The sequence below is a fragment of the Salvia hispanica genome, chromosome 1, assembly GCF_029641045.1.
Source record: "Salvia hispanica isolate PSC_SH4W2 chromosome 1, Shi_PSC_v1, whole genome shotgun sequence".
Lineage (NCBI taxonomy): Eukaryota > Viridiplantae > Streptophyta > Magnoliopsida > Lamiales > Lamiaceae > Salvia > Salvia hispanica.
Window position 1 is genome coordinate 11,802,236 of NC_142692.1, and position 135,060 is coordinate 11,937,295.

The 135,060-nt window shown below is 35.6% G+C and overlaps 14 protein-coding genes, 2 long non-coding RNA genes, 1 other non-coding gene and 2 pseudogenes across 27 annotated transcripts; 11 read left to right on the plus strand and 8 right to left on the minus strand.

Moving 5' to 3' along the window:
• Positions 1 to 32,083: 32,083 nt before the first annotated feature.
• On the plus strand, positions 32,084 to 35,614 carry LOC148933250 (uncharacterized). The gene is made up of 3 exons (XM_089059752.1): positions 32,084 to 34,335; positions 34,407 to 34,730; positions 34,816 to 35,614. Exons 1-3 carry the CDS (start codon positions 32,084 to 32,086, stop codon positions 35,612 to 35,614), a joined length of 3,375 nt encoding a protein of 1,124 aa, XP_088915878.1.
• Positions 35,615 to 35,839: 225 nt separating this feature from the next.
• Positions 35,840 to 37,011, plus strand: LOC148933251 (uncharacterized). The gene is given in 4 exon segments (XM_089059754.1): positions 35,840 to 35,906; positions 36,001 to 36,260; positions 36,262 to 36,597; positions 36,803 to 37,011. Coding segments are annotated over 4 exon segments (762 nt in total). The 3' UTR covers positions 36,902 to 37,011.
• Positions 37,012 to 41,793: 4,782 nt separating this feature from the next.
• LOC125185339 (uncharacterized) lies at positions 41,794 to 42,842 on the minus strand. Its single transcript, XR_016134363.1, has 2 exons — positions 42,618 to 42,842; positions 41,794 to 42,172 (listed from the first exon to the last, which is right to left on the minus strand). It is a non-coding gene; the product is annotated as an uncharacterized LOC125185339 (long non-coding RNA).
• A 2,895-nt stretch (positions 42,843 to 45,737) lies between these two features.
• On the minus strand, positions 45,738 to 49,161 carry LOC148933252 (uncharacterized). Of its 5 annotated transcripts, none has more exons than XR_016130589.1 (6): positions 47,493 to 49,161; positions 47,354 to 47,380; positions 46,905 to 46,978; positions 46,685 to 46,804; positions 46,516 to 46,572; positions 45,738 to 46,426 (listed from the first exon to the last, which is right to left on the minus strand). XR_016130589.1 is itself a non-coding variant. In XM_089058736.1 (6 exons), the coding sequence occupies exons 1-5, from the start codon at positions 48,009 to 48,011 to the stop codon at positions 46,559 to 46,561; spliced, it is 300 nt and encodes a 99-aa protein (XP_088914862.1). In that variant the 5' UTR covers positions 48,012 to 49,161; the 3' UTR covers positions 45,738 to 46,426; positions 46,516 to 46,558. The 5 variants fall into 5 exon arrangements, 3 of the variants coding, with proteins under 3 accessions (XP_088914862.1, XP_088914863.1, XP_088914861.1); XM_089058736.1 differs by lacking the exon at positions 46,905 to 46,978 and having other exon boundaries at positions 47,493 to 47,549; positions 47,930 to 49,161; XR_016130588.1 differs by lacking the exon at positions 46,905 to 46,978 and having other exon boundaries at positions 46,516 to 46,804; positions 47,493 to 47,549; positions 47,930 to 49,161.
• A 395-nt stretch (positions 49,162 to 49,556) lies between these two features.
• Positions 49,557 to 52,976, plus strand: LOC125185671 (amino acid permease 6-like). Of its 2 annotated transcripts, none has more exons than XM_048082246.2 (5): positions 49,557 to 49,613; positions 51,086 to 51,182; positions 51,345 to 51,569; positions 51,638 to 51,731; positions 51,791 to 52,976. In XM_048082246.2, the coding sequence occupies exons 2-5, from the start codon at positions 51,098 to 51,100 to the stop codon at positions 52,785 to 52,787; spliced, it is 1,401 nt and encodes a 466-aa protein (XP_047938203.2). In that variant the 5' UTR covers positions 49,557 to 49,613; positions 51,086 to 51,097; the 3' UTR covers positions 52,788 to 52,976. The 2 variants fall into 2 exon arrangements, with proteins under 2 accessions (XP_047938203.2, XP_047938204.2); XM_048082247.2 differs by lacking the exon at positions 49,557 to 49,613 and adding an exon at positions 50,859 to 51,006.
• A 5,333-nt stretch (positions 52,977 to 58,309) lies between these two features.
• On the plus strand, positions 58,310 to 59,106 carry LOC125221244 (agamous-like MADS-box protein AGL61). The gene has a single exon (XM_048123369.2). It carries the CDS (start codon positions 58,316 to 58,318, stop codon positions 59,015 to 59,017), a length of 702 nt encoding a protein of 233 aa, XP_047979326.1. The 5' UTR covers positions 58,310 to 58,315; the 3' UTR covers positions 59,018 to 59,106.
• A 3,389-nt stretch (positions 59,107 to 62,495) lies between these two features.
• LOC125217814 (squalene monooxygenase SE1-like) lies at positions 62,496 to 66,106 on the plus strand. Its single transcript, XM_048119352.2, has 8 exons — positions 62,496 to 62,828; positions 63,784 to 63,895; positions 64,059 to 64,233; positions 64,552 to 64,720; positions 64,807 to 65,025; positions 65,110 to 65,385; positions 65,470 to 65,748; positions 65,838 to 66,106. Exons 1-8 carry the CDS (start codon positions 62,595 to 62,597, stop codon positions 65,940 to 65,942), a joined length of 1,569 nt encoding a protein of 522 aa, XP_047975309.1. The 5' UTR covers positions 62,496 to 62,594; the 3' UTR covers positions 65,943 to 66,106.
• A 455-nt stretch (positions 66,107 to 66,561) lies between these two features.
• On the minus strand, positions 66,562 to 67,144 carry LOC125185588 (histone H3.2). The gene has a single exon (XM_048082149.2). It carries the CDS (start codon positions 67,086 to 67,088, stop codon positions 66,678 to 66,680), a length of 411 nt encoding a protein of 136 aa, XP_047938106.1. The 5' UTR covers positions 67,089 to 67,144; the 3' UTR covers positions 66,562 to 66,677.
• A 4,386-nt stretch (positions 67,145 to 71,530) lies between these two features.
• On the minus strand, positions 71,531 to 75,568 carry LOC125185587 (DUF21 domain-containing protein At2g14520-like). The gene is made up of 11 exons (XM_048082148.2): positions 75,251 to 75,568; positions 74,659 to 74,735; positions 74,488 to 74,571; positions 73,717 to 73,830; positions 73,552 to 73,638; positions 73,218 to 73,357; positions 73,048 to 73,135; positions 72,480 to 72,553; positions 72,128 to 72,255; positions 71,782 to 72,041; positions 71,531 to 71,713 (listed from the first exon to the last, which is right to left on the minus strand). Exons 1-11 carry the CDS (start codon positions 75,426 to 75,428, stop codon positions 71,669 to 71,671), a joined length of 1,275 nt encoding a protein of 424 aa, XP_047938105.1. The 5' UTR covers positions 75,429 to 75,568; the 3' UTR covers positions 71,531 to 71,668.
• Positions 75,569 to 81,532: 5,964 nt separating this feature from the next.
• On the plus strand, positions 81,533 to 84,379 carry LOC125185513 (putative pectin methylesterase CGR3). Its single transcript, XM_089059755.1, has 6 exons — positions 81,533 to 81,631; positions 82,138 to 82,289; positions 82,476 to 82,537; positions 83,014 to 83,388; positions 83,636 to 83,691; positions 84,053 to 84,379. Exons 1-6 carry the CDS (start codon positions 81,533 to 81,535, stop codon positions 84,281 to 84,283), a joined length of 975 nt encoding a protein of 324 aa, XP_088915881.1. The 3' UTR covers positions 84,284 to 84,379.
• A 2,645-nt stretch (positions 84,380 to 87,024) lies between these two features.
• On the plus strand, positions 87,025 to 87,796 carry LOC125224189 (basic form of pathogenesis-related protein 1-like). The gene has a single exon (XM_048127549.2). The coding sequence runs from the start codon at positions 87,137 to 87,139 to the stop codon at positions 87,620 to 87,622; it is 486 nt and encodes a 161-aa protein (XP_047983506.1). The 5' UTR covers positions 87,025 to 87,136; the 3' UTR covers positions 87,623 to 87,796.
• A 6,405-nt stretch (positions 87,797 to 94,201) lies between these two features.
• On the minus strand, positions 94,202 to 94,807 carry LOC125221243 (agamous-like MADS-box protein AGL62). The gene has a single exon (XM_048123367.2). It carries the CDS (start codon positions 94,805 to 94,807, stop codon positions 94,202 to 94,204), a length of 606 nt encoding a protein of 201 aa, XP_047979324.2.
• A 2,520-nt stretch (positions 94,808 to 97,327) lies between these two features.
• LOC125222704 (uncharacterized) lies at positions 97,328 to 100,005 on the plus strand. 2 transcript variants are annotated; one of them, XM_048125463.2, is made up of 2 exons: positions 97,328 to 97,456; positions 98,536 to 100,005. In XM_048125463.2, exon 2 carries the CDS (start codon positions 98,593 to 98,595, stop codon positions 99,658 to 99,660), a length of 1,068 nt encoding a protein of 355 aa, XP_047981420.2. In that variant the 5' UTR covers positions 97,328 to 97,456; positions 98,536 to 98,592; the 3' UTR covers positions 99,661 to 100,005. The 2 variants fall into 2 exon arrangements, with proteins under 2 accessions (XP_047981420.2, XP_047981422.2); XM_048125465.2 differs by having other exon boundaries at positions 97,329 to 97,456; positions 98,508 to 100,005.
• Positions 97,384 to 101,939, minus strand: LOC125222703 (uncharacterized). 2 transcript variants are annotated; one of them, XR_007176604.2, is made up of 4 exons: positions 101,334 to 101,932; positions 100,487 to 101,268; positions 100,101 to 100,205; positions 97,384 to 97,480 (listed from the first exon to the last, which is right to left on the minus strand). XR_007176604.2 is itself a non-coding variant. In XM_048125462.2 (2 exons), the coding sequence occupies exons 1-2, from the start codon at positions 101,912 to 101,914 to the stop codon at positions 100,581 to 100,583; spliced, it is 1,269 nt and encodes a 422-aa protein (XP_047981419.1). In that variant the 5' UTR covers positions 101,915 to 101,939; the 3' UTR covers positions 100,338 to 100,580. The 2 variants fall into 2 exon arrangements, 1 of the variants encoding a protein (XP_047981419.1); XM_048125462.2 differs by lacking the exons at positions 97,384 to 97,480; positions 100,101 to 100,205 and having other exon boundaries at positions 100,338 to 101,268; positions 101,334 to 101,939.
• A 2,379-nt stretch (positions 101,940 to 104,318) lies between these two features.
• On the minus strand, positions 104,319 to 104,392 carry TRNAV-AAC (transfer RNA valine (anticodon AAC)). Its single transcript has one exon. It is a non-coding gene; the product is annotated as a tRNA-Val (tRNA).
• Positions 104,393 to 110,919: 6,527 nt separating this feature from the next.
• LOC125221242 (uncharacterized) lies at positions 110,920 to 112,027 on the plus strand (annotated as a pseudogene).
• A 4,677-nt stretch (positions 112,028 to 116,704) lies between these two features.
• On the plus strand, positions 116,705 to 123,235 carry LOC125219074 (uncharacterized). Of its 4 annotated transcripts, none has more exons than XR_016135979.1 (6): positions 116,705 to 116,973; positions 117,371 to 117,454; positions 118,589 to 118,702; positions 119,294 to 119,429; positions 120,666 to 120,789; positions 123,090 to 123,235. It is a non-coding gene; the product is annotated as an uncharacterized LOC125219074 (long non-coding RNA). The 4 variants fall into 4 exon arrangements; XR_016135984.1 differs by having other exon boundaries at positions 119,343 to 119,429; XR_016135982.1 differs by having other exon boundaries at positions 116,706 to 116,973; positions 120,666 to 120,765.
• LOC125219073 (MADS-box transcription factor 23-like) lies at positions 119,487 to 128,781 on the minus strand. The gene is made up of 9 exons (XM_048120937.1): positions 128,648 to 128,781; positions 128,223 to 128,414; positions 125,920 to 125,998; positions 121,174 to 121,235; positions 120,618 to 120,717; positions 120,497 to 120,538; positions 120,327 to 120,410; positions 120,037 to 120,209; positions 119,487 to 119,936 (listed from the first exon to the last, which is right to left on the minus strand). The coding sequence occupies exons 2-9, from the start codon at positions 128,402 to 128,404 to the stop codon at positions 119,918 to 119,920; spliced, it is 741 nt and encodes a 246-aa protein (XP_047976894.1). The 5' UTR covers positions 128,405 to 128,414; positions 128,648 to 128,781; the 3' UTR covers positions 119,487 to 119,917.
• A 3,676-nt stretch (positions 128,782 to 132,457) lies between these two features.
• On the plus strand, positions 132,458 to 133,309 carry LOC148933253 (myosin-binding protein 7-like; annotated as a pseudogene).
• Positions 133,310 to 135,060: the final 1,751 nt, after the last annotated feature.

Consider the following 135,060-nt stretch of genomic DNA (forward strand, 5'->3'; position numbering starts at 1 on the left):
CCTAAGGTAAACACATATCCGGAAGTTGATTTTCTCGAATCTAGATCAGCCTGAAAGTCTGAATCTGTATATCCTAAAGGACAGAGCTCGGCTGCATTGTAAACTAGAACATAGTCCTTAGTCCGATTAAGGTACTTGAGTATGTTCTTTACGGCAGTCCAATGTCCTTGGCCGGGATTTGATTGATATCTTGCTACCATGCCAACAGCAAAGCAGATATCGGGTCTAGTACAAAGCATAGCATACATGAGACTACCAACTGCCGAGGCATATGGTATTCTTCTCATCTCTGCTATCTCAGATGCTGTCTTAGGACACATCTCTTGAGACAACTGGATGCCATGTCTAAAAGGTAGGAAACCTTTCTTGGCATCTTGCATGCTAAAGCGTCTAAGTACCGTTTCGATGTAAGATTCTTGGGATAAGCACAACATTTTCTTACCTCGGTTCCTAAGAACCTTGATACCGAGAATGTGTCCCGCATCACCCATATCTTTCATCTCGAACTGGCTGGACAACCAAGTTCGCACTGATGACAACATCTTTTTATTGTTTCCAATTAGAAGAATGTCATCTACATACAAAACTAAGAACACAACATTTCCTTTTTCAACCTTCTTATACACGCAGCTTTCATTAGGGCATTTTTCGAATCCAAACTTTTGAACAGTTTGATCGAAACACTGGTTCCATGATCTAGATGCTTGCTTGAGACCATAAATGGCCTTCTTAAGCTTCCAAACCATGTGTTCCTTGCCCTTCACTACATAGCCTTCGGGTTGTTCCATGTAGATGGTCTCCTCAAGACTCCCGTTTAGAAACGCAGTCTTAACGTCCATCTGCCATACTTCCCAATCCATGTAAGCTGCTATAGACAAAAGTATACGGATCGATTTGAGCATGGCCACTGGGGAGAAGGTCTCATCGTAATCGATACCTTCCTTTTGGGTATACCCCTTAGCCACTAGTCTTGCCTTGAAGACTTTAACTCGTCCATCGGGTCCACGTTTACGTTTGTATATCCACTTGCTCCCAATGGCAGTACAGCCTTCGGGTAGGACAGACAAATCGTAGACGTCTTTGTCTAACATAGATTGTAGTTCCGAATCCATTGCTTTCACCCATTCGCAATGATCGACATCAGCCTGCGCCTCTGCAAAATTCCAGGGATCCAGTACATTGCTGTCCGAGGAGTGATCCATACACTCACCCAAACCAATGTATCTATCGGGCTCATGAGAGACCCTCCCACTGCGGCGCGGCACTACAATATCTGGAGTATTAGTTGAAGTTTCTGGAATTGTTGTTACACTTGGTAATTGTTCTTGGTTAATGGAAGTTGAAACTTGAGTTAGCTCTTCTAGAGCAATCTCACTGCTGGACTTATGATTCATTACATAGTCTTCCTCTAAGAATGTGGCATGAGTGCTCACAATCACTTTCTGATCTCTGAGACTATAGAATTCATAAGCTTTCGTTCCTCTAGGGTATCCTATAAACACGCAAACCTCAGTCCTTGATTCCAGCTTAGTTGGATCCTTTTCCAATACATGAGCCGGACACCCCCATACTCTGAGATGTTCTAGATTGGGCTTACGCCCATTCCACAACTCATATGGGGTAGTAGGAACAGATTTAGAAGGTAAGACGTCTAAGAGATAGTTTGCAGAAAGCAAAGCATGACCCCAAAACGAAACAGGTAACCGTGCATAACTCATCATCGATCTGACCATATTTAATAAGGTCCTATTCCTTCTTTCAGCCACGCCATTCTGCTGGGGTGTGCCCGGCGCAGTCGTTTGGGATTCAATCCCAGCTACCGATAAATAGTCCAAAAACTCGGCACTTAGGTATTCGCCTCCGCGATCAGATCGCAGGCATTTGATACTCTTACCATGTTGCGTCTCTACTTTAGCCTTAAACTCCTTGAACTTGTCAAAAGTTTCAGACTTGTAGCGCATCAAATAGATGTATCCGATTTTCGAGTAGTCATCTGTAAAGGTGACGAAATATCGAAAACCGCCCTTTGCCTCGGTTGACATTGGTCCACACACATCAGTATGAATGAGCTCAAGTACTTCTTTGGCCCTATTCCCCTTTGATCTAAAAGATCTCTTAGTCATCTTGCCTTCGAGACAGGACTCACACTTCGAAAACGGTTCCTTCTCAAGACCTTTAATAAGATCTTGATCAACCATCGCATGAATCCTTCTTTCGTTGGCATGACCAAGTCTAAGGTGCCATAAGTACGTTTCATTCATTGAAGTTGAAGGTTCTTTTCTTTTCTTAGAAATTTTCGATGTAGCATTGAGTTCTGATTTACGTTGATTAAATTGTGTAGAAGTGATCGTGTACAGATTGTTTTCCATGATACCGCGACAGATATAAGAACCATCTTTCTTAATAACGCAATTGTCATTAAAAGAAATCGAATATCCATCATAAGACAATTTAGAAACTGAAATTAAATTTCTTCTAAAAGAGGGTATCAACAAAACATTCTTCAAAAATCAAAAATCTATCACTAGAAAAACGTAAATAAACGTCTCCCACTGCAACGGCCGCCACTTTCGTAGCGTCGCCCAGCTGGACCTCTATCTCACGATCATGTAGCCGTCTTGTCACCTGCATCAAGTCAGGATCAAAACATATATGATCAGTTGCTCCAGTATCAATAACCCAAGTATGAGTAGATGTCAAAGCCAAACATGACTCGACTACTAGAGCATGGTGCATACCTGTAGCCTTGCCCTTTTTAGGACAATCTGGCTTCCAATGACCTTTCTCTCCACACTTGAAGCATTTTCCAGTTTGCTTCTTGTCACCCCGCTGTTTCTTCTTTCCCTTAGCATTGTTGACTGCTACTTGGTTCGGTGCCTTTTTCTTTCCTCTTCTAGCCTTAGAGCCAGAGGAATTAGGCGCGATACTCATCATAGCTACTTTAGCTTGAACCATAAGGTCCTCCGCCGACTGAAGTTCAGTCAGCAACTCTGCTAAAGTATAATTCCGTTTGTTCATCTCAAAGTTGAGCTTGAACTGCTGGAAGCTAGGGGGAAGACTCTGAAGGATTATAGTAACCTGGGACTCGGGATCGATCGTCCCTCCCAATACCTCAATCTGGTTGAGGTGACTCATCATCTCGAGGACGTGTTGCCTCACAGACGAGCCTTCCTTCATAGACTTCGTCATGATACTCCGAAAGGCTTGAGACTTAGCCGTTCGATTCTGAGTACCAAAAAGATTTGCGAGATTTGTCATGATCTCGGCGGCAGTTTCCATGGCAGAATGCTGATGCTTGAGTACTGATGACATAGAAGCCAACATGTAGCACTTAGCCATCTCATTCGCCTTATGCCACCGTCTATGCGCATCTCGCAATGCTTGGCTGGCACTAGCAGCCGGGACAGCTGGGCGTGGAGTAGTGAGTACGAACTTGTACTCTTCTGCTGTGAGAACGATATCCAAGTTTTGTTTCCATTCGATGTAATTTTGGCCTTCGAGTTTGTTTTCTTTGAGAATGGCAGAAAGAGGATTAAAAGACATCTTGACGAATTTTATTGCACTGCAAACAGAAGATTTTACTATTTGTCATAAACTTATGTAAGGAAATTGAGTAGATTAACCATAAAACTTTTCAAAATCTTACAACAGCCAAATTAATAAATTGTACCCTCCTCTGGAGGTAAATACGCATTAAAATTTTGACAATTTTACTGGTCACAGCACCGACGCATCAATATCTTCCTCCTCTGGAGGTCAACACGCCTAATGTTGCCTAAGCATGACCATCAGATTTAGCATTACAGAATTTTATTTCTACAACACACTCCCATAACAATGTTTATGTGCTGATAATAAAACCAAGCTATCTCATAAATTCTGATTGAACCCTGAAACTTGTAATTCCTTAGGATTATTGTCCCTACTCTGTAGGTGGCGATAATATTAGGAATCACTTTCTAGTTCATTCTATTTATTATTTGAGAAGTCCGCCCTTATGAACTTACTGTTTTCGTAGGATTATTGTCCCTACTCTGTAGGTGGCGATAATATTAGAAAATCAGCTTCACAAAATTTGGCAGTCCAACCGATGGAGACCATATATAAACATTTAGTTCATAATTATCGCTTAGATATTTTAGTTATGGTTTTTCATTAATTATCCTTTAGCCTTAAGGCAGATTAAGACTAATTAAATTCTGTTGGCATTTAATTGACTGGATAATTAAATCTTTCATTATCTTTAGTATCTTAGTTTAGGAATTATTATTCTAGAATTTAATTCTTATTCATGTCATACTATAAGATATATCTAAAATAAAGTACATTATTTATAATCTTAATTAGACATGAAAAATTAAATTCATATAATTTCCAAGTTCAAGATTAGGAAGATGATTAATTATATTATTTAATGTAATCTTACATATATCTTATCTTATTATAGATTCAAGATATATTATATATTTAGGAAACTATTAAATTATTCTTATCTATATCATCTAGGATATAAAATATTCATAGATATAGAAAATAATCCAAATATTCCTAAAATCTAGGGAAATCTTCCCAAAATATTTTATTTCATTAAATAATATTATTTTTAATGATATCTATTAATTAATAAATTAAATAATCATTAAAATAATCTTTCGTCGATATCTAGTGATTCGAGGTTCGCACGAATCAACACGACGAAGATTTGAAGACTCCCACCGGAGACGCTCGCCGGAGCGGCAAGTTCGCCGCCCGACCGCCGCCGGCAGGCCGCGCCCGAAGGCGCGCGCTTCCTCCTTCCCTCGCGGCGAGCGTATGCCGCGACTCCCTCCGTCTTGCCGAGCATCCCGCGGCCACTGACCGCCATGCTCCGGCGAGCTCCCACTCAACCGACGGCCTCGCGCGAACCAGCAGCTGCGGCGCTAGGCGCAGCTGCTCTCGGTCGTGCATCGCCGGTGACGGGCGACTAGGGTTAGGGATTCTAGGGTTAGGGTTTATCCGGTAGAGCTTCGGCACCTCGGTGGTTCTCGGACGAGCCACCGTGCCTCATCTCCTCTCCAGCGACGAAGTCGATTCCGGCCTGGGCATGCGGTCGAGACCGGCGGCGCGCACGAGCCCTTGCTCGTCAGCGCGTCGCCGCTTGATCGTATCCCTTCGGCTCCTTTTTCTGTCGCGTCGAGTTCAATCGGGGCCGGCTAGGGTTTGCACGGGTTTCGCCGGCGGCGCGCGCGAGCCCTTGCTCGCCGGCGCGTCGCCCGATGCCCGACTCCCTCGGCTCCCACTCAATTCGACAACCCTACTTCGATTGCACGTAGTGCGATTCGTCCCGGCGCAAGCGCCGACGAATCGCACATCTCGTACGTTCGAATAATTCAAGTTCTATGATTCGAATGTTCTTGAGTTCAACATGCATAAACATAAATAATAAAACAAGAACACGCTTCGTAATCAAATAAGACATGCATACATGAATTTCGCGAAATTTAAATCCAAATAATCAGAGCCAAAGACTGGCTCTGATACCAATTGTTGGAGCTGGCAGCGGAAGCGGGTGCATAAAACAAATCACATAATTATCAGATCTATTTAGCAGATTATTTAGACAAAAGCTATTCGCGCAAATTTCACATGTATCATGCTCATAACTTGAATCAATCATGTTTTAGAATATAGAAACCTAAAACATGCTTTTCTACGGAGCAGGAAAAATACCTTGTTTAATTCTCCAAAGAATTGAAGATGGCTAGCGACTTCTCCACGTGATGCTTTGAGTACTAGACCACAAATCTTCTCTCTGGTTCCCGAACTGTACTCTAATATCAGTGTGGGCTGATCTTACTAGAATACTAGGACTTAAATAAAGAAGACAGAAGAAATCCTTTTTGAAACAGGAGAGGAATTCGAAAATTCCTACAGCTTGTGAGAGCTGAAATTTTCGAAAATTTTAGCAAATAAAATTGTGTTATTTCTGTCTCCTTTATTCTCCTATTTATATTAAGTTCCTTTTGGGCCCAGACAGGGATCTATGGAAGGCTTTGGATATGGGCTCATCCAATTTACTTTTACTAATTAAATTGAACCCACAATTTAATATAAGTTATAATTGGAATATTACGAGCAGCCACTACAGAAGTAATATTGAACTCTCCCCATCCAAATCCGAAATTACAAGTAATCCGGGTTTCCGTTTATCTTTCATTTCCCGCGCTTAAGATTAAAATGTCCATTAATTAATTAATGTCTGCTATTGACTTAATTAATTAACTTCTTATTAATTCCAAGAGTGGACTCAGCATGAAACACTTATTTATTATTCATAGAGTAATCAAACTCCAACTAGCTAGGTTCCGAATAATAAAACCTTGTTTCGCGCTCCTCTTGAGGACATTATCAAACGAGACTCAGCTCGTGCACGATTCAATATAATAGCAATCCTAGCACCGCTAGATATCGATCACCACTGCCCAATATATCAGGATAATTGGGTTACGAAAAACCCGCACCATTTGATAAGTCAAAGCAATGCATAATCAATACCGTATGCTCAATGCTAACCTACATTGATTAAGAAATAAATATTTATCAAGACCTCGCCTTTCAGTAGATAGCCCAAGGCAAGTCTTGCTGTTAGATCCGTTCAGTGCTATACCACACCAATGTCATCTTATTTCAGTAAGGCTTAGAAATATACGGACTGACATTGCAACCTTTCTCGATGGGTAGTCTAATTCCATCTAGGTTGTGAAATTCATATTTTTCTTTGTTTAGAACTGACCGTATTACCTTAAAGTGGACGACGCCCACAACCGGTCTACTAAAACAAAGACTTAGACTTTGTTAAGTTAACTTATACATTTAAACATGCATTAACATCCATTAAATGTAAAACATAACAACATTATGACAAAAATAATCTGTTTTATTCATTGGAAAATAAAATAAGAGTTTTACAGTATTCAATCACTCGAAACGTGATTTCTAGTATACAAACTCTAACACTTTGCAGCTCACGAATTTTGCACACCCTCCGGAGAGGCAGTCCAACTGGTCAGGGAAAGGTCAAGAAGGACAATTACAGCTGGGGTATAGGAATCAGGACCAAGCTAATTGGGGAAACAAAAATCAGAACAACCCAGGAAGCTCCTATGTGCCACCTCATCAGAGAAACAATCAAGGAAACTACCAGAACTCCCAACCGAATCATCAAGGGAATCAAGGGTCGGGTGGCCAGTACAATAACCATCAGGGAAATCAAGGGTCGAATAACCAATACAACAATCATCAAGGCAACTATCGACAGAACCAAGGTCAAGGACAAAATTCTGGTCAATTTCACTTCAGACCACAACGGAGTTTGGATGACATGGTCCATGATCTGGTAAATTCATAGCAGTTCATGCAAGGTAACCTACACTCCAACAATGACATGGTGCACAAGTTACAAGATGCTCAGTCTGAACATAAAGCCGCCATGGATATGATGGCAAAACAACTTTCCCAGATCGCAGTTTCCTTGAATGAGATGCGAGGGAATGAAGGCAAACTTCCTGCTACCGTCAAACCGCCAGACCGAGCAAACATTAGTCAAATCACCTTGAGATCTGGGCGGGGTTACGAAGGGCCGACGTTGGAAACTGATGAGGAAGTGCCTATGCAAGCTAAAGAAGGGAAACAGAGTCAGAAACAGCAAGAGGAAGGCGCTGGACCGAGGGAGATCATTGTTTAGAGAGACCTCCAGAAGGAAGATTTAGGGGGATCTCTACCTCGATCAAGGGACCCGTTTTTCCTAGACCCCAAACCTGAGGAAGTGAGTAAGGAAGGAAACAAAGCAGTTGATGAAACCCAGGCTGGGACTTCCACAAATGCAGTAAAACGAGCAAAACCATTTCCATATCGAGGGGAGGCGAAGAAGAAAAAAGATGATACAGAGGATCTCATGGAGATTTTCAGCAAGTTGGAAATCAACTTGCCATTCTTGCAAGCCTTGAAAATGCTCACCTTCAGTAAGTTCATCAAAGAGTTTATTGCAGGGAAAACCAAGTTAGATGGGAAGATTGTGATTGGAGAAACTGTGTCTGCTGTGATACAGAAAAGAAGGATGCCCTCGAAATGCACCGACCCAGGTATGTTCACATTACCCATCTCTTTAGGGGATATCAAAGTTGAGCATGCCATGTGTGATCTAGGGGCGTTAATAAATGTTTTGCCACTTTCGATCTATAAGAAGTTAACTGGGGTAAGAATGGTTGCTACCAAGGTAGTGATCCAGCTAGCAGATAGAACTTGCATTTGCCCTGAAGGAGTGTTGGAAAATATTATAGTCAAAGTGCATGAATTTCTATATCCTGCTGATTTTTACGTGATCAAGATGAATGATAATGAGTCTGCTGAGTCTAGTGGGGTACTTTTGGGGAGGCCATTTTTGCGTACGGCTAAGACCATTATCGATGTGTTTGATGGAACAATTTGCTTGGACTATAATGGGGAAAAATATACCTTTAGCATAGATGAGGGGATGAAAAGGCCTTTAGATGTTGAGAATCTCTACGCTATTGATGTTATTAACCCTTTAGTCCAAGAATATCTTGAGACAGAATTGATACAGGAACAAATCGACAACTCGGAGTTGAGCCATTCGATTGACAAAGAAGTTGTGGGATGGTGTGCAGCAGTGAACACAGAAGAATTGACAGATGAAGAGCTCACAGAGGCCATTATGGAATTCTGCAGAAGCCCGGAATCAGCTAGGTCAAATGGATCAACTTATGTGGCCAGCTTGGAAAAATCTCCTGGGTCGGGGAAAGAGACCTTACCGGAAATTTCAGAAAAAAATCATTTGCCCCAGGAGACGAATGGAACGAAAAAAGAGCTGAAAACACTTCCACCAGGCCTTAAGTACGCTTACTTGGAGGAGGACGAGACATTTCCAGTAATAGTCAACAACAACTTGACCAAGGAACAAAAGAAGGAGTTGTTGGAGGTCATCAAAAGGAACAAAAAGGCAATAGGCTGGACTCTCTCAGATTTGGTGGGAATAAGTCCGGATCTTTGCATGCACCACATCCGTTTAGAAGAAAGTGCAAAGGCTCATCGAGATGCACAACGGAAGCTGAACCCGAACATGCGAGAGGAGGTCCTAAAGGAGGTATTGAAGATGCTTGCTCTAGGAATCATTTACTCCATCCCTGACAGTGAGTGGGTCAGCCCTGTCCATATGGTGCCAAAGAAGTCTGGGATACAAGTTGTCAAAAATGAGAAGAATGAATTGGTACCCACCAGATTAGTGACAGGATGGAGGATGTGCATCGACTACAGGAAGTTGAACGAAGCCACAAAGAAGGATCATTTTCCTTTACCTTTCATTGATCAGATGCTGGAGAGATTGGCAGGAAAACAGTATTTTTGTTTCCTTGACGGATACAGCGGCTATTTCCAAATCTACGTTAATCCAGAGGATCAAGAGAAGACCACATTCACGTGCCCTTTTGGTACATATGCATACCGAAGAATGCCATTTGGATTGTGTAATGCACCGGGGACTTTTCAACGATGTATGATGAGCATTTTTTCGGATCTGTTGGAAGTATGCATTGAGATATTCATGGACGATTTCACCGTTTATGAAAACTCATTTGATACTTGTTTAGCCAGCCTTGATCTAGTGTTGCAGAGATGCCAGGAAAAGCATTTAGTGTTGAACTTCGAGAAGTGCCACTTCATGGTGACTAAAGGCATTGTCCTGGGTCACGTGGTTTCTGAGAGGGGTATTCAGGTAGACAAGGCAAAGGTGGATGTGATATCAAAATTACCATACCCTACGAATCAAAAAGAGGTGAGAGGTTTCCTAGGCCATGCAGGGTTCTATAGGAGGTTCATAAAGGATTTTGCAAAAATCGCTCAACCACTCACTCGGTTGTTACAAAATGATGTGGAATTCGTCTTTGACGAAGGATGCGAGAGGGCGTTCCAGCTGCTTAAGGACAGGTTAGTATCAGCACCAATAATCAGGGCACCAGACTGGAACCATCCTTTCGAGATAATGTGTGATGCAAGCGATTTCGCCGTGGGAGCCGTCTTAGGACAAAAAATTGATGGAAAAAGCTATGTGATTTTCTATGCTTCCAAAACACTAAATCAAGCTCAGAAGAATTATGACACCACGGAGAAGGAAATGTTAGCCATCGTGTATTCCTTTGAAAAATTCCGACCCTACCTTCTTGGGTCAAGGGTTATAGTCTTCACAGATCACGCAGCGATAAAATACTTACTTGCTAAGAAGGAGTCGAAGCCAAGGTTAATCCGTTGGGTGTTACTTTTACAGGAGTTTGATTGGGAAGTACGAGATAAAAGAGGAACGGAGAATAGGGTAGCAGATCATTTGAGCAGAATCTTCCAAGGAGAAACAGAAGAGGCCATACTCGATGCCTTTCCCGAGGAACATTTGTACCTTTTGGAGAAATTTCCTAGACCACCTGACTGGGAAGCAGTTTTGGCCTTGACCGGTCTAGGGGAATCGGATAAGGGGAAGCGCACGCTGAATGCAGAACCGTGGTTTGCTGATCTAGCCAACTACTTGGTCACGGGAGAGATGCCAATTTCAGAAGAAGTTTCCCGGGCCCAGAGGATGAAGATTAGAAGCGAATCCAAATTTTATTTTTGGGATGATCCTTACCTGTGGAAAATGTGCTCAGATCAAGTGATTAGGCGCTGCATTCCCGAATGGGAACAAAGAGATGTGTTAAACCATTGCCACACGTTAGCATGTGGAGGCCACTTTGGGCCAAGGAAAACAGCGAGGAAGGTTCTAGACAGCGGATTTTATTGGCTAACATTGAATAAGGATGCTTTTGAGTTCTGCCAGTGTTGTGAGAGATGCCAGCAGACGGGGGGGATTTCAAGGAGAGATGAGATGCCTCTGATCCCAGTGATCGTGTGCGAAATTTTTGATGTGTGGGGAATGGACTTTATGGGACCGTTTCCGTCATCCTGTGGGAATACTTACATATTGGTTGCAGTGGATTATGTATCTAAGTGGATAGAAGCGAAGGCCACCACAACTTGCGAATCAAAGGAGGTGGCGAAATTTCTCAAGGATAATATTTTCAATAGATACGGAGTTCCTAGAGCCATCATCTCAGACCAAGGAACACATTTCTGTAATCGCACCATCGAGGCTTTGATGAAAAAATATGATGTACACCATCGAGTGTCAACTCCTTACCATCCTCAGTTTAATGGCCAGGCAGAGATTTCTAATCGTGAGATCAAGGCGATATTGGAGAAAACAGTTAACCGTCAAGGAAGGACTGGAGCAAAAGACTCGGGGACGCATTGTGGGCCTACAGAACTGTTTTTAAAACGCCTATTGGAATGTCACCTTACAGACTTGTGTTTGGTAAGATGTGTCACTTACCTGTGGTATTGAACACAAGGCGTACTGGGCAGTGAAAGAAATGAACATGAAGCCAATAGCTTGCGAAGAAGAGAGGAAGTTACAATTGCAAGAGTTGGAGGAACTTCGGCTGGAGTCGTTTGAGTCTGCCATGTGGTACAAAGAAAGAACGAAGTTATGGCATGATAAAAACCTTCGGGTCAAGGAACTTCATGTGGGACAGAAGGTGCTCATTTTTCAGTCTCGGCTTAAGCTAATGCCAGGGAAACTGAAGTCTAAGTGGATCGGCCCATACACCATCGTTGGCATCCGAGCAAATGGAGCAGTGGAGATCTAGGGAAGTACTCCAAACTCTGTTCATTTCCTTGTAAACGGTCATAGAGTGAAAGTCTATAGGGATAATTCTGAGTTGTGTGTTGTGGACGAGATTCCACTACACACACTCCCTATTATTGCCTTAAGGGACGGGTGTAATTTCCGATGAATTCCTGGGTCAAGGGGTAAGTTAATAATTTTGAAAATTCAAAACTGAACCAGGGAATCTCGAAAATACAACACGGATGTAAATAGTTTAATTGTTTTCTTTTAAAATATATATATATATATATATATATATATATATATATATATATATATATATATATATATATACTCCCTCCGTCCACGAATAAGAGTCCCGTTTTTCCATTTTAGTCCGTCCACGAATAAGAGTCCCGGTTCATAATTACCATAAATGGTAAAGAGACCCCACATTCCACTAACTCATTCCACTCACACATCATTTAAAACTAATATATACAAGTGGGACCTCTATTCCACTAACTTTCTTTCACCCACTTTTCTTAACATTTCTTAAAACCCGTGCCATTTAGAAATGGGACTCTTAATCGTGGACGGAGGGAGTATATATTTTCGAAGCACCAGACTCCAAGGGGAACTGATATTTTATGCCCTAACCTCGACCTAGGGGTCTGGAACCTTCATTTTCTTTATTTTGTAGGGCATGGTCGAGGGAATTAGCCAGGAGGAGAATCTGAAGGAAGGAGTCAAGGAGGGAAAAGATATTTCGAATTTCAAATTCTGGCCGATAATTATGGGAGACGTACGGTTGCTTACATCACGCCTGCAACCGCACCATCTTTTCACCAGAAAAGCAACCGTCGTCCTTCTCTCTCCAGTCATTCCTAATTAGACGAAAATTTGTGTTTGCTCTTCCTTCTCTCTTAATTCATTTTCTCTCTCTAAAAACGGACGAAACCCTAACCAAAAATTGCCCAGTTCTTTTCATTCTTTTTTCAGATCTACACCGATGGATTCTACCAAGGGCACTGAGTATGACCCAACCTTGTTGGCCGAACTGACGCAGAAGGTGGGAAGTATAGAGAAAGCAAAGGAGGTGTATGCCCTATTCGCCGCCAGTCTAATGCCGTCTGCGCCGACTGCACCGTCACTGACAATTCCGGCAGATTCGGCTGCGAAATCGGCGAATCTCTCTGAAGAAGGATCGCGAGTCACTACACCACCGCATGCAGAAACCGCTTCGCAAGAGGCGGAAGAAGAGGAGGCATTACACAAACAGTCAGAGGATGGTGAACCGACTCATGACGAGACCTTGGTGGAGACAGAAGGGAAAGGAACTGAGAGCCCTAATCTTGAGGGTAGGGAAATGTGTGAGGGGGAAACCCCTATTTCTGTTGAAGTTCGTGAGGGGGAAATCCCTGTTTTAGATGAAGTTGCTGAGGGGGAAACCCCTGTGTTTGAGAAGACTGCTGAGGGGGAAACCCCTATGTTTGAAAAGACTACTGAGGGGGAAACCCCTACTTTGGAGAGAATCGCTGAGGGGGAAACCCCTATTCTGGAGACGGGGGATGGGACCCCGGTTGATTTCAGGGGTGCAACCCCTGAGTTCGTAGAGGAGGGGGCAACCCCAGGAGATGTCAGGGGGGAGAACCCCATTTATATCGAGGGGGCAACCCCAATGTTGGTTGGAGAGGGGAAAACCCCAGAAAAGCTTTTGGCGGAGTCAGATCTACATTCAACTGAAGTACCGGAGCCCGAAGAAGGGCTGAAACTGATTGTGGACCTGGTTGATGACCAGGAAGAAAGTGAGCCCAAGGTTGATGAGAGGGCAGAAAGGAGGCGCACCAGGAGAAGCCTCCTTGATGAAGTCGATGACTTAGTGCCTGACGCAACAGAGGCAGAGGCGCGCTTGGCCAAGGAAAAGGCAAGAAAAGGGAAGGCGCCGGCGACTACATCCACCCGGTCCAGGAAAGCTCCCTCCGTCCAGGAGGTCGAGGAGACACTTTCCCCTGTGACCGAGGAAACCTCTGTCGAGGAGCACGACGAGCCCATCCCTGAGCCCAGCTATAACTCTGAGGAGGCTGAAGAAGAGCCGATTCTAGGACGCCCGGTAATATGGCTGACTAAAAGTTTGCTAGAGGAGATGAGGCAGTTCGACGATCAAAAGATAATCGCGGTATACAAGGAGAGGTGTAGCGCCGGGAAGATGGCTAAGTCAGGAAAGCAGTACAGCTCAAGGGAGCTCAAAATGATCGCATGTGACAAAGAATTCCGCGCCTGTATCCGAGCGATAGGGTTCGAGTGGCTGTTGCAGCACAGCCAGGAGAGGGTACCAGTGGATTTAGCAAGTCTTCTCCACTTTTCGGTTGAAGAATACCACTGACCTGGACGCGGATTCTATCACATTCAGACTTTTTAATCAGGAGTACGAGTTGAGCACTAGGGAGTGGTCTTTGCGGATGGGGTTGTTCACCCAGGCAGAAGATGAAGAGGGGGCATGGAATGACAGGATGGTCGAGATGCCGAAGAACACGCCTGGTTTCAAAGTACAGACAGCATGGGAACTGGTCACGCACCCTAAATCAGGGGCGTTTAAATCCAGCTACTCCAAAGCCTCCCACATCGAAGACCGGGTCCTCCGTTTTGCTCAAACATTTGTCAGCTATAATTCGATGGGCAGTGCGAATTCAGCTCTCACTACTACCGATCTCTACTTCACATGGTGCATGGCGAAGGGTGTTAAGGTGCACCTCGGATATTGGCTGGCGCAGGCGTGCCACCAGATGACGAGCAACCCGGGGCGTCATATGTACACCTGCCACCTCATCGGCGCTTACCTCCAGAGAAATATAGAAATGAGAATTGCCAAGGCCGCTCCGCTAGTAGTCATGTGCGAACCCCCAGAGGTGTTTAGTGTTGATTATTTCTTCAACAAGGGGTTGCTGCAGACTCAAGGCACCAGGACTCTCTTCTATTCGTTGGGAGACAAGGTGAAGGCAGAGCCGGAGGAAGCCGAGGAAGCCATGCCGAGTGAAGAGGTTGAAGAGTTGCGCAAAGAAGTCCAGGACATGAAAAAGGAGATGCAGATGATGAAGAGAGAAATGATAAAGGAGCTCGGTGGGATAAGGAAGGAATTGATGGGAAATCGGGAGGAAGTACAGACCCTGAGGGGAAATATTGCTGATTTGGCGGAGAAGTGTGCCAAACAGAATGATAGGATGACGGAAGCGGTGGAGCTTTGAATGAAAATGTTGAAGTGGATGCAGCAGACGCTCCCCTTGATCCAGTCGAGGACAACTCCTGGGTCCAGCAGTGAAGTTAGGCAGCCCACTCAGAGCAGTTCCTTCGTCAAGCGACCACAGCAGTCGCTCCAGTTGATCTCCCCGACCATTCCCGTGCAAGTTCCAGCCCCACCAAAATCAAAGTCTATCGTGAGAAAGCCAGTACCTAAACAAACAACACAGGAGGAAGAAGAGCTGGAGCAGCCAGCCAAGAAGAAAGTGAAAGTGACCCGACCCGGAATCCCACCCCAGTCTGACTCTCGAGGGAGCCAGCCCCAGAAGTGACCAATCATCTCTTGACCAAGTAACTTTTAATATACCGTTCTTTTCGTTTTTTTTTCATTTACCTGTTATATATGTATTTAATATTTGTTATATCTTCTCCCACTTAGCCCACTGCGTGGTCTAAGTGTGAGAAGTTTATGTTTTCTGTTGTTGTGTTTGTTTTCCTATGTTTCATGTGTTTCTTCTCCCAGTTAGCCCATTGCTTGGTCTAAGTGTGAGAAGTTTTATTATTTTGTTTTATTATTTTGCATTGATCTCTCTGTTCCCCCCTTCACGACGATGGCTTAGGGACAAGCTTGAGTGAAGTGGGAGGGGGAGATGAGTCAATGCATTACCTGTGTCGCATATTAAGAGTCTGTTAGTCTTAAGTGTTGTCACATGAGCCAGTGGATATAATACGGCATGATCCCCTTAGTGAAAGTAATTGAAAATAGGAGGCATTTCAACTTAGAAGCTTTTTCCTTAAATAAGCCTAGTTAATTTGAGTGAAGCAAAAACGACGGAGAATGCCTCTACTTACTTAGTTGTGAAGCCCTACTATATAGTGAGTTATAAACCTCAGATAACTTTGAGCTAACACATGTTTAAGGGCCACCACTGAATGCTTAGGGAGAAGAGCTATGAAGGAGAAAAATTAGGAATTGGGTTATGAAGGTATAAGCTGGACGAAGTCCAGGGAAAGGCGTTATAAGCTGGACGAAGTCCAGAAGAAAGGAGAAATGGAGGAATAAGCTGGACAAAGTCCAGAGGAAAATTTAAAAAAAAAAAAAAAAAAAAAAAGAAGAAGAAGAAAAAAAAAATAATAGAAAAGAGGAGGAATAAGCTGGACGAAGTCCAAGGGGGGAAATGGTCTAAAAAAACAGGAATGATAATAGCCTGACCCAGGAAGGAGAAACTCTCATAACCCAACGCTTCAGTGGTGTAGCATTAATTTAAGAGAGAATCGATCCTAACATCCCTGGTGAGGAATGAGTGATCGAGTGAACCCAACAATTGGGTAAGTAGAAAGCTATCTTGACAAGCTGACAGATTGGCTAGGTAAAGGAAGGGAGAGGGCCTATTTGGAGGAGTGCAAACTATTGGATTGACCTTAATCTTGTGGGGACAGATGCCTAAAATTGAAACTAGCTCATGTATATGTGTTTTACGTGTTTGTATGATTTTCATATATTTTCTTAGTTTTTTTTGTGTCTAGGCTTAGAAGTCGGTCAAGAGATAACCTTGCTTGAAATTTGCCTTATTCTTTTTCTTTTCTTGTCTTTATACTTGAGGACAAGTATGGTTTAAGTGTGAGCAGTTTGATAAGGCTAATTTCATGCATCGGTAATGTGCGAAAAATGTTATAATTTGCTGGGTCTAACACGTTTCCTAAGCCAGGTGTGTGAAGAAAATCGCTAGATCAAGGAAGTAATGAAGGAGATGGTCTAGCGAGGGAAAGGAACGAAGTGAGCAGGATTTACAAGGAAAATTGGCGTGACAGAGGAGTCTACAGCTGAGGGCAACAAAGTCTTATCTATACCTCGCTGGACCCACACAAACGCCTATATATATAGAAGAGCATGCAACGCAAAGTATGATAGTTTTCACTCTTCTTAGCTCACACACTTTACACACACTTGGGAATGGATCTGGGGCAGTCGTGATCGGAGGGGTACTTTCTAGAAAATTTCGTGTTTGGCAACACCGTCCGAGTGAGGGCGAAGATACAATTACCTTTAATTTCAGTTGTTTTGCTTGTTTCACCGTCGAACTTCACTTTTGGGAGTCGACCTTGATGTTGATGATGCTTAATTGTTTTACCGTGTGGATCTGCGTTTAGTGGTTAAATTTCAAGTCATTTTGCATAGATCTCTCTGCTGTTAGCTTATTTCTTCAATTGTTATGTCGATCTCTGTTTATTTTGATGTTGAGGTGTTTGATGTGGAATTTGGTGACAGATCTGTGGTTGTTTGAGTATTCGGAGTTTTTTTTTTTTTAAATCTGACGTGATGGAGAGTTTCTGCTGTTTGGAGTTCATGTCGGACGCTTGGATCCGGAGTGGATTTAGCGTCTGAGGTTGTATTCGACGTGTGGAAAGATAGTGGTTCGATAGATCTTGTATTTTTTTCTTCTTCTTGGTTCTATTTTACTTCGTCTAGGGTATGCAGATCTGTTAAGTTCTATGTTATTATGCATAAATTTGATTTCAAGTCAGTAGCTCTGTTTTTATTTTGCTCATGCTGTTTTTCTTAAGAAGTTTTACGCAATTTTGGTTGTAGAAGACGATGTCACTGTCAGTCGGTACAAGAGTTAGTTATTCTGCCAACTTTTCAGTCGTACCTTGCTTTTTTAGACATGGTCCCCACAGTAGGTTTATTTCCTAAGTCTAGCTGTTAGTTTAAGAATTTTTAAAAGTTCCCAAGTCAAGTTAATTTTGATTTCCTCAACCCAAGAAAATGCGTGGCAGCAGCCAACACCAAAAACAATCCCAAGTCCTTGAACATGAGTATTACGCATCCTTCTCTGTGGGATCGATCCCTACTTCCCTATACTAGGTTTAGTAAAGTGGTTGAGGGTTTTTTGAATGAAAAAGTGCTCTGTGTGTCCGACGATCGGGATTCCTCGCGACCCGCGAGTTCCTAGACCGAGTGATCTGGTGGACTTGCTGGATCTAGGGAACCTGTTATTTCCTATTTGAACACGCGTAGCGAAATAGAGCCTTTCAATAAAGTATTCCATAATTTAGTCGGCAAAAATATTTTTTCTGTATAAATTGGAAGCTCAAGTCATCAGAGTATAAATGTTGTTTTTGTTAAGCATGCATTGTTAGAAATTTGGGCTTCCACATGACTAATTTAATGTGTATGGCTATCTTTCATTTGTCCAATTAAAGTGATCCAATAAATATTAAAGTTTGGGCTAAAGTGTATTTATTTTGTTATTGAAATAAGTGTAGATACCATAAAATGATTTTCTATTTGATGAGGGACCGAATAGAAAATAAAGGGGTTTATATTTAATATAAATATAAGCTAAGGTTATGGGGTTTGTGTTAAAATGACACTCTTAAAATGACAACATGACAACGCTTATACAGCAATATTATAAACGCTACACAGCAATTGCTGTCTAACGTGTTGGATATTGCTGTTCAAGAAAAATTGCTGTTTAAAGACTACAAAATTGCTGCCCGTCTTTTTTTATTTTTTTTTTTGCCACGTGGCAGCTTATTATTCGTTCACGTGTACAAATGATTGGCTAGAAATGGTGGTATGGTGTTATTTTAAGGGGTGGTGGCACCCTAACATGCCCCAAGGTTATGGTCCCCAGACGTTAGAAGAACGTTCAATATCTCTGTATTCTCTCGGCAGACTATTGTGAAGGACGTCTTTGATCGTTTGGAAGATCCATAGCCGCTGTAAAGCAATTCCACTGTTCTATTCGTTACGAATCAAGGTACGCTTCCGCTCTACAGTTTCTGCTCCTTCTTCGTCATTCTCGGTTAATCATCATAGAGAGCTTTTAAGTAATTGTTCATTCAATTATTCCAACAAGTGGTATCAGAGCCACTCTATTGATGATTATCTGAGAATTGGAAAAAAGGATAATCAAAGTTATATGTTTTCGTTTGCTTTTGGATCAAGAAATCAAATTTCTTGATATTAGGGTTTGTGATTGTTTATATTCGTTGTGGCTGCCGCATATCTAGAAAGAATGAATGAATGAATTGAGTTTATGCTTTGCGAATCACATATGCGTTGGTATCAATTCTTGATTACTTTGGTAAACTTTATTTGATACAAGGTCATGTTTTATGCACGCATATCGAGATATATGGTAGAATCAATTGATTGGTGAATACATAATGTACTTTTGGTTGGTGTTTTCTTTCATATAATTACAGAGAACTTGTTTCCATATATATATTTTTTTTTGTATGGAAATTTTCGTTTATAAATTTGATTCTCAATTCATGTGAAACAAAATTGACTATGTATACTTGCACACACCGAATTGATTGGTTATTTTATATGGTTTTATGTTAATTCCAATCATGCCTAGAATAATTGGTTGTGTTTATTGTGGGTATATATAATCCATGAATCTGTGCTTAATTCATTTGGATCAAGGAGAATTCTATGTGGAATTATCTTCATGCACGCTTTTCTGCATTAATTGAGAATTATTGTTTCATCAACTATATGGAAATTTTGTGGAAAATTGTTTCTGCATATATGTACGGTGGTGTATATATATTATTTGATGTATTGGTGATGGTGAATTTCCTTTCGCCAAAAATTTATGCATACGTACGTTATATGGAATATGTGAATAAATGATTCAATTAATTGTGCATTTTTTTGCACGTTATCTTTTAAGTTAAGGAATTAAAATTATTTAATTCACATAAAGTCTCTCAATTAATTGACTAATTAATTGGGAATTAAGAATTCTTTCGAAAATTCAATTAAAGTTTTAAATTCAATAATTTTGGTACATCTCATGTTCCCTGATTGATGTGTGTATTTTAATGCGAATATTAGTCGGCCCAAAGGAAGATGAATATTTGGCACGAGATACACACATACCTTTTGTAATAAATACGTGACAGTTATTCAGTTTTCGTGTAAGTAGTGTGATGCCCAAAGGTGGACACTATTTGACATGATTTTATTGTCAGTGTTTGATCACTATAAGGAGGTTGCCACTTGCAAGTTCACATTACTGTCAAAAGACTTGATGTGGATGTTGTGCTCGGAACCTCGTAATGTTTTACTAATGTTCAAAGTAGATTAGTCGAAGCAAGACGCTGCCAAAGTAACCTCTCTTGTCTAGATTTCTTTATTGCGAATGTTAGGACGGTGATGTGTGTGTGTATTTTAATGCAGATATTAGTCGGCCCAAAGGAAGATTGATATTTGGCACGAGATACACATATACCTGTGGTGATAAATAGGTGACAATTATCCAGTTTTCATATAAGTAGTTGTGATGCCCAAAGGTGGACATTACTTGACATGATCTTATTGTCAGTGTTTGATCACTACAAAGAGGTTGCCACTTACAAGTTCATATTACTGTCCAAAGACTTGATATGAATGTTGTGCCGGTACCTCGAGATGTTACCTTCTTATTTGAATTTTATTATGTGAGCATGACAACTGTTTTGGTTTGCTCTTTGTTCAATTATGATGTCTGCTTATGCAGTTTCTTCCAATATGAACAATATGTTAGTGTTGATTGGGTCAAATTTTAAGGATTGCAAAGATTATATTTTGATTGCTCTGGGTTGCATGGATCTAGATTACCGCTAAGGATTGAGCAACCTACTTTTCCTACGGACGGTAGTACTTCTTATCAAAGGAGAAACTACGAGAAGTAGGAATACTCGAATTGTGTAAGTCTATTGATCATTCGGTTTAGCATCCCAGAAGCCTTTCGAGGCACTGCATCTTAGTATATCGCTAAGGCCAGTGAATACCTTGCCGAAATTAAGGAACGTTTTGCGAAAAACGACAAGGTTGAGACAAGCATGCTTGATCTCAATAAAGTATACAAGGGCAAGGGCAACATAAGGGAGCACATTATGAAAATGTCACACGTTGCTTCACTTAAGCTTGAATTCTAAGGACTTGCTTGTGCATTTGGTGGTGTACATTTGGTCAGTATCTCAAGAAATAAAGTAAAGGGCATTAAGAAAAAGTGTATTGAGAATGCTGCTATGGATAAGGGTTCATCACAAAGGTAACAACATAAGGACAATGATAGTTGTTTCTTTTGTGGTAGACATGGATATAAAAAAAGAGAATTGTGACAAATATCACGCATGTCGTACAAAGGAAGTTACAATTCTTGTTTTGGTCTGTTCTGAAGTTAATTTGACTTTAGTCCCTAATGATATTTAGTGGGTAGATTTTGGTGCTACTACTCACATAAGGTTATCATATGCAAGGCTGTCTGAGCTGCCGCAAGTCAATTGATGTTGAAAGATACATCTAAGTGTGATATGACAAATCGGTGGAAGTATAGGCTATTGGGCATTATAGATTGTTATTAAAGACTGGAATTTTTCGGTTTCGAATGATACCTTGTATTGTCTTTTAGACAAAATTTGGTTTCTATTTCTGCTTTGGACAAATTTGGTTTCTCTTGTTCATTCAGAAATAGTAAAAGTTATTCCTTCAAATAATTCTAGTATTGTGAGCACTGTTTCTTAAGTGCATATAACAATCTTTGTATGCTCGATTATGTTACTTTATATTCAGAAGCTTTACATGTTGAATCAAAAGGGACTAAGCAAATTAAATAATGAAAATTTGGTTAATTTATGACACAAGTGTTATGGTTATATCTCAAAATAAAGGATTGTGAGACTTGTGTCAGATTTTGTATTGAATACACTTATCTTTTCAAAACTTGATTTGTGTGTTTAATGTATCGAAGGAAAGCAGACCAAACTTAAGAAATTAGGTGCTAATAGAGCTATACATTTAGAATTGATATATACGGACATTTGTGGTTCATTCACTTTGGTTTCTTGGGATGATCAACAATATTTTATATCATTCATAAACGAATATTCTTGTTTTGGGCACCTACATTTAATCTATTAAACGTCTGAGGCTTTAGACAAGTTCAAAATATTCAGGGCTAATGTTGAGCTCCAACTCAACAAAGGCATTAAGAAAGCCAAATCTGACCGTGGTGGTGAATACTACGACAGAAATGACTGTTCAGGTGAACAATGTCAAAGACCTTTTGCCTTCTATTTGGAAGAGTGTGGGATCGTCCTTTTGTACACCATGTCGGGATCGCCTTGCATGAGTAGTGTAGCAAAAAGACGAAATAAAACTCTTAAAGATATGTGAAGGAGTATGATTTATCATTCTTCCTTGTCGCATTCGCTTTAGGGATAGGCATTAGAGACTGTAGCATATATTATCACTTTGGTCTTCCAGAAAAATTTAGGGGTTTTAAATTTTATGACCCACAAAAGGAACTAATTTTTGGGACGAGAAATATAGTATTCCTTGAGGATGTTGAGTTTGAGGGGAAGAATGTGTTAAGAAACATTACTTTTGAGGAGGAGTTTGTACATACACATACTACTGCTTATGACAATGATCATGTATCAATTACTATCATTGAAGAAGAAGCATATTAAGAACCTCAAGATGATATTGTTGTAAACATTCAATCTCATGCGGATGATATCATTTAAAGTAAATCTCAACAACCTCAATTAAGACTCTCGTGGTACCACAAATTTTATGAAGTAGTTCTTTCATTTGGATTCAGAAAGAATGCTATTGATGGTTGTATGTATCACAAGTTCAGTGGGAGCAAATGCATCTTCTTTTGTATTTGGAATCGAAAGAAATAATTTTCGATAAGGATATGTTGCACTAACACCAAGAATTTTCTCTCGAAGAAATTTGAGATGAAAGATCTTGGGGAAGCCTCTTTTGTATTTGGAATCGAAAGAAATAATTTTCGATTGTCACAGAAGGGATATAGTGAAAATGTGCCTAAAGTATTTGAGATGCATAATTGCAAGTAAAGAAATACCCCTATGACTAAAGGAGACAAACCTAGTCTCATTCAGTGCCCTAAGATAAATCTTGAGATTTAGAAAATGCAAAAGGTTCCATATGCTTTGGTGATTGGGAGCCTAATGTGTGCTCAAGTGTGTATTAGACCCAATTTGGTTTTAATTGTTTATATGTTGGGCATATATTTCAATAACCCGATATGGATCATTATGAAGCAGCAAAATGGGTTATGAGATATTATAGAGAACTAAACATTACATGCTCGCATACAAAAATCAGATCATTTGGAGAGATCTTTAGGAATTTTGATTCTGATTTTGTTAGATGCCAATACAGTAAAGGATCCATTTTAAGTTACGTGTGTCTGTTGGTTGTAGAGTCATTTCGTGGAGAAGTGCTGAGCAAACACTTGTAGCTACTTCTGCCATGATAACAGAATTCGTAACTTGTTTTGGGGCATCTAGTTAATGAATATGACTGTGAAATTTTGTCACTAGGCTGCATACTGTTAAGGTAATGAAAGACCACTTAAGTTATGTTGTGACAATAACTCTGCGGTATTATATTCTAAAACAACAGGAGCTTCCTGGTTGTTAACTAAAGAGTTCGGAATGGACAAATACATATAGAGCATAAGGGAACGGATTTGATGATGACAAATCCGCTTATTAAGGGACTATCACCCAAGGTCTTTCATGGGCATGTAGCTCAAATGGGTGTTATGTTGTTTAAGGGTACTTCCGTTCAATGGGAGTAGTTTTGGTTATTGCTCTATATTGTGTTTTGAACATGAAGTTATAAACTCATGTTATTCTCTGCAGAATTAAAGTATTATGTTTTTTGTCCATTATTTTTGGTTTGATCTCACTTTGGGAGGACCAGTTGGAAATAGGCATGTATGATCACCTTGCATGAAATTTCCATGTTACACTCCATAATTGATATGTTGTTGATTATATTTGCATATGTGATTACTGATGGGTTTAATCATGAAAAAATATGGTGACCGCCCCTTTAGTCCTATGTCGATATGGTTGATAATAAGATTGTTCGGAAATACACTATGTGATAGCACTTTTGAGCGCTCATTCGGTTTGTACACATTTATTTGGTGTCATGTGTTGCCCAAGTGGGAGATTGTTAGAAATTTGGGCTTCCATATGACTAATTTAATGTGTATGGCTATCTTTCAGTTGTCCAATTAAAGTGATCCAATAAAAATTAAAGTTTGGGCTAAAGTGTATTTATTTTGTTATGGAAATAAGTGTAGATACCATAAAGTGATTTTCTATTTGATGAGGGACCGAATAGAAAATAAAGGGGTTTATATTTAATATAAATATAAGCTAGGGTTATGGTCCTCAAACGTTAGAAGAACGTTCAATATCTCTGTATTCTCTCGGCTCGGCAGACTATTGTGAAGGATGTCTCTGATCGTTTGGAAGATCCATAGTCGCTGCAAAGCAATTCCACTGTTCAATTCGTTACGAATCAAGGTACGCTTCCGTTCTACAGTTTCTGCTCCTTCTTCGTCATTCTCGGTTGATCATCATAAAGAGCTTTTAAGTAATTGTTCATTCAATTATAACAACATGCATCTTAAGGGAGATTTTTATATTCTGAAATCTGCGTCATTAACCATAAAAGTTATCTTTCCACCCATAATCTCCACACTCAATTCCCAAAACCTGCCGTGTTATACCAATCAACTCTTCTACCATCTAAATCTCAACTTATATATGGATTAGTGGGTTGGAACAAATATTGTAACAGAAAATAAAACACAATAATTCCAACAAAAATATATAAGCCAGCCTTTACTCTGACCAGATTCTAGATTCCTTATTCCTCTATGCTATCCTATAATTTTGTGTTGAACATGTATACAAACACTAAACAGAGATACTACTACTATGACAAAATTTAAGATATGTGACATGTAAATATACATATACTCCATATAATATTCCACGTGTTCGAAAAAAATTGATCAAGGCTGCTTCTGATTCTGCGTGTAGATATAGTCAATATGAGCCTCAAGCGTACTTCTCATCAACAATTCGTCTTCTGCTTCTCCGCCTGCTTTCTCTACTTCATCACCCTAATTATTATCAAATAAATATATACAAATTCCTAGTTATTATCATGTGATCATGTCATATACAAATACTATAATTTTTCTGGTGATGAATTAGACATGTGCGTATAGCTAACCTTGCTTTGTATTTCAACGGGAGTGATGTCGGTAAATTGGGGCTCTGGCCGGGCGAGGATGTGGCCGGAAAATGTTAGGAATAGGAGGAAGGTTATGATGAAAAGAGAGACGATCTTGGCCATGTTTGTGCCCACTTGTACGCTATCTAGGATTATTCTAGGTACTTAAATATATGGGGATGAATTGAATTTATAGAGGTAGGGATCGTTCAAGAAATTTATAAAAGTGAGGCAATTTTGTCATTTTCCAAACAAATACTACTATTATACTATATATTTTCCTAAACTTGTAACGTTTGTACAAAACAACATATTTTTATAAGTTTGCCCAATTGATTGTTCATGGACAAAATCACAACTTTGACTAATCGTATTTAAAATTGCAGCAAGAAAGTTCAACCGGAATTGTAAAGAAACACATGGAATAATAATATGGACTAGTACTAATATGTAGATTTGAGTTTATAACAAAAATAAAATTTGTGTACTTGATTGCTAACTTTTCAAAGTTGTAACTGATTTTTTTTTTTCAATTCTTCCTAAAAGTAAAACACACTCGATTCTTATAAACCAGAAATTCGAACTATCTGGCAAATGCATAGAGATAAATCATACGCATATACATTTAAATCTCTTTATTTCTTGCATATACTACAATTTGAGAACCCAAAACTACAATTCTTTGTACTCATGTTTTTATAAATACCAATGTTTTAAAAATCGGATCGGCCGGTGAACCGGTGAGGCTACTGGTTCACGGTTCAACCGGTCCGACTGGTTCAATCACTGGTCGAACCGTTTTACCTTGCAAATATATATAATTAAATATATCCATACAAAGTATATTAAATTTAATGAGTGATAAATTATAATTAGTAATATATAACAAAAACATATACTATTAAACTTTGTATATAAATTAAATATGAAGATCATTTAAAATAAGTGAATGATAAAATTTAAATAATAACTAAATACATAAATTATTAATTAGAATAACTAAAAAAGTACAATATTTTTCATATATAAATAAATAAAATTTATATTAATTAAAAAATGTTTATATGGTGAAATAATATTATAGACAATATATAAAAATAAACATGAATTTTTAGTTAATTTGGATAAATATATACTATATTAGTATTATTAGTTCATACATAAATTAAACATGATTTATTAATAAGTTTGGAGTATTATTTAGTAAATATGGAGTAATAAACTATGTTAATAATATATATACTACAATATTAAATCTTAGATAAAATCTATTATTTATATACATTATACAAATAAAAGTAAAATTTAGTGAGGGATAGTTAATATTAAGCATATCACAACTAATAGTAATTATTTAAAAGTATAAAATTAAACACAAATTATTAATTTGTGTGGACAAAAAATTATAGGTTTAATGTATAACAATAATTATGCTCATAATATTTCATTCAAGTACATGTGGTGGAGTGGTAGATATGTTGGTCTCTTGACTCATAGGTCATGAGTTCAACTCCCACCAAACTCAAACTTTACAAAAATTTTAAAAATTTAGAAAACCGGTTTCCGGTTCCCGGCCAGACCGGTCCGGCCGGCCAGTTCCGGCGGTTCATAGCGGTTTGATGTACTACTGGTTTTATAGTGCAAACCGGACCGGACTACGCACCGGTTCGCGGTCCGACCGGTCGAACCGGCCGGTCCGGTCTGGTTTTTAAAACATTGATAAATACAGAGTTTATGATTATGATATAAACTTATTTATTTATTTATTTCTGTTTGAGCATATGAAACTATAAGGGGAGTTGACAATTCTAAGGGTATTAAGTACTAACAATTAATGGTGGGTAGTTTGGTTTGAAAATGAAAGAGTAAGAATTTTAATAAATCAATACATGAACACAGAGAAGCTTCTATGGCCTGAATTCAATTATCTAACTTTAAGAAAATCAAATTTTCTTTTTTCTTTTTAGATTAATACCCGTAGCCATCTGTAGAGCCCTGTACGATTTCATTTTTTCAGTCTTCACAGTTATTGTCCACATTTATAATAAAATCAACTGTATTTTCGGAAATATCTTGTAGTTGGCATTTTAATCAGAGATTTGGTTACGTGGCTATCTAGGATTCAAACGATTAAAAAATATTTTTCTTGACTTTACTACAACAATTTTATGTGACTGTTAGTTAGTAGCGCATAATAATTTGTCTTGATTTAATCTATTAGATGATTGTTAAAGTCACTACGATAACCTAATTATTACTCTTCTATCTTATATTACTAAGGGATATGATTAAATGCAAATTTTAAATATTATACAAACTCTAAACTATGTTTTAAACTGTTAAAAAATGTCAATATATGAAAAAATAATATCACCAAAAAGTATCAACACAATGCCAACGGTTGATGTTGTGTTGACATTGTATTGATATTGTGTTTACACCAAAATCTTAAAATTTTACATTGTGTTGACGTTGTGTTAAAAAGTTTGGAGTTTGTACAATATACAGAGTTTGCATTTTATCACTACCCGTGGTACTCATCTATTCTATAGTATAATATTCCACTAAATTGTCTTTACTGGTACTTTTAACTTCCGTTAAGAAAATCCACATAATTCTAGTGAAATAATCCACATAAGTCTAGTGAAATAACAAATCCACGTTGAATAAATTTATGGTAAATAATTTGTAAAATAGACGTGAAAAAACACGTGGTAAAGTTAATCCAGTGCGGAGAATATTATTAACTTAATCATTCGACTGATACATACCCTCTAGCCATCATTTAAAAAATCATTTCACCGTCTTGAATTGTTCACGATTTATAGAACCATTTACTTTATTTTATTTTTAGTATATGGACTCTATATTCCATCAACCTTTTACATTCTCAATTTAAATGAATCCTACATTTCACTCACTTTCTCTCTTTACTTTTCTTCACATAGTCAAATATTTCTTAAAACTCATACAGAGTTACAAGGACTCTCAAGGACTCTTTAAATGGTGGGCGATGGGAGTATTAGTTAATCCAACTCAAACCTAAAACTGCTTCTCCATCAGGCTTAAAATTTTCTTATTAGGCCACATTATTACCACACACATATTGTCACACCAATCCACCACCAATACAGAAATCTAAAAATCTATGTAATGTACCTGAGCATTTTTATATTTGAAACTTGTTAAGGTGTATAGGCTAAATTATGAAAAAAGTTGTCGACAGCAAGTTACAAAATACTGGTTGTATTATTCAATAACTCTAGATCAAGAGTTTCACAATCATCTAAAATATGAAATTTCAACGATCACGTTCTGCCACAAATTTTCTATCGCCGCTGGTAAACGAAGAAGCTTCCTGTACGTAGACTCGGATAGCTACATCTTAAATTAGATTAAAAATTATTCAAGATTTAATCAAGTAACGGTGAATAAAGCAGTGTTCAATTTTGAACAAAGATCAGCTTATGTTATATACTGTACAAGTCTTTCCAAAATGACCAGCCTACAAAATTCAAATTAGTATATGATCTGAACCCATCAAAACGAGGTTATACAATTATTAGGTAAATTCCCAGAAAGAAAAATTCCACTTCTTCGGCCCCCTTTATTTCGTCCTAGCTTAACTCCCCCAGCCTCAAAAATAAACCCCAGATCAACACATATTTATTACTCCTATTATTATTTCTTTTAGGAGCCCCAAAGCTAGTTAAAGTAATTAACTTCAAACATCACTTATTTATATTTAGTCACAGCTCCAACACTAGAATTAAAACAAATTTGGCCCAAAACTAATCAATAGTAGCCTAGCCCAACTAAATAAAGTAACTCCAAAAAAAAGAAAAAAGAAAAAGGAAAGGGAATACCCCCAAATCCCCGTCGAAAACTCTCTCTCGATCTCTCTCTCTTTCACTCGCCGGCGAAGGGAGTTCGTACTGCCGATCTCCCCGCCATCCTCTGTCCCTCTTTGTACCTAATTCAACTCTTCTCTCCCTCTTTCACTAATTTATTAAATTTATTTTTCTATAAATTCACGTCATAATTAAATAGAACCCTTATTATGGGAGGGAGGAAGTAATTGTTAATATAATTTTGGACAAAATTTGTAGGTTCAAGTGGATTCAGTGTGGATCCGTTTGAATTCTGACGTTGGATGACGCTGGATTAATTGGAAAAGAGTTTTAGGCTAAAAAGTTTTCATTCATTTCTTTTTGTTTAATTTGCGCCCAAGAGGTTGTAAAGAATATACCTAAAGAATTCTCTTATTTCACTACAAAAATTTCGCGATTTAGCAACGGAATTTAGCAGCGGACTCTGATCTGACACTACTAGTAGCGGACTTTGTAGCGGAACGTCCGTCGCCATCGTTAGTAGCGGATTTAGTAGCGGATTTTCATTAATATTTGGCGGCATAACAGCGCGCCACATTTAGTAACGGATACGGTGGCGGATCAGTGCCTGCTAGTAATTAGTAGCAGATAAATCCGTTACTAATAATTATTTATTTATTAATTAAAAGATTTAATGAATATAGCAACGGATTTGCATCCGCTAGAAAAGAGTAGCAGACATATCCGCTGCTATTATTATTTTGTATTGAAAAAATCAAAATTTTGAAATTAAATAAATTTAGCAACGGATTCCTATCCGTTAGTATGTTACAGCAGGGAAAATATCCGCTACTATTCTGCTGCTAGAATAATACCACTTAATTTAAAATTTAATTGAATTATTTATGAATTAGTTTTGTTACTCGCTCCGTCCATGAAATATTGTCAAAGTTTGAATCAGCACAAATTTTAAGAAATATGTAGAAAAGTGAGTTGAAATGGGTTAGCAGAATGTGGGTCTCGTACATATATATTAGTTTTATAATAGAATGTGGTGCAAAGAGTTAGTGGAAAGTGGAGTCCATGTACAAAAATGAAAAAAAAAAACAAAGCAAAATGGACAACTTTTCACGGACGGACCGAAATAGCAAAACTGGACAACATTTCACGGATGGAGGGATTATTAATTAAAAGCAATCCAAAAGTAGTTACTTCGGAAATTTATAATTAACAAAATTTCACGATTTCGAGTTTGATCCAAAATAAGTATACAATTTTTAGTCAGAATAATTATTTTTTCTTGAATTTGAAGATATTCAATTTAAAATTTAATACTTTCTTAAATTATTACGGAATGATTAGCATAATTTATTTAAAGTTAATTCGTATTTATAAATCTATTTTCAATGGAGAATGTTGAAAAAATTTGATTATGTATGTACAATTTGTGTAAGTTGATTGTTATCCAAATAAAGATAAATGTACATAAAATGTACACGTACATAATACCCCTAAGTTTTAAATTTATTGAATTATATATGAATTATTTTTGTTATTAGTTAATATTAGTAATACAAAAGAAGTGACATAGGAAATTCATAACAAATTTTCATATAATTTTGAGTTTGATCTTAAATAAATATTTTCCCTTCGTTCTGCGGTAGTAAAGTCATTTCATTTTGTCACCGATATTAAGAAAGAGATATCAAAATATATTAAATGAAGAGATAATAAAGTGGAGTAGTAAAGAGAGAAAAATAAAGAGAACATTAATAAAGTAAGAGAAAGAGGAAAAGATGTTGATTTTTATTAAAAAGGGAAACGATTTTACTATGGTGGAACATATTAGCTATTAAAATAGAAAGATGACTCAACTATTATGGAGCATGGAGCGGAGGGAGTACAATTTTTAAATAAAATAATCTTAAATTTGTAGATATTTAAGATAAAATTTACTAATATTTTCCATAAACTTTGTATGCGAATAATACCCTTAAATTATCAATTTAATTGAATTATTTATAATATTAGTTTTGTTAATAGAATAGCAATAGAAAGAAGTGATATAAGGAAATTTATAACAAATTTTCCCACGATCAAATCCAAAACAAATATACAATTCTTAATTAAAATAATATTTTAATTAGTTTTATGTCATTTAATTGTCTGACGTGTTTTGCTTAAGCTACAAATAAAATTATATCTCCAACGTGATATATAAGATTGATATAAATCAATTATTTTAATGGAAAGAGTATTAATTATTCTAATATAATTCACTCATCACACGTACACCACATAGAACAGACTGTAACCCTTCCTCCTACGCCGTCGACTCCACTGCTTCTCACGACGCAACTGCAGCGTCCTCAAAGCCGCCGCCGCCGCCGCCTCCTCCTCCTCGTCGTATTCCGCCCATCCCTGCTTCTCCTCTCACGGTTTTTTTCTCCCCCACTCTCTATCTCTATCTCTATCTACCCACAGTGCTCATCTAAATTTTGCATATTCAATTACTTGCTTGTGATTGTGGTGTTCCCTCATGTTTTGAATAAGGCCAAAGAGAAGCACCAATTTTAGAATGTATGGCAAAAGGGTTATAAGTTATGTTCGATCAATACTATTATGGAATTTATGTTTAATTCGCACTTTTGCTTAATTAGGATTATTGTTTGTTACTGATTTCGGTTTTTGGTTACTAGAAAGATGTTTTTGGTAATATTTAGAAAGTCATCCGAAGAGTACATTATGGATTAAAACTTGAGTACATTATGAGATAGTTGAATTCTAAACTGTGCAGTGTTGCAATCTGCCTCTTCAATCTTCTAAGTTGTTTTGGGACATTTTAGAACTGCACCAGATTGAGAGAAGAGTTTATCACAAAGGTTAGCATCTTTATCTTTTGTGTTTATGTTTTTTTGTACCATGATGAAAATAGTGGTAATGGTACTGAGTAAATTGTTTATAGAAACATGCTTTAGGGTGTAGATGGTGGTTAGGCTTGGGGTGAAGCCTTGTCGGCTTCACCGACCCAATTTGTTGTGAAGTGAGGTGATTTTGTGGCTTTGAAGTGAGGTGATTTCGTGGCCTTGATGTTACATTCTGATTTAATGTGTTTGACTGTTGATCGTTTCTATTTTAAGCTTGATAAATTATGTGTTTGAATGCTAATTAGTTAAGAGTTTGTACAACATGCCTACCTTATTGACTAGGAATTAATATGATGCTCTGAATTACTGATCAGGAAATATAATAATGACTTCAAATCGAGAGTGGATGTATAGGCGGTACCATCCCGACTTTGGTTTTAATCCTGATTTTTTAGAAGGGCTTGAAAGTTTCATTACATTTGCAAGGAGTAAACCAGCTTATATGGATAATGACAAAATTAAGTGCCCGTGTAGAAAGTGCGATAATAAGCTATATAGATCGACAGATGATGTTCGATTTCACATTTCTAAGTTTGGTTTTGTAAAGAATTACCACATATGGAGGTTCCAAGGTGAAACATCAAGCCAATCAACTAGAAATTCTTGTATGGAAATAAATGATGAAGCACCAAGCACATATCATACGATGGTTTTAGATGCTGCCGGTCCTCAGTTTAACAATGAGAACATGGATGAGCCACCGCATCCTGATGCGCAGAAACTTTATGATATGCTAAATGCTGCTGATAATGAGTTGTGGCCTGGTTGCAAGAAACATTCACAGTTGTCATATGTGGTTCGACTAATGAGTTTGAAAGCAGAGTTTCATTGGCCTGAGAAATGTTATGATCGAGTCACAGAACTGATCAAAGAAGGGTTTCCAAGTGATGATGACTTATTGCCAAATAGCTTTTATAGCACAAAAAAATTATTGCGTGGCATAGGATTACCGGTTGAAAAAATTGACTGTTGTCCAAATAATTGTATGATTTTTTGGCGAGACGACAGTTTGTTACACACATGCAGACATTGTGGCGAATCACGCTTTCAAGACCAAAATGTTGGTTCTATAGCGGATAAAAACAAACAGGTGGCTAAAGCAAAGATGTATTATTTTCCTCTGACTCCTCGATTGCAAAGACTATATGCATCCAAAGCCACAGCTGAAGAAATGCGTTGGCATTCTTCATCTACTGATGATGGAGTTATGCGACATCCAGCAGACTCTCCTGCGTGGAAGCACATTAACAATACATTCCCCGAATTTGCTTCAGATTGCCGTAATGTGCGATTAGGACTTTCAACGGATGGGTTTCAACCATTTGGCCAATCAGGGAAACAGTACTCCTCGTGGCCAGTTATCTTAACACCTTACAATCTTCCTCCTTGGCTATGTATGAAGGAACATTTCATGTTCCTCACAGTGTTAGTTCCCGGGCCGCGTAATCCTAAAGATAAGTTGGATGTTTTTCTACAACCATTAATAGATGAACTGAAACAATTGTGGGAAGTGGGTGTGCCTACCTATGATATTTCATTGAAGCAAAATTTTCAAATGCGAGCAATTTTGATGTGGACCATAAGCGATTTTCCAGCATATTCTATGTTGTCTGGATGGAGTACAGCTGGAAGATTAGCTTGTCCTCATTGCATGGAAAACACTGATGCGTTTACTTTAGAGAGAAGTGGTAAACAATCATGGTTTGACAATCATCGAAAATTCTTACCTACTAATCATCCATTTCGAAAGAATAAAAAAGCATTCCGTAAAAACACGATGATCCTAGATGGCCCACCAGAACCAAAGTCAGGAGAAGAAATCTTGAACGAGATAGATACATTAGGTTTGGTAAGAGTGATGGATGACTTCAATGACATGAACAAGATTGTCTCAAGTCGTGCTAGATCTGGATGGAAGAAAAGAAGCATCTTCTGGGATCTCCCTTACTGGAAGGAACTATTGATTCGACATAATTTGGATGTAATGCACGTTGAAAAAAATGTCTTTGATAATGTATTTAATACCGTGCTTAACGTCCAAGGGAAGACTAAGGACACATCAAAGTCGAGAGAAGAGCTCGATAAATATTGTGCCAGACCTGAATTAAAGCGTAACGAGGAGACTGGGAAGTTTCCAAAAGCTTCATACACCCTTGACAACCGTGAAAAGAAAGTCTTGTGTGAATGGGTCAGAGGTCTTCGATTTCCAGACGGATATGTGTCTAATATGGGTAGATGTGTTGATTTGAGGAAGCTAAAGATGTTTGGAATGAAAAGTCATGATTGTCATGTGTTCATGCAACGCATACTACCTGTTGCGTTTCGTGAACTTCTTCCTCAAAATGTTTGGAAGGCTATCACAGAGTTATGTCTATTTTTCAAGGACTTGACGTCTAGAGCAATAAGAATTGAAGATATGGGTAGGCTAAGTGATAACATTCCAATAATTTTGTGCAATCTTGAACGTATTTTCCCACCTAGTTTCTTTGACTCAATGGAGCATCTGCCAGTTCATTTAGCCGATGAAGCTCGTCTTGCTGGGCCAGTTCAGTTTCGATGGATGTATCCATTTGAGAGGTATAAATTGATATTTATATAAACATACAAATATAATATCTTAAAATATTTTTATATAATTTGTCCTATAGGTACCTTAGGAGGTTAAAAAACAATGTCAAGAACAAAGCACGAGTTGAAGGATCCATATGCAATGCTTATTTGGTAGAAGAAGTTTCTACATTTTGTTCATATTATTTCGAGGATCATGTGAAAACAAAGATAAGGAACGAGCCTCGTAATTATGGCGGAGAAAGTAATAGTGTTCTTGAGGGGCCCGATGTTATTTCGGTTTTCAAACATGCGGGACGCCCACTTGGGAAAATGTCAGTTAGATACATGGATACTAGAGAATACAATGCTGCGCATACATACATTCTACTCAATTGTCCTGAGGTCACAACTACATATCTGAAGTGAGTAATATCGTATCTTCCTAATTTTATCTTCAAATGCACAGTAGTAAATATCTAACTCGTATTCTTTTACTTTTTTTGAAAGATTGTTTGAAGATGAAATGATAAGATCAAATCCAAGGCTATCACATTCTGAGTTAGGAAATCTTGTTGACACACAATTTGCTGATTGGTTCAAAAGATTTGTAAGATGTCAGCCACCGAATGATGTGAACAAATATATCCAGGATCTTTCCAAAGGACCTTTGTTAGAGGTTAAAACATATCATGGATATGTTATTAATGGGTATAGATTTCATACACTATCATATCAGTCACGTCGAGCTACTATGAATAGTGGAGTTTGTATAAAGGGTGAAATATTTGGCACTGATGAGATGGATTTTTATGGCCGATTGATTGAGGTTTGTGTGTTAGATTATCCTAGTATGCCAATCAAAAGGACCACATTATTTAAATGTGAATGGTTTGATCCATCAACTTCTGGGACAGTGGTTCATAAGGATTTCAAATTGGTTTCTATAAACCACACGCGTAAGTATAATAAGTATGAGCCATTTGTCTTAGCAAATCAAGCCACCCAAGTGTATTATTGCTCGTATCCTAGCACGAATCAGGTAAAAAAGGATTGGTGGGAAGTGTGTAAGGTGAAAGCAAGGTCTAAGGTTGAACTTCCGAACCCGACAACATCAACAATAGAGCCACCGTTCCAAGAGGATGAAATGCTTGTGCCTTTGTTAGATATGAATCTAGCAATTGGTGATGATACTCCAATACTTCATCCAAATGGTGGGATGATAGATATCAATGATGTTGATGAATACCCTTCGGATGAAGATATAGTATTTTCTGATGATGAAAATATTGATATAGATGATGAGTAATATCATAATGTATGAGATATAGATGATGATTCTAGAGCAGGAGCTGTTGCTGTCAGTTTTTATTTTTTTCACTATATGGATAATTTTTTTCTCTCTTTTTTATTTTACTAGCATTCATTGTGGATTTTGCTAAATGAATGAAATTTATAGTTTAAACTTCCACATAATCCATTGATCTTGTACTTGATTTTTTTTTATCAGCATAAATTTTGATAACAGTAGTATATGTCAAATATATATCCCTTTGATCTTGTTCTTGATATATCTATTTCCTATTTTTTCCGGTGCATATGTATTCGACCAAGCTCTACGAGACTGTGTCGGATCAGATTGATTCCTTGGCAATGCAGTATAACATGACTGAATTTGTCGTTGGGATCAAGCAGTTTGTGATCACGCCGTCAGTAGCACGTCTGTTCTAGGTGGAAGCGCTAAGCTAGTGTTCTTGGTTTGGAGCTCCATTCTCTCCGGTGCTGCAGGGCTGCTCAACTTTGTTTCACAATCCATGGTGTTTTTTTGGGTGTTGTATTATCTGATCACATCGGAGTCTGGTGGAGTTACCGAGCAAGTGATATATATGTTCCCCATCACACCTTCTGCAAGAGACCGGTGTGTTGAAGTGCTGGATAAGGCCATCTCGGGAGTTCTAGCTGTTAGCAACCGTTGAGATTGCCTTCTATCAAGGATGCATGACTTGGCTTATCTTCAGATTATTCTCAATACACTTTTTGTATATGTCAACTGTGATGGCGTTTGTGAGCTGTTTGCTGCCTCTGTTTCCCCATTGGATCTCGACAATACCAGCAACGCTGCAGTTGGTGTTCGAGGGAAGATATTTATTGGCAATCACGTTGTCCATCATTCATCTTGCGCTTGTGGAGTATGGAACTATAGAGATACAGGAGGATATTCCTGGTCATAGTGCTTATCTTACGGGTCTCAGCATCATCGGTGGGATGACATTGTTTGACTCTGCATTGGAGGTAGTTTACTTCTGTCTTTGTCTGCTGTTGTTTGTTACTTATACTTTGATAGACAATTCAACATCACTTTCCATGGTTTCATTAGCTCTGTTAAACTACATCAGATCATGCATCGTTTAGACAATGATTATGGAACATCCTATGTAAGATGATCTTCGACAGATGATCTGTTAAATGATGTTTGCTGTTTGCTTCACTTTAGCAGGGAGCAATAATGGGGCCACTGATCACTACAGTTGTAATAGCTCTGAAAAATTTGTATGTTGAGTTTGTATTGGAAGGACAAAAGGAGGAAAGTAAATAGGAATTGGTGTGGTCTGATCTGTTTGGAATGTTAAATCGGCTCTTTAATGAGTTGGTGTATGGGTTGTGCGCACAACTCTGCTTCTCAATAACCGAAATGTGCGGATACCGCAGGAAATTGTCTTATAAGCATAAAATTTGCTTTTCACTTTTTTTTTCGTTTACTTTTTGTCATAAAAATTTATTGATTTGAGATTATTGTTTATGTAATTGCAGAGATTGTTTTGCTTATATAGTATTTTAAAATTTATTTTCCATTTAAAGAAATATTTTGATCTGATAGATTACCTAGTTTATTTCATAAGTTCATCAATTGCATACGTTAGGAAAAAAAGTTAGTACAAAAATAGTGCGGTTCACCTTCCCAAATTCTCCGATTCTTTTATTCATATTCATATAGCTCAGATTGTTATACTATAGTTTAAACCCATGAAACAAATGTGATTCAAAATTAATTTAGCAGATTCATATATCAAGAATCCAGATTTGAATTTGGTGATTATTTGCATTTGATATACAAATTTTTACAGCATTTGCAAAATAAATATACAATTTTTTGTTAGAATAATTTTTTTTTTAATTTGAAGATATTTAATTTAAAATTTAATATTTTCTTAAATTATTACGGAATGATTAGCATAGTTTATTTTAAGTTAATTCGTATTTATGTAAGTTTATGTAAGTTTATTGTTATCCAAATAAAGATAAACGTACATAAACTGTACACGTACAAAATACCCCTAAATTTTAAATTTAATTGAATTATATATGAATTAATTTAGTTATTACTTAATAGTAGTAATACAAAAGAAGTGACATAGGAAATTCATAACAAATTTTCACATGATTTTGAGTTTTATCTAAAATAAATATTTTCCCGTGGTAGTAAAGTCATTTTTTTTTGTTATGGATATTAAGGAAGAGATATTAAAGTATATTAAATGAAGAGATAATAAAATAGGTAAGAGGGAAAAGTAAAGAGAATATTAATAAAGTAAGAGAATGAATTGAGTAGTAGAGGGAAAAGATGTTGCTTTTTGCTAAAAAGGGAAACGATACTACTAAAATAGAAAAATAACTCAACTATCATGTAACGGAGGGAGTACAATTTTTAAATAAAATAATATATTTTTCTTAAATTTGTAGACATTTAAGTTCAAATTTAATATTTTCCATAATCTATATATGTGTATAATATCTTTAAATTTTAAATTTAATTGAGTTATTTATGATATTAGATTTGTTAATTGAATAGCAATAAAAATAAGTGACGTAAAGAAATTTGTAACAAATATTCACACGATCAAATCCAAAACAAATATACAATTTTTAAATAATTTTTTAATTAGTTTTATGTCATTTAATTAGCTGATGTTTTTGTTTAAGCTGCAAATAAAATTATATTTTATTTCTTTTATTGATTTTGTCAACACGATAGAAGATTGTATAAATCAATTGGAAATTGTGGAACATAATTAGAGTATTAATTAGATACTAATATAATTAACCCAACTCACACCACAACGCAACGCACGACTCTGCCTTCCTCCTAAGTCGCATCAACTCCACTGCCTCTCTCAACGCAACTGCTGGGTCCTCGACGCCGCCGCCGCCTCCTCGACGCCGCCGACGAGGCCTCCTCGTCGTCATCTTCCGCATCCCTGCTTCTCCTCTCACGGTTTTTTCTCCCCCTCTCCCTATCTCTATCTTTCCCGCAGTGCTCATCTAAATTTTGCATTGCTTGTGAATGAGTGTTCCCAAAGAGAAGCACCAATTTTAGAATGTATGGCAAAAGGGTTATAGTTTTTGTTCGATCAATTCTATTGGGGAATTTATGTTTAGTTGGCACTTTTGCTTAATTATGATTATTGTTTCTTACTGATTTTAGTTTTTGGTTAACTAGAATGATGTTTTGTGTTTAAAAAGCCATCCGAAGAGTACACTAGGGATTAGAACTTTAGTACATTATGAGAGAGTTGAATTATGAACTGCTGCAGTGTTGCAATCTGCCGCTGCAATTCTTTTCTATTTAGTTTATTTCTATTCCTTTCTTTTCTTGTGGGGAGTGGCTTGACCAGAAACACATGAATATTTACTAATGTTCACTTATGTTTTTGCAGTGATGTAGATATGTATCATCGTCGTGGCCATCACACTATCACCGGCGAGTCCTCTCAAATGAGATCAACCGAACGAAACATCCACGAGAATGTCGATGACATGGAAGATGATGACCATGTAGTGCCTGATAGGAGGATAAAAATTGAAAGGGATCCGCACTCTGGGTTTGTTATGTTGACTATTAATTAAGATTCTTGTTATTATATATTAACTAATATTAAAATATTGTAGGAAATTATTGACCCATTGGCAAATGGCAAGTAAAATTACCTCATCATTTCACCAAATCCGAAATCCAACGGGTTTTACCTGGGCTAAAACCCCAGATGACGTTAAGAATGGTTACTTTGAGGAGTTTCGAGTAAGTATTAGTTTGATTAATTTAGCAGATTCATAAATCAAGAATCCAGATTTGAAATTGGTGATTATTTGCAATTGATATAATGTGTGGTGTGTGAGAATATGGAGTACAATTTTTACAGCATTTGCAATCATAGAATGTGCATATATGTGCAGTTTGTTTAGACCTTAGATTTGACTTTTACGTACTATTTTTGGATGGTTGGAGTATTTTAATTGATTTGTTTATGTTACTGACATGGTTTACTTCCAAATATAGCAAATGTAATACTATCTGATTTGTACAGTTTGATTACATTCTTGTTTTTAAATTTCATTTGCATAGCATTTTACACATCTATGTATTTTCTCACTTGTGTTCTGATTTTGAATTGCTTTATTGACTTTTGGATATTGCCTACAAATATATTTTTATTTTTTATTTTTCTACAGAAATCATATTTCTGGCCCGATTCATGGGAGCAGGAGGTGTGGGTCCTTTGGAAAAAGAAAGCTGCAATCAGATTCTCGTCCTTTATTACCAGCTTAAAAAAGTTTAACGCTCCTAATAAAGCAAGACCGGGTTACGTATCAGAAGTGATGTGGAAAGGATTACTAGAGCATTGGAAGGATCCCGACGTGATGCATAAATCGATACTTGCAAAAAAGGCCAGACTTTCCGAGCCCGATGGTCCCGGAACCGGATACAGTAAGAATTACGGAGGCTCAACTTCAGTTGCATCAAAAGCTCAAAAGTTGGTAAGTGTTATATATATATATATATATATATATATATATATATATATATATATATGAAATTCATTTGGCAATAATGTTTGTTTTATTATATTTTTAATAAATAGGCAAAAGAAAAAGGTGTTCCCGTTGCTGAAGTTTCGTATGAATCATTCTTGACACTACATTGCAAGAATGGGGAATTCACATATAAGAGGACTGCCGATATAGCTGTAAGTTATAAATATGTATATATGTATTTAGATATATATATACAATGGTGCAAATCGTACTTAACATTTTACATTATAGAATGGTGCAAGCTTCAAGGTTGCTATGTCTAGCTCTGAACCCACAGAAAAAGTGATTATGTTATGATTTAGTTAATCTTTTACCTACACTTAATTAACCTTTTGAACTTTCTCCAAGATTTAGGCAGAATAAGAACTTCTTCATGTGACTATTACAAAAGAATTAATGCATATGTTGTTGTAGCGACTTTATTTTAATAACTAATCGTTTTAAATTAAGAATTTATATAAATAGTATTAGAGTATTACGTTAGCATTATGTAGATATATTCAATTGATAATTCATATAACATTTATTTTCATTTATATTAACTAGGCGAAGGTCAAAGAGCTTGCTGCTGCTCAAGGCGAGAATGCCAACTTGAATGATATTTTTGTAAATCAAGTTATGGGAGGCCGTCTCGACAAAAAGAGGAGGATGGTTGGAACCGGAGACCTCGGACCATGCCTTGTAGATAATTCCTCTACCCACAATGTTGGAGGGACAAGTCATCAAGTGGACCGCAAACTTGAAGAGATGGAAGAAAAATTCAATGAAGAGCGCGAGAAGAGAATGAAATTAGAAGAGGATATGAAGATTCTATATGAGAAGATGGACCAGTTCATGTCCCATCAGTCCCACAACTCGAGTTATTCTGTGCTTCAATCTCGTAGTCATGATTCTGAAGAATTATGAGTTTGACTCTTTTGAGATTCACTATCATCTATATTTTAGAGTTATGACAGCATCGAACTTCATGTAATTTTCAAAATACTTATTAGTATATCTATTATTATCTTTTGCTACAAAGAATTATTGTGATTTATTTGTTGAAATGTTGGGTTGTAGTAAACAGGTTGCCGTAACTGGATAAGAAATAAAATAATTTTTCTGTAATATAATTTTAAAATTAGCAACGGAATAGCAACAGAATAGAAATATAAAAATAAAAATAAAAATAATCCAGGAGCGGACTATATCCGTTGCTAATCTAACTCCGCTACTGATCCGCTAGTACTAGCAACGGATATATCTGTTGCTAAACCTGATTCATTTTCGTTTTTGATTTGATCACCATTTAGTAGCGGATACTCTTTGTCGGAAATCCGTTGCTAAAACTTAGCAGCGGATGGTGTATGCTGCAAGCCATTTGGCAGCAAGGTTTTTAGCGGCGGACACTATCTGCTACTAATCCGTTGCTAACGTGATTTAGCAACGGAATTAACTTATTTAGTAGCGGAAATGTCCGTTGCTAAATCACAAGATTTTTGTAGTGTTTCTCTTTTATTGCCAACAGTATTATTTGTCTTATTCCGGGTATAAAAATATCAATTAAATTCTTTTAGCAGGATTGAACAAATGGTACTAGTACGTCATTCAACATAAAGTCGATCACACAAAATGACATACTTTAAAAACACTTTAATCAGTGAGATCATCAAAGCAAGAACATACACGACATGTTTCACTTAATGACATACTTCAAAAACACTCTAATCAGCGAGATCATCAAAGCAAGAACATTACACGACATGTTTCACTTATTTTACGAAGTTTTGTAATTTAAAAGGGCACGAAAAAGACGGTCATTACATAAATATACATATAAATAATATTCCACGTGTTGGAAAAATGATCAAGGATGCTGCACGTGTTGTCTCGGAGGCGGCGGCTCCGGCGATTGTTGTCTCGTCGGATCATAGGTATAGTCAAGATGAGCCTCAAGCGTACGTCTCATCAACCACTCGTCTTCTCCTTCTCCGCTGGCATTCTCTACTTCATCACCCTAATTATTATCAAACATTTAATATAAGTACATAGCTAAATTAATCTATACATACAAAATCGTACTACCTCCGTCCCCCAAAATTTGCTACACTTTGACCCGACACGGGTTTTAAGAAATGTAATAAAAAGTGGATTGAAAAAGTTGGTGGGATGTGGGTCCTACTTTTAAAGTATTAGTTTTATAATAAAATGTGAGTAGGAATGAGTTAGTGGAATATGAGGTCCACTACTAAAAACGGTAAAAGTGAAGTGTATCAAATTTTCAGGGACAGACCGAAATGGTAATATGTATCAAATTTTCAGGGACAGAGGTGTAGTAATTTTGTATATAAACATGGCCCTTCATGTGTTCATGTCATATGATCATACCAATCGGTACATCTTACTTAAAGAAACATCCAATTAATCATTAGGAATGAATTCGACATGTGCGTATAGCTAACCTTGCCGTGAATTTCAACGGGGGCAATGTCGGAGAACTGGGGCTCCGGCCGGGCGAGGACGTTGCCGGAAAATGTAAGAAATAGGAGGAAGGTTATGATGCAAAGAGAGACGATCTTGGCCATGTTTTTTCTTCAATGCTTTTGAGTTTTGTCCACTTGAAACCTATCTACTTAAATACATAGGGGAATGAATTGGATTTATAGAGGCAGTGAGTTCAATAATTTTGTAAGAGTAGGGTAATTTCGTCATTTTCTAAGAAAATAGTAAGTATTTTCCTAAGACTCTAACGTTTGTGCAAAACAACAAATTTTTTAGTTTGTCCATTTGACTATCCGTGGACAAAATCCTAACTTATGACTAATGACATTTCAAGTTGCAGCAGTACACAAAAAAATTGTGTACTGTTTGATTCCTAACTATTCAAAGGTGTACTACTAAAATTGCAAAATAATTTATAACTGATTTTTATTTAGCAATTTTCCCTAAAACACAGTTGATTATTATAAATAAAAAATTCGAACTATCTAGCAAATCCATAAAGATAAAGCATACGCGTATACAGAGTTGATCACTGTGATATAAACTTCCTTTTTTTTTTTCCCTATTTGGGCATATGAAACTAGAAGGTCATTCTACTAATGATGAAATAAAATAAGGAAGGAATGGAATGGAAATGAAAAGGGAATGAAGATGAGAGAAAAATGATTATTCGATTTCGTTCCCTTGCTTGATTGTAGTAATAAGGAATAGTATAAAATCTTTCTTCCGTTCTTCATTAATTGTCCACTTTTATCATTTTCGTCCATTCTCCATTAATTGTCCACTTTTACTTTTTACTATAAATAATAAGTAGGCTTCATATTCCACTAACTCATTTTATTGAGATTTTATCATAAAACTAATATATAAAAGTAAAACTCATATTCCACTAACTTTTCAGTCCACTTCTTTACAAATCTTAAAACTCGTGCCAGAACCAAAGTGGACAATTATTAGGAGACGAAGGGTGTAAATGAAATTGTTATTCCTTAACTGATTTCATTCTTATGTTTGGATCAGACTACAAATAATACAGGAATAGAATGTAACAAAAATATGAAATTATGAATAATTAATATTTGGGATATTAGCCCCTAATATCATGGAATTTTCAAAAAGTTGGATTTTTCCTACGAACTTTAAAATTGACACATAATATCACGAACTTTACCAAATTGTTATTTCCCACCCGTGAAAAAGTTATGACAAATAATATCATGATACATATTTATTTTCATAATTTCTTTACAACAACTTCGACAGCTTCAAGTTCTTCAATATTTGAGGATAATTTTTCTTGAAGTATACCCTCCAAAATTGTTCTTCAATCCATTAATATAGCCAGAATTTTTTCGTTAGTGAGAAATAACAAACTCAAGTAAAGTTCATGATATTATTTGTTAATTTTAAAGTTCGTGGGAAAAATCCAACAATATTCTTTAATATTTTAATTAAATAAAAAAAAAGTTCAAAAATATTTTGCATAGGGGTCCCTGGACATATACGCACACACCTGCACATATATTTGAGGGGTGGATCGGTAACCGAGAACGCATACCGCATACCTTATTGAAAACTGCGGTATGACAAAATATCTTACCGATACCATACCGAAGTTTCAGTATCGTTAATTTTTGATACCGCCACCTTACTTACCGTTATTGCGGTATACCGTACTTTTACGGTATACCGAATTACGTTACGGTAGACCGTAGTACCGTGATACAAAAAAAAATCTCTTTTATACACAAAATCTCTTTGGAGACAGAGGGAGTATATTTTTTAAAACTCATGACGAATCAAAATGGTGACGAATTATTAGGGTCGATAGAGGGAGTAGCTAATTTAAAAAACTGAATAAATGAAATAAAAAAAGAATGAAATCATGGTTAATAACATATATATTCTGCACTAATTATGGTGACTTAGTGTATAACTCAAGTAATTTAACTAATTAAGCCATCAATATGTCATGTTAAAAGAGACCGACTAATTTTATATTTTTAATAATAGGTCGTCATGCCCTTTCATCTTATTAAAATAATGAGACTGCCGATAAACTTCATTTTGTACCCTCTCTCCTTATAATTTCAACTGATTCATCCTCTCTTTGTTACTCTGACGAAGGCCAAACCATGGGGTGGACTGGTGGAGGTCTTCCGTGTGGGGTTGGAGATGCTATTACGTCACGTCGGAGGACAAAAAATGAAGTTTCTCGGCAGAGACAAAATTGAAACCTATCTACTCAAGTGGCCATGTGTTTTCTTCAATGCTTTTGGACACACAATTACGTGCATACAAATCTATAATGAGTATTCTATTAAATTGTCCGGAGAAAATATTCAACTGTCCAAGCCCAACCATAGTACCATACCAAGTGGCCATAATAGTGGAACATCCACGCTTCAGCTATAAAAAAAACTTGTCCGCATGGTCGTCATAGGCATGCCTCAGTCACATAAAACTTATTCAGTAACGCCTCACATTTTTTTAATTGTTGATATATTTTAATTGGACTAAAATAATATTAATTATAAAAAATATAGTTGTGGATTTGCAGTGTAGATGTATGAAGTAAAAAATGAGAAAGAGATTTAATTTTGTAGAAATAAATTAAGAAAAAAAAAATCAGATATTACCGCCGCGGCAGTCTTATTAACAAGTGGATCTCACTTACAAGTAAAAGGTTAAAATAATTATACTAACTTTTCTAATAAAATTGACATTACTGTGAAATTTGGAAATTATATAATAGTATAAAGTTGCATTTACATATTATATTAGGGTTCTTTTAGATTGCTAACTAGTTTATCTTCAATTGATAACAACAAAAAGATCTAGTCCATCCGATCTAAAAATAAATGGCCAATATCAATTTAACTTTGTTTGTTTTGTTTTATATATATAGTTTGATTCTAATATATTAAAAAATAGTTTTAGAAAATTTTAACTTCACAAAAATCAAAGCTCGAATTGCTCATTTTCTCTAAAAGTTTAAAGAAATGAATAATATAAAAAATCAAGCTTCGATTTTTATGAATTCTATATAATTAAAAATTTCAATAACATTTTTTAATACATTAGAATCAAACTAAATACATGAGTAATACAAAACAAACGACGTTGAACGTGCTTCACAACAATGTCAATCAAAGGGTACTAGTGTCAGTAAAAACATATCAACTTGAACTAAGTGTGTGGATTAAAGCCTGAGGGATATGCTCTAGCTTTTTCCCTTCGGGTGGATTAAATCCTCCACTTACTGCAATTTTATTTTCTTCATGCATGTTGTAAAGGAATGAACATTTCATCTCGTAATTAAGTTCTTTAAAAATCCATCTTGTTCTGCTGTAGTCGAGAGGGAAAAGACAACTCTCTCAAAGAGATACAGCAGAAGCCACACATTTCTTCCGTAACCCCACCAGAAGTTTGTATGGAAGAAAACACAGCCTACTGAGGAGATTTTATATGGCACTTCAAGTAATCCATGATCATGACCCAAGACAAGAATAGACAGGCATAATCTAAGAATACATAGGTGAAGACATGGTAGTAGGAGTAGCAGTTGGTGTGCCATCTGATGCTATATTAGCAGTATCCTCTTGTCTTGTGTGCTTGATACTTGATAGTGCAGACGCCACTGCGAGTTCAGGATCAACAGCAGATGTCACTGAAACAAATAAAGTATTTGTATTGGAAGTTGATGCTTCATTTGCAGAGGCAGAAAGAGCAGCAGAATCAGAGTCGTATTCATCCGCTCACGAGATGACTGCAGTAAAATGCATGAGCATTTAAACAAAGAGACATCATTTAAATCAGAGTAACTCCAAAACTTCATTTGGTCAATCAGATAAGTACCCTGGCTTCATCCGGCATACGCCATTTAGATTGCTTAGTCACATTATTGAAGTAAAACTGTAGAAAAATCTAAACTAGTCAGCCTAATACATAGGAGAAAACTGAACATTTGATCTCCTTTAAATGCAACAGTATAAAGATTGAGACTGGAAAATCATAGCATTAACACCTTCTCCCCTCAGGACAAGTAAATTCTCTCCAGTCCATAGATGCATCGGCCCTCTGTAGACATAAAGCTGAATTTGCAGCACAAGGTGAAAAAACCCTTGTCCTCTTGTTGTAGAAGTATCTGCATTCCAAAAATCAATGAGTATTATTACAAAAATACAAGTATAGTTTTTCAGTAAAAACTTCATCATTTAGATTCGAACATGTCATTATTTATATACCTGCAATCATAAAAACAGAAGGAATTGATGCACATTTGGCACTTCAGCATGTTTATTTATTCTGATCAACAATACTGCGAATTTAACATAAGCTATCAGCCTAGCTCCACCCTGTGCTTTTTTATACATTCCCAAATGTGAAGATTTTACTCAGAAAATGAAGGGACAAAATATCTGGTTTCTTGTGAAAGGAAAAACTCAGCATAGCACCAGAAATATATGTGCCCCATTGTTCAGACAATTCATTGGCCTCTGTGTAAAATACTTAACAAGTCTAACAAGAAAAAAGTGGATCGCTCTCTTCTACATTGTAAGGGGGAGAGAATATTTATGGCTCTATTAATTTATTTAGCATGTTGGACAGCCTCGTGTAAGGGCCTTTCTCAGGTTGAACTAACATAATTTAATACCGTATATTTGTATTTGTAATAGTCTTCAGAAAAACTTACTGCAAATCTTCTTTATGACATGCCACACTGCAATGCACAATACATATTGTTTAGTCTACACAAAACTATGTTTAGTCTAATGTACTACCAGCAATATATTTCAAACATCTCCTTTGAAATAAGAAATAGATGATCTTACTTGCATTGACATGGTTGTAAGAGAATTTGGAGGAGGAGCATGACCAATTATACGAGGCTGGAAAGGTTTTGCCCATGTGCAAGCAATTGATGAGAAAAAGTAATCAGTAGCAAAGAAAGAACTAAGGACAGAATGTAGCATCATAAGTATCGCTTTTATACAAGAGAAGGAAAAGGATGTAAAAGCAAACTATAAAACATAATATCTTCCTAAAAACAGCAAGATATCTTAGAAAGAGCAACTGAAAATTTAAAAGGAAAAGCATCTTGTGCTCCTACCTTGAGCTACAGCATACTACATTTTACATGCTAAAGAATCAGGGGAACATATGTGACACCATAGGTGTAAAGGTTAAACAAAGAGATTTTGAATATGGTCTGAGAGCAGTATTTAGATTACATAGTAGGAGTATGATAAAAGCATCTCGAATTACTTACCTGCAGGCTGGGGGTTATTGGCCATTTCAGGCAAATGACCAAGTTCTGAAACAACAATGGAACACACTAAAAAAATTATCATATTAGTTTGGGAGAAACTGACAATCCAAAAAAACAACCTCAGAGTAACTGGACAAGTTAAAGTGTTAAACACAGCATTTATAGAATGTTGATTAGACTAGATCAGCTATGAAACTGGCAAGAAACTAGCAGAATGATCAGTAATGTAATATTTACGACGTCAATTGAGTTATATTAGTCATGGTTGCATCTTTTCCTCCTGACAAACACCAAAAAAATGTAGAAAAGGTGGCCGCATATGGTCCAATACCATAGATTTAGAAAAATGGGAAAAGACAACATTTTGTGAGAAATAATCAAGAAGCAAACCCATAACAAGTAAAATGCATCTTCATAAATAATTCAAATCTTCCTATACCTAAGAGGTTTTTCTGTTTGCTGGACTTGAGTTACCAATGTCAATATTAATCACAGATTCACAACAGGGATGCATATACTCAATGGCAATATATTCACTTGACATGTCCCAATCTGAAATTGGAGGAAATTAAAAGTAAAAAGACCAGACTCCCCACTTCTAATATAGGAAACAATCAACTTAGCCAAAGTTTTCAGGATTTCTTCCTTTTTATAGAAACACTAATTTCACTTCAATCCTTACATCCTAAAGTTACATAAAAAAACACAAGTTCATAAGATGGATTACTGATCGAGACCACCAAACAAGATATCCACCACTAATTTCCATTGAAAAAAAAACTGAAACAATAATTGTTAGTATTGTCTCAGTTATATGATCATGCTCAAAAGCATACACTCAATTCAGTGTATAAAATAAAAGGCAAATTTTCATACTCCAAGAAGGAAAATTTAAAAAAAACAAATTTATCCTCTAATTCCTTCCATCATTCATGAATCCATTGGAGTAGAAACGAGGAAGCCCCGGTCGGTTGTGACTTATAACTAATTAGAGAATAATTGGTGATTGAGATAGAAATAAATGGCAAGCGAATGATTCTAACATGAGTTGGGAATAGATTCATGAGTTTTAGAAAGAGGGGTTTAATTTGGATGATGACACGAAACTGAAAAACGCACCATTATATTTATACGAGCAATTTCCCTCAAATTTTATAAATCTCCACTTTCCCAATTCAGTAATTTATCATCCTTTCCGGCGCTAACTGTAGTCTTGTAGCCTTGTTCTTTTCAGTTGATGTTTCTCCTTGCATCATTGAATCAAGTAGTAGTATATATTTATGGTATATTTATAATTTTTTTTAGTTGCTCAATATTCCATGTTATCCCAATTGAGAAAATATGATCAAAAGTGATTCAATGCTTTTTTTTTTCTAAAATACTTGTTCAATGTACTCCATTAATGTAGTACATATAGTTTTTTAGTTTGGAAAGCTTGTAAGATTAAAATGTGTGAAGTGGGTTTGGCAATATTTTGATCACGTTGTGTTTTAATCCAGCCATAAGATTGGGTAAATGAGGCTTGTCAATTAGGCCAAGTTGGGAGTTCCCATCAAGCCAAACTATTCCACACTTTCAATACACGAATATATTATATGTTGTCCCTGGCCTTAATCACTCAAACAAAAATGCAAGTTTTTTGGCTTGGAGGGGTATAAACCTTTGTTGAAAGAATATAACCGAGGTATTAATCGAAACATGTTGCTACCTTATATTATTCATATTTCATGTTAGCTTTATTATATGGCTAATTCCTATTTGTGTATTTTCTCTCATTTTTGTACTCTCTTAATTATGAGTGCTGTGCGACTTTATGCTCATATATTCTAAGTTCGAGATGATATGGCAAGGAAATTAAATTGATTTATTTCAATTGACGTTTTGCAAATTCATAAAGAAAGTTCATAATTTAATCGATATAGATTACTCGATATAATATTTTCCCAATTAACGTTTCTCAGTCATATGATTAATTTTTATAAGGTTGTTGAAATGTATTAGACTTGTGGTGTTGAAATTGAAGGTTAACTAACATGCATATATGAGTGGAAAAGGGAAATGGGTTCTTACTTATGATTATATCACTGTAACATCTCGATTACGTAACATTATTTTAATATGAAAGGAAACTCAAAAGCTTATTATGATTCAATTACACTTTGTTAATTAAAATTGAAAATTGCGTGGACAAAAATTTGTAGTGTCTATATTCTTTTAGCTGGAATTTTCGATAAGCGACAACATTATTACTATTCTTTTTTCTAATGGAGTACTCCACTTTTCTAACAATATACACGAGTAACAGGTTTAATTCATTCCCAATTTCCCGTACATAACATATTCCTACTAATATACGATCGTCGACAAACAGAATAAGAAGATCATATATACACATTATTTTACATTTATTTTGAAAAAACATAAAATAATGGAAACAGAAAAAAATGCACCAAATTATATTTTCATTATGCTCCATTTTGTTAGCTCAATATATGCAAAATAGGTCATTACAACTCACTTGCAATTTATTAAAAGACTGTTTTATACTATTTCGTATAAACAAAAATCTCAAGATAACCTCCATATATATATATTGGGTATAAATCATAAATATGATCAGGTTAAACGGTAGAAAATAGTTGATACTTTTGTCTAAATTAAGTGTCGATGAAGACATTGGAGTGGATACATTCATAGATTGAGCAAATAAAATGAGTGGTGAATAATACATTTAGACCAAGTATTAAGTATATTATCAAAAAAGAACTAATTAACCGTAACCAAATCTTAACGCCGTATATCATGCATCTATCCAACAATAAATATAGGCATGCATCCATCGCTTCACAAAATTTGCAGATACAAAGGTTTATGATAATTCAAAGCTGCCTCATTTCTTTCTAAATTTTCACTCTTTAGATAAATTCGTTCACCTCTATGTTTCAACCTTCCCATTTTCAAATAAGATCTAGCTAACATAAAAGCCCTACTTATAGTTAAGCCCTATTTGGTGATCATTTGGCTTTATTTATAAATGTTAGTTCTAATACTATTGCAAATCTCAGAGTGAAAAATCAGTGAGTTTCACAATCAATATCTTCCTCTATTTTAAATTTCGTGCGGACGTTTCATATTTCATTTATTTTTATCTTCCAGTTATTGAGAATTATGAATGTAGAAAGGTCGAACGTGGAAGCCCCGCCGGGAAATGATCCATCCGAATTCGATGAAGATGGCCATCCAAAAAGAACTGGTAAATTTCATTTAATGAAGTTTTTTAATTTTTAAATTTTCTTGTTCTCTCTATTTTTGGTTCTGAGCAAATGATTTTGTTGTTGTTGTTTCAATTCTAGTATGATTCAATAAAAAACAATGTGTTTAAACTTTAATCGGTTTGTATTGGAGTGCGAAAAAGGAACGGTATGGTCAGCAGGGGCCCACATAATAACAGCAGTGATCGGGTCGGGTGTATTGACGTTGGCATGGGCCCTCGCTCAAATGGGCTGGATTGCTGGGCCCACTGCTCTCCTCGCCTTCTCAGTTATCACTATGTTCACCTCCACCTTACTCGCCGACTGCTATCGCGCCGCTGACGGCACCAGAAATTACGTCTACAAAGACGCCGTCAAATCCTATCTAGGTAAAATAAAAATTCAGTGTACACAAACACATGCTTCATTTCACATTCTCATTAATAAACTGATGCAGGAGGCATCAAATATAAGTTTTGCGCGGTGGTTCAATACAGCTATCTTGTCGGTGTGACGATTGGATATTCGATCACAACCGCTATCAGCTTGGTGTAAGCCTGCAACTCGTGTTCCTCTCTTAATTTGAGATACTAATTGTTTGTTTTTGTAGGGCGATGAAAAAATCACTGTGCTTTCACATGCATGGGCACAACCATGATTGCACATTGTCCAACAATCCTTTCATTGTGCTATTCGGATTGATACAAATACTTATTTCCCAAGTCCCCAACTTCCACGAGCTCGCATTTCTCTCCTTCATCGCCGCCATCATGTCGTTCAGCTACGCCTCCATCGGCCTCGGCCTCTCCATCGCCAAAATCACGGAGAAAAAACACGCCACCACTAGCATCACTGGAAAACCGATCACCGATTCCTACTCCGCCGAGGAGAAGATGTGGAGCTGCTTCGCCGCCATCGGGAACATCGCATTCGCCTACGCCTTCGCCGTCGTCCTGATCGAGATCCAGGACACCATCCGATCAGGCGCGCCGGAGAGCAAGGTGATGAAGCGCGCCTCCATCGTCGGGATCCTAATCTCGACGGTGTTCTACATGCTGTGCGGCGCGCTAGGGTACGCCGCCTTCGGCAACGCCGCGCCGGGGAACTTCCTGACCGGGTACGGCTTCTACGACCCGTACTGGCTGATCTTAACGGCGAATCTGTTCATCGCCATCCACCTGTTCGGAGCGTACCAGGTTTTCGCCCAGCCGGTGTTCGGGGCGGCGGAGGGGTGGTGCAGGCGGCGGTGGCCGGGGAACACGTTCGTGAGCAAGGAGCACAGGTGGGGGAGACTGAGGGTGAATTATTTTCGGGTGGTGTGGCGGAGTGTGTACGTGGTGTTCACGACGCTGGTGGCGATGCTGCTGCCGTTTTTCAATGATTTCGTGGGGCTGCTCGGGGCGATATCGTTCTGGCCGCTGGCGGTGTTCTTCCCCATCGAGATGTACATGGTGAGGGCAAAGATCTCGCGGTGGTCGTGCCGGGGGTTCTTCCTGCAGCTTCTTAGCGGATTCTGCCTTGTCGCTTCGCTGCTCGCTGGCGCCGGCTCTATTAGGGGGCTTCTTCACTCCCTCAGAAAATTCGAGCTTCTGCAGTCACGATCGTGATTGTTGGATTGGTTCACATTAATAAATTTAATCATTTCTACTCTCTATTTGTATATATGTACAGATTGTGATCCTCAATTATACTACACTATCTGTTACAACAAAATATTTTCGCTATTCGCACATTTAACTTAATACAAAGTTGTAAATAATCCGAGATTTAAGACACAATTGATAAATGTAAGAGGAAAGGAGAAATGGTGAAAGTAGTGTTTATTGAAATGTGGAATTCACATTATTAATAGTGTTAGTAGTGTTTAAACCTTTTCATTTCTAAAATTAATCTAATTTTGGTGGACCACTCATAATAGTAAAATTAGTCTATTTTTAAGTGCCATATTTCTTATTTGAAATTATACTCTAACAATTCTTGCTCAACTCTATGAAATGTGTGCTTTTTGTCCACCTTATTATGTATGATGGTCTAACAATATTTCGTGGTGTGTCAAGTAAGTGGAGAAAATAGTAAGAAAGATGAAGAGAAAATAAAGTAGGAGAGTATTTTTATTTTACCAAAAATAGAAAACGCCAACAACCGCAGGCACTTCAAGCCAACAACCACAGGCACTTCAGGCCGAGCCAAGGGGGAGACCCAACTCCGCCCCCCACACACAACAATACCATAGCTACGACGACGCTGCTTGAAGAGTAGAGGACGTGGTAGATGAGAATTAACAGGAATGGGTTGAGTATCAGTACAATTTCATGAAAATTTTATTAGAATAGATAAGGAGTAACTTAAACTGAATTTCGCATTTGTTTCTTCTATCAAATGAAGGAACCACTTTACTTTTAAGGCCGATGAAGAAAATTTTGTTTTATGGAAATAAATGAGAACGATGTTTAACAAGTTGTCAATTAATTTTTGAAGCATGTTTGTTGCAAGAGAAAACCGAACAAAGCAAATGATTAATAAAAATATTAACTTGGGCTGAGCCGAGTAAAATTAAACCAAAATCCAAATGTCAAAGTAATTACAAAAATTGGGCCATTAATTTACAACCATTTTGGAGCCCAATACATCGAATAATTTGGTTGAGCCCAAATATTCCTCCTTTACATAAGTTGGCGCCTTTTCTCATTCACCAGCAATGGCGCGTGAGCGTGACTCTCCTGATCCCTCAATCTAGTAGTAGTAGTACTAAATTTTACTTTCTATAGAGGAACAAAAAAGGGTTGTTCCTCCCAATTCCAACTCCAAAACAAGGTAATTCTAACCACAATCTATCTCAAATTCTCAATTGTTTCATTTAAACTCAATGAGCTTTCCGTGACAGAATTTTCAGCAAGGAAAGACCCAAATTTAATCTGCTCTCAATCCATTCAAGGTGATTCACACAACCAACGTACCAACCTTTTCCTTTCATCTTTTCACGGAAATGAGCATAGATTAAATCACTTGGAACAATCCTTTGCTTAACCTGTTATTGGACCCCTAGTATAAGCCAATGATTGTACGTCGCTTGTTGGAGACCGACGAAACTCTAGAAGAATGTGTTGCGGAAGACTTGATACGGACGGATGAATGATGCCACAAACGAGGTTGATGAACCGTTTAATAAGTCGTGGATGGAAATGACTGATGTGTATGTTTGTTTTGGAAGTCAGTTAAAAGTAACAATGAATTGAATCAATTGATGATTCGAGAGAGCAACTCACGATAAAATTTTTGATAAATGTTTGTTTTTCATCCATCTCTTATAGGGTCTTTATATAGACGCTAATTCTAAGACATAAGAAAATAAAACTAAAGCAAACAAAATAGGAAAGAAATAAACTAAAAGAGATTCACAGTTGATAGGGGAATAAAGAATGTCAAAACTAATTAACATTGGTCAATAACTTTCCATTTATTATTTTAATTAACTAAAAGAGCAAATAGATATTAAATATTTTAAGAATTAATTTAAGAAACCCTAAATTATAGAAGGAAAAAAATCATTGCTAATTAATGTAAAATCTTTTTACTTTTACTACAACAAAAAAACCGTTAAGGAATATTTTTTAATACAATTAAGGACGCTAATTTGTGTTTTTAAATATACCACCAACGCTTCAAAAAACGTCTTTATTGTAAGTGTCCCAATTAAAATTTGAGGATGAAAATGAAATCGTTCCAAAAAAATAAAATATTAAGTTAATTTGTCCTTAATTTAGGAACGCTTTATTTTGAGTTCTAAATTATTGTTATTTTTAAAAAATTTTCCAACGCAAGTAATTGCGTCCCAATTTTTATATCCTTAAAATAAATTGTTTTGTAATTTTTGTTAAGTTATATGTTATTAAATATGAGAAATGATCTGCTGAGCGTCAAGTCGTGAGCGACAAATGAGCGTCTATCTACTTTTTCTCTCCCTTCACTTTCTCGTTCTTCTTTTCTTCGTTTCCCCTCCATTCTTTGCCGAAATCAAATTCACTATCTTCGCTTGCTCTCTCTACTCCATTCTTTCAATTCCTAAATTCACAATCACAGATTCACAATAATCGCTTCTTCTCGCTCAATTTTAATTATTTTTTTATCATTGTCAAAACTCAAAAGCTCCATCAAAAAGGGATGAAAATCAGTGTTGAGATTGTCCATAATGAGGGAAATCAAGCGCAGAACAATAAGAAGTGAATGAAATAGCTCTGATTTGATAGATGAAGACGCAATTTCTTGGGACTCTTAATCCCAATAAATAATTTTTCCCAAAAAGGGTGAATTAAGTATAATTAATTAGACCAAGAATCAACATAATCTTTGTTCGAGTTTCTTGTTTTTGTTTTGATGCACCATTTGCTTTTTTTTTTAAGTCAAGGACATGACCTTTGATTCTGCAAATATATGCGTTGTCGAGGCCCTAGGGGTGAAAAACACAATTGATTGATAAGAAACTTTGTTGTTTCAAATTATAATCTGAAAGGCATCTTGAAGGATGGAGGGACGAAGCACTGCAGATGATGTTTTGGAGGTCACATAGTTATGGCCAGAGGGCTCAGCCATTCGCGCCTTTTGCCTCACAGTCTTGTATCAGATTGCCAAGAGCATGAAGAATGTGTCGCTCTTGAGGAATGAGGAGCCAACTGAGGACCCACAGGCTGATATTCATACACAATGAATGCAGTCTCTCTTGACAAAGAGTTGTATATGAGTATATCAGTATGATGTTTGTGTGATGAAATTGCAGTGGAGTACAATTGTGTTGGGAAGACTTCTAAGGCAAATTAGAGCATCTGGATTATACATAGATTCTTGGTGATGCTTAGTTATAAGTAAAGAAATGTTTTAGTACTATCAATTATCATAGTGTTAGTTGAATCAAACAACATACTGTATAAAATATCTGCTTTTGTTTTTATCATACAAATGAGGTTGCAATTACTATCTGCTTCGATTCTAAATTTAATTCCGAAGTACAAGGTATTACTAAATTTCATCTTAGCATAATGATAATTTGTCAGCTGCTTCAGCATTGGGTGGAATTAACTGCAAAAAATGTGACAAATTCAAAAGGACTCATTTTAATATTACTCAAGAACCAATGATAAGTGCAATATAACATGCTACAGAAAGATTGCAACACTCTGATTCACTATAGCAAACCACAAAGAATCATGTCCTGGATCTCATTAGCTAAATGCCTACAATCAGACTTCAGAGAGGAAGAAAATATCTGAGTCAACTGAAATAAGAAAAGTCCTAACAAAGTTACATACACATTATCTCATTGTATGACACTACTTTATTCACAAACAGAAGTCAGAACCTTTCCTCACAGTGCAAATTAGTGGATTCAGTCACGCAGTAGAAACATAACCAACAACAGAGACGTCAAGTTCAAACCCACACTACTATTTATCCAAATTCTCCATAAATTTGCAGACTTTTGTTTCTGCCAATTTGCCTTGCACCATCTGATTCCGGAGTAAATGAAATCGTCAATAATTTTGAGATCTTGATCATGCACAGCCTCCCACCCCTCCTTCAATAATTCAAGTCACAATTATATTTGCATTATCAAAGATCGCTGATTGAATATCAACAGCTAATGTTCATATCTCCACACTGGACAAGACATATTTTGGCTGCTTCTACTTTGAGGAAAATTTATTTATTGGGATTAAGAGTCCCAAGAAATTGCGTCTTCATCTATCGAATCGGAGCTATTTCATTCTCTTCTTATTGTTCCGTGCTCGATTTCCTTCATAAAGACAATCTCAACACTAATTTTCAATCCCTTTTTGATGGAGCTTTTTGAGTTTTGACAATGATAAAAAAAATTAAGAATTGGGCGAGAAATTATTGTGAATTTGTGATTGTGAATTTAGGAATTGAAAGGAATCGAGAGAATGGAGTAGAGAGAGCAAGCGAAGATAGTGAATTTGATTTCGACAAAGAATGGAGGGGAGACGAAGAAAAAAAGAGCGAGAAAGTGAAGGGAGAGAAAAAGTAGACAGACGCTCAGCAGATCATTTCTCATTAAATATACTCCATATGTCCCATTTATTAAGATGTCCATGTTTTCTTATTATTTTGTTAAATGTCTCATTTTATATTTCAAAAATCTCTTTTCTCTCACCTCGCTAAAATAAATTCAGTTAATTATTTTTTTCTACATCTTTTATGAAGTATAGCAATTAAATCTAAAATCTAGTTCTATTTAAGAATTTGGATGTTTTAAATAGGACGAATGGCCGTAATAATGTTTTTTGTGAGGAAGCGAATAATATCTGACAGGCGTTTAAGTTCTAACGTATGATTTCTGCTCCCCGACCTCATTATTTTGCCATATATATAGCTTGGTTTCAAAACTTGTAGCTCCCACTTAATGACCATATCCCTTCTACCTTTCCTTAACTAAGTAATCACAACTATTACATTTCTATATTGCATTTAGTATTTACTATTTCAAGACTAGCTATTATAAATTGGATTACTATAGTGTATATAGCGATACAAAACATGCATATACAGTCATACTGAGTTTGAATTTGTAAAAGCGCACACACACTGTTCTTCATACATTTAACATAACAGAATTAATTAAAAATATGTCCGTAGATTCAAAATAATTTTTTTTTAAAAACCTACAAATAGTACATTGATCAGTAAATTACACGGAGTGAATCCATTTGAGAATTTAGATTAAAAAAACAAGTTTGCAAGTGAGAACTTAACGATCTATACATCTAAATATCCATTCCTTGTAGAGATGAACCTAACTCAGCGGTCATTTGAATTATAATCCTTAGCTAGCCATTCATTAATATAATTCCTGGTATGTAAAGTACTCCAATCTTGGAGTTTATTTGAAAGCGGGGTGTAAACTGCAATTACTTAACACTTGGCAAGAAAACGAGTAAATTAAATTTGGACAGAATCAACTGCATTAATTACTCAAATATTTGTTTCCATTTACACAGTCGTTGTATTCTTGCAATCAAAGATTATAAAGATCCCCTAATTTTGCCCTAAACCTATAGTTTGTTAAATCCTCTTCCAAAAACCAACCTTCCCTTTCTCCAAATCAAATAACTTAACAACAAAGATGGTGATCTTGAAAGAGAGCGGCGAGAAGAAGAAGACGACGCAGGGGCGGAAGAAGATCGAGATCAAGAAGATTGAGAACTTGAGCAACCGGCAAGTGACCTTCTCGAAGCGGCGGCTGGGGCTGTTCAAGAAGGCGAGCGAGCTGTGCGTGCTGTGCGGCGCGGAGATCGCCATCGTGGTCCACTCCCTGGGCAAGCGCGTCTTCTCCTTCAATCACCCCTCCACCGGCGCCGTCATCGACCGCTACCTCAGCGGCGAGAGGGAATTCGACGCCGCCCCCGCGGTCAACACCAGGGAGTTCAACCGCCACTACTCTGACGTGTCCAATCAGTTGGAGCTGGAGAAGCAGCGTAGGGACTTGATTGAGGAGGCCAAGAGGGCGGAGGGCGGAGGAGGACAAGTGGTATGGTGGCAGCAGGGTGTGGAGGAGATGGATTTGAATGAGTTGGAGCAGTACGCGGAGGCGCTGGATGAGCTGTTGAAGAATGTCGACTTGAGGACTAATGATCTCATGATTTCGCACTCCTCCTCCCTGGCCATGCAGAACCCTACTGCGACGGCGTTCGAGGATGCGGGGCTGTATGCGGCTCAGAATCAGATGGGGAATAATTTCGATTACGAGAATTTCATTGCGGCTAATCAAGGGCTGGACATGCTCGCTTATGAAGGGAAGACTCCTCCTGCATGCTTCAATTACTAGGATTTCATTCAACTTATGTTTTCTCTAATTTGTTTATGCATCTGTTTCATTGCTGTCTTCTAGTACCAAATATTAATGTTTGGACAGGAATTCCCCCTTTTTCTTTCTATTGATATGGTTATCAGAGCGTCAATCTAGGGTTTCATTAATTAATATCAATATTCAATATATAGCCCTATTACTTGATTTTCAAGATGTTTGTTAAATTGAAAAAATATTATATTCAGATTATAGTGTGTGATTGTGTGAGTTTTAGGGTGTGACATACCTTTTCCAAAAGAGTTATTATGTTTGATTATTTGAAGTTTGGACCATACGATTTGTCTTTAATTAATTAGTACTCCGTTAATTACGTTTTTTTCTTGAGGTCAATGTTTTAGATTAAGTCCACTTAGTTTACTGAATTTCAAATTCAACAAATCAGTGAGGCGAGCCACTAATCAGACTGTCTCATCAAAGCGCAATCATCCTACTAGTTTGTTAGTCAGCCAACCGAAAATGAATGCTTTTATAGAATTATGAAGTCTTCCAACACGAACATCACATCAGCATTTTGTGCATCACAAAATATAAACCTATTATTTCAGGCATTCAAGCACTTATTAGTTACTACCTCCGTCCCCCAAAATTTGCTACACTTTGATCCAACACGGGTTTTAAGAAATGTAATAAAAAGTGAGTTGAAAAAGTTGGTGAGGTGTGGGTCCTACTTTTAAAGTATTAGTTTTATAATAAAATGTGAGTATGAATGAGTTAGTAGGATATGAGATCCACTACCAAAAATGGTAAAAGTGAAGTGTATCAAATTTTCAGGGACGGAACGAAATAGTAAACTGTATCAAATTTTCAGGGACAGAGGTAGTATTACTAAGCAAAGGGCCAAACATACTCGTGCCATACAATAAGATAAAACCCAATAATTTTACAAATGGGCCATTTTTGTTATTTATGACCTAAATAGGGCTTCCCAATTAATGATCGTAAAATCTGATGAAACTGAATTCGGAGATAATTGAATCCTAAAACACAAGCATCATAGGGAATTTGATGATAATTGTAATGCGAGAGAGAAGGAATATATAAAGAATAAAAAACCAACTATATTGAAACTTAAAAAAAATCACTCCCTTTAGAATTCAGATTTAGGTGTACACTCATCATAAATTTTTATTATCTAATGGCTAAAATAGTTCTTGGTTTCTACAATAAGAAAGGTTAATTTTACCTAGAACCTTTCGTCCCTGTCAAAGTTATACTCCTCCATCCCTGAAAAGTAGTAATGAATTATTTTCTTATTAGTCTGTCTTGAAAGGCATGAATTTTCTAATTTCGGAACAGTTAAACAAACATTATCCCTACACATCATTTTATTTACAACTTATATCTTCACATTATTAATGATGTAGAGTTCACTCTCCAGTACTTACACTACTTACATTATCATTTATCTCTCTCTTACTTTATCAATTACATATTAAAACACGTGTCAAACTAAATGTTCATACTTTTTCAGGGACGGATGAAGTCGTGTACTTACCACCGGATGATTCTTATCATTCAAAAGAAGTAAAGTAATAAACGAGCTTAGTGAGAAATTTTGATTTCACCATACAAACAATAATAAAGATAATTAATAATGAAGCTCAATTTTACTGGTGAGAAGCTTTCCCTGCGACTAATAAATATAATTGGAGATTCAAGTCACCATACAAAATCATTGCCGGGCATCTTTAAAAGAAAAAAATGGAAAAATATAAGGAAAAAAAAAACATACTCGATATTTAATGAATGCATGTGTGTACAGTCTATTCCTAAGGCTAAGGCTGAGTCTTTTTAGAAGGCAATATTGATCAACTAAATTTGATGAATTTAATGAATGCGTACGTGATATGTCTATAGCTAATTATAAGGCTGAGTCTTTTTAGAAAGTAAGGATCAATTTAATTTGTTGCAGTGACTGATACGTAAACTGTTATTAAGTTTGATTTTAGGGACATTGCGATTTTAATGAATGGCTAACTTCAAATTTTGATTTAATTTGTTTAACTTCTGTATGCATGTATGAATATGTACGCTTAATAGTACTATACTCATCAAATGCAAGAGACACGTTATTTTGTAGCAAATTAAAGTTAATCATTTTCTATCTTTTAAAAAATATCTTACAACTTTATATTCAGTTATTTTTGTAAAATATTTACGTATATCGAATTAAATGTAATTTTATAATTATTCTGACAATATCTTAGTTGAATATATTCATGTGAATAAATTTGATAACCTTTTTCTGAATGTTAATATATTTTCGTGTTCGGAGTTGGAATGATGTTTCACACCGTGATCATAAATACTGAGTGTTAAACTAATTTATTTTGTACATTGTATAATAGTGAGTGTTAAACTAATTTATTAGTTAGATGGATTGATTATTATCTTCTCAGGTGTTCTTCTTTATTCTTTCTCAGGTCGTAAAGTTGAATCAAGCATGGTCGATCCTATAAATAATAGGATCATTTTATAGGTCATAATTCATTAAGAAATTAAGAAGAATAATCTTTTCTTATACACGTTCCGGAACCCTAGCACCTCAACTAGGTTTGTGTATCGATGATACTTGCAATATGTACTCCATTATGATTATACATTTTTTGTGTACTTGTGCTATGATATTATGCACCATGCAGCTCATTATAATGATTAGCCAAGTAACAGTACTATACTAGCAAACTTAACTCACCAACTCTTTCAAAACACGTCGATAATTGTATATATAGCAGTATTTATAAGAAAACGCAATTTGTATATGCACGTTAAAATATGGAGTAGTTAATGAGGTAGAGTGGGTCCCAATCAAAACAATTGTAAACCGATCACAATAAACCACTCTTTATTTTTGAAAACACAGCAAACCTTTTAATTAATGTAAACATGTGAACTATGCCCAATCGACATCATATAGTTAGCGCTTCATAACTACGGAGGTCCTAATAATTTCCTTCATTTTTAAGCAATCAAATTATCACATATACAAATTCATCTATTTTAATTATGTTTAGTTTATGTTGTTTTTAGTTTTTAATTGGTGTAACTCGTTGTTGCATGTTAGCACCAAATAATTGTGACAATAATTCTTGATTTATGCATATCTCTTGACTCTTGAAGAAGAAGAAAATTGCACTCATTAACAAATTGAAGGCCATCTTATTAATTCATCCAACAAATTATGAAAGAAGAGAAAAGTCCAAGTTGCCAAATGAAACATAGCACCACGTGGCGCCAGTAGTATTCTGCCACGTAACTCATGCAATCACCAGAGATGGTTATGAGTCGGTTTTAAATTAAATGGGCGCAACTAATTCTAACGACGGTAGCGCAACCGTATTAAATAATTTCTGAACTGAAATAAAGAAAAAAGAATATATATTTATTTTAAAATTAACTAAGTCACGCTCTCCGTGTTGCCTTGGAGCCAATTCATTGTTTCCTATTTATAGGGGCACCATTTCTTAACAACTCCAAAACCAAGTTAAAAAAGACTAAAAGAGGAAGCAATTCGTGGCGCTTTTAATCGTTAACAATGGCGATGATAGGTCAGTATATTTTTGGATGCTTCGCCGCTTCGTTGTTCGGATTCGCTTTGCTCTACAACTTGCGCCGGAAGATAAGGCGGGATGTAGCCGGAAAAGATGGATGCATTAAGACTTCCGCCGCTGTAGCCGAGCGAATGCGGCAGGAGAGCGGCGGCGACCCGGACATTATCATTGTCGGTGCTGGTGTTGCGGGGGCGGCGCTGGCTTATACCCTTGGCAAGGTAGGGGAGTATTTTAATTTCTTCACAATTATATAACGCTTCTTCTTTTTTCCACCATCCAAATTTTGGTATAATCTTGCTTACATTCACTATATTTCATCAAGCCTTATTGAAACTATTGCATCTGTATGATATTATTCAGGCTACGTCTGTAGAGTCTGCGCATAAACACTAATTATTGCTAGAGATTAGTGTTTAACTTTATTATATTAGGGTGGAGCTGATGATTTGAATCATTTCCTATCTTATTTTCTATTGCTTAATGCTTAGGCGCTGATAAAAATGTTATGTTCAAATAAATACTGGAATCGGCATGATTGTTTGCTGGAAAATTGTGTGGAGAATAGGTCTTTAACCTGTCATTAACTTCTGAGCTTCATGTTTGATTCCTTCCCTTCAAGAAATCGATTTATCACCATATTTTCCAGACTGGCACAAGTACATATCTAACATTTGTTGGTTTCTATCTTTGAAGGAATAGGATTGATGCGTAGTTGGATATAGTAAAATGAGTCTGAATTTGGCAATAAATGGAGTGCAAGGAAACTAAGAAAATAATGATTGATATAGACGGGCGACTACATGATTTTTTAGCATGATAGTCCAGTCTCCTACAAACCTTAGTTGCTAGTTGAAGAATTCAACGTTTAATTCCTTAAATTAACTATGACTAATTGGCCTTTTTCCAATTTTTAAGATTATGCCTGAGGAACTTACTCTAAATATTTATGTGTTTAGCGTTTACTGTTGATATGCTTTATTTGTATTATTCGGAAAATCATGCCATCCACCGACTCCATCAGTAGATCTATAAAATTGACATGTGAACATGTGATAGTTCTTGAAAAAGTGGAATGACTTAGGTCTTAGGTCATGTGATGAATTAAATCTCCAAAGAAACGTTGTAATTTTACCCTGGTCTATCATTAACATCTTTCCACTACTATAATTGCAGGATGGACGTCGAGTTCATGTCATCGAAAGAGACTTGACCGAGCCAGATCGCATCGTTGGGGAACTTCTCCAGCCGGGTGGTTATTTGAAATTGATCGAGTTAGGCCTTGAAGGTACAGCAGCATTGGGCCAATTCTAATCTTTTCATCAACCCCATATTTATTGTTGCCATAATATCTACTACTATATCGGACTATCAGAGTTAGGTCGAAAACTGTTAGCAGCTGGAAAAGCTTGGTGTGCTCTTTAAAATTGGTTCTGGTTACTTAACTGCAGATTGTGTGAAAGGTATTGATGCTCAACAAGTTTTTGGATATGCTCTTTACAAGGACGGTAAAGACACCAAGTTACCTTACCCCTTGGAGAGCTTTGGCACCGATGTCTCCGGCAGAAGCTTCCACAATGGCCGTTTTATCCAGAGGATGAGAGAAAAGGCTGCAGCACTTCCAAAGTATAATTTTCATAACACTTCTTTCTTTAATGATCATACATATTAGATTAATATGGATGTGTGAATTCGACAATGTTGAGTTAGCAGACTTGACCATATAGTACTTATTTGCACTTCTATGAATGACTTTTTAACTTCATCAATTGTCAATTTTGCAACTTTCTCTCCTGTGTTTACTTTCACTGATACCTAAAAGTTGAAGGAGATGCAAGATTGAGCAAATGGATATCTACCGAAGAGTCAAATATCAAATCCCTTGTAATTTTAAAATACTAGTACACCAGAAATATATTTGAAGTCCATATTATCCTGATGCAGTGTAACGCTTGAACAAGGCACAGTGACGTCGTTGCTTGAAGAAGATGGAACTATTAGAGGTGTGCAATACAAGACCAAGAAAGGCGAAGAGATCACTATTTATGTTCCTCTTACCATTGTTTGCGATGGATGTTTTTCAAACCTGAGGCGTTCTCTCTGTTCTCCTCAGGTGAATAAACTCCACGCCCTACAACTTGTATGTTGCTTTTGTCAAGTCTAAAAGTTTCCCAACATGAATTCTCTTTATGCGGACAGGTGGAGAACCCCTCGTGTTTTGTTGGTCTGATCTTGGAAAACTGTGATCTCCCACATGCTAATCATGGACATGTTGTACTTGGGGATCCTTCGCCTATTCTGTTTTATCCCATTAGCAGCACAGAGGTACGATGCCTGGTCGATGTTCCTGGGAAAAAGGTTCCATCCATTTCCAACGGTGAAATGGCACACTATCTGAAAACTGTGGTGGCTCCTCAGGTGCTTGAGTGCTCTCTCAAAGACTAGAAACTTCATCATTCCTTGATACTACTTGTATAAGCTACTTAAATCATGTTTCTACAGGTTCCTTCTCAGCTGCATGATTCATTTATTGCTGCTGTCGAGAAAGGGAACATAAGGACCATGCCAAACAGAAGCATGCCAGCAAATCCTCGTCCCACCCCTGGCGCGCTTTTGTTGGGAGATGCATTCAACATGCGCCACCCTTTAACTGGTGGAGGAATGACGGTGGCCCTATCCGATATTGTTCTCCTGCGCAATCTTCTTAGGCCTATTGACAATTTGCGTGATGGATCCACACTCTGCCAATATCTTGAATCCTTCTACACTCTCAGAAAGGTAAGCTGAACATTCATTTGATCTTATATAGTGAAAGCGAGTTGAAGCATGAAAAAAGAGATTTGATTTGTGAATCTAATGCAGCCAGTTTCATCTACCATCAACACATTGGCTGGAGCGCTCTACAAAGTTTTCTGTGCTTCACCTGATCCAGCAAGGAAGGAAATGCGCGAGGCTTGCTTTGATTACCTGAGTCTTGGAGGCATTTTCTCAACTGGTCCTGTCTCCTTACTTTCTGGTTTAAACCCGCGCCCTTTGAGCCTCTTTCTCCACTTCTTCGCGGTGGCTGTCTATGGGGTTGGTCGATTGCTACTTCCATACCCTTCGCCTACCAAGGTTTGGTTGGGAGCCAGATTGCTTTCGGTAAGTGACTTGATCCTTTATATCTCAAAATTTTCATATCATTGCATTGTCTTGTGTATGCTAAGATTCTGTTTTGTTCTAACTTACAGGCAGCATCTGGAATAATTTTCCCGATTATTAAAGCAGAAGGCATTCGTCAAATGTTCTTCCCTGCTACGGTGCCAGCATACTACAGATCAACCCCTGTTAATTAGAGCATGAACTCATATTTTATTTTCTTCTTTTACTATTAAATGGAAAGAAAATTGGTGTGTCAATAGTGCTGTCAATCACATAAGCCACAAAACTATAGGAGTAAAATTTCGTATCAATTTGTATCAAGTATTGCTCTTATTGGGAATAAATTTGTTTAGTAGCATCTTCCACGGACCATGATGCCACAAAATAGTATACGATCAAATGTGGATGTGCTGCTGTATATGTGAGAAAAAAAAACTCTACTTAAATAAAGTAAACATATACTAGTAGTAGTAGTAGTAGAAAAGAATAAAATAAAATAAATACTACTAGTATTTTCATTTCTATAAAAATGACATTTTGAATGAGATATCCAAAAGTAAAATTAAGGTAGTCAATATAAGACCAAGAAAGTACTCTACTATTAGTACCTAATTCTCTTTAATTATATCTATAAACTACTCTTGATAAGCACATAATTGTTCACTTTGTATTTGCCATTATTCTTCCAGAAAATAAATTGCATCAATATTTTACAGGATAATATACAAATTAGAGCTTCACCGTTTATGTAAATCCAAGGGCAAAGAAATGATCAAACTCAAAAGCCAATTGCAAAACATAAACAAAATCAAATGAAGCAAAAATCATTCGTTGATTTTCATTAAACAAAGAATTCCAGTACAGATGGAATCGAATAATCCTCAAAGACTAGCAACCACCTATTTCCCAGCCTAACGTCAAACTCAGAACTACGCTCTCTCACCCCTAATTCTCCTGGCCAGCTGGATATCCTTGGGCATAATAGTCACTCTCTTCGCATGGATGGCGCAGAGATTTGTATCCTCAAACAACCCGACGAGGTACGCCTCGGCTGCTTCCTGAAGCGCCGCAACGGCAGAGCTCTGGAACCTCAGATCCGTTTTGAAATCCTGCGCTATCTCGCGAACAAGTCTCTGGAACGGAAGTTTGCGGATCAAGAGCTCCGTAGATTTCTGATACTTGCGAATCTCACGCAGAGCGACGGTGCCAGGGCGGAAGCGGTGGGGCTTCTTCACTCCGCCGGTGGCCGGAGCGGATTTCCTAGCGGCTTTGGTCGCCAGCTGCTTACGCGGCGCCTTTCCACCAGTAGATTTGCGGGCGGTCTGCTTTGTGCGAGCCATTACTAGGGTTTGCTGTTTGCGATTTGCAAGGAAAAATGAAATGGGGATTGCAATTTGAAGTGAGGGCAAAGCGTTATTTATTCCCGGTGTCTTCATTGCTATGGCGGGATGGGGTTGTGATCTTGACCGTTGATATCTGTATCTTTCCATGGACGGCTGGAGTTTAATTATGTGTGTACGCGGATCCTTGACGTGGCAGTCTAGACTATAGAGGTTCGTTGGATTAAATGTGGAATCGGTGGCTGGAGATAAAGAAGGTTCGGATTTATGACGTGTCGTAGGAACGATTTTCTTTTTTCTTTACTATCTCATTTTATACATCAAAACAATAATCCGTTTTACTTCTTTTTCTTATTTTTTATTTATTTTTTTTTCAAATATGAAGAAAAATAAAGATGACGTAATTTCTTTTTAAAAAAATGTATTACTCGTGTGATAAAAAAACAAATTCATTTTAATAAGACATAGGGGACATTTTAATAATGACCCCTTCCTTCGGCGGCGGAATTTTATGTACAATTTTATTTTATGCGTTAAGTGAAGAGAATAATAAAGTGAGAGAAACAAATAAAGTATAAATAAATATATTTTTATTTTAGGTAATAGAATATCTTGATTGAGATAAATTAAAAGAAAAGTATGTCATCTTTTATTCTCCTAGGACCGACGGAGTAATAAATTTTAAGTGCTAGTAACAATTTCACCGTGGGTGATTTTTAAGTTTTGGATCAGCCACTTGTATCATGTGATTCTCATGTCTATGTCGCACTTGGAAAGGATATCCTTAGAAATGCGTGAGCATCCATTGGTAATTTGGTAAAGTTTATTTTTAGGGAAATGCTATGTGGCCACGTTATGGCCAGCCATAAACTGGTTTTATAGCAAAAAAACCGATTTACTTAAAATATCCGGTTTAGTTAGGAATTGATTTTACTTTTATATCCTTTACAGATTTGGAGGTGAAATTACCGCTCCTTGCTCTTCTTCGTTTCATATCCCGCCAATATTAGTTTCTCTCTCTCTCCCATATTTTGGAGCCATGTTTGCTGCAATGTTTGCGTCGGCACTTTCTCTCTTCTATCATGTTAGGCATTCTTTTCTCTCCCAAATCTGGAGCCTTTCTCTCTCAACTCCACAAAAATATGAAAAAAAAAATTGATGCAGCAGCAAGACTCTGTGACTAAAAATATCTGGAACACATTCCCTCCCTCTCCCATATCTGGAACCCTCACCCATCTCCTCAAAAATATGCAAAAAAAGTCTCCAATTTGCAAAATTGGCTAGACTGAGATTGAAAAACGAAATGTGCAGTAATTCTAAGTCACACATTTACATTTTTTGGACAAAATTTGAATAGGTTTAGTAGCAGAAAACCCCAAATTACATTTTTTTAGACAAATTTGAATCGATGGATAAGTTGTCGAGAAAGAGTACATAATTTTGATGATGTTTTGACTGAAATTCACAATCGATGCAGGGCGATAGGAAAGACTCCAGTGTTGATATTTTTGGTTTTCTGTGAAATATGGATGGATTTCTTAAATGTTTTCTACGAAGGTATTTTCGATTTTCTGTAAATTTTTGTTACTGTTTTTGGTTAGATTTATTGTAAGATAAAGTAGAATAGATTTATATTGACATGAGCACAACATATGTTTGATAAAATGTCAGAATGAGTTTATTATTTGTTGCTCTTTATTGCTACTGCCCTTTGTTGATCTCCAAAGTGTTCCATCAGGGTCATCCCTTCTCCCATGAACGACTAATAGTATAAGGGACGATTGGAGTGCAAGACCAATTATGCAATTAAAGGTTAGAATGCAAGAGATATTTCCAATTGAATGGACAAATAAACGAACGAAAAAGGAGCAGGAATTTAAATGTACAACTAATGGAAGCAGCATACATGTATTGATAAATGGACCAATAAAATGTAGACAATTAATTGAAATCTTGTAATTAAAGAAGCATGCTATCATCTATAATCCACAATTTTAAGTAAATAAAATCAGTAACTCCATCGCAAATTTTAACATTAAAATCTGATTCTCAGTTTATTTGTTAATTGAATTTAAATTCACCTTAATTGCCTAATTAATCTAAAAATGAATGCAAAATGTAACAGATTAAATTGATAATTTGATACACTTGTTTGTTTGACTAAAAGTAAAGTTGCCATAAAAAATTACTCCTAAGAAAATGAATCCGAAAATATAATTTCTAACAACTTTACTTTCGGGTTTAGAAAATATCAAAATATTTCAATTTTATTTATTTATATTTAATTTTATTTGGATTTTATATCTAATTTTATTGATTTAAAATGATCAACTGATTAAGAAAAATGTGGAATACAACACAGTATTAATTAAAAATAGAAATAAAAATAAGTAACAAATAATCCTTGAATAAATTAAGTTCAATCTGATAATCTAGTTAAATTTTAAAAAGTATGGCATCTGATTACTTAATTTAATATTATTATATTAATTTAGTGTTAGATTCGATTGAGTTATTCAATTAAAATATTTGATTGAAGTTATATTCACCTGAATAATTCTATTGAACTTATAATCAATTGAATAATTTAACAGTGCTTATATTCACCTGAATTGTTCATTTGAATTTGAAAATCACATTTATTATCTAATTACATCTAAACATGGTAGTAGTATATAAAAAGGTAGTAGATTAAATTGATAAACAGTTTTATTAATGCTACTCAATTCAATTGAATTTTAGATCAAATTGAACCATTCTATTGTTTAGATTCACTCGATTATAAGATATTAAGATGTAACTAGATAATTCAATTGAACTTATAATCAATTGAATAATTCAGTAGTGCTTATATTCACTTGAATTCTTCATTTGAATTTGAAATCGCCTTTGGCCAATTGCATCTAAACATAGTACTCCATATATAACAGGTAATCGATTAAAATAATACACTTGAGATTTTTTCATATATACTACTCAATTGAATCTTCGATCAAAAATACAATTCTACTGTTTAGATTCAATTGATTATAAGATCTAAACCAAATAATTCAACTGAACTTTGAATCAATTGAACAATCCATGGTGTTTATATTCACTTGAATTGTTCATTTAAATCTATAATTAATAGTTATTGCCCAATTGCATCTAAACATAGTATATAAAATGTAATCATTTTAATTGATATACTAATACTACTCAATTCAATTGAATCGTAGACCAAATCGAACAATTCTACTGTTTAGATTCACTCGATTATACGATGTAACTAAATAATTCAATTGAACTTAGAATCCATTGAACAATTCAATTGCACTTAGGTCCACTTGAATCTAAGACTCCCATTTATTGCTCAATTACATCTAAACATATTATATAAAAGGTAATGATTTAATTTTGTAGCATAGTAAACAATATATTATTAAGAATGAAAAATCTTAATTACAATGAGTTAATTGTTCGCATCCAACTATTTGATTTGTATAATAAATTATAATGACATTAGTGTATGATTAAACAAATCTTTTAGAGTGTTTAAGATCTAATATCATAAAAATAGATAGATCAAATAATTATTTTTATCCAACTATTTGATTTGCAAAAAAAAATCTAATGAAATAAGTGTTTTACTACATAATTTTATATGCTCTTAACATGTAATTTCACAAAATAGGAAGATCAATTAGTGTTTGATTAAATAATTTTTTATTGTGGTCAAATTTAATACTATCAAAACATAGATATATAAAGTAATGAATTATTTTCATTCAATTATTTGATTGGTAATTTTTTTTATCGACATTAGTATTTGATTAAATAATTATTTTATGTGATTAAGATATAATATCACAAGATAAATAGAACAGTTAATGAATTATTAAAAGAAATTCTAATATCATTAATATTTGATTAAGTTGATTGTTTTTATATGAGTAAATCTCCATGAATATACATAATTGTAGTAATAAAATGAAATATGCCTATGAAAAAGAACTATACGCCACCTCTTGTATTAAATGATGATTATATTTAGGAAACGAATTACTCTAATAGCTAATTAATGCCTAATGTTAATAAATATTATCGTCTTCAATGTAAAAGATTTTGTATTGATTTCTAACTTTGAAACTCTAAAATGTGTAATTAATGCATAACTTTAATTTAAATTTTCAAAACTTAAAAGAGGGGATTCTAATATATTGACCCAAAGTATTGTGGAGGGTTAATGAGTCATTTTAAGTTAACCACTGACTACAATTTATATTTTAATATATCATTAATACTACAATTTACTAATATAACCTTGTGTGGCTGGCCATAATGTGGCCATTTAGCACTACTCTTATTTTTACGTTCAACTTTATTTTTACGTTCAACTTTGGAGACATGTGCACGCACTTAGAAATGAAATGAATTTTCAACACACGCACATTATCAAGTCATATGTGAACAGCTCACTAAGAAACTGTGACTTTCCTCTTCAACAATTGTATGTACTCTGTAATCATGGAACCAAAACTTGTTCCACTACCTATTATCATACACAACACACTTTACATTGAACATTTACATATGATATGTCACGAATCTTCGAGATGGTGATCTGTTTCATCGAATATCTCTTCCTGAAACCGAGGGACCAATCAATCAATTAGTGAATACAAATCTGTAGTTCCAACATACTTGAACTTACCTGTAAGAGCTCTTCAATGACATCTTCCATGGTTATTATCCCGACGGCCTCTTCCTCTCCGGGGTGCATTGGGAGTGGATTTTCATCTATCTGCAGGATATCAGAGTACATGTTTTTTGCCCACTTCTTGCTCCTTGGTGTACCCTTGAAGGAAATGCTTCCTGTGTTTGGTAAACTCTTCCATTTCTGCAGAGGTATCTTCGACTTAACATTTTTTTTCGATGAACCACCAATGTCGACTCTCACATCTTTGACTGCGTCTACATCCACAGACATGGAACACTGTTGTTGAATTATAATGTACTATTGACATCGAAATTTCATCAGAAAACCAAAAGAAAATTACCCCCTGCAGCATCCGTGCTAGGAGGCTTGTCCACAACTTTGTTACTCTGCCCAACAACAACAGCCATGTGACTATGCCCCTTCTGGAATTCATTCAAGATGTCATATAATGGCATAGTTTCAGGAACCCTAACAAGGAAAACAAATAGAAGAACAAGTATCATCACGAGGTGCCAATCACCGAAAATTATGATGCATAATACTCCATGTTTGCAGGTAGAGAATAGGAATTCAACTTCTCCGTTGCCAGCATATAATACACCATGGTGAAGCAATAGCAATGAGTGTCATTACTTAATGCTATTATATCCAGTTCCAGTAACATACATTTATGTTCTGAAGCATCAAGATACCTTGGAATTCTGCGAATAGTGACACTTTTCACTGGGACTTCATCCTCAGGATGAATTGCCAACAAGTTTTTCGCCTACAATGTTAGGAAAAAAACAGATGATTCAGATAATTCATTCCAACAGGAATTCTTGTAGCAAATATGACCACAGGGGGAAAATTGAATTCATAGCACCTTGAAGGAAGGAACCTGTGCTTCTTTAAAAAATTTAGTAAATTAGATTATATTAGGATAGTCTAGCATTATGTTCCACGCAATACAGTTGTCCTGATGTAAGATCATATCTGGACACCTTATTAGGCAGAGACAAGGCATATAAAGCCCACCAATGCCTTTTGCAGCAGTTGAGGATTGTAAAGTGCAAAACTGCTTATAATAAGTACTAACACCTAAATATAAGGGAAAACAGTCTTGATTAATAACACAATGAATTGGATAGTTCAAAGAGAACTTGGAGATCTATTAACCATCTGAGATAAACCTTACAGAGAATGTATCCAACTCACAGATTATAAAAATAAATAACTACTAGTTTATTAATGGAACTGAACAGAAGATGAAACAAGTACCAGAATAAGCCCAATGATATTTGTAGGTTGCTCGTAGTAGACAGGGACTCTGCTGTGTCCTTTCTCCAAAATTTCATTCATTAAATCCCTTCACCATAACACACACACAACTATTTCAGCATCTTACAATTTATATAAGGGCAAAAGACTACTAAAGCTGCTGAAAGAACCTGTCGAGCTTAGCATTAATATCAATAGCAAAAATTTCAGATATTGGCGTCATTGCGTCACTTGCTGTTTTGTCGCCGAGTTCCAATGCCCCTGCAATGATGGTCGTTTCATCATGTGTGAGCTCTCCACCTTTTCCAGCCTGCATATAAGCAGCTAGTGGAGTCACGGTGTACATCAGAGCTTTTCCAAGATATCATAGAATTAAACAGCAATACCGAAAAACAGCAAAATAAATTTACTAAAATTGTATAAACAGAGCATCTGCAGAAAAAGACAAGAAAACAAAAGACCAAGATAATCATATGGAAACCAACCATTTTTTTTTTCCTGTACCTCATTTCCATGTAAATTAACAAGGGTTTTCAACTCAGCACGTCGAAATAGAGCTCTATGTCCATGGCCAAGTAGTGAATCCAACAACTGGAAGTTAGACAGATAATGCATGAAAAGTGTTAATGACACCAGCCAAATTTGAATGAGCAATATACATAACTGTACCTTGCTAATGGGATATGCAACTGGAAAACAGATCCAGACAAGGACACGAACCACTGGGGCCACAGTCGCACCAATAGCTAGCCCATGTCTGGAACAAATGGACTGTGGGATGATCTGAAAATACAACATATCTTATTTCATATCGATCTAGCAGATAATCATTTGGTCCTTACTTCCAATTTCCACATGACATGTAGCTACTTAGATTTATATTCAAATGCTCCTTCAAGTGAGTTTTGTTTGTCAACATGCTAAAAATGGTGCAAAGACAAAAGGCTAGAGATGTGTTTCTATCACGACTGAGCTTGACCATCAAATGATTATGGGAGTTGCAAGCACCAGCCTTATATTCCATGTCGACATTTGAGCTATGTAATGATAGTTGCAAGCTTTCAATTCCTTGGGGTAATGAACAATTATATCACCACACAAACTATAATTAGATATACTATGTTTTATCACATGTACAGAAATCTATAAAATGCTTTACATTCAGCCTTTTGTTATGGTTCATATAATATGAATGACAATCCAACTTCAAGTTTGTATATTCTGTGATTTCATACACTTTGCAACACTCAAAAGTAGTAAGATGAAATCACGTGCAAGGGGATACAATTTTTGAGGAACTGGAGAGGAAATACTATATAGAAGCTATTCACTAAGATTTGATGTCATTCTTCATCTGTCTCCGTGAGTGGACAGAGTGGGCAACATAAATTGTAAGGAAAGCAAAGTTGTATAATAAGGAGTTGTCAAGGAATTCTTTACCTCACCAAACAGAAGTATCAATGTCACGGATATCAGGATTGCCCCCCAAGCTGAGATGAGACTGTCAAGGAAAATAGGAAGAGCCTGCAAGGTAAAGTATCCAGCACTTTAAAATAAACTTTGCAATAACTAACTAGCTTTTGAAAGTGTAACACCTGAACTTATCATTACCTCCATAGCAGCAGCATTGCAGATAAGCAGTGTGCAAAGCAACAAATGCTGATTCTTAACAACGGGCAATATCTTTTCTACAAAGTGAGTTACATATTTTAAACAGAATTACGAATCCAGACCAACAAAAGCAAAGCAACCGTCGGAGCAGGTATGAATACGAGAAACACCAAACATTTCAAGCTCGCCAAATATTTACTAATAATATCAGCAGTTAAAATCTGGTCACATCCAAATATTGATATTTAAAACTACAGAAGGGAGGAGCATTCATCCATCATGCAAATAGTGTATCTAGGACTAGTATGCATAAGCAGATCAGAACAGCCTAATCAGACTAATTTTGCCAATAACGAAGAAACGCAATTAATCTCCACACAACAGCCTAATCAGACTAATTTTTCCTTCATCGGAAATAGGTTAAACGGTGGATACCTAAATTTATGGCAGAACTCAATCATCAATCCCCAAAGACGAAATTGATCATAAACTCCAACTTATAATTAAATAAACAACATCAAACTAAGCAGCCGCGCTTGGATCAACCAAAAACAATTTTATACAAATAAATAAGGAAGAAAAAAAGGCAAACCAGCATGGTATCGATCCTTGGGAGTGCCGGACTTGGCGAGAACTTCAAGGTCGACTAAGCTGAGAGACATGAGGCCCAAAGTGAGGCCGGACATGAGGCCTGCAAAGAGCACCAGAAAAGCCACAACCGCAATGCGAATGAAGAAGCCCGCCTCGCAACATCGGTACTCCACCGCCATACAACCACAACTCCTAATTCACACAGCCGCTTCGCCGCCACCGGCGAACTTTATCAGCCGAATTTACGCCTCCTGTTTGTGAATTCTTATAGAAGCTATTAGAGAATAAATTATGAACAAGTGCAAGATTATGCGGGAGAGTTATGGTATTAATACGTATGTTTATTCTGCTGCCGATGTGCCGTCTATCTTTTTACTCCTGTCAAACATTATTATCCTCAAAGATTTACTTAATTCTACTCTGCCTACTTTTTTTTTCTTCTTCGGTGCTGTGGATTGGTGAAAATATTAACTTCATTTTGTGCACTATAAAAATATTACGATTATGTTAATTGGAGGGGTTCTTATTTAATTACTTCTTCTAACCTCATTAGTAGTACCATTCTCGAATTTTAAAAAATATGGTGGAAGGTAGTAAAAAAAGTTAGTAGAATATATTTTTAGAAGAGGTTCGATTTGCTTTTAATTAAAATGATCTCATATGATAATCATATGGTAAGGAATCATATCAATCAAACAATATCTTATATTAAATTTTTTATAATAAAATGCGAGTGTTATGAGTTTAAGAATGTGTAGCAAAAGTAATAAAAATTAAGATTATAAGAGTACTTAGACAAAAGAGGATATTTGTGCCAATTAATAAGTGAGAAAGGGAGTAGATTATTAGCATTGTCATAAATGATTTACTAATAGCCTTTACAAATAACTAAAATATAATGATTAATTGATTATCAATCCTATATACACTCAGGTCCACATAAATACAATTATCTATGTATTTGATTGGTGTGTGTATAAATTCACGAATCTACTCTCTTTCATTTCACGTTAATTAAGTCATTTTGATATGTCCTATATATAGTAGGGAGTATGTTGAATCCCGTCCTCTTTAGTATCCAATGGTAGTATTCGGTTTCTAAGATAAAAAATAATACCAAGATATAATCTATGATTGAGTTGTGAGATTATTTTAGTCATAGGGGTTAGCTATAACTAATTATTTCAAGATTATGCATCTAGGATTGAGTTATGAGGTTGAATCTCATGAACCAAGCACATTACAAATTTAATTCCGGATACAATCTTGCAAACTGAACACCCCCAATATGTACATTAGTACATACGACATTTATTTAAATTCAAATTCTTGATGCGGCAAATGTTTAATTCATTTATAGTAAATTAATCGTGAATTCCATATAATCGCAGAAGGCTTATGATAAATAAACACTCCATGAGTAGACTCACAAACTCATGAAGATAAGAAAATAGTACTCATAATAACTGATGCGTATATATTTACGAAAAGTGATTCATTTCTAAACACAAGAAATATCAACATACCTCCATCGGTATACATTAAATCAATAAGAATGACAATTATAAAAGATCGACTAGAAGACACGATTGATGATTCAAATAATTGAAGCTAAAATCATGGGATTTGAATACGTCTGCCGCCTGCTATGGCAGCGACCGCTCTAATAGTATATAAATAAATAAAGTTGGTATTGATTTTTCATATTGTTGATTGGGAGGTAATATTCAACAATATTAAAACCAAGACTTACATATTAAAATGTTTGTTATTTTATAGATTAAACTATAAAAAATGTATTTTTATTTCTAATAGTGATATTTGGTCTATCATTTAGTGTCTCATTTTATCATTATGAGTTGTTTATTATTATAATTCATTTTATTTTTACTAATTCATATTAAAATGTTTGTTATTTTATAGATTAAACTATAAAAAATGTATTTCACGATTATTATAATTCATTTTATTTATTCATTTTATCATTATAAGCCGTCTATCATTTCATTTTTATTTTATTTTAATTAATACTTACATAAGATCCATATTTCACTAGTTTTTTTAATAATATTTATTTACATTTTCAAAATCTGTGTCAATCGCAAAATATAGTGAACTGGGAGTGATTTTATTTTTACTATCATTTTTATTAAATTAATTGAATATAACTAAAAACTTTCAATGTTAATTTGTTGGTTTAATTAATAAATTGTGAATGAAATTTTAGTTAATTGCGGTTCCTTTTGTCTGCCCAAATTCAAGAATTAAACACCCGACGCCTCTCCATTCTCTCATCAGTCATCACCACCTCGCGGTTGCCGCCAACCGAACGCCACAAATACACACACATTTCCGCACACCTCCTGGAAATCCAAAAATTGAACACATAATCAACAAATCGAACACGTATCAACAAATCGAACATATGAGTTCATTATTGTATTTTTCTATATTCCCAATCAGTCACCTCTCGTAAGAATACTAAATTAAGCAGCAATCAATCTATTGGTTTGTGTGACAATGTGGAAATCTTTAATTTGTAGTAACAATGAATATTTGTATTTCGGGGTACTATTTTTCTTCTAATAACACTCCAGTTAATATTACTATGTGCGTGTTATTTTCAGATTCCTCATATTCTTATTGGATAGAATTTTCGTATTATTTGTATGTCGGAGTACTATTTTTCTTCTAATAACACTCTAGTTAACATTACTATGTGCGTGTTCTTTTCAGATTCCTCATATTCTTATTGGGTAGAATTTTCGTATTCTTACTAGGTTAGTCCGATATCAGTCCAATTCAATAAGGTTAAATCCTAATTCGACTTGAAATTATAGGATTTTTATTGGATCACAACCTATTAATTTCATGCGTGTTTGTATAGGATTTTTATAGCTTGTCAAAAATTGATAGCCCCACCATTAATACGCTACGATATAATTTAACTTGACATAATACAATAACGACCTTAAAATAATATATTACTATTAAAACTTGATATTGCATGATAAAATCTGATATTATAAGATTAAAAGATGTTATAATATGATTAAAAGTTTATCACAAATTAAATCTAAATAATAAAATTAAAATATAAATTTTTTAAATTATAAAAATAATAATTTTATTGCTAAACGGATGAGCCGAATCTAAACCGATCCAACTAACTTCGTGAGTGTTTGTATCAGATTTTCATCATATTAAAAATTGTCAGCACATGTGCATAAAATCTCAGCAAAAATCAAGGGAGACCTAATCTAACAAATCAAATCAGCTAACAAAGCAAGCAATCTGAAATATAATTCGTAACTTTAAAATGGTACTCTCTCCGTTCTTTATTAACTGAATAGTTTTTCTATATAAGTTCTAAGATAAGTTATTTTTATTTTTGATAAAAAGTAACATTGTATTTACCATCATTTAATACATTATTTTTAATTTTCATGCTCAAAATAAATGCTTCTATTATAAAGGAACATATTTCAAGGCGTAACGACATCTAAACTTACAAGTTACTACAAACAACTATACTCTTTAAAAAGCCAATTATAATTATTCAATCCATAAGCCAACAAAAAATGACATGTTCTGACCATAAATTAAGGATAAGATAAATTAACCTGTGGGCTTTGACTACACTTATATTTTATGCACGACAGTATGAGTATATCGTATTTTACTCATCAAACAAATCAGTCATAATTTTAAATATCAAGCAAATGCCACGCTTTTCGAATGTAATGTAACAATTGCTTGTATGCATTACAATTGAACAAAATTAATTGTTTTTATAGTGCATGGCTGCTCGCTACGTGTCTCATTTACTTATTTATTTATTTTGAGCAAACCACGTAAGGTATTGAATGATGAGCTAAAATAATTTAGAAGTTTATGAAAGCACTGACCCGTAACTCGAGGATTGATCTGGATTGGACCTAGGTAAAATTATTGTTTAGTGTCCCTTTCCGTTTAACATCTAATTCAAGAATTCATTAATGAGTTCTAGTAGTATATAATACTATATGGAGTATAACTATATAAAAGCAACCTTTAATTTTATATTTAATATACAACTATATTATATTTTTAATAATATAATAGTACTCCTAATAGATAAATCCAATTAGAAAATTCAAATTCACTACCATGTTAATTTTATTGGTAGCGATTTTTCCGTTAGGCTAGCCCGAAATTCAAACCTTTAGAGTTAGGGTTGAATCCGCAACAACAAATTGTGCATGGCTAGATGACTGAAGCCCACCAACGTGAATTGGGTATACTGGCCCTGCTGCCGCAGTAATTTTCAATTTTTAGGATTTAAATTATACAATTTTAAATTTTTAGGATTTGAATTATGTAACTTTAAATTTTTAGATATTTGTGATGTCATTTTTGGATTTTTTAATGAAGTTTTATTACTATTAATGAAATGTTTTATTAATTATATTTTTAAATTGAGGAAATTACTATTAGTGAAATGTTTTATTTATTATTTTTAAATTGAAGAATAGAATAGTGTGATCTATGGATAATAATGAATGAGATGGGTTGTTGTAGTAGGTGCTATCTTTTAGTTAAAAGATAAATAAGAAATGGTTAAAAGTGGTTTGAGATCCATGAATAATTAAAGGACGGCTCTATATAGAGACCACTGTTGTGGATGCTCCTAATTGGCCAGAAACATAAACATATTTTATGTTGACCTACGTAAAATTTAGTTCTATATATTTGTGGAATATTGTTAATTGGGTAAAATGTACTATTTGATGGTAAGAAATATCCCACAAGTCCACAACTAGCTAGAACACCATGATAACAATGGAATGTAAATATGACTGTGATGTGTTGAGAATCATGAGATTGGTATTTCTAAAGTGGGTCACGTAAACTATACAACGAATAATTGATGCCACATTACAACTGTGAACTGTGTAAGTGTATTATACACATTCCCAGTGGATTTTGTTTGAGAATATTACATTAATTATTCGGTGATTTAGTGAATCGATATTTACGAGTAAATGAGAGTAAGAAAAAGAATGGAGGAAAATAACAAATTAAGTAAAATGAAGTATACGATTGGCTATGCTGGTGAATCATGTGTGATAAAGTAACCATTTAGAGATAATTATTAAAGAATCACATCAAAACTATAATAGCAATAATTAAATAATGGATATATTTATAGGCTAAAAACCCTAAGCAAAATGCAGCTGCTGGTTATGCGTGTGCCTGCAAACAGGCTTCTAATAATATTGTTCCCTGAAATAATTACTCACAAGAACACACATAATAAATTATGTAAATTAAAAGAGACGATAATAATTTCCATTAATACAATTGTTACTTGAACGTATACCACATTCCAAAGTCCAAACATGTTTCATGACATGCCTTACAAAAAATACTTCTTACAATATTGTTTTAAAAAGGTCTTGTATTAGGCCAAAACATCTGAAACTATGCCCTGTCATATTTGAATGGGATAAAATTTATTATATGGAGTACTTAAGTAATTGTATTAGTTGAGTCAAAAGTATGTCTTAAATTATTGATAATACGTATCTAAGTTCAATTTGGCCAAATTTGAGATGACTATTGAGTTAAGGTCTACTTATAAGTAACATAAATATGGAATAGTAGACAAGCCCAAAATAACATTCAACAGAACCTAAAATGCTGTTGTCGTGAAACTAAATTGTTGACGGCAAGTTGATGACAGTTTTTTCATTCTTTTATTTTCAGACTAGATTTTCCACTACTTGAAATGACAATTCAGGCTTGCTACTCTAGACCAGTGTGTTCCAAAAAGCGGAAAATTACAGTTCCATATGGGCCATAAACATTATTAACTTTTCAGTAACTTTTCCAATACCTAATAAATCAGATACGTATTAACTATTGAATCTTAATCCAAATTCCTAATTTACAGTAGATTCAATTAGTAGTAGTAGTGGAGAAGGAGAAGTAATAAAAATTATAAAATCAAATCGATAAATGAAACAAATTTGCCTCGCAAATAAAGGATGTAACCGCATTTCATATCTGAATCAGTAGATCAAGATCCGTACTCCCACTTCTCCCGCTTCCCTCTTCCTGCTTTCTATTTTAGGTAAAATGCATTTATTTGCTTCATTTACCTCTCCCCATTTCTGTTTCATCTATTTTCCCGTTCTAATATGCAAAACGTGATGCTGTTGATGGTCTCAACCGGTTCTGTCTTCACGATTTTGGTGGTGTTTGAATCAATTTTGAACTGTTCCGTCTGTTGTGCTGTACAATGCCACTTGGAGAGCTTGATTTAGCTGATCTTGTTCCTCGTCGTATTGGTAAACAGAGTGGTGAGTTTAAAGATGTAAACTCTGGGCCAATGAATCATGTACAAGTGTTGGAGCTTGTTGATCGTCATGATTCATGTTGATGCACCACATTTGTGAATAATTAACTTTTTCTAAGTTATCTATTGATTCACATTCTTATCTAATCATGTGTACAAGAAATAGCTTTTTTTCCCTGGTTGCTAGTTTCCAGTGAGATGATATATTGGTGAAGGCTATTCTTAGTATGATGATAATTCAGTCGAAACCACCATGCTTTCTGGCCTAAAAGAACTTGGCCTTATCTTATGCCCCCTTCAGTCCTCCGCAGGTCTGCTCGCCGTATTGGAGACGATGGGAGCATTCCTTTAGTTGGGGCATTGCATTCCAAGGCCCAGACATCTCCCCTGTTATCCATTGGAATTACACACATAAATGCATGAGTTATTTTCCATCGTTGCATTTACAGTGGATAGGTGCATGCATGTGTGTGTTTATACATAGATTCCTTTTTCCATATTTTGCAGTCATGGAATTCAGTCACAGTTACCTTGTGTATCTGAATTAGAAAAAAAAAAAGAAGAGGAGATGGCTTAAGGATGGTGCTTGTCCACTTCTTTCTTATACCTGCGGTGATGACCCTTGTCACAAACTGATAAGCTACACTTTCCAAATTTCAGGGAGCTTTGCTGGTTGTTGGTTATTTTTATCACAGTTCAGGTTTGTTCTGAGTCTCTTTACACCCACCGCTACATCTGATCCCAGCAAATCAATCTCCCACACTTGTTAAATAAAATTAGTAGGAAGTTGACAGGGAAAATATGAGGATGATATAAGCATTACCTGTAATAAGTGACTTTAATAAAGAGTTTTTGGAGGTATACTGAATTAATGAAGTTATATCAGTTTTCTTTTGTTCTTGACAGGTAGCAGGAGTGATGACATAAGTAGTTTAAGTAGACTTGAAGGTAAATATCTATGATTTAGAAGCATAGTATCTTTTATGAAAGAGCCACAAGGTGCGCATAAAATAAATGTTATTCAGCTAGTTTCCTGATTTTTTTGGTGAATCATCAATAAATATTGCATTCATGGATAGAAGGCTTCATTTTTTGTACTTTTGACCATTATTATAACCTTCAGAATTTCTTGGTTTCAGGCACTGCAATTTTTTTACCTTATTTTGTGATATTCCGTAGTGCCAATATGCATGCTGGGATTCTGTTATAAGTAATCTCAAGTTATGAAAAGAGCTTTGCAGTCTCTGAATACTATTGCACTTCTGATCAATATACCTCTGACAATAAAAAGAAGCTTGCCTGATGTTTATCTATTACCAATCAGTCATTTCTCTACCTTATCTTCTGCGGCCTCATTTATATGAAACATGAAAATTTTGCGATTGGATGAGATGTATTTTGTTAACCCAATAACGTTTATGCAGGAGGTGTTTCGTGTTCTCTTGCAGTTCAGAAAATAATACCTATTTTAAAGAAAACATATGGTGACAGTATGAAAAAGATATTGCATGTTGGTCCTGAAATCTGCTCGGTGGTCTCTCAACTATTGAAACAAGAGGATACAGAAGCCTGGGGTATAGAGCCTTATGAGTTAGATGATGCTGATTCCAGCTGCAAGAGCCTTGTTCGCAAAGGCATTGTGCGTGTGGCTGATATCAAGTTTCCCCTTCCGTACAGGCCCAAAACATTTTCCCTCGTCATAGTTTCAGATGCACTGGATTATTTGTCTCCTAAGTATCTTAACAAGACTGTTCCACAGCTAGCGAGGGTAGCTTCTGATGGCTTAGTTATATTATCTGGTAATACTCCAAAACTTCATTTTTAATATGCTTGCATAATTCTAGAATCTATAAGTAAAAAGAGTGTGTGACCTAGAAGAAATATCTGTTCCATCTCAATGTTTGAAGAAATATACCGTACACTCTTTTCAAATGCCTTATAGCAGCTTTTAGTATTTCACATGTTGCAAATTTGCTTTCGGTCTTCTTTTGTAAATTTCTGAAGTTAGAAGGCAGTGTTACTAATTTTTTACATAAATGCTAGCAGGTTACCCAGGTAAGCAAAGAGCTAAAGGGTCGGAGCTTTCAAAGTGGGGGCGCCCGGTAATTGTCAAATTTTATTTAATTTTGGCACTCACTCTTGGCCTTTCTTCTTGAAGTACCTGATCGAACGATTCTATACTTATGCTATGTATATCTATGCATATACAAGTATTTATAGCCGATCAATCTATGACAGATATCTTACAACTTATGGAAATTTTTGCTAGTCAGATACCTGATATCGTGTTTCACGATTATGGTAACAAATGTTGTAAACTAGAGTCAGCAGATTTGGTAAATGGTGACATTCTGTGTTCAAGCTCCACAGATGATTCTCTCTTCTCAGTTGATCAAAATCTGTAAACAAGTATTTGCATATTGATCTGCACTAAAATTAGGTGGTTGTGTTTTTGTTGAATAGGCAAAACTGCGGTGCTCAACTTGGTGGATAAGGTTTTTTATTCAAACCAGCTTAGAAGAGAATGAATCTGCGGTGAAGAAGTTTGAGCAAGCAGTATCCAAGAACCCAACCCTTACAAGTCAGCCTGCCAAGTTTTTCATCTCAAACCATTGCATTAATCATCTCACTGAACAAGGTACATTTTTTATGGCACCAACGCATAGGAGCACCTTTACTTCCTCTAAGTGTTAAATTAATGATCAAATTAAATGTGCAAATTGTGTTAGTTATTTTTGTTTGATGTAAAATATTTGACCTAATTATTAATTAAAATTTTTGCTGGTCCGATTTCTCAACTAACGAAATGTATCCCCATTAGCGTATTTATTACTAGTATTATGCTGGCAAGAAGTGCTCAGCAGAATATGAACTAATGTACTTTTCTTGATTACTCTGGATAGAAAATCAAAATTACCTGAGTATTTCATATAACTGGTGAAGCAATTTCTCAAGAATATTGCATTAGATCATTAGTCACTGCAAATAAAGAATATCCGGATATTAAATTTTAAAGAGCAAACATTTGTCTTTTGTTTGCTCTAAAATTACAAGTGTAATAATAAAATATTGATGTGTGTCTAGGGGACGGGTGATATGTTTTGTCATTAATTGAACATATTAGTCAGTTAGCCGCACTGGTTAGCCGATCGGTTCACTTAGATCCAATAGTTTAACCAGCAAACTGAAAATAGGCTCACTAAATATTACTCCACCTGTCCAAAAAAAAAAAGACAAGTTTTACTACTCCCTCCGTCCCGCTTTAGCGGTCCCGTTGACTTTTCTGCATTTTTTTTGTAAAAATGATAATAAATAGTTAAAGTGGAAAAATAATAAAGTAAAAAAGAGAAATATATAGAGAAGAGTTTTATCTACATTATTCTCATTTTTACTTTATTATTTCTCCACTTTAACTATTTATTATCATTTTTACAAAACGAGTGCAGAAAAGTCAATGGGACTTCTAAAGCGGGACGGAGGGAGTATATTTTAGACGTTCAATAGAACTAGTTATGCACTTTTTTGTTTTAACCTTCGTTCTACTTCACTTTTTCGAACTTCAGTCAAATGGAAGCATTACATGCGGAAGGTGTGACCTAGTCTCCATGAACATCAATTGCAGTTTTCAGCTCACACTTAGATGTCCTTGACGTTAAGTAAATCAATTTGATTCTGAGGAGTCTAGGGTCGTTTCTAGTTCTAATATAATAGTGCTAGTGATAAAGAGTGGTTTTAAAATGGAGATTGTTAATTTCCCAATTAAATTCCGATAAACAAGAATGCGCATCGCATTGTCAAAAGGTTACTGAAATAAGGTTGGAAAAAAAAGTGGAGGAAAATGAGGTTTGAAAACAAGCAACGAAGCACATGTCCGTAATTATCGCCCTGTAAAAAGTCATTCCAAGTCCAATTAATCATTTCTTCTACACAAAGTCACAAACCCAATAAGTCAATACGTAATTTGTGCCTAATCTATAATTTTTTTAGTATAATCTCCATTATTTTAGGTAGACATATATAAAATTCTTACAGGAAATGCCATGAAATAGATTATGGTTTCGATCGACAATTTTATTAAGTTAAATTTGTAAATTACTCGATGACGAATCTTCGGATGTGTTAAATCTCAACAATAATCTTCTTTACAAAAGACACAAAAATCACCAACTATCATAAAAACATCTCTTATTCATAGCATTGATTAATACCTTATCTTATTTACTTATTGAGAGGGACTCCTGTGCGCATGTACTCCTAATTTCTTAAGTTCTTCTCAGTACAATGGAATAATTAAATGTGATTCCTACTTTAATTCTATTTATTTGTTTGATAAGATGGAGTTAAGGATGGAATGAAATGAAAATCCAAAAAGTATATGATTTCATACGTATCTTCATTTCATTCCTACATTCTTTCCATTCCATCGTGCCAAGAGGAATCTTATTTAATTCATATAGGTGATACGTTAATAGTTCGTTAGAAACTATCGAAGTGTCCTAAATGAGTGTTTCTAAAAAAATAACAAAGTTTATTTTAGATATAAGTGTTAATATATCTTCACCTTTTTGGATTTTTGGGTCACTTTTAGTGAACGGTAGAGCTAGCATGCCCGGCCCCTTAATTTAGTGAAGATTTTTTTTTTAATCTCAAACAGCTAGTATTATTATGAAACTATACCTTCACAATAGTACAATACTATAAAAGAGGTCTCAATCTCAAATTAATTTATTGCAAAGCGGTAGTTAGCTCGGCTCGTTTGCTTGTCAGATAGTGAAGCTGGTTCACATGACTTTACCTGTTAACGGATATATCGAGATAGTCTATCCGAGAATAAAATCAAGACTCACATGATGATAATACATTTAAAATTCTTTTTAATTTGTTTTTACTTTTTAGAAATGCAAGCACAAATATATTATCAAAGGGAGTACATTAAAGCTATAAGAAGAAAATTTACTCAACAAAATCATACTACTAACTTTTTACAAATACTTTATAGTTTGGATATTAATAAGATATTTAATGTGGCTTGTAGCTAGATTTCCTTTTTGAGATATTTATTCATTTGATTTTCGGTAAAGATTGTTGTAATTATTAGATATAATCATACAAACTATGCAAAAATGACTCGTGGATTTGCACTGGTGGGGTTTTTGATATGTAAAGGAGGCAAGGAACCAAGTGTATGGTAGTACGTATTTAGATGAAACGTAAATTATTAAAGTGAAATATTTAGATCATGAAAATCGCCATCATTCACGAGACACATTATCTGTTTGCCACATTCCAATCAACTTCGCCAGTAGACCCCATCAACATGAAGCACTTGCATCATACATCCATCTTGGGATTAAATTAATTTCAATTTCATAATAAAAATTAGGACGATTGTATGTATTTGTAGTATAACTTTAAGGTTGGATGAAAATAGGATTTTCCTTACTTTACATTAAAATTAAATATCTCCAAACATATATGGAATGATTTCCATCTCTATAAATAGAGCAACACAAACACACTCACTACCAAAAAAAGCAGGACAGGAAAATGGAATCCATCCTTATATTGTCCTTAATGGTGGCCGCAGCAATGGCGGGCGCCGGGGCCATAGACCCAGGGCAGCTGAACTCGCCGCATGACTTCCTGGAGGCCCACAACCGGGCGCGGGCGGAGGTGGGGGTAGCACCCCTGGCGTGGAACGAGACGGTGGCCGGGTACGCCCTCCGGTACGCGTACAAGAGGTACGGAGACTGCGAGATGGAGCACTCGATGGGGCCGTACGGAGAGAACCTGGCGGAGGGATGGGGGCGTCTGTCTGCGGTGGACGCGGTGGGAATGTGGGTGAGCGAGAAGTCTTGCTACGACCACAGCTCCAACTCCTGCGTCGGAGGGGAGTGCCTGCACTACACGCAGGTCGTGTGGCGCGATTCAACCCATTTGGGCTGCGCCCGCCGACAGTGCCGCAACGGATGGCTCTTCGTCATCTGCAGCTATGATCCGCCCGGAAATTACATCGGCCAGCGTCCCTACTAGAACTTATTACTACTTGTCAATTTAATGCATTAATTATACACCTGTTTCAGCGGCTTGCTTATATATTTACTACTATTATGATGTAACCTTATAGTCTTATGTTTATGTTGTACTAGTGGTGTTATATAAATTGTTGTTTTAATTAATGGTTAAGAGGTAAACCATGTTGTTTTACTTATGTGGCTTGACTTCTTTGCAAGTTGCCGGGAAACTATGGAGTTCGGTCAAATTTAGTCTGTCTCACAATTTTGAAAATTGGTCGATAAAATTTGAAGTTTAATATTTATATCATTTACATGTAATATATTATTGATGTAAAACGTACATATATCAAATTGATGATGTCACTTACTGACGAAGTATAGTGTTATCAAAATGTTTGAGGATTTTGAATATGAAAGTTCACATAGATTTACAAACCAAAATTTTGGCTACCGCATCATATACAATTCTACTCAACTCAAATCACATGGTACAATTGTAAAAAAGTTGAACTTCAAAGTTTTTGGATGGATTTTTAAAGTTGCATCAAAACTTTATAATTTGATCTGTGATAAATTCAGTCTTAGATGCCTTATAGATTTTTAAATTTTTTAGTCATTTGGTTTTCTAACTGAGATAAATGCAATATTGTTTGTTTGTTTGTTTTATTGTACTCCATCCGTCCCCGATTAAGAGTCACACTTTTCCATTTCGGTCCGTCCCCAATTAAGAGTCACACTTCATTTTTATCATAAATAGTAAGTAGGTCCCACATTCCACTAACTCAATTCACTCACATTTTATTATAAAACCAATATAAAAAAATGGGTCTCACATTCCACTAACTTTTTCAACCAACTTTTATTTATATTTCTTAAAATTCGTGCCTGGTCAAATTGTGACTCCTAATCGGGGACGGAGGGAGTAGTAATTATTTGCACAAACTCCCTATTTTTTCTCATTTTAAATTTTGATTTTGCCCGAGGCTATAAATTTATATCATCGACCAATGCAAATCAAACACTACAGGAGTATATATTTTCTCACTAATTTTTTTTATAAATGTCCACATCAGGATGGTGACGGGCATGTGTTCAATGACTTTAGAGCATCCACAATGACGGCTAGCGCATCGGCTAGCCGATTCGCGTCGCTAGCGGTCGGTGACATACTTGAATTTTATATGGTTTTAGAGGGTGGATTTGTATGAATTTGATCATATTTGTCTATTATTGGACGTGTTTATATATACTTCTCTATTATGTTGGTATGTTGACCATTTTGTTAAAAATGTGTAGAAAAAGGTACAAACTATGTGGATGTGCAATAGCCTTGGTTTGAGACAATTTTTACTGGAGATTTTGAAGTCCAATCAGTCTCATATGCATATCAATCTCTTCGTCTTTGAAAGAGCTTCGCGTGGGTATCTTACACGCTTCAATCGGAGTCCCATAGAAGAAGTTATGACCGTTTTACGAACACTGCGCTGTTCAAAAAATTACACGCGGCCGGGTGAATTAACCACCCGGCCGGGTACTGTGTTTATGCACTGAAAAGGTCAGAAAATGGTCGAAAATTACCACCCCGCCTGGTGAATTTTACTCTTTATAATTCTACCCGGCCAGGTACGTTATTTTGGCGTATTTTCTTGCCAAAAACGCAATTTTTGATGGGGGACTAAAGGGAAAAACGCCTAGGGTTCATGAGATTCTACACTTACCGCCTCCAACACTCACACACACTCCCAAGAACATTTTGAGAGAGAGAATTGAAGATTGAAGACTCTAGATCGGAAGATTGAAGACTTCATTCCTAAATTCATTCCACAGGAGTTCTTAGTATCCATCTCTTATGTCTTTCATTGAATTCTTTGTTTTAAACATGGTTTTTGTGAAGAACATGAGTAGCTAAACATTTCTTGTCGAATTCTTGGTGATGATGCATTAATTTCATAGTTTTTATCCAATTGATTTTGTTCTTACCTTGCTCTTGTAGTTATTTGATTATTCTTGGGTTTATTCCTTTCAATTGCTTGATCACCACTTGATTGTGTAGGATTAATTAGATTAATCGGGAGATGAAATAATTAATCTGGAAATAGGAATAATTCACACCTTAATGCAATAAAACTCGGGAGAGTTGAGGTTTTGAGTGAGGTCTTTGACCTAATCGAGCTTTTGGGAGTTAGGGGTTTTAGGATTAGAAGGGGACTTCAATCCTAGCAACTAATCTGCAGGTTTCTCACCTCGGGAGGGGGTTTAATCTATAATTGTGGTCGACTTAGTAATTCTAGAGACACCAAAAGGTAAGGCAATTTGATTTGATAAGAGCTTGGAATTGTGCATCGGATCCTTGAGTTCTACAATTTTCTCCATATTGTCTTTTCACTCCGTGTTTATTTGCTTTTACTTGTTTATTTGCTTATTATATGCTTTTATTAGTGTTAGAAAAAAACCAAACCTTTCCCGATTCTCTACATAGTAGTCAACGTTTGTTCGTTGTAGTTAAGCTGATACGAATTTGTCTCTGTGGGATACGATACTCTTGCTTGCTAATTGCTACACTAGCCCCGTACACTTGCGGGTATCACTTGTGTTAAAATAAGTCGAGTCATTCAGCTAGCCGAACCATTGGAATCGGCCAGCGCCTTTTCGGCGAGAAAATAGGCGAGCGCACGCCGATTTGCGAGCGCTGGCCGCCATTGCAGGCTCGCGATCGGCCAACGCAATTTTTTATTTTTTTATTTTTGAAAATTTTTGAAACACTATATATACGCGATTTTAGTTTCATTTTCATTTGCACCACTTGTATTAACGAGTTTTCTATCTCTCTAAATTTCTATACAAGAGCAACATCGAGCGATGGACAACAACAACGAGTCCAGTCAGGCGACGAGCGGATCTCAGACTCCCACGGTACCTGTGGGGTCTGGATGGGGGCAGATGGGCGGCCAGATGTGCGGGATGGGCGGCCAGATGGGCCAAGGGTACAACAACCCTGGGCAACAGTTGATGGGGTTGATGACGGGCGCGCAGAGAGGGATGTCGGGCGGGGGGCAGGCAACGCCGGGGTGGGAAGGTATGCCCCAGATGCCGCAACATATGCTACAACAGATGATGAGGATGATGCCGGTATGGCAGGGAGGGATGCGGCCCGATATGCAGCCCGGGATGCAGGGGTCATCAGGTGGGGACACGGTCTATCGTCCCACTCTTGATATTTTGACGGCTTCGTCTCACACGTCGACCCCAGTGGAGACGCCGTTCACTGGGGATGACCGTTTCTCATTACATGAGTTGGGGATCGATATCGGAGAGGCGAACACTGCCGTTCCAGCGGGGGGAGTAGAGGGGGGTCGTCGGGCCGCACCGAAGAAGGAGAGCAAGGGGAAGAGCAAGGTGGTCGGCGAGTCGTCACAACCGGCTGTTGACGACTCGCCGACACAGAGGAAGTGGGCGGAAGAGGAGTACGTCGCCCTGCCCAAGGCGTGGTTGTCTGTTTGCGACGATCCGCTGGTTGCGAACAACTAGGGTTGGCACGGTACGGTATACCGCACCGAGAATGCCATACCGCATACCGTACCGCAAATTGCGGTATGACTAAATGCCATACCTATACCTTACCGAATTTTTCGGTATACCGCATTGCGGTATACCGAAAATTCGGTATGTCAAAATTTGAAAACCTTTACCTTACCGATATTTCGGTATGCCGTACCGTGTTGCGTTATACTGCGGTATACCGCAAATCATACCTGTTTGATATATAAAATTGAATTGAGATTTAGAATTAGGGAAGAATAATGAATTAATGATGGCTGCTACTGCTTTACGAATTATGCATCTAATCTTTCTTTAGTTTTAAAAATATATATTATAATTTTATAAATAATATATATATTAAAAAAATATATTTATTAACGGTATATACCGCAAAATTACGGTATATACCGTAATTTTGCAGTACATACCGTAATTGTGGTATGATGAGTTATACCGCGGTATATGCAAAATACATACATTTACCGTACCTTAATCTATCGGTAAGGTATCATACCGTACCGAAAAGTGCGGTATACCGAAAATTCGGTATTTTCGGTATTTTTTCGGTATGGTAAGTGCGGTATTTCGGTATGTTTTGCCAGCCCTACGAACAACCAGCGGATCGTTAACATGTGGGCTAAGATTAGAGTAGCCTACAAGAGGTATTGCCCGCACGAAAAGGACTACAGCGGGGAGGAGTGCCGAAAGAGATGGGAACGCATCAGGGCTGCGGTCGGCCGATTTTCGGGGTTGTACGCCAACGCCCTCCGCATGATGAGTAGTGGGCAGACTAAGGAGGACTGCCGGAGGATAGCGGAGAGTCAGTTCCCCAAGCCGGGGGTTTATAGAGAGTTCATCTTATGGAACTGCTATCTGGTGCTGAAGGACTACGAGAAGTTTCAGGCGGGGGTCGACGCTGGGTGGCCGAAGAAGCAAAATCTGAACTATTCCGGCGATTACAGCGGCAGCAGCGGCGGTTCCCACGACCTCCCCCCAGATGCTGAGGAGTTTCCGTCCCCTCCATCGTTTGCTCGCTGCACTCGCCCGGTTGGCCAAAAGCGGGCGCAACGGGCAGCGAGGGGATCCCCCCCCGCCCCCCCGCATACACCTTCTTCTCGCGTCAAAAAACGCGGGAGCAGATGTACACGGTCTTCCAAGATTGGAGGGCCGCCACTGACCCCACAGAGAAGAGGTTTCTTCACTCGATGCTCGAGAACATGCGGGTCGATTTGGATGGCGCGAGGGCATAGATGGGGACTCAGATGCCACCGATGTGGAGGTCCCGGGTGGCGGCGGCGAGGATGGCAGCGACGGCGATGGGGAGTAGAGAGAGGCGGGGCTCGTGTGTGGAAGCCCGGTTTTGTTTTTAATTATGTACTTTTTTTTATCTATGTACCTTTTTTTATTTAAATGAAATGAATGAATTTTCCCGTATATGTCTCGTAAATTTAATTCCGTAAATATAATTGTTTTTGAATTATTTTTATTGCGGCTAGCCTGTGGGTGGCCTTAGGCTGGCCTATTTGATTAAAATAATGATGGGACAGGTGGGTTTTTAGTACTGATAATGTGGCAGGAAGAGAGAGTGGCTGGCCTATGATTGATCTATTTTCATTGTAGATGCTCTTGCTGAGGAATATAGCAAATTAATCAAGATTCGCATGATAAAAGAATTTTTGAATTATATATATTGTTGGACTTTAGCGCCGATGGTTGGATTTGTTGTGAATATATTATCATCGATATGTTTTAATTTGAATATATTTTTTTCTGCATGCAAGTTATTGACACGTTATTTTGAAGAGGAAAAGGTTAAATACACCCTTAATGTTATAATACTCCGTATAAAGATCAAATAGCCCCGTATTTCTAATTACAAATTAGTAAACTTTTAATTATGTAGATGTTGGAGATTGCAACTAAAAATAATAACACAACTATCTCATATCGGTGTAAAGAGAGAACTGAAACTATATTATATAAGTCTATGAGCCCCTCCTATCACCAATTGATTTTAGAATAAAATTATATGAAATCCTATTATGGTAACGAGAAGTATATGGATGTATTGATGTTGATTGAGGGAAAGTGATTGCATTATCAAGTGTTAAAGCAGAATAAAAGTTGAGAAGGTTGATGGGAGATATTGAAGTTATCCTAGAAAAGAGGTTGATGGGAGAAATTGGTTATCCTAGAAAAGAGCCAACTCTTATGTGACATCGAGGCATAATCTTATAATTTGGAGGAGTAAGAAACAGAAAGTACATTCTATTCCATGTTTGTTTTCGTGTAAGTACATTCTACTTATTGCTTGCCCATTTCATGTATTTGTTTATTTATTCACAGCATTTTGTGGAGACCCTTAGTTTGTCATCTCTTTCACTTGCTCATGTTCTTAGTTGTGATCTAATTTTAGGTAACTCACCCAAATTCCGACTAAGTAGTTGGTTAGTTTAACTCATGCAAGTAGTTAGTTCCCAACCTAATTTAAAGCGTGGCTGCATGACCATACTTAGCAGGGTTTCTTGGGGTTTCGATTTTGTTGTTATTATCAGACTTTGATTTCTCGGGGTTTCAGTTCAAGAATTTGTTAGTTAGTGAATTAGGAAGGGTATGTGGAGTTTCTGATTCATACTTACTTAGCAGGGTTTTAGTATCTATAACATTTTATATTCTGTTATTCTGTTTCTTGGTACTAAAATCAAGAAGAGATGACTAAAGTTGACGAGGAGCTGAAAGAGCATTGTGATTGATATTATGAGGAGTTTAATTAGGGTATGAATGATGATTAGTTCTCTGCATTCTAACTCTCCAGCTAGTTAGTATTGTGGTGATCGTCGATAGAAAAAGAAACGAAAAGGAATGATGATATTGACGATCAAATAATCATTTCAACAGAAAGAAAAAGGGGGGATTTCCTTCCACACAGCAATTCATGAGTATTTGCAAGAAGATCTTAAAGAAACAAAAACCCTAACAAATTTGATAAATCATAACTTGAATTAATTCCTGGTAACTGAGCCACGCAGGAGAAGTCTTCTCTTCGAAACAACCCTTAATTAGGATCCAAATTATTCCCCATCTGATTCGGCGCGGAGGCTGAGGTGGAGGCGACCGCCAGCTGCTGCTGCAAGCACGAACTCATGAGATCATTAGCCCTAAGATCGGCCTTCTTCGACAGCTCATCCAGCGCCATCGCGAACTGCTCCATTTCATCCAATTCCATCTCCTCCTCACCCTGATTCCACCAAAACACACCCCCCTCAGTCTTCTTCGCCTCCTCGGCCACGTCCCTCCGCTTCTTCTCCAATTCCAACTCCTTTACCACGTGAGAGTAGCAGTGCTCGTACAATTCCTTGGTGTTACTGTCGACCGCAGGGGCATCGCCGCCGCCGAGGTAGCGGTCGATGACGGCGTCGGTGGAGTTGTGGCCGAAGGAGTGGATGTGCTTGCCGAGGGATTGGACGATGATGGCGATCTCGGTGTCGCACCGAACGCAGAGCTCGCTCGCTTTCTTGAACAGCCCCATGCGCCGCTTCGAGAAGGCGACTCGGCGGCTGCTCAAGCTCTCGATCTTCTTGATTTCGATTTTCATTTTCCCCTGCGTCTTCTTCTTCTTCTTCTTCTCCCCTTCGCTCGATATCACCATCTCTGTCTCCATGAATTAAGTTTGATTTCAATAAAGGGAAGGTTGATTTTTGGGAGAGGATTAAACGAACTATGGGTTGATATTTATATCGATATATCGTTAAGTGCTCACTTGCCAACTTGTTATTTATCCAAGGAGTATTTCCCAAATGGAATTATAAATTACCGATCAATATATACTTGTAGGGTTTATTCCTTTATATTTTGAATCTACGGAGATATTTTTAATTAATTCTATCGTGTATACGTAAATAGGGGAGTCATCTGCTAACCCAACCTTTAATAGCTAATTACAACTAATTTAAAATTATATAAAATTAATAGAAAACTAGTGATTTATAAATTGTCATATGTAATTTTATTTTATTAAAATTTACTAACTCCGTTCCCAAAAATTTGTCCCACTTTGACCCGGCACGGATTTTAAGAAATGTAATGGAAAGTGAATTGAAAAAGTTAGTGGATTGTGAATCCTATTTTTATACATTAGTTTTATAATCAAATGTGAGTAAGAATGAGTTAGTGGAATATGAGGTCCACTACCAAAAATGGTAAAATTGAAATGAGACAAATTTTGGAGGACGAACGGAAATGAAAAATTTGGATAAATTTTCAGGGATGGAGGTAGTAAAAGATAAGAAAACTATTAAAATTAGGGTTTTGGATCAAAATGTCAATATTAGGAGCGTTCGGTTTGCAAGATTGTTTCCAGATTAAATTTATAGTGTGTTCAGTTCAAGAGATTCAATCTCATAACTCAATCCTAGATGGATAATCATGGGTTAATTAGTCATAGCTAACCCCCAATGTAATAAATAATCTCACAACCTAATCCTAGATTATATCTTGGTACTATTTTATCTTGGAAACCTAACACCATCATAGTGTATTAAACATATATGTCAACACAATTTAGCATTGACATTGTGTATGTATTATATTGACATTAAGTTGCTTCTGGAAAAATATGAAAATTCAAGAACTTTTTTCAAATTTTGACATCGAAACATATGCAAATGAGATCTCATTAGAATCCTTATAACATTATCTTTGATTTGATAAAAAATTATGTAAGAAAATAATTTAAATCGAGATAGTTATAATCATTTAAACTTTTCAGATATTTTTAGATTTTAGTTGTAACTAATTTTAGTCGATTGACATTAATACCCTTAATTGATATTTTGTATAAATTGTGTTGATACTTATGGATAGATAATCTTGTGCCTTAATTTTACATCTGAAGTTAGCAATTTAGAAGTGAATTAACAATATAGCACACACCAAACTATGTAACCATGTATGCATGTTTTGTTACTTTGTATCGCCTATATACACCATATATATTGTTGTCATCTAATGTATAATAGCTACTCTTGAAATATTAATTAAACTAAATACTAAACGTAATACCTCTTCGTTCTATAAAAATATAAATAATTTTTATTTTCATTTGTTCCATAAAAATATGAGTATTTCTATTTATGGAAAGTTGTCTACAACTTATTACTCATACACATCAGTTCATTTACAACTTATACCACTTTAACTCATTATTACATTAAACTCTAATAATAATGTGGATCATACTATCCACTAACACTATTTTAACTATCTTTCTCTTCTTCACTCTTTATTTTGAAGTACTCGGTTGCACAGTGATAACAAGACAACAATCAGTCTTTTTAGAAATACAGTCCAACATAATAGAACCAAGCATGTAGAAGTTGATTGCAACTTCATCAAAGAAAAACTTAATGGAGAGAGTTATTGAACTTACATTTGTTTGGTCCAAGAAACAATTGACATACATATTGACCAAGACCGTCAACACGAAGGTCTTTAGAGAAGTTTTAAGCAAGTTGAGTATTGGAGATGTCGTTGCTCAGTTTGAAGGGGAGTATCAAGCAAAATATGAAACAATATGTACAAGAAAGACAATAAAAAATAGTCTCATTTCTAAAAATGGAAAGTTTCTCTTACATACTTTCCCACTTTTTTTTTATATCTCTCTTACTTTTCCTACTTTTTTCACATTTTTTTTAGTTTATCTATTTTTTCTACTTGTGCCTTACTTTGCTTACTCTTCATATTTCCCTACTTTTTCTCCTCATATTAAAACCCTTACCATTCATAAATAAGATTTTTTTTATGAACGAAGATAGTACCTATATAATTTATATAGTCTATCTGTTCTCTCCTATAGAAGTGGCATAAATATTTCTCTTCTATACGAGAGACAGAAATATTGAATACAAAATATACAGAAATACAACCATATTTTTTCTGGGATATATCTCTATTACCATGTTATGTGAAAAGTGGTACCTAATTTTTTAACAAATGAAGCTCTTTAAAAATTATAATCACGTGTATGACTCAATATTCGTGTTCGAAGCTGTGTGAATATATAAATATATTTTATTGGTATAGCAGCTGATAGACTTAAGAAATCAGTTGAGTTGAAGTGATATAACAGTAAATATAACTGCCGCAAAACTTGATCAAAGAAAGATGATGAGTGCGAAAATGGGGGAAACGTTTCTCCAACTTGATTCCACCGCTTTTCACTGAACAAGCAAGCTCAATAACAAATTGCCCGCGTTAATTTTCACAATCTTATCTGCCGTTAGAGTTTGTAGCCACCGGCAACCTCTTTCAGGTAATCTTCTTCCTCACTCGGTTTCTGTAAATAAGAAATTATTCATCTTCAATCGAGTATTTCTGGAAAGTTTCTCTAAATTACATCTACTGTTTTACTTCGAGTTTTTAGTATTTCAAGTCATCGACTCGTTTCATGTTGCTGAAATTACATGTGGCGCCCTGATTTTGAATGCCTTGATTTTTTGCATTTGTTGTTATTATCCGACTTCGATTTCTTGGGGTTTCGGTTCAAGAATTTGTTTGTTAGTGAATTAGAAAGCGTGTGTGGAGTTTCTTGGTTCATACTTTGCAGGGTTTTGATATGCTATATGTTCTGGATATTCTGATAATATGCAATTTTTAATGCGTGTGACATTTTTTACACCGTTATTCTCTGTTTCTGTTTCTTGGTACTAAAATCAAGAAGATCTTAAGTTGATGAGGAGATGAAAGAATATTGTGATTGAGAATATGAGGAGTTTAATTAGAGTATGGGGATTAGTTCTCTCCATTCTAAGTCTCCAGTTAGTTATGAAAGGGAATGATGAGTTTGGTTTAGGATAATTCAGTATTTCAATCAACTTACCACATTCCTGCTCCTGCATGAGCACTCTGTTCAGTCAATAGCAGCTGCAGGTTGTTGGAAAATGTTGTCACCTAATATTTGGTTACAATAAGCAACAATAGTATGATTTTTCTAGATGATCAATCTCGTTTTGATTGAGAAGAGTATTCATCTTTGACATGGGGTAGAGATTACTTGTTCTCCTGTTTGAGTAGATGCCTCGAAAAGCTTGTTGATGGAAACAGGAATCATAATATTCATCCTTGATTCATGGACATAGATAGATACACATGACTGTAGAATTTTGAGCTATTGAATTATTCATGTTGAGTTTGGCATAGCACAATCTGTGCAACTCCAAGCTAAATAAGATATAGTTGACTATCTGTTTATTAACATCACTGAGAGAATGTGTTTTGTTGTGTCCAAATCTAAACTATGGCCCATCAGGTGTATTATTTCACGTGGAGTTAGACTGTGATTCTTATTTCCTGCTTATTTTCAGTCAGTGATTATCCTGTATTGTGCTGTAGCCTTTAGCAGCAGCAGCAGAATACAGTCAGCAAGCAATCATCTTGGTGGAGTTCATTATGTACAGGCAGTACTATAGTAGGAACCAGAGAAATAGGGGAATCAAGCTTAAGTATGCTCTGCAAATTAGCTTACTTGTTGCTATATGCTTTTGGTTGATTTACCAAGTTGAGCGTTCTCATGATAAGAACGAAGAATTTGAAGCAAGTGATGAAAAAGATTTTCTGAACAGAGGAAGTATTGGTGGACTTATAAGGATCAGAAGGAAGACTATCCGTCCCATGTATGACGAGATTGAATCTGAAGAGGAGACCACTGAAGAAGACGAGCATGAAGAAGAGAAATTAGATGCAGAGGTTGATCAAGAAGAGACTGACATTACTGATGGGGCCAGAGAAGATGGTACTGTCAGAGAAAGTGAAGGAGAAATAGGTGATGATAGCAATGGCAGAAAGCAGGAGAAGTCTGTGGAGTTTGGTGATCATGAAAGAGGTGATAAGAGTAGCCATGAGGATGGTGGTGCATCAAGTTCCCTGACTCATGATAACCACACTGGAATGGCTGAAAATGAGGAAGGAGTTGTGGGAATCTCTGATCAACAACACCTTGAACACATTTTGGAACAGAAAAACAAAGAAAAACGTGGCGAGGAAGCATATGATGGTGAGATAAAGAAATGGTTGAAGGTGAATGGTGGTGAAATATCTGCTGATGCCAATCCATCAAGTGCAACACAAATTGTGACAAATATTACAACTGAGGAAAACAATTTGGACAGTTCAGAGGAGGGCTCATCGTTGACAGAAGCACCTACTGATAATAATTCAGAATCAAGCAACAGCACAACTGATGTCTCAGCAAATATTCCCAAGTCATCGGAGCAAAATTTCACTGAGAGTGTGACCGAGTTAGATCAGGACCAGAGAATTGCTACTGAAAACACATCAACCAAAGGATCCAACTTAAAAACTAGTATTGGTCTTCAGCAGGTGAATGCTTCTACCTTAGGCGTGGAAAATTATCTTGCAGACTCTAACTCAACAGGTCACACTGAACCCAAAAGTCGGAGTCAAACCTTGACGATTTCTCCAAACTCTGGAAGATGGAACGAACATACAAAAGAATGATACTGTGTGATTCAAGTGACAAAAGATCATTATAGTCTCCCTGAAATACAGCTGGAGATGAAGCTGCAGGATGAAGATATACTGTAGCTTCACATACTGCAGGTTCATTATTCGTGAGCTGAAGTCATGACCCTAGATTTTAGATGTTCAGGTTTCATAGAGGAAATGTTGTAAAGATCTCATAATACAATTTCAGGTATGTTAGGCAAAATGATGATATACAGTTTGATTACATGATGATCTATTGCTTTCATCTCTGTATAACCAATTGTTCAGCATGCTATAGGTTGATGAAACAGTTTCCTCTTTACATTAGAATGTGATATGGTTGTATTTGTATCTGGATATTCCAAGACCAACTCTGTGGTTATCTTTCAACTCTAGGATATAAACAGAAAATATAAATGCAATTCTGTTAGAAATGAAATGAATATGTACACCTTTTGTTGAGAGATCATTTTCCTTTATTATGCACTTGATATTGAGGGCTCGGATCTTGTGGTTGGGTTTGGATATAGAGAACCAGCTCACGTTCACTGTGCAGACTGCAGATTGACAGGAAAGCGACAGTTGATTAATAAAATAATGTCATCTGCCATATGAAGTTGGCATTGAAGCCCACGTTTTAGTTTCATAGGATACCTCTGCGCATAATTTAAAAACAAAGACGGTGAACATTAAAGAAATACGTCCAGTATTAATGTAGAAAGAAATAAAGAAATGTACATTTAGAAAAACAATAAACTCCCGATGACTGTACAGAAACTCAAGCTGTAGATCACAACACAACAGTCCAGAAACGAGCATAACACAACAAGGGTTATACCAAAAATTAAAATAAATTAATCTGTAGCAACAAGGTTGCGGTCCAATAGCGACTTCATCCGAATGTATCCGTCAGTCACCCGACCCGAAATGGTTCAGCAAAGATCCGGTTGCCTTAGTTCCTTCTTGAGTTTCTGCGAGAAGAGGCGGCAAGCATCCATGCTGAGATCCATGGCGGCAGCAAGGGCCACAAACGCAGCCGCATCCTCCGTGCAAGTCACGTGCTGCACGCCCACCTCCACCACCGGCTTCACTCCCCCCACCGTGGACGACATCACGAACCCCCGGTACAGCAGGTGCGCCCATGATCCTGACCCGGACGCCGACGACGACCCGCACCCGGAGCTGAAATCGAAGCTGCTGCTTGGACTAGCCATGGGGGTGGGGCCCGTCGTGATGTCGACGACGAATTTCCCTCCTGTTTTGGCACTGACGTTGGAACTGGCGAGCGGTATCGCGTCGAGGGCGCCATCGGGGATGAGCTCGAAGCGATAGCAGACGTTGGCGCTCTCTCGCCAGACCTCCAGGCGGCCCCACGGCTTCCACGCGCTGTACCCCGGCCGTAGGATCAGCCACGACCCCGGATTCGATCTCCCCACGCTGTCGGCGCCTGGCGATGGCACGAACGGCGTCACCATCGACGCCGCCGCCACCGGCGACCCCGATAGATCGTGGATGGTGATCGACCACCCCTTCCTCTCTTCTCCAACTTCACCTCCTTCCTCCTTATTCAAACCCAAACACCACGCTCCCGCGCCTCGCTCTGATGTCGAAATCGAGCATCTGTGAATGATACTACAAGTAAGTAAATCAATTTATGGATGTATCAACTCAAATTTGTGTTTTACCTGGATCTTGAATTCCTCTCGCTGCAGTTTCGGAAGGTGAATTTGCAGGTGAAGACAGGCTGCTTGACGAGGTTCCCGTTGATCTGGAAGATCTGCGGGCTGCACTCAGGCTCTCCGTCGAACTGGAACACGAATCTCGGGTCGGGCTCAGCCCGCACATTCAAGTGGAGCTTCACATCCACATCCGCCCCGCTCCGGATTGGGATCCACCCGCTCCGGATGGGGCAGGCGCGGTTGTAGCCGCTGCTCTCCACAATACTCTTGACATCCAACTGCACCTCAACGCATCCTAACATCTTACTACTCTTCATCACTAACCCACACCCGCTGCCCTCGTCACCACTGCGCTGGTAAATCTTGATCTTCAAACAAGAAAATTTGGAGGATTTTTCAACCAACTTTTCTAGCTCCGACTTGTTCAAAGTGAAGCAAGCATGGATCCTGGCATCGACAGCGCCGCCGCATGGGATGTCTGAGAGCTGAGAGGGGAATCCTCTGAGCTTGGATTTGGAGTAGAAGTTGTGCGGGAGATTCAAGGCCAAATCCCCAACGGCGATGCGCACGTAAGGGCAAGGATCCATATTGATTGGAGGAAGGGAAAAATGAAGAAATGAGAGAGGGGTATATAAATAAGCATGGGCATGAGAGTGCGTGCGGGCCAGCAATGGGAATCGCGAGTTTGGGATTTGTCGTTTTGTGATGAGGATGTGATTGGCTTGTTTGAGAATGGACAGCTGCGGTACAGCCATGTGTGCTTTTTTTAAGGACGACAGCTGTCTCAATTTGGGATGCCCATCACTCCACTTGGATTGGGATGCCGCTTTTCACCCAACTTTCTTCACTCACAACTTTTCCCATCACACCAACATAATCCCCATTTTAGTCGTAAAATTCTACTTTCATTTTGTTTCAACTGTTAATTAATTAACAATCACGTAGTGACAAATGACAATCAATTCACACCCAGATGATTTTAGCGTATGGTGCTCCGTTTTACATCATGCTAGGAGGATTATTAATTGTATCATGCATTTTTTTTTTTAAAATTATTAGGTTTAAAAGATGGAGTACTATTCAATGCTACCAATACTCTGTATATGCCCCATTTTGACTTTAGGTTTTTCTTCTTTTTTTTTCCTGTTTTTCGTCCTTCCCTTTTTTTTCTCTATTTGCAGTTTCTTATAATGTTCCTTTACATGCTCAATTGTAAAGAGCGGATCATCATATTTCGAAAGTCCAGGATCTCTTTCTTGTATATTTCCCAATCTGACATGAACCATTACAAAAATAACGAAAACTTGTAGCAAAATACATTTGTAAGGAACAATGGAAAATAAGGTGCCATGTTGCTATAACTCATTATCATATGATTATCCTTCTAAGATTAAATTGTGAAATTATTTTAATTAAAAGAAGTGATAATAACTATTATTATATATATGATTATCCATCTAAGATTAAGGTTTGTGATTCAATCTCATAAATCAAACATAAAATATATTCGAATAATGAAATATATTTTTTCAGCTACTAGTATAATTAAAGAATATAAAGATGATACTTTATTCCTTCAGGTTGTTGAATGGTGAGCCCCCTAGCTACTAAAATGAAAGCAAACACCATTTGTTTAGCTAGTACTATTATGAAATACTACTAATATTTTAAATGTAGGCTTTGATTAGGCCGAAGACGACTTTATTGACAACTATATCTGGTTGTATTCTTGTAATAATAAAACCCTGCGGTTGTCCTTAATTCATGAAGCCACTGGTCCACTCATTTTCAATCATTCCACTTAGTTAGGACTTTTCAGAAATAATAGTAGTACTCCATATTATTAGAAAACGATAGTAATAATGTGTGCGTACGTGGTATAAACTTTTAATTATTAATGATTTCGTCTTGTACGTAGTTCAAGAATAAAGAAATAGTACTATAATATTGACGATTTGAAAACGAATAATAGTACTAGCCTAGCTCATCTTTCATGTATGTTTGTTCTTTGGATTTGATCAGTGCTTTTAATATCGCTGCATGTACAAAAACATTTTCTAATGTTAATCAAGACAACATTTTCTAATGTTAATATGCATGTATGTTAATGATTTTGACAGATCAGTTGAGCATGTCTTATAAAAATGAAAAGTGGAGATTTATTAAAACGAATAAAAATGTACACAAAGATGTAGAGACAGAACTAAAAGTAACAATTTAATGCGTGTAAACTACACAACTTAGATAAAAGAAAATGTAACTACACAACTTAGACAAGAGAAAGACACTTCGAACACATCATGATGTTCTTATCTTGCAGTCTCAAAATTCCTGACCATAATTAGTTTTGTCCCCAAAAAACATGTCTAGCGCTTAATATGCTTAACAGTTAACAGAGTATAATGAACTAAAACTCTAAAATTAGAGAGTACAAAGCATATACATGTACTGGTTTCATTTCATCCCAAAGATTATTGAGATGCGTTTTCAAATATTCTGAAAATAGTGTGAAATTTTAAAGAGTGATGATAAACAACCAAATTTTGTACAACCAAAATAAGGTAATATTAATAATTTGATGTATTAATTATATATTAAAATTATAAATATAGTAGGTGGATAAGTTAAAAAGACTTATTAGCCTTTAACTTCATTTTTTTTTTATATTTGAATTTTCTTTCTATTATTTTTAATTTGCTAGTTGTTTTAAAAAATGTAAACTCTTTAATTTGCATCAACTATTATGCATATCTAACTCATATTGAACATGCAATGCAAAATAATTGTAATTCTGCAAACTAACACAGAAATCGCAGAGTTCATTATGGTGGTGTCATTTTAAAGATAAAAAAATGTGTTAGCTTTCGCATATATGAGTATTTTGGTAAGTCCAAATGGTCGATTCAATTAATAGCCCATTTGTATCTGTCTTGGTTCCCCAACCACCTATTTTACAAAAGCCCAATAATATGCAAAAAAAAGAAACAGGAATGGCTTCGCCCGGGTTCGAACCGGAGACCTTCAGTGTGTTAGACTGACGTGATAACCAACTACACCACGAAACCTTACTTGTTAATAATATTTTCTAACTTTATATTGTTTAATAACTAATTTCGTAACAATGCACGTGTTAAAATGAGGATAGATTCTAATAGTTATAAAAGTGATGGAGAGAGCGAATATATTGCAGAAAATTATGAATTTTAATTTGTAAGTCTACTTGAGATCAATCGCTTCGTTTGTTAAACATATTTATTCAATAATTGATTGTTTACAGATTGATTATTAATGGATCGGACTTTTAACAGAAATCTATCATACGACAAAAATTGATTGATTTAATCATTCTACTCGCTAACCTTTTAACCCCCACAGACACACAGTAAATTCTAGATTAATTTTTAGAGGGAACATTTTTTTTGGTCCATGAAATTTGTCAAAGTATTATTTTAGGTCCGTGAAATTTGAAAATATCATTTGAGGTCCATCAACTATGTATTAATATCATTTGAAGTACTTTTCTACTATTTCCAAGTTTTTCTAGACGAAAATACCTTCAATACCTTAAAGGTATATATTCTTAATAAACTTATCATATACTCATATTTTTTATAAATATCTTTACAATATATTTTTGACGAATTTTCTAAATATAATTTGACATTCAATATTACTCCATCACTTAATTTTGTGACATGCAAGTAAAATTGCTTCTTCAAATTTTTTTATATTAAAGAATTTTAAAATTGAATAAAGAACTTTTCTTTAATAATAAAATATTGAGTAAGAACTTTTCGATATGCTGTATATTATTCTTGAAACTCTCAAACTCCATCTTTAGATCATCAGACTCTTCAGATGAAATCCCCACGGATTCAGCATTGAGAAGGAGCAGATTGCTTGCGAAAGATCGGTCAGTAGCTCTTCTGTCTTCCAATCCGGTTTCGACCTTTTGCAGTATCTCTTCCTCCTTCAAAGAGACTTGATACTGAGCTTCTTCCATATTCTTGCAGAGATTGAGAAGCCATTGATTCGTCTGGGGCGAGACGTCCAAGGAGTCCAACGGGAAGAGCGACATAGCGCGGCTCACTTAATTTTGTGACATGCAAGTAAAATATTCTTACTCAATATTTTATTATTAAAGAAAAGTTCTTTATTCAATTTTAAAATTCTTTAATATAAAAAAATTTGAAGAAGCAATTTTACTTGTATGTCATAAAATTAAGTGATGGAGTAATATTGAATGTCAAATTATATTTAGAAAATTCGTCAAAAATATATTGTAAAGATATTTATAAAAAATATGAGTATATGATAAGTTTATTAAGAATATATACCTTTAAGGTATTGAGGGTATTTTCGTCTAGAAAAATTTGGAAATAGTAAAAAAGGTACTTCAAATGATATTAATACATAGTTGATGGACCTCAAATGATATTTTCAAAGTTCACGGACCTAAAATAATACTTTGACAAATTTCATGGACCAAAAGAGATGTTCCCTCTAAATTTTATTATGCGTCAACACAAATATCCAACCCTGAATTACCTATTGATTAATTTTAGTCCTAGAATTTCTTAACTATATATGTGCATTGTTCTAGGTTAAAGAGACTGTTGAGTACAAATTATCAATTAGTTTGAAGCCTTTTGGTAGTGATCCAAAAATAAATCCGTGCGAACTTGACCCAAATTGGACAATATCAAACTAATGTTTGTCAGAGACCAATACTATGCCGGTGCTGAAATTTATTATTATTATTATTATTACTATTATTATTATTATTATTATTTAATATTATATTATATTGATTTAATTTGATTTATTGTTCCGATTAGATTTGTAATAAATCAAACCAAACCAAAAATAAATAATATGCAATAAAATTTAGAAAAAATTGATACTCGTATTTTGTTTGAAATATGAAAACAAGCAATCATAAATGTTGAGAAATCAAAAATTAAAGTTCAATGAGGTATTAGTTCGAAATACATTTTAAAAAAAAGGTATTAGAATAAAAACTAATTTAGTTGTTATAGTTTTGTTATTTGGTTTTAAATTTGATGTTATGTATTTCAAATAGTAAGTTATTCGAATAACTGTTTTTAATAATTTAGGTGAACCCAATTAAATATAATAAGGCATTAATTTAATAAAATCATTTAATTGTTTTGATAAAATAAAGTAATTAATCTCATAACAAATTTGGTTCATTAACTTTTCAAATCATTTAATATTGGGTCATTTGACCAAATTAATCAAATTCAAAAACCCATTTAAAAGGCCCAATTGATCAAAACCTAAAAATGTGCGCCGCATCTTCTTCTTCCTCCATCTGTAAAAGCTACTCCCATCTGCACTCTAATCTCAAAATACAACAAAAATTTGAAGTCTTTGGTAAACATAAATGGGCCCGATCAGCAAAGATATGCAGATGGGAGCGGGGGCTTGGCCAACACTATTTCCGTCCCTGTACTCCTTCCGTCCAAGATAACAGAGACGCTTGTTTTTTGCACTCAGTTTCTGATAAAATGATAGGTACAAAGAGAAAACCAATAGTACTATAATTGGAAAACATGTTTGTAGCAAATCCTACTAGTCCCCATATTCCTTATTCATTGAGTCATTTTTCTAATTTAGAAATTCCATCGTAATTGAATCATTTCTATTTTTAGCAAAAAAATATCTCTCTCTATCTCTTATTTTATTCTTTTTACATCTCTCTGGCTTTATTCACTATCTACTTAACACATAATTCTTAATTTCCGTGTTAGAAAGAAGTCTTTCTATTAGCAAGGAAGAGGGAGTAACTAAGAGCAATAAATAGAACTAGCCACTCATAGTAGTTATAAAGATAAAATCTATTTTATTAAAAATATCATGATGGACAAGTTATTCGGTATATGGTAGTTTTAGAGCATCTCCAATGGTACATAGGCCATCAATAGGATAGCCATTCTTTTCCCTGTCACGTCAGCAGCACTAAAAAATCTACCTGCCACATCAGATTTAGGCAAGCCATAGGCCAGCCGCAATAAAAATAATTCAAAATATACTACATTTACAGAATTAAAATCACGATTAAATTACCGAATTAAATTTATGAGACATATACGGGAAAATTCATTAATTTTATTTTTAAAAAAAAGTACATTAACTAAAAATCAAAAAAATTACATAATAAAAAAAAATCCGGGCTTCCACACACGAGCCACCGCCCCACTCTACTCCTCACTAATTTATTAAAAAAATACATTAAAAAATGTTAGTATGCCTTGAATCCGTTATAGTTTGCCGCTAGCCAAACGGGGGTCTTGGCCCCCGGCCCGACGGTATGACATGTTTCTGTTTTAGGTCTTAATTTTGTATTGGGCTAGTTGTTGTTGTCCATCGCTAGATGTTGCTCTTGTACAGAAATTTAGAGATAGAGAAAATCGCGTTTATATAGTTTTTCAAAAATTTTAAAAAAAAGAATTAAAAATTTTTTAAAAAAAAGAATTAAAAAAAAATTTAAAAATAGCGCTGGCCGATCGCTGGCCGATCGGGCCGCCACAATGGCGGCCAGCGCATCGGCCAGCCACACGCGATCGGCTAGCCCACGCCGGTTTTTTCGCCGAAATTCGGCTAGCCTACTCCAATGGTTCGGCTAGCCACGTCAATCGGCTAGCCGGTGGCTAGCCTACCATTGGAGATGCTCTTAATCTTCTCTCAACTCTAAAGCGTAATCGAGTTTAAGCTCTGCTTTTTCTCTAAAGTGGCAATAGTCTTTTTAATTCGAGTTTTGATCTTATCTATAGTTGAGAGAATAATGGTTGGACTTTGGAACAAATCCGAATAATTTTTGGAAAAAAACGTGTTCGACCAGCGACTGTTGAGTTTGCAGAGTGCGAACCTACCTTATGGACGAGCTCTACTCTCAACGGTCGATGAGTTTGCATGGTGCAACCTCCGCGGTCTGCCGTCTGCTCCTTCAGTTTTTTTTTAATTCAGCGGACATTAGACCTGCCCAAGGTTTATCGAACCGGCGGTTAAAACCGAAACCGTAACCGTTGGCTACGGTTCCGAACCGAACCGTGAGAATTTACTCGAACCGAAACCATCGATTTTTAAACCGTGGTTCGGTTCAGGTTCAAAAATTTTTGAACCGAAACCGTGCCGGAACCAACGGTTCCGGATGGTTTTAAACCGGAACTGCCGAAAAACCGCCGAAAAACTGTGAAATCAAGCCAGAACTGCAAAAAAATCGGCGATTCGGAACCGTGAGAACCCGTAAAAACCCACCGGAAAACCGCTGGTTCGGAACCGAAACCGAAACCGGTGGTTTTGGAACCGGAACCGTAACCGCGAAACACCCTCGCGGTTCGGTTTTGGTTCAACAATTTCCAAAACCGGAACCTGCGGTTCCGAACCGTAACTGCCGGTTCCTGAACCGTGGGCACCTCTAGCGGACATCGTCCATTTTTTACTTTCTTTCACTTCGTACTCTGTACTTTTGTTTCTTTTCTCCTAGCCAATCTATATCTATACTAATATAAAAGACGAGTTTTGGCCTTATTTTGAAATATCCATAAGTTGTGGGATGAATTTAGATATTTATAATTTTTAAGAAATAGGATTAAAATGGAGGTTACAAATCTTTATGATTATGAGTTATTAAGAATAATAAAAGTAAACATAATATAAAAATAGTGGCATGTTTAATTTTTTTTTAATATATTTATAACATGAGAATTATTCTACTTTACATATTAGTATTAATTATTAATATGGCTCCATATACGGCTTTTAATACATGCCCTCTTATAATCATAAAGATTTATAACCTTCATTTTAATCTTATTTCTTAAAAGTTAATAAATATCAATTCATCCCACTAAAGAAAGTAACGTAAAGGCAATAAAAATGACATTTAAACAAATCAATCAGTTTTCAATGTAAATTTAAGGCGGTCAATAATGTTATAATTCCATCAATTTATGATTGTTTCTTCATACTTTTTATCTATAAATACGTATCATTGGTTAGATAAAATTCATTCCTCTTTGTCTTTTCTCATTGCATCACGAATTTTCTGCAAAAAGATATTTTTACTTCCAATATGATTACTACTCTTTATCGATAGTAGTACATTTATATGAGTCTATTATACACATTGTTTATTATTATTATTATTATTATTATTATTAACATTGTCTCAGCTTTAATTTTTTTTGATACCATTGGTGTTATCATTGACCCTGGCAAGGTTATTATATAATCTAATTTCGACTCATTGAGATTAAAATTGCGATTCGCAGTGAGTGTTGATCGTCATTTTATTTTTACTTTCTACTCCAATTTAACGTTTAAGACATTTGAATATATCACGCTGATTGATAATGTAGTTGAGGAGACACTATTTGACATTTTTAAATATTACTCTCAATTATAATATTGTTATTTGTTTTTTTAACATTGTTGCTACTTCTATTTTTTTTAGATATTATTGGCGCAATTGTTGACCCTAGCAAGATTATTAAACGTGATCATTGTTGATTTATGGTGAGTGTTGATTCATCTAAAGTTGTGTCAATATAGTTTGTGTATATTATTTTGCAGAATATCAGAATATTGGTGATGCTTCATGGATAAGTTCTTATTGTTCCTATTGTGATGCATTTTTTTGGCATGAAGAACCGTTGGGGAAATCATCTAGAACAAAAAAAATCAAAATTTTCAAATTATTGTTGTATGCGTGGAATATTAAGCTTCCTATGATGTATGCTCCTCATGTTGTCTTTCGAGATTTAATATTCTATAAAGATTTTTAATGTTTTTGTTATTTGAAAAATATTATATTTTATATAGTTGAGTTCACCTCGATGGAAGGTTGGATTGATAATAGGTTGAACACTGGTCAATCACTGTATGTGTACAATTGCATAGTCAATAAACTTTTTTATGTTGTGTCACTATTTAATTTTTATTTCATAAATATTATATATTTTATAAATTTTGTATAATTTTATTTGGGATCTATAAACTATGTATAATTTTATATTTTCTCATTTCATTTATTTAATTGACTTTTTAATTTAAAATTCAATAGGTCGTGCAACGCACGGGGTTGATACTGGTAGTATTAAAATACCACTAAATGGGTCTAATCTTCACTTACTGAGTGTATAAAGTCATTGCAAAACAATGAAACACGATTATGATTTGATTCACATTAACATTTCCAATGTTCTTATTTATTTTATAATCGCTTAGTAGTACAAACAATTATTTTAGATTGTGTGCTAGAAAAATGCTCCAATTCAAAATTTCAAATTCAATTGTGTTGCACTCGCATATAAAACACCATTAGTTAAGGAAAAAAAAAATCAAAAAATAACTATATAGCAGCCCAACAAAGGGTTTTAGAGTGTAGCCGATGTCACGAAGAAAAATATACCAAAAACATATAATGTGACAGCATACATTAAAATTATCATTAGCCACTTTAATAACCACATACAACTACAAGACGGTCGCCAACAGAAGCAACTTTCTCGCTAAATCTCTGGGGACCCTCTCTCCATCACTCTCACCTGTCATCGATCACCACGCGATGGAGACTTATTCCTACAATTCCTCCCACCCAGAGTCCGGCCATTCATCGCCGCGATCCAGAGAAATCGTCGCCGTCGGAGGACCAGAATTACAGGATCAAGTTTATGTGCAGTTATGCCGGTAAAATTCACCCGCGTCCGCACGACAACCAGCTGTCGTACGTAGGCGGAGAAACGAAGATCCTCGCTGTCGACCGAAACGTCAAATTCAGCGCTCTGCTCACCAAGCTGATTGCGCTCTGTGACTGCGATGCTATCTCCTTTAAGTATCAATTGCCTGGCGAGGATCTTGATGCGTTGATTTCGGTAACGAATGATGATGATTTGGATCACATGATGCATGAGTACGATCGGTTGTGCAGGATTTCGCCAAAGCCTGCTAGGCTGCGGCTTTTCGTATTTCCGAACCAGAATCCGACCCTGAATTCTCCACCGGTGAATAGCGTTGATTTTCTGTTTGGGTTCGAGAAGGCAAATGCCGCGCCCCAGCCGGTGGTGGAGAGAATTCAGGATCTCCACACAAGGAAAAGCGACGACACCGATAAACAGCAAGAAAAGATACCTCAGGTGGCGGTGCCTGGCAACTGGGAAGATAAGCAGGTTCCCATGGGAGTTTATCCAGCAAGCAACATCAATAAAGAGCAAGTTTATATGATTTTGGCACCAGCCAGCACGCAGATGATAAGACCAGCCAACGGACCCCCAACTCAGGGCTATTACGTATACCGAGACCAGCAGCCTATGTACAACATGATTACTCCCATGATCATGCCGCAGCACAAGGCAGGGGGATACTCAACTGGCGCAGGGAGACACATCGAGATGGTATATTATGGCGTAATGGGAAAACCGGAGCAGTATCAAGGTATGGGCGCTGATATGAGAGTCCCTGCAGCGGAAGCAGGGGGCAAAGCAGTTGCTAAGGCTACGTAGGCTTCTCTGTGTGATTGAGAGATGTTAGTTTCCCTCAAATAAATGTCTGCTTTTTTTTACCCCTCGTCTCACTCTAACCCATCACGGATTTTAAGAAATACTACTACCTCCGCTCCCACATGAGTAAGATTTTATGTTGTCCATATTTGATGAATAATATATGTTCACAATATCTCATCAATGCAGTATCACCCTTTTTTAGTTTCTACTATCCATTTTGTAGTTTGTACTACTGTGATCCTTTGTACCTAGTAGTATAAGATATCTCAATATCCATTTTAGTGTCAGCCAATACAATCTCGCATGATCATTCATTTACCTACTTAGCAACACTTATAGCGTGGGTTAGGTAAGCTTTTGTACATATCATATTATATACTCCCTCCGTTTCTCCTTAATAGATGCAGTTCTTTTTGGCACGAAAAATAAGAATAGTGTGTTAAATGAATGGTGAATAAAATAAGACAAATAAAGATAGAATTAATTAAGTAAGAGAGATAGTTACTTTTTGCCCATATATAATTACTCAATTATCTTAGCACTTCCCAAAAGAGAAAAAATGATCCAATTAACAAGGAACAGAGGGAGTATATGACAATATGACATTTTCAATTATAATATATGCCTAAGAAATTTTGCTAATATTCCCATTTTTCTACAGTTCTTCTACGTACTATCTTTGGTTACTATTATAATGATAGTTTGGACAAAAATAGATGGGAGAGAGCAAAAAAATGACAGAGCTCAGTTAGGTGAGTGACATGAAATTTATTTTCTAATTTTTTTAATTAATTGAAAAATACACCATTTTGATTAAGTTTTAATTTGCCAAATCAGTTTTTTATTTTTATCATTTGAAAAAATTTTAGAAAAATACAAAGTTCATGTATTCATATTCTAAAAAAAGTTTTTAAAAAAAATTAGATATTGAAAGTTTGTTTATTTATATGCAAATAACGCATTTGCAAATTATTGTATTACCAAGTTTTGTTATTCTAAAAAAATTAGGAAATATCTTAAATTTTGAACTACTCCTTATCTACTAGTATTATTGTCCCATTATGACTTATTTTCGTATTTTTCGGTCAAAAATATGTTATTCTCATATTGTAAAATCTACTGTGAAGTATACTCTTTAATACTAGCTTTTTCTAAGTGAACTACTTCACTCCAAATTTTCCAATATTATAATATAATTATAAGGGGTCCTATTCTAATGCTTTTAGCACCTTAATCTAAAATCAAGACTAAATCTCCACCCTTAAATTTTAAAATGAGTGGATGAGATTAAAGCTCACAAAATCTCAATAAATAGTAGACAAAATATCAACAAAAGGGTAATATCGTCATTATGTTATCATATGATAATTTTCATGAGTGTTTTTTTATATCAACATTGTGTATTACAAATATCAACAATATGACATTAGAATATCAACACAAGGACAAGAAAATATCAACACATTTTTATTGAGATTGGACATGCATAATATTGAGATTTTGTCTACAATATATTGAGATTTTTTGTTGTATTTGTTGAAAATAGCTGCTTATCAACATGTACGAAAATTGAAATATAATTTATCAAATTTCATCACCCGAACATCGTCGGTACATATGCAATTGAGATCTCGTTGGAATCCTTATTAAATTATCTTTAATTTGATATATTTTTTGCGAAAAAATAATTAAGATTGAGAGAGTTACGTAAATTTAAAGATTTGAGATGATTTTGAGGAGAGAGAAAATAGTTATTTATAATTACTACATATAGGATTTGACATTAATACCCTTTTAATTTAATTAATAATTATTTAAATTTAAAATATATTACACTTGGCAGTATATTAACCATAAGATCTTCTAATCTAATGGTTGAAAATTGGTCTCAATTTGGGATTGGTAATTAGTTAGCAATTGATTACATCCCTAATTATAAGAGTGAACTGAAAAAATAAAATTTTTGTACCATAGTATTTGTATTTTTTTCATTACTTCATAAAAATAAAAACCATAAAAGATCTTTGGATAGACATTAAATTTTGTTTGAAGTACTTTGCATTATTTTCAGACTTTTCACTATTTCTTCATTTTTGGCATTTAGGGTGTTCATCAGTTAGTTTTTAATTTGTTTTTTTTTTTTTTTTGTTTTTTTTTAGCCTCAACACATACAATGCAGCTAACTTCAATTTCAGCTTCATTTTCAGCCCCAACTCAATTTCACAATCATTATTGAAATAAAAGAAAAATTATTTCATATAATAGTACTTAAAAATAGAAAATTACATTAATTTAAATCTAAAAACCACATTTTAAATCCCAATTTTTTCTCAACCTCCTTGATCGATCATCTTGGTCATTAGGCGGACGCGCTCAACATCAGATAAATGGAAAGTGTCAGTAGCAACCGGCTTAGTCAAATCTTTCTTTGGAATAATCCAAGTTCCTACATCGTACGGATCTCACCCCATTGCGTATACATAATGAGATCCCCATTGCGTATACATAATCAACAGTGGCGGATCCAGAAACTTTAGATTGGGGGTTCGATAAATAATTACACCAATTAGATATTTAATATTTCATCATTTTTTTTTATTATCTCAATTATATAGTACTCTGTATTTTATATTTCAGTGAGCCAAATGATTATACATAATAAAAATGGGATATTGACAACTAATATCATGGAACTTTTAAAAAGTTGGATTTTTTCCACGAACTTTGAAATTGACAAATAATATCACGAACTTTACCCCGAGTTTGTTATTTCTCACCAATGAAATAATTCCAACAAATATTATCATGATACGGATTTTTTTTCGTAATTTCTTGACAAAAATTTTGAGAGCTTCAAGATTTTCAATCTTTAAATATAGTTTTTTCTTGAAGCACACCCTCCAAAATTGTTCTTCAATCTATTAAAATAACATGATTCTTTTTATTCGTGGGAAAAAAATAAACTCGGGGTAAAGTTCGTGACATTATTTGTCAATTTTAAAGTTTGTGGGAAAAACCCAATTTTTTAAAAGTTTCATGATATTGGATGTCAATATCCCTAAAAAAATTGATAATTTTTTTTTTTATTTTATTACTTGAAATTTTTTCACTATTTTTAAAATAGAGATTATTGTTACTTGAAATTTTAGTATTTTAGAAATAGTTTTTTTTTTTTTTTTTAAATAAAACAAAATGTATCATAATTTCTCTAAATAATCAAATATAGGTATCATTAAAAATCATAAATAATAAAGATTATATCCACTCCCATTTAATGAAAAGACAAATAATAAAGTGTTATAGTTAATAGCCTAAAGGAATCGAACTCGGGTCTAAGGCTTTGATAGGTCAGCATTTTATCACTAGACTACTCCCAGCTTTGGGGATGCAATTGTCCCCCCAGTTCTTAATTGGATCTGCCACTGAATTATTCAACAAACATTGCTTGAGCTCTTCGTCCCTACTTGGCATGGCTGCATTGCCTTCGCATGCTCCACTTCTGTTCCACCTCTTACAATCAAATAAAAAGATGGAGTAGGAGTGGAGCCGGAGTCCGGCTCCGGCTCCGGCTGCATTGTGCCCTGGATGCTATTGATTTATACTAGTAATTAATTAGAAACAATGTAAATGAATAAGAACTTGAATTACATTAAGTGTAAATCTCAATCAATTAACCAAAATGCGTTGTACTTATCCGAACTCTAAATTAGATTAAATTAATTAAAAAATCTATATCTCTCTATGATCAATTAAAAAAATCCCCAATTTGATGACGCACATAAACACGGGAGTGGATCCCCTGTTGTGGTGGAAACACAGCAGGGCGTGCTGTGTTGTTAAACGGCACCGTATTGATACAATTGCTGCTTCCCCTTATTTTATTATTTAAGCCAGCGTTTGTTTTAATTGATCCACTCACTTATTCGTTTTGCTTCAATTGCTATATACTCCCTTATTTTATTATTTAATGATATATTGATACAATGATTTTGGTTAATACGGACTACAGAATTATGAAACCGGAATTATTTATTACTACTTTGTTGAATAGGTGAATTTACTTATATAAGTAATACTGTTTGTTGAATATTAACTTTGGTAACTAAAATTTATTATATAAAATTATTTAAAATGATACTCCACAGTTGAAGCTCGTTTATAATACTTCATTTGTTCTATTCATGATGTTCACATTCTTTAATGATACATAATTTTAGATATAACCCGTAACCGGTCAAAGTGTGACAAAAGTTATGGGACGGATGTAGTGATATTTTTAATTAATAAAAATAATTAAAGTAGTAATTTTGTTTCTTATAGGATAACCTGAACTTAATCTGATAATAATTTCATATGAATTTATGTCGGATTATCGTGCCAAGAATTGTCAGACCTAATATTAATAGTTAAATAAGTAAAATCGAAATAAGCATGCAAGTGAATATAAAAGTATGAAATGATAATTACTAAAATAAATAATCCATAAATTTAATGAATACTTAAATGGTAATGAATCGTTAATTAAATAAAAAATTGGTTCTAACATAAATCACTTAAAATATGAATTAGTTTGCTGCATAACGCAGCTTGTACTAACCTATTATACAAAAGATTAAGTTTTAAAATGTTGAGAGTTGAGTCGGTGCTGTGCTGTTTACCAAAATCATTGTACAAATATATCATTAAATAATAAAATAAGGGAGTAAAGCAATTGAAGCAAAATGAATAAAGGAGTGCAGCAATTAAAACAAAACGCTGACTTAAATGATAAAATAAGGGGAGGCAGCAATTGTATCTATACGGTGCCGTTTAACAGCACAGCACCCCCTGCTGTGTTTCCACTACAGCAGGGGATCCACTCCCCATAAACACCGGAAGCACCGAATCCGTGATTCAAAGAAAACTCGATACGTAGTTCATGGTTGCAGATATTTTCTTCTCTCTCTTCATCTTTACGAGTTCAATCACTTCTGCCTAAAGACTTTAGCTCAACATTTCCCCTTTATCGGGAAACCGCGATTATGCTTCGAGATATTCATTCGCCATCGCTCTTTAGATGTTGAAAGTATCTCGAAGAAGCGGATGGTTCTCGTCTGCTTTCTCCTTTCGCAGCTTCAAAGGTCTTTTATTCTCTCTTTGGTGGCCTTTGCTTTGGCTTTTGTGATTGTGTTTTTTCTGTATGTTTGAATGGATAATTACTTTCATATCTGTTCTTGGAGAGTTTAGCTTGGCTTATTTTGGACGTACATACAGTACATTCTGTTGTTCGTTTTCTTATTAATACAATCTGTGATGTTTTCGTCCCGTTTTGGTTTCTCTTTAGTTAGTTGTCTTTTTATTTATCTGGTATAGTTTCTAGCATTAATCTTTTCGGATTTGTGTTTGATATTTAGCCTGTCGAAACAATGGTGTCAAAATCTTCTGTTCCACAATCTATAAGGGGAAAAAATAGAGTAGAAATATAGATTATGTTGAACTCGTAGTGTTAATTGATGGTGTTTGATTTCATGGTTCCAGTTCTTGGCGTGGTTCCAAGCCTGTCATATTACGAAAGGATATATGATTATTGAAGCTACGAGGACTGTTTCACCTATACGTAAGGTTCAGTTTACAAATCCTCTTTCTTTTACTCTCTCTTTTTCTTAAATCAGAGTTTGGTGACCAAATTCACCAGAAACGTTTGATTTCAATTCATCTATAGCTTCTGATGGTTACCATAATGTTGAATATTGTGAATGTATTATTTGTGATTCTGCCTCTCTTTGATTCTGATTGAACTGTGCTTGTTTTCACCTAGGATTTCGTTATTGGTGGTGACTCTAATATCGTAAATGGTAGTTTAATGAGTTAACTAAGTAGTTTCAAATTCAATAACTCTTTTATGTTAATCTTGGTAATCTTTTACTTTATGTTTGATGACAGAAGTTCTAGAGTTTTTCTCTACATGTTACAACTTACAAGTTAAACTTTTGAGATGTCAAGTAAAAAAAAGTCACATGTGTCGGCATTTCGATGTTTCACTTTTTGTCTGTATCTGTTATTGGAATTATGTAATTTGATAGTTGTTTGTTGTAAAACTGTGTAATTCTAACAACTTGCAAGTATGCTGAAAACTGTGGTATTTGCATCTTCAGTAATGGTCTTGCGTGCTTCAATAGGAGATGAAAATTTGAATAATAACATGCCTTTATACTCCAATCAGGCCACAGTTAATTGAAAACTAGGTGATTAAGTCTTATATTGGCTTAATTCTAAAGGGGAGAAACTAGATACACTGAGAGGCTCAGAGTCTAGGTGATTATCTTGTTTGTTAATGTTTGACCGTCAGGATTCACTTAATCTGTTGAGAATAAAGTGATGGGATAGAGTGAGCATTGGATAGAGTGAGCATTGATAAAAATGGTTTGTGGTATATGACTCTACAATACCTGTGAAAGAAGGTAACTGGATAAATATTTGACTACATTTTGTTTAAAGAGAGGTCTTGAAATTAGTTCATAGCATTGTAGTTAGTAGTAGATAATGGAGCCTTCCTATGATAAACAAAATTGTCTTGGGTGTGCAATACAGTATGGTGATCCATTATTAAACTTAGGCATCACGTATAACTCCTTTTGATATTGCCATAGAATATGTACTTGCCTGTGGTTACTTGTTACGGCTCAATGTCGAACATCGGTTGTGAGAGAAATTGGTGTGAGGCTTATAGACTAAATGAGTTATCTCTCCTAACAGGCTAGTCTTTTTTGGGATGGGCTCTCCTGTTTGCCTGAAACATTGCTTTTGGATGGGAGATGAAAAATACTATTAAAGTGGAACCAAATCATTGGAAACTAGTTTGAAATGAAGGTAATAAGTTCAAAAACCATATATATCTGAACAACTATCTATCTATCTGCTACTTTGAAGTTGAAAAAGTTATCCATGTGTCCTTCATTTCAATCACAACCTTCTTGTATTTATTAATGACTTTAACACCTCCTGCTCTTTGATGCACCTATTTTAGGTTAAATAGGTATGCAGATGAACTGGTAATATATATAGTAGTATGTACTTACAGGCCATGGGCGGATGTACATGGTATCTTGGTGGGGCATTTGCCCCTCTTCAAAAATGTATATCAATGTTATTTTTTTTTTCAAATTTGCAAATTTGTTTATAATTTTCTCTTAAATGCCCCCTTCTCAATTCTTCAAAATTTATTTGTAATATATTTTTGTCCCTCCTTACATCAATTCCTGGCTCCGCCTAGGCTGCTGGTTCTTTACCTATAGATGGGCTCCAAACTTTATGCTTATTACATGCAAGATATTTGCTATTTTACTTGATTGGTTTTATTAGCAGCTAATGCTAAACTGTCAAGCATACATGCGAATTTGTGCAGATTAGCTGTTTATCATTTTTTGAAGGTTTGGTAATGAATCTATTAAATCTGTATAGTGAAGTTATCTGGTGATTCAGCAATGAGGTTGATGCCACCAAATGTCAGATCTTTATGAAACAGGATATGGACCTCGTATACATCAGCACAGGCATCCACACATGCATAATGTACAGTAAAAAACCAGTTTCTGTGGTAAGTTGTTGAGTTTTTGCAGGACCTACGGTTTAAGTTTGTTGCATGCCATCAACGGAAAACAAACAATTCTTAGTATATATTATGGTTTGACGGACTAGTACTATACTGTTACCTTCCCAACCCCCATTAATGGCGATTTTAACTTTCACATTTACTGAAGCATCCTATTGGCATGTCTCCAGTGTATTATCATTATCTTATCTAACAAGAATTAGTAGGGACTACCGCTGGCGACATCAATTACCACAATGTTAGCTCGAGTTAACCTTAAACATTCCTTGCTTCTGCCTTCTGCCATTATTACAACAATCATGGGACTATGTACATAAAAATCTCTAGTCTTTTCACAGTTAATGAACAGGATGACCATCCGTTTGCAGACACATTGTGAGCCACAAAATATCAAGTCCATCTGAGTTGTTCAGTAGGATTGTCGGATAACTTGGCTTAGAACTGCGAAACATATTGTTTGTGCTGCCAGCGTGTCATTGCTGCAGTTGAAGCCTGTTCAAGAGTCAATTTTATAGTCATTTGATTAAACAAGCAAGGGGAAACCATTCTTAGTGCCTAATATACGTGTGAATTAGGGTTAAATGGAGCTAACCCCAAATTCATTGCATCTTTTGGTGCACCATTTGTTTGCTTTTGTGGATGACTCAGCTCAAGATTTATAGGTATAAAAGAATATCCATCGTTGATTTTGTGGGGAACCCTGTTTTCTTCGCTTGTATTGTGGGGAACCCTGTTTTCTTCGCTTGTGCTTCCCGGGCCATAAACCTGCATCAAACTTGCTTTAATCGTGAATTCGTGACTCAGATATACTTTTACTTTTGACTTCTGGCTTAGATTTTATTCATCATACACGTTTGAGTCTTAGTCGTAGTCTGCCAATACCTTTTTCCGCAATTCCTCATTCTCCTTGACAATGATATTCATCTTCTTGTAAAGTTCCATATTCTCTTGATGAATGGCGTTTCCCTGTAACATGATTAATGATGTTATCCCCAATTCTAAACGTTATATTGAATAGAAACTATAACTTGCTCATTGTTTTATAAGTGGACCTTCTGATTTAAGTCGTTGATTTGAGTAGTCAGAGTTTGTTCCTGTGTGAGATATAAATGAAAAATAAATACTTATTTGAGAACTTGTCCATATAGTACAGTAGACATGATTTTTACTTGCCTTTTTCACACGGACACCTTTTAAGCTCGTTTCTAGTTGATTTTCCAGATTTTGGAGGTCTCTAATGTTCAATCCAGCAAGTTCCTCTCCCAAAAGTTTCCTGCAACCGCAACAACAGAGGCAAGTCATTTCAGGTGAAAGATGAGAGGTATTGCTATTTTTCGGAGTCCAGGTGCCTATAATCCTACTAACTGAATTTCATTTATATGCATGCATGTATACACATTTGTAATGCATTCTCCATTTCTCGCGTTCCTATAACAATGTGTGTATATGTATCTTCCACATGTTTGCCGCATTATCCATGTCTCGAGTTTCTATAACAAGAGACACTTTGCAAAATTATCTAGTGTGTGACTGAGATGATGCACTATGTATATAAGACGATTGCATAGAACAATCCGTAGATGCTTTAAGCCCCAATGCATGGGGCAGTATATGTTCTACAATATCATCTGCTTTCAGTTACTTTCCTCATATCTCTTTATCAACAGTAAAAGGTATTGGGAGAGAATTTCAATCAAATTACTATACATAACAAATCTGGTGGGGTTACCTATGACTTTCTTGCAAATACTGTAGTTGTTGCCTCAAGTTTTCCGCTTCCCTTTGCCATACCTATCCAAAATTGACAAAGTAGGATTAGGTATTACCACCAAAATATCATGGTCTATGAGTCAAATTGCTACAGAAATTTAACCAGGCTATTGTGAAATTTGCATTATTTGGAGATATGTTGAAATGGGATGCATGGGAATCTTGTCTGATTTAGAAAATTGTTTTGTTATCATTATTTGTGCCGGAATTTATTATAGTCTTTGGTTGTTAATTTATGGATGGTTATCATTATTTAGCTGTATCTTACATTTCTCATGAATAGAGTATAATCTTTACATAGTCACTCACCAAGAAATAGGAGTGCAGCCTAGCTGCTTTTGGAACGTGGAACGTTGGGAATACTTTCTCATCCTCTTACATTTTCTAATTTAATGGAGTAGTATCTTAACACCATGAGGTGGATTTTAAGAAACCTATCTTTCATATGTGGATTCGTGGTGAGGTATGCAGTAGGAACTGTCTTTTCAAAGGTGTAGAAGGAATAAATTGGATCTCAGACACTCAAAATGGTAACGCATATCCTGAAAGGGAGTACTAACATCTACACTACATATTCATTGATCATTGGAAGCCTGTATAGCATTTGAAGAGAGCCATCTAGATATCCATTAATCATAAGTACTCCCTTCGTCCCAAGGAAGATAACCCCTTACTTGAATGACAAAGCATTTAATGCAGTGTTATTTAGTGTAATAGTGGAGTGAGAAAAAATTATTGATACAAGTAATGAGTCATCTTGGATGGGACAAACTAAAAATAAAAGTGAGTCAGGAGTGCGTTATTCTAATATTTGGATAAGGAAAACAACTACAAGTTCATCGTCTTTAACCTCAGAACCAGTATCTGAATGACTTGATTTAATATAGCTTGACTTTGAGGTATAGTGAATTCAGGTATGCCAATGTGATGAGTGCAATGAATTCCGTGACCTACCTACTTCTTTCAATACACTAGGGTGACGTTCAATTCGTTAGACTAGATAATAGTGAGAGTAGTATAATACTCCCTCCATCCAAAAAAAATAGTCTCATTTTGCCATTTTGGGATGTCCACAAAAAATAATCTCATTTCTGAAAATAGAAAGTTTATCTCTCATACTTTACCCACTTTTTCTCCTATCTCCCACACTTCATCCGAATTTTCTCTTCTCTCTCATACTTTATCTCTCTTACTTTACCTACTTTTTTTCTACCATCTCTTTTACTTTACCAATTTCACATTAAAACTCTTGTCATCCACAAATGAGACTATTTTTTTTTGGATGGAGGGAGTATAGCATATGCCAAAATGAGGATTATCTTGGGTCAAATTAGTCATAGAGTGAAAATGAGATGGATAATCCTGAGACACATTGCCAAGGGTCAGACTTTGAGAAAAAAGCATCCGAACAAGAAAGTATAAGATTAGACATGACTTTATTTACAAGTAAACATGAATCTGCCAATGTTAATACCCGATTCCAACCCCAATCCCATTATTTGCGGGTAGTGGGTGCCCGATACCCGTAAAAGAAAGTAAACATGAGTACTAAACAACTCCTAGGAGTCTCAGTCGCCCTAATCTCTACCCTTTAGGTCTCATCTCCATAGTATGTAGCCATTACTTGGGCCTTCTATGTTTACTGAATAAGTATGTGTTCCATGTACTCAAACTAATAACTTGGCTACTAAAACTTCAAACTGAAAGACTTAAGCTATTTGAGGAGCAGTCATAGTCCAGTAATAGCTCTCCTGTGAATCTTAAATTATAACCTCTCCCTCACACGGAAACACTAAAGATGCTAAAGACCCTGTTTATGCTCTTCCAAAAGTGATAGACGTAATCTTGACAACCTTTTGGATCGGCTATGGGCAGTGGAGATTGAACCCGAAAGGCGAAAGCTCTTTCTATTGCAGATGAGTTCTTACTCAAGGCAAGGCAAGGCAAGGCAAGGCAAATGTGAAGGAGCAATTATGGGATACTTAATTGAAAGTGGGCTATCCTAAGGTAGCTACCTATTGAGGACGCTTAAGTATGTTAGACATTTACATTGAAATATACATAAGCTTAAAAATGTGATAATGAACTTTGGTTATATACTTAATGGGCATGTCATGTGTGTGTTTTATTTTCAGACAAGGGCTGCTGTGTTCATTAAGGCCTTTCAACAGGGTCTTACCCTACGCAAAGCTTTCGTGAAGAATAATAAATGGAAGTGAAGTGTTGGGGATCCCCAAGACTTGTTTAAATGAAATCAGATTCTTGGCTTAACTATTTATTCTGCCCACGAGAATCACTAAAAAAATGGCCAACGACATTTTTCAATGCAATTAAGAACGTTAATTTATTTTATAAATATACCACTAATGCTTCAAAAATCATCTTCATTATTGGTATCAAAACTAAAATTAGGAGATGCAAATGGAAGTTCTCCATAAAAGCAAAAAGAGTAAGACAAATTGTTCTAACCTAGGGACAATTTCTTTTGCAACCTAATTTGTGGTTGTTTTTTTTTTAAATTTTCAACGCAAATAATTGCGTTCATACTTAAAATATAAGTTTTTAGTGAAGACTGCTATAGTCAAAATCATATTTGTCGGTCATGTTTGATGGGTTAAGATCCAAATGGAGAGTGATGGCATAAGACTCCTCCAAATTACAAAGATGTGAAGAATTATCTAAAATATATTGTTTCAAATGGCGACCACGTGAACAATGAAATATATTTGGTGTTTGATTATAAAATTCACAATTATGATACTGTTAAAAATATAAGTATAGAGTTTTTAGGTTAGCTTAATCCGAGACATAATAAGAAGAAGAGAAAATTGACATGCACGAAAAGCAAACTTGCAAACGTTCGATCACATTCAATATCAAATATTACTGTACATATTTATAATCTCTCGGTAGCCGGGCAACAACTTAATTTACAAGGACTTTGGTATACTCTCTCGGCCCCGTCAATTTAATCACAATTTATTTCTATACATATTATGAAAATATATTTCATACTCCCTCCGATCCCGATTAAGAGTAACACTTTTCCATTTCGGTCCGTCCTCAATTAAGAGTCACACTTCATTTTTACCATAAATAGTAAGTAGGTCTCACATTCCACTAACTCAATTCACTCACATTTTATTATAAAACCAATATAAAAAAATGGGTCTCACATTCCACTAACTTTTTCAACCAACTTTTCTTTACATTTCTTAAAATCCGTGCCCGGTCAAAGTGTGACTCCTAATCGGGGACGGAGGGAGTATTATTTTGAAATACAATTTGGTCCCACCAATTTAATCACATTTAATTTCAATGCATATTAAGAAAAGATATTTCATTTTCTTTTGAAACGTACTTTACATGTATACAAGTTGCTCTATTTATTGTCTGCACAAATATTTAAGGATAATATGGATACAATAATTTGTGTCATAATGACTTCCAAAAAAAGAATAATGGACTATATTAGAGTTTGACAATGGCATCACTAATATATAAGTCTTGGATTAATGAAAATTAATGATTCTCCTTTCAGTTTTGCAAGTAGAACTATTGGAAAGAGTTTTAATAAAAAAAACTGTTATTGGTGTGTACGTGAGAATACTTGCACTGAATCTTTAAATAACTTGCGCTTAAACTTTACTATAACCAGATTTAAACCCAACTCTAGAACTATCTATGTAAAACAATTCATTCATAATTTGATTATGTGGATTATATTCCCTCTACACTAGTAGGTTTACATTCCGTGACCGTTAGGGCTGTATAATCGGGTATCTGCGGATATCTGATCGAAAAAATTGGGTATCTGAACACGAAGACCCTAGAATCCTCCACCCAACCCCGAATCCTATATAGTTTTGGGTATCCGATTACCCGACTCGGGTATCCAATCCTGAAAAACTCGGGCTCGGCGTGTATTGAGGGAAAAGAAGTGAAAAATCGAGAAATGGGCCTATGGGTGTGGAAGATGGAGAGAGGGGATGGAATAGAGATTGTGGAATCTGGAATTGGAGAGAAGAGAGGTGGGAAGTGAGCAGAGATGCCAAATCGACCATTGTTCTCACCATTTGCCTCTCACTGTTTCTGCATATCCTAGGCAACAGTTATGCCGCCTGCCTCAGCGTCTCATGATATTGGCCGTAACCCGTAAGAGAAGGCAATTCCATACACAAGTTGATTATGTTTTATGAATTCATCTATTATGTATATACTGTAGAATCGTTTTGCAATTAGTGGAAATGAACATGTAGTATTGACTAGTAATTTTTATTGGGTTATCCAATCAGGTAATACCCGGTGCCTGAATTTTCTAAAAATATAACCTGGTACTCGATTTTGCGGGTATCGGTAACTGATACCTGACAATTTTGTCAATTTTCGGATCGCATCGGATACCCGATATCCAATTGGACAGCCTTTTATAACCTTCCAATTAGTATGAATGAAGCATGCACAATTTGGTATTGGTAATTAAAAGTGGACACACATTTTAAGCAATAATATTTACTCGGACTCTATCTCTCGCTGAGGGAAAGGCATTAACGTTGTCCTAGATTTATGATCTTTGAAGGTAAGGCATTAACGTTGTCGACCTAGATTTTAAGAGCAAGAGTATTGGTAATTAAAAATGGACACATATTTTAAGCAATAATATTTCCACATCCAGAATTAAATAGAGATGATTGATAAAGATTACCTTGATCTCGGAAGTAGGATTCATCAGATTGTAATGCTCCTCCTTGACTTTGTTGTATCGTTCGATTATAGATTTCATGCTGCTCAAATGTTAAACAAAATGATGTACAAATTTCTTAATTATCACAATGCCCATTATGTTATCAATGCATGTGCTCATATTTAAAATAGCCAATTACACTTTAAATTGTAAAACATTGATATTTGAAAAAAAAAATGACTTGACTGAAAAGATGACGTGCCATGCCGGAGCATGCAGTCTCATTTTGATAAATTGTTTGGTGATTCAAGCATTTAATTGGTGGAGTATTATCAATGGCCGTAGACATGTAAAGTACTACTCCAATGATTTAAGATTTAAAATGTAATTTACTCTTGAAGATAAGTGAAAATTCAGTGAGTAGCAAAACAAATTCATATTTACTGTATTATTTTGACACGAGATATACCTAAAATTAAATTTTAAGTAACTTCTAAAAAGTTGAAACACGATGTGAAGTAAGGCACTATATAAAACATGCAGTTAAATTGATTACATATATATTTACAGTGACGACTAGCATAGACGAAAATAATTCAATTTGGCTAACACTCTATTCATATGGATGACTAGATGGATGGCTATCTATCACCCCCAAAGTTGGATTGATTTATAAAAAGTGATCCTATTTTTTCTGCATCATATAATAAACCTTTAATTAGCCCTACACCAAAAATTCGAACACAAGACTAAGTAATCCAAATAATTCAATCTTAATTACTCTATCATATCAATCACATTTATCAGTCACGTCCACCGAACCAATGATTCACATGATAGTTGGCAACCATGAGCATGACTTTTTTTTATGAAATAATTATTCACATGTAATCCTATAATAGTGTGTGTTCACTATATATAAATAACGTATAATCATGGGAAGAAAATAAACTGTTTCTTGTCCAAATTATTTTTTTCATAACTGTCAAGTGGTTAGCTGGCAAATATGAACAAGACTCGTTTTTATATAGCATAGTTGTTTAAAATAATGGCAGGCGTATGATCAGAAAATGAGTAATAATGAATTAGTTGTATAAAAAAACACACATTAATTTAATAATTCAGTTAACAAATACTAGTGAAATTAGAGAAGAACTAGTGATATTAGACAATCTACCCAATTAAATTAACCAACTATGAACAATTAAAACATTTTTTTTTAAAAAAAATCGTAAAATTTGAGTCCGATGTTTGCTTTATGAAATGAAATTTAATATTATTATGAAATATAATTAAACCTATATATTGATAATCTTATGTCCGCCAATATCAAATGTAAATATGTAATTACCGTTTCAAAAAAAGATATCAAATGTAATATTAGGTTATTAACTAGAGCAGGTAACACCATTTTTTATGTAAAATTAGCGTTGGATATTCCAAATGTTGTTTAAAATTACAAGTACCAAATTTAATACTACTAATATTTCCAAATATATAGTTTTAACAGCGAGTCAAACAAATCGATTCGTTTTATCAATAGTTGTGCATGATACGTACGGATCATGTTACACCATCATAAATGTACATTTTAAAATTACTTACATTTTTGAACTTTCTAGTAAGTTTTTTCCCTAGAGCGCAGATCGTAGCATATGAACTTTGTTATAATCAAATTCTGTTAAAAACTGCCATTTGTTCTCTATCATGCAAGAGATTCTCTACTTTCTAGATATATAGTATATTAATTTTGTATTTCATTCTCTCACAATATATCTATATACACACATATACATATAGCGTCCGACAATATACTGAAATGACAAGTTGTAGCTAGTTGATGATTGTTAAAGAAATGGTTCATAAAATTTTCTATAATAGGAAAGATTATTGCTATCGCATGCGTGATATATATGCACCTGATCTCTCAGGAGAAACTATAATTTCTGTACTTATTAAAACCTCCTTTTACTTGATCTATAAAATTAGTACTTTAATTTATTTAATCTCACATTCATATATATTTGTTATTTATGATATACTCCATAAATAGCACATGGACATCATATACACATTCCCAGATTCAGTTTTTCTCAGGCGTAATATACAGATTAGCATCGAACAACACAAGCACACATAATCGCTTACACCATCATAAAAAGTCGCAACTAAAAGATTATTAGGTATTGTACTTTGTTATTATTAATTATCTGAAAAAAGTTGTATTAAATGTTTCACGCACACAACTTGGTTTGATAAAAAAAATCGAGACATATAAAAGGGAAAAAAAAGTGCAATTAGTCGTAGGTGGAAGATAAGAAAACCTGGTGCTTGCAAAATCATGGAGCTTTCCAGTGCTGGAGAAGATAATCAACCCGATTTCCGCATCACAAAGGATTGACAATTCTTTTGCTTTCTTAAGCAATCCATTCCTTCTCTTCGAGAAAGTCACTTGCCTATTCGTCGAATTATCGATCCTACGAATCACAATCTTCCCTCTCCCCATTTTCTCTTCTCTGCAACCCAAAAAAACAGTGTAAAAAAATAGGGTTTTTCCAATTCTCGCTAATCTCTACGCTCTCGGTCTGAGGTTAATCGGCGCCGAGATCGGGAGCAACGGAGAGAATATAATGAAGGAGAAAATGGGTGATTGATTTATCCAACACAATAACATTTGAGCAAAATTAAGAAAGGAGAGCAATAAGAAATAGAAATAGAGAGAGAGTTGAATTTATATTATAGGACTTACTAATTCGAGCTTGAAGGGAAGATTAACGAAAGAGAGAGTTCTATTTTGGAAGAAGGTGGTAATGGTATTGTAAAGCGTGAGGAAAGCGGTATGGCAAAACCACTGTTCCAAAACCTGGAGCTGCTTAATTTAATTCGCCAAATTTGTTGGGGTGGTTTTGGATAGAGAAATCACTAAGGTATTAAACTAATTTAAGTAATGGCAAGTTAGGGCATGGACCATCTCAATATAGAAAGAGGGTGCATAAACAAATGTTGGGCGGTGAGAGAGAGCAGCATAAAAATTGTACTACTCGAGAAAGTTGAGGCAGTGGTTTCCTCGTACAATGAAAATTGAGGTCTTTTCTGACTGGTTGGGTTGTTTGGGAAAGGATTTAAATTATAATATACTGTATGTCACAGTGTCTAGCCTATAGATCACTGACAGGTGGCAATGGATCTAATTAGGTTTTCATTAATTAATGATTTTTCTTAGACTCGAATTTTCAATTTAACGACTAGAGAAAAATCATTTATTAGTACTCCCTCGGTAAGCAAAATATTGTCCATATTTGACTTTGCGCGGATTTTAAGAAATGTGAAGAAAAATGAGTGGAAAAAGTTAGTGGATTGTAGGCCGCATATTTATATATTAGTTTTATATTCCATAAGATGTGAACGTAATAAGTTAGTGGAAAGTAGGATCTATTTAAATTATAAAAAAAAAAAAAAAAAGCAAAGTTGACAACATTTCATGGACGGACCGAAATATTAAAACTGAACAACATTTCATAGACGGAGGGAACATTATTTAAAAACCGTCTGTACCACCAACTAGGTTGACAAAGTGCAATATCATCATTTCACTAATTACCAAAATAATTATTTGTGTTTTTATTCGTGTTGGTTTGTTTACATTATTTTTACAATTAACTAACGTACTCTCTCTGTCCGTCTGTCTAATTAAAAATAAAATATTTTTATTTTTGAATTGTTTCATTAAAAATGAAATATTTTTTAAAATAGAAACAACACCATCCCTACTTTCCATATTTCTTATTTTATTCTTTCTTTGTTAATTTACAAAATAACACTACATAAAATCTCTTGCTAAAAAAATAAATGTTTCATTTTTAATAGGACGAATGGAGTTATTAATAGATAGTTCAGATATTTCGATGATAAAAATATAACGTCAATCAAGAGTTTACGATTGGTATAAGATTAAGAATAGATTATCAAGAGTAACTCTTTAGCATGTAAATGGCTCAAAATTAAATTAATCGAGTTCTTATATTAAGAAGTAAATATTGAAGACGGTTGATTAATATAGAGTTCACCCTTCCAAATTATTCACCAAAGTAAATGAGACATAAATTTATGATACATGGCATGGGACTATAATGTGCACAACTTCCCCATATAAATCATTCTATGTAGATAGTGGTGTATACGTACGCCTGGGGGAATCCAAATCGGAATTATTTTATTTTGTTGCAGTTTCTTAATCCAGTAATTACAAATATGTAACATGTTAAACAATCCAGATAAAATCAATAAGGCTGTACAAAATCTTTCTTAAATTGGCTTACATATAATGAGCTGTACAGCATTATTCTAAGATGGAAAACTTTTACACTCAATTTAATTTTTTTAATCCCACCATTAAGCTGTCCTTGTAGATATTTATATGATAATATCTGTCCCTGTGGATATTTATTTTTATATGTATTTTAATTGCCTTCTCACTGCAAAGAATCTTTCACTATTTTCTTCATGGATGATAGTGCTTCTCCCTCATCAATTAAAAAATACACACCATGTACCAGTACTTCGAAATTTGAATGGTTGGATAGAAAAAAAAAATCCAAAAAACTAATTGGAATTATTTGTATGTATGTTCTAGTAGTATTAAATTTCATAATAAGATCTTGTTTTAACTTATAACGTAACTATATATTGAGACTTTACGTAGTTTCTAAATTAGTTTCCTATTGGACACACGGATTGAAAAGTAAACGAGTTTGAAATAATAAGTGATGATTAACATGTATGCCAAACGTATTTAGTTTCTAATAAAAATTAATTAAATAAAGATGAACATCAGATAGATGTGGGGGACATCAAATTATGATTGGCACTTAGACATATATGGCATATTTAAGGAAGTAGCTAGCTAGAATGCTTTTTAAAGATAAATGATGAAGATCCGGTACAAGTTGCAAAATCCTTAAGAGAACTAAAGCACTTTATTTAGTTGACAAAATAATTAATTATATTACTTCGAGAGTCCTAAGTTTCAGTATTTGGCGCCTATGATTTTAAGGGGTGATTAGGACGATGCGGTGGTTCGATTACATTTTGCTAAAGTCCACACAGTTACATTAATAATTCCCAACAACTAAAAATTTGAGGATTAGGCTTTTGAAATCCTAACTAGGCTGTTGAAATATTATACTATGACTTTCGAATTTACACTATTCCAGACTATTGTAATAATTATTAAAATTTTTGATAATATATTAATTATTTTGTAGCAACTTTTAAAATAATCCGTTAAAACAATGAATTTCGAAAAAAATTCTCAATTTTCTTATGACAAAATATTCTAATATTTTATTTGTAATATGTTGTTAATTTGGCATATATGTGCTTCAAATTGATGACATGGTTGAGTTATTCATTAAATGTGCTGAGAAACATGCTAAAATTTACAGGCGGGCTTGTTTTATTTTTTTTTATAAAAAACATATGCTCTAATATGTAGCTGTGGCGAGCTAAAGATCGACAGCCAGAACGTCAAACAATAAAGCAAAAAAATGTCTAAGCAAAAACTAACCAACAACCTAGTCAAAAACGCAAATACGAAAACAACGAGCCCAAAACCAACAAGAGAAAAAAAGAGAAGAGCTAGCAAATAGAGCACGACACCTAGAGAGACACCCAAGGCTTAAGTCACTAAAAAGATAGATCCTAAGTTCAAGACATGAGCAGGCACTAAAAAGCAAGGTCAAGCACAAGAACGAGGATTCAGCTTACCTCTCGGTCATTTTCTTGAATTCTTTTTTGGCCTTCCAGCTCCCCTATCATGACCTCATGTCCCTTTGCTGATTCTTGGATTCTTTCCAATGTCTAACTTCATTCCGCTCATCATTCATTCGCTCTGGTAAGAAGGGGGATTTTGGGCACCAACCTGGCTCGAGTCCAAGTGCCAAAGTCTCTCAAATAAGTGTTTCTTCTCAAGCTCCAATTTGGGTTGAACCCTTTGTAGGGATCAGATCATCAAGGATTAAATAATCACTAAGACATCTTTTTGGTTGAGTGGTGAGAGATGGTCAATCTCTCAAACTAGATACAAAAGAGAAACAAATACTCTCCCGTTCTATAATAATCAATCATAACAAAATATTAAATTAAATACAGTTAAATGCAAAATTTACATGGTGATAATTTTCATAAATTTGAGATTCTTATTTGAGATTCTAGTAATGTCTTTTTGAACATAGTATATGATCACATGGCTTATCAAGTCTCATTAATATATTTATCAACAATAATGTTTCAATAACATAGTTTTATATAGTACTACTCCATATTTGAAGGGTAAAGTTCAATGAACTTAGTTAGCATACCTTATTCGAAGAGAAATTCAATGAATTTAACAAAATTGACTAATACAAAACGCTCAATCACATAAAATCTAGACCACTTAATTCTACCCAAATTAGCAATTTACCTAAATTAAATCATGTAATTAAGTCGTGAGAGTCAATAAGTATTTAATTTCGATTTTTAGCGTTTCCATAGTCTCCACTCTACAAATCTCCCTACCTCTGTTTCCCTCTCAATCTCATAGTCATTTGAGGACTAAATCCGATGGATTATGTGATATGTTTGAGGCATGTATCCTCTGTTTATTATCATCTTGGATTCGGATTATTTGTGTTGGGAAATTTTCGAGAAATGTCTCAGATTTGGGCTCTCTTTCTGGTGCTTGCCTTTGGCTTGAAATCAGTATCTTCTCAAACGAAGAGTACTAGTCGTGTTAGTAGATCAACAAGAGTGGTTGATGCGAAATCGAAACGAAAATCGGGGGGAAAGTATGATTTTGTATTGGAGAGAGGGGGAAAATGTGGATCAGAGGTGTGGGCATTGAGAAAATTGGTGAAGATGGAGCGGCGGAGAGCGGATGCAGCCGTTGCGGAGGTAGAGAGAGAGAGAGGGCGGCTTCTGCAACTGCAACGGAGGAAGCCATGGGTATGATTCAGCGACTGCAACGCCAGAAGAACTCGATCCAGATGGGATTCAATCAGCACCGTCGATTGTGTGAGGCCAGAGACGTCCACGATAAGGAGGTGATTCAGTCGTTGGAGTGGGTGCTGTGGAGGCGCGAAGCGGAGCTTCGTTTGCTGCGGCAGCACACCAGAGCTGTCTCTTATTTCACTTCAACAACAATGTATTAATAGTATTTTTGAAGATGCCGAGTTATATAAATGGAGTGATCCCGTTCATGAGCTCGCTTTTGTCTATTTTCCTTGCATCTGGGAAAAATCAACACCACAAGCCACTCCTGATCATATGATACTCTCTCCGTCCCAAAGAAGATGGATTCTTTCTTCGCGGTATGAGATTTTTTATGTTAGATGAAGAGAATAAAGTAAAAATAACGAGATTTATATTTTTAGTAATTGGTCATTTTAGATGAGACAAACTAAAAAGGAAAGTGAGTCATCTTCGATTAAACGAAGAAAGTATATGTAACAACGGGATGAGGCCCCCTGTCGTGGTAGGGTGCACATCAAAGTCGGTTGTCCCTCATACCCTATTATTTTATAAAACAAATAAAATTAAAAAAAATTAAAAAATAATGGTTGTGAGGGACAACAGTCCCTACTGTGCACCCCACCACAGCAGGGATCCCATTCCACGTAACAACACTCTGAACTATATCTTAAACATCATCAATATAATCACTTCTCTTACTAATTCAAATCAATTTTAGCATATTGAGGTTTTAAAAGAAAATAAATGAAATTTCATGCAAGTTCAAACTTTCATGGGCTACCTCAAAATAGATGTAAATCTACCCATTTATATTTTCCTTACGCCACGTTAATATTTTATCCTCAAATTCAAACACTTGCAATAGGCCCTATAAATTGCCTCATCCTATTTACCACCTCACCGCCATTTTTTTATTTTTGTAATTTTGTTACGTTATCAAATAAAATAAATTAAAATATCTTTGTCATATTAAAATATTAAAAACATACAATGAGAAACAAACTTAAAAAAGGGTACAAATACGTTTCAATGGTTATGTTCCCAAATTTCTTCAATCATATCACGTTGGAGGCGAGTATGGACTTCTTCCTCGCGGGTAGTAACAAAGGCACGGAGAATGTGACTGTGGTCGTGCGGTAAACCCCGATGTTGGGGTCGTGGGCCACACCGGTAGAAACTGAAAATCGATAGCGTTTGGCTTCCGATTGTAAGTGTCACTGAAAACCTCAACAACTCCCCGACAGAATTTCTTCAGACATTCGCGACCAGTGGTGTCAGTAACGTGGAGATATTGGTCAAACATATCTGTCGCTCCTCCATGACCATAAGCCATCTGCCTCAGTGCAGTCGTGCATTTCTGCAGCGTTGATAATCCGGGTCTGCCGCTGGCATCCAGATGCTGCTAGAAGTATTCATCACGTGCCGCCAACATGTTAGCAATGCGAAAGAAAAGATCTAGACGTATTCAAAAAACGTTGGCGACGACGGGCCCTACCGTACGTGGCTCATTGGCAAAGAAATCCGAGTACATCCATTGGGCAGCTATGGTGTGCTCACAGAAGACCCGCTGACCGACGAGTGTAACTGTTCTTCCCCTTGTCGTTCCTCTACGCACAATGCGTAGTCCAACATGACTCGATCTAAAAGCGAGTGTATCTCGTCATCGTCGCTATCACCGATGTTCAGTTCGAGTAGAGAGTTGGAAAAAGAGAGAGAAGTGAGTGTGGATGAAATGAAATGAAATGAAATGAAATGAGAGAAGAGGTATTTATAGTACTCCTATGGATTTTGAATTAAAAAAAAAAAGTAAAATAGAAAACGCGATCAGCGGTGCAAAAGGCACCGCAAAAGTGAAATGTAATTGTCCACATATCGTGCATGTAGTTCACTAAAAAAATAGTTTAAAATTTTTATTATTCTTTTCAAACTTTTAAAAGTTACTAGTAAATTTTTTCAAATGTATGTTAAAATATATTTCGATTTGTTATATGAAAGCAATATTCATTATTTTATTTTTAATTTACTTTTATATTTATTGTAAAAAATATAAAGATTTAAAAAAATAATTGTCTTTAGGAAAAATTATATTCTCCTAACTTAGTGAGACCCATTTTAGTTTCGATATGGAATAATATTCATTTAACTTATTAT

What these genes read in the sequence shown, in the direction of transcription:
- LOC125185671 (XM_048082246.2), top strand. Translation starts at nt 51,098, where the DNA reads ATGAATGTAGAAAGGTCGAACGTGGAAGCCCCGCCGGGAAATGATCCA. An exon ending in TGGCCATCCAAAAAGAACTG is followed by an intron (nt 51,183 to 51,344) that starts GTAAATTTCATT and finishes AGTGCGAAAAAG; the next exon opens with GAACGGTATGGTCAGCAGGG. An exon ending in ACAACCGCTATCAGCTTGGT is followed by an intron (nt 51,732 to 51,790) that starts GTAAGCCTGCAA and finishes TTGTTTTTGTAG; the next exon opens with GGCGATGAAAAAATCACTGT.
- LOC125222703 (XM_048125462.2), bottom strand. Translation starts at nt 101,914, where the DNA reads ATGGATCCTTGCCCTTACGTGCGCATCGCCGTTGGGGATTTGGCCTTG. An exon ending in GAGAGGAATTCAAGATCCAG is followed by an intron (nt 101,269 to 101,333) that starts GTAAAACACAAA and finishes TATCATTCACAG; the next exon opens with ATGCTCGATTTCGACATCAG.
- LOC125221243 (XM_048123367.2), bottom strand. Translation starts at nt 94,807, where the DNA reads ATGGAGACAGAGATGGTGATATCGAGCGAAGGGGAGAAGAAGAAGAAG.
- LOC125222704 (XM_048125463.2), top strand. Translation starts at nt 98,593, where the DNA reads ATGTACAGGCAGTACTATAGTAGGAACCAGAGAAATAGGGGAATCAAG.
- LOC148933252 (XM_089058735.1), bottom strand. Translation starts at nt 48,011, where the DNA reads ATGATAATTTTTTTAGTGTGTTCCATTGTTGTTTCAGAACTTGGTCAT. An exon ending in CAATAACCCCCAGCCTGCAG is followed by an intron (nt 47,550 to 47,929) that starts GTAAGTAATTCG and finishes AAACCTTTCCAG; the next exon opens with CCTCGTATAATTGGTCATGC. An exon ending in TTACAACCATGTCAATGCAA is followed by an intron (nt 47,381 to 47,492) that starts GTAAGATCATCT and finishes TGTGCATTGCAG; the next exon opens with TGTGGCATGTCATAAAGAAG.
- LOC148933250 (XM_089059752.1), top strand. Translation starts at nt 32,084, where the DNA reads ATGACTTCAAATCGAGAGTGGATGTATAGGCGGTACCATCCCGACTTT. An exon ending in TGGATGTATCCATTTGAGAG is followed by an intron (nt 34,336 to 34,406) that starts GTATAAATTGAT and finishes TTTGTCCTATAG; the next exon opens with GTACCTTAGGAGGTTAAAAA. An exon ending in GTCACAACTACATATCTGAA is followed by an intron (nt 34,731 to 34,815) that starts GTGAGTAATATC and finishes TTTTTTTGAAAG; the next exon opens with ATTGTTTGAAGATGAAATGA.
- LOC125185513 (XM_089059755.1), top strand. Translation starts at nt 81,533, where the DNA reads ATGCCACTTGGAGAGCTTGATTTAGCTGATCTTGTTCCTCGTCGTATT. An exon ending in ACTCTGGGCCAATGAATCAT is followed by an intron (nt 81,632 to 82,137) that starts GTACAAGTGTTG and finishes TATCTGAATTAG; the next exon opens with AAAAAAAAAAAGAAGAGGAG. An exon ending in TGGCTTAGTTATATTATCTG is followed by an intron (nt 83,389 to 83,635) that starts GTAATACTCCAA and finishes AAATGCTAGCAG; the next exon opens with GTTACCCAGGTAAGCAAAGA.
- LOC125217814 (XM_048119352.2), top strand. Translation starts at nt 62,595, where the DNA reads ATGGCGATGATAGGTCAGTATATTTTTGGATGCTTCGCCGCTTCGTTG. An exon ending in GATCGAGTTAGGCCTTGAAG is followed by an intron (nt 63,896 to 64,058) that starts GTACAGCAGCAT and finishes ACTTAACTGCAG; the next exon opens with ATTGTGTGAAAGGTATTGAT. An exon ending in TGGGAGCCAGATTGCTTTCG is followed by an intron (nt 65,749 to 65,837) that starts GTAAGTGACTTG and finishes TCTAACTTACAG; the next exon opens with GCAGCATCTGGAATAATTTT.
- LOC125224189 (XM_048127549.2), top strand. Translation starts at nt 87,137, where the DNA reads ATGGAATCCATCCTTATATTGTCCTTAATGGTGGCCGCAGCAATGGCG.
- LOC125185587 (XM_048082148.2), bottom strand. Translation starts at nt 75,428, where the DNA reads ATGGCGGTGGAGTACCGATGTTGCGAGGCGGGCTTCTTCATTCGCATT. An exon ending in TGATACTTCTGTTTGGTGAG is followed by an intron (nt 73,831 to 74,487) that starts GTAAAGAATTCC and finishes TTGTATTTTCAG; the next exon opens with ATCATCCCACAGTCCATTTG. An exon ending in TTGCATATCCCATTAGCAAG is followed by an intron (nt 73,639 to 73,716) that starts GTACAGTTATGT and finishes TCTAACTTCCAG; the next exon opens with TTGTTGGATTCACTACTTGG.
- LOC125185588 (XM_048082149.2), bottom strand. Translation starts at nt 67,088, where the DNA reads ATGGCTCGCACAAAGCAGACCGCCCGCAAATCTACTGGTGGAAAGGCG.
- LOC125219073 (XM_048120937.1), bottom strand. Translation starts at nt 128,404, where the DNA reads ATGGGGAGAGGGAAGATTGTGATTCGTAGGATCGATAATTCGACGAAT. An exon ending in TCAACGACTTAAATCAGAAG is followed by an intron (nt 120,411 to 120,496) that starts GTCCACTTATAA and finishes ATCATGTTACAG; the next exon opens with GGAAACGCCATTCATCAAGA. An exon ending in ATGAGGAATTGCGGAAAAAG is followed by an intron (nt 120,210 to 120,326) that starts GTATTGGCAGAC and finishes AGTTTGATGCAG; the next exon opens with GTTTATGGCCCGGGAAGCAC.
- LOC125221244 (XM_048123369.2), top strand. Translation starts at nt 58,316, where the DNA reads ATGGTGATCTTGAAAGAGAGCGGCGAGAAGAAGAAGACGACGCAGGGG.